General features: G+C 40.5%; 1 protein-coding gene and 2 pseudogenes across 7 annotated transcripts; all 3 read right to left on the reverse strand.

Moving 5' to 3' along the window:
* Positions 1 to 39,113: 39,113 nt before the first annotated feature.
* Positions 39,114 to 103,223, reverse strand: LOC144369902 (uncharacterized). 7 transcript variants are annotated; one of them, XR_013429747.1, is made up of 7 exons: positions 102,707 to 103,219; positions 101,195 to 101,257; positions 98,104 to 98,249; positions 95,678 to 95,771; positions 94,874 to 95,080; positions 41,773 to 41,820; positions 39,114 to 39,754 (listed from the first exon to the last, which is right to left on the reverse strand). XR_013429747.1 is itself a non-coding variant. In XM_078030406.1 (5 exons), exons 1-5 carry the CDS (start codon positions 102,837 to 102,839, stop codon positions 39,701 to 39,703), a joined length of 444 nt encoding a protein of 147 aa, XP_077886532.1. In that variant the 5' UTR covers positions 102,840 to 103,223; the 3' UTR covers positions 39,114 to 39,700. The 7 variants fall into 7 exon arrangements, 1 of the variants encoding a protein (XP_077886532.1); XR_013429743.1 differs by having other exon boundaries at positions 95,678 to 95,833; positions 102,707 to 103,216; XR_013429748.1 differs by lacking the exon at positions 95,678 to 95,771 and having other exon boundaries at positions 102,707 to 103,222.
* LOC144370084 (C2 domain-containing protein 2 pseudogene) lies at positions 79,206 to 87,959 on the reverse strand (annotated as a pseudogene).
* On the reverse strand, positions 79,206 to 88,827 carry LOC144370085 (C2 domain-containing protein 2 pseudogene; annotated as a pseudogene).
* Positions 103,224 to 144,179: the final 40,956 nt, after the last annotated feature.

Below are 144,179 nucleotides of genomic sequence, written 5' to 3' on the forward strand. Positions count from 1 at the left end.
CATATATGAACATAGGAAAGTTATATCAGATTCATTCTACTGTCTTTCCTATTTCCCTTTCCCTTTCCCTTCCCTTCATTCCCACTTGTCTTAATCCAATGAACTTTTATCCCTCCCCCCTTATCATGTGTTAGCATTCACATATCAGAAATAACATTTGACCTTTGGTTTTGGCAGATTGGCTTATTTAATTTTGCATGATAGCTTTCAAATGCATCCGTTTACAGGCAAAATCAGAATTTCATTCTTCTTGATGGCTGAGTAATAGTGTGTATATATATACACCACACATTATACACACATACAATATTAACAAATGAGTTCCCATGTTTTAGACATACAGGCCCAGTTATAGCTAACTAAAATTTGTATTTCTGTCACCTTGTTTGATTGGTTTTCGTTTGTTTAGTCTTTGAACATGTGGAAGAAAATTTAAACTTGTCCCTGTAATTGGAGGCCATCTTCACATTCTCTCACCCCACCTTTTTCTTAAACTATACAGATGCATGGGGCTGGAAATGTAGTTCAGTGGTAGAGTACTTGTGTAGCATGGGTAAGACCCTGAGCTCAATCCTCAGTACCTCAAAACAACAAAAATAAGACAGAAAAGTGTGTGTGTGTGTGTGTGTGTGTGTGTGTGTGTAAGGTAAAAGTGAAGTTTGGGTAAGATATGGAAATGCACAGTCTGTGCTTCACCTTCTTGGAAATTCCAGCAAGTGATGATACAGCAGGAATAAAATGCTCATGATGTTTCCTAGTTTAGTTGGAGTGCTACTGTAAGGAAAGTTGACTTACTATGGCATTTGCAAATGACTTACAAGTGTCCCAAGATCGCCCATCTTTGCCGTCCCCAGGGGATATTCTTTATATGTGTTTTTTTTTTCTTACTGTTGGGATGACAATTAGGGGAAATTTTCAAATAGCAAGACCTGTATCTTTCTTTGCACAAGCTTGGATGTGTACTAATGCACAGAAATACCAGTGGATGAGCGAGTTGATCCCCTGGCTCTTCTCCTCTTCTGTCTGATCTGTGAAATCATTTCTATGAGTGTCTGCATGTTTACATATATTAGCTTGTGTACTGACATATACTCAACATTCTTATCTGAAAACCTTGGGTTTTATCTACCTAAAGTTGTCCAGGTTAGACTTACTCTATGTCTCATTCTCAAAAGGAGATTCTTCCTAATCTCTTTAGCAAAGATTGTGTCTTTCCCTGCTTTGTTATATTGACAAAGTTAAAAGTATAATGCAGAAAATCCTAAGAGCTCATTTTCCACTTAACAGACATTGACCCCACAACATTTCATTTCCAAATAGGGCAGAGAAAAAAATATAGAAGTTTTTCTGTATTCGCGTTGGATTGGGACCTATAAGAATCATGCTGTATAATTGTACCTCTTCCTTTATTTTTATGGCATGGTTTCCCCAGATGTCTATTATTTATATGAGCCCCAAATCCAATCTGAAGGCAATCTCATACTTCCCTCTCTGAAGAGAGAGAGATTTGGAGAAAAAGAATAGTTTAACATCTGAGACCACAAACTAATCAAACTGGGAAATCTGTCACAATTCACCAAAAGAAAAGCCTGCCTTATTGTTTATATCATTTCTAATAAATCTCATCTAGTTTTCTGTGACTTACTTTATTTATTTAGTTAGTCAGTTAGTTATTTTGAGTGCCAGAGATTGAACCAAGGTGTACTTAACCACTAAGACACACCCCCAACCCTTTGTTGTATTTAGAGACAGGATCTCACTTATTTGCTTATGGCCTCACTAAGTTGCCAAGGCTCGCTTTGAACTTGCAATCCTCCTGCCTTGGGCTCCTGAGCCGCTGGGATTACAGGCGTGCATTTCTGTGACTTTTAATTTTGATGTTTTTTTTTCCTTTCCTTTCTCTGTTTACAGACTTTTGTGTTGTTAGAAAAAAAATTGTGGTTCAGATACTGTTCACATCAACAAAACATGCTAAGTTGATTAAGTCAGTTCCTTGTGAATGAATGCTCTGCTTATTTTAAGAAACTTGTTTCAAAATTGTCAAAAACATGAACAACTCTTGACAGCCCTTCTGTGCAACTCCCTGAATCTGATTACAGATTAAGTTAGCAGGGTTGTAACTCAGTGATAGAGCACTTGCCTAGCACATATCAAGTACTGAGTTCAATTCTCAGCAACACATTAAAAAAAATAAAGATATTAAAGTTTTTTTTTAAAACATAGCAAATGTTTTGATTGCATATCAAGAAGATAAACTATCTTGGGTCATACATCTTTTTTGAAATCAAACCAATGACATCAACCTATAACGTGTAATACTGCACAATATGACCTCTTTAGAGTTGGCATGTATTGGAAAATGTAGTTTGGTAGATGTGGGGTCCATCTTCCTGAGTCTTATTCATTCCATCTCTGATCCCTGAGCCCTGAAGATTGAAGCGTTGCTTTCTTTCCACAGGTGCCCATCGTCCTGAACACTGGGTCACATCCAGTGTCAGCTGTGGGGGTCGTCACCAGTCCCCAATAGACATCTTAGACCATCATGCAGGTGTCGGTGAAGAATACCAGGAGCTACAACTCGATGGCTTTGACAATGAATCTTCTAACAAAACCTGGATGAAAAAGACAGGGAAAACAGGTAGGCATCTTTACTTGTCTGTGGATCAACAGGAAATATTTTGTAATCGCTTGTGTTTACCTTTCCCGGAATTTGCTCTTAAATGGTGCACATGGCCATATGGAGCCTAAATTAATCATGTGACTTTGGGCAAAGAGCACAGCCACTCTGAGATTCAATTTTATCAAAAATATATAAAATGTGGCTGGGTGTGGTGGCACACACTTGTAATCCCAGCTGCATGAGAGGCTGAGGCAGGAGAATCACTAGTTCAAAGCCAGCCTCAGCAAAAGCAAGGCACTAAGCAACTCAATGAGACCCTGTTTCTAAATAAAATATAAAATAGGGCTGGGGATGTGGCTCAGTGGCCCAGTGCTCCTAAGTTCAATCCTTGGTACCCTCCCACACAAAGGAAAAAAATATATATATATATATATATATTTGGACAATGAAATTGTTTTACCCTCATAGCATTGTAATGACTCAACAAGTTAAAACATGTAAGGTACATAGTATGATCTTTCTGATACCTATCCAGTATGGTAGCTCCTTGCCACATGTGGCTATTTAAATTCAAGTTTTAATTAAGAATTAAATAAGATGGAAATTCAGCCCCTTGGTTGTACTGGGCACATTTCCAAAGCTCAGCAGCCACATTTAGCAACTGGTATCGTATTGCAGATAGAGACAGTTATGAAGGATAGCACTGGGTCCTTTGTGCAGATGGAAATAAGATGATTTTCTTTGAGGTTTGGCTTTGTTAACATTTCTTATGAAAGCATGGGCGAACTTCTCCTCCCTTGGTGTGTTTTCTGTGTGGTTCGATCCCTCCACTTTCTTTTTACCTCTCCGCCTTGGCCTTTGGGCATCTGTGAGTAGGTGTCATTGTCTTTTCACCATGGCTAATGTGGAGAGTGGCCTCCCCGCTCATTAGTGTTGGGTAGCTCTCAGCTTCAGGATTTCCCTGTAAGTCGCTGTGTCCCCAGTGTCCGATCTGAAAATAAACACTGAGATGTGATATTATACTCCTGCTTTCTGCTGCCTGGGGTTACGTTGATGGCTAAAGATATTTTCTACATCTTCTTATTTCACTTCTTACAACTTTAACCCGTTAAAACACATTCTCTTTTCCTCCTTTTCTTCCTTTCCCTGTACTTGCACCACTCTGAGCAATCCCTTTTAAATCCTGGACAGCCTGAGGCCCCATGCTGGGCTAAATTACTTCACTTTCAACCCTTTGGTTTGAAGCATGTTGTGTGAGCTGCAGAGCTGACTTTTCTCTTAACCTGACTGGCTGCCCATGCAGCTTGGGGGATCCATTTTCTTCCTGTGTGCCCGCCATGGCCTGAGATTGTTCATGGACCATAGCCTGGCTTGTTCGTAGAATTGCTTCCCATTCAGAACAGTGATTCCTGAGTTTGGGCTTTTTCATAAACAGTTCTTCCCATCTACCAGCTGGCTACCCTCTCCTCTACCTTCATTCATCAGTTTCAGTAGCTGCTGTGGAAAAATTTTGTGCACCTGCAGTGTTTGCCGAACCCACCTGTCATCCATTCACCTCTGCTCCTCAGCCTTGGCTGTGTGCTTTTCATTAGATTTCACAGTATCTACCTGTGCTCCTGGCTTATATGTCAGATGTAGCTGTCCCTTGAAGAACTACAGTGGGAACACTACTCTTTGACCATCTGATCATAGCGGAGGAGACCTTTGCCACATGGGTGTGATCAGAGCTCCGAGCCACCTCAGTGGCCCATTCTGGGGGCCTGTCAGTGGAATGTGCTGGGCTTTCTGATGCAGTTTTCTACTTGACTTACCACGCTTGACAGCCTTCTGCAAAGATAGCACGTTTCAATGACAACTGGGTATCACCAATGAAAGGTTTGAGAAGCGCATAGGGTTCACTCAGTGGAAGTTGATTCATGACCCTTGGTCTTCCAGAAGCTGATTATCAATATCTGTCGCTCAGCTGACTTTCTCAAGTGATCCACAACTTGCTGCCTCTCTGGCAGTGCATGCTTCTGGTTTGAAAGCCCAGCTAGCCAGATCCATGCACATCTGTCTCAGCAAGCTCAGAAGCTCAGCGCTGAGCCGCAGGAATAAATCCCTGCTACTGTACTGATTCCTGTGAAAATTCATACTACCTAGGCCCCCATGTCATAAATCCTCTGAGATGGCTTTAGAGGAGGGGTTTTTATAAAGTGACAGCCAGTTATATGCAATTTAAAACAATAACATAAAATTGTTTTCTTCATTTCACAAAGTGTCAATTCGCAGTCGTTTAGAAAGTTTGATGCAAAAATCAACTTGTGGGTTTTTGTTGTTGTTGTTGTTCTTTTTTGCTTTTTTTTTTTAATAAGCAGAAGGCTAGGAAGCTTTCCTTCTGTATATCTTGAAATGCCACATTAGCTCATCAATATTCAAGTATTTAAGAGAAACAAGAATTCATTTAATATATTAAATGAAGGCAACCTGAATAATTGCAGTCTTTTTTTTAAGCACACATATCATTATGTGTTTTGAAAGATGTTATGAGTTAAGGAAATAGAGCTATAGGAGCAAGGTGTTTCATACAACTGCACATGAATCTACAATTACCAGAAAAATTAAAAGTTTAAATTTTTAAATAACGCATCTGACAGGAGCCACATGGTCTTGTCTTGGCTGCAATCATTCATTTTATATCTGCCTCTCATACCTTGTTATAGAAAATGCTTCTTTTGCTTAAATCATTAATTTTTAAGCAACACAGATTTTTTTTCTCCTCTCCAAGTATTTTTGTGAACTTCATCTTTCCAGAAAGTAAATTCAAGAGGGAGTATTTATTTATTTATTTATTTATTTATTCCTGATGGAAATTTACAGGTCACTTATCTGTAAAATAGATTCTGTCTTTGGATATTAAAATATGAATATAGAAAGTTAATATGTAAAGCAGCCTATTACATACAGACAGTAACTTTCCCATAAAACAGTTTTAATCTTCAGATCTGTCTTCACCCCTGAGACTGCTATATATTCCCATCCGGCAGAATCAATAGAGCGACTTCGTTTCACCTCACCCACTTCTCGAAAGTTGTCTCAAATATCTTTACAAGACAGATAGCGTCTCTCTATTTCTTCCCAAGGAGCCATAACTAACTGTCCGTTGTGCCAGTACTCATTTCATTTCATCTAAAGTTATTTCTCTCTCTTTCGTTTTCGAGGGATCAAAAGATAATGCATTCATCAGGAGCATTTCAAGATGATCTTGCTGTTGCTAGCATTAGCTTCTTGTTAAACGCTTGGAATTGAAGACTTTGATGGCATTTTTTGGATGTGTGTTAATAACCATGGTCCGTAAATTTTAACTATTAGGTGTGCTTTTTGATACACACACACACACACATTTATATATATATATCAGGGACTGAACCCAGTGGCGCTTAACCACTGAGCCATATCCTCAGCTCTTTCTTATATTTTATTTAGAGACAGGGTCTTGCTGAGTTGCTGAGGGCCTTGCTAAGTTGCTGAGACTGGCCTTGAACTCGAAATCCTCTTGCCTCAGCCTTCTGAGCTGCTAGGATTATAGATATGTGCCACCACACCTGGCTTTCCATGACTTTTTCTTAAATTCTGCACTAAGGATAAAGAGGAAATGTTCTCCATGAAGTACTTCCCCCACATTCTGTTGGTTTGCTGTATTTCTTGTTAGCCTACATTCTGTTTTTTTATTTTTAATTTATTATTTTTTATTTTATTTGTAGATGGATGCAATTCCTTTATTTTATTTTATTTATTTTTATGTGGTGCTGAGGATCGAACCCAGTGCCACACACAGGCTAGACAAGTGCTCACTGAGCCACTCCCCCTAGCCCAGCCTACATTCTTTCCTATTGGAGTGCAGAGACCACAGTTCTTTTCCAGAAACAGGTGTTAATTTTAAAAGGATGGATGGCAAAGAGCATGGGTGTAGATAGTTAGATCAGGAGCCATTTCCTAGTATGTTCCTCATAAAATTCAGATGAGCATCCGAAGACCACTGTACTCACTTTATTTCACCTGGCCTTGGAACTTTTATGGGAGAGTATCAGCACAAGAACATACACATTTATGAACAAACAAATTGCTGGAGTAACACAGAATCTTACTCCTGGTTATTTCTATACACTGTCTTCCCAAGTGACTGTGTGACCCAGGTTGAGTGGCAGAGAAACATGCGGCTTTACTCTTTTTCCCACACAATGCCCCACGGAGCATTGAGAGTCTAATGCTAAAACTTGCTTCGTGGTCGGGTTCCTGCATTCCAGAGCTGGAGCTCACCTATTGCCTCTTTGCAGCCCAAAAGGTTGCTGTTCTCTTCCAAGGTTCGCAGAGACACCGATCCAAGCCTGGCTCTTGAGTGTCAGCACTGGGCTGCCACGGTGGGCGCCTAACTGGGTTTTCAGGTGCATTCTTCATGATACATAAGCTCCCTCCCAAATTCCTGGCCTATGTTGCTTAGCCCCACCCCACCACCATACCAGCCTGGTCACCCTAATGTCACTCGCAGGCAAGAGCCTTTGCCATCTGTAGATCGGAAAGGAAGTGTTTTAGTCAGTTTTTTTTACTACTGTGAGTAAAGGACCTGGACAGCACAAGTGTAAGGAGGAAAAGTTCATTTGGGGGCTCAGGGTTTCAGAGGTCTCAGTCCACAGACAGCAGGCTCCATCTCTCAGGGCTCGAGGGGAGGCAGGACATCATCGAGGAAGAGTGTGGTGGAGGGAAGCAGCTCACATGGTGATCAGGAAGCAGAGAGAGACTCCACTCTCCAGAGACAAATAGAGACCCCAAAGCCATGACCCCAATGCCCCCTCCTCCAGCCACACCCACCTGCCTCTAATCCCCATTGGGGGTTGGTACCCAGGGCCTTGCACACTCCAGGCAAGAGCTCTACCACCAAACTACACCCCCAGCCCCAAGAATCAAAGTTTCTTTTAAAAAAATATGTATTAGGGCTGGGGCTGTAGCTCAGTGGTAGGGTGCTTGCCTAGCATGAATGAGGCACTAGGCTCGATCCTCGGCACCACAAAAATAAATAAATAAATAAAATGAAGGTATTATGTTCATCTACAACTGAGAAAACTGTTTTAATTCATAATATCTATGGAGCAGAGATTTTGGTATTGACAGTACCCTAAATTCATTCTCATTTCAATAAGAACTATCTTTTTTTGTTTCTGGGGTTTTTTTATTAGAATTTTTATTTATTTATGTGTACACAAATGGAGCACAGCTTTTCATTTCTCTGTACACAATGCTAAGTCGTACCAGTCATTCCATCATACATGTACAATAATGTGAGTCTCATCCACCATGTTTCCCACTCTCTTTCCCCTCCTTTCCCCTCACTCCCCTCTGCCCAAACCATAGTTCCTCCATTCTTCCCTCACCCACCCCCATTATGCACCAGCATCCACGTATCTGGGAAAACATTTGGCCTTTGGTTTTTTGGTATTGGCTTATTTTACTCAGCATGCTATTCTTCAGTTCCATCCATATACCTGGAAATGCCATAATTTCAAGTTTTAAGGCTGAGTAATATTCCATTATATACAATGGAATATTATAATGGAATATTTATATAGTATATAAATATATATATCCATTCATCTCATTAAGATCTATCTTAACCCTAATAATCCTTTTGGCTGACCATGACCTGGATCATTTGAGTATATCCTTAGGAGTTCCAACTTGCTTTGTGCCAAATCCTTACCTTTATTTTTATGACAACATCTCCAAACCCACTTCAATTCTTTAATGACCATTAATTAGTATGAGTGTGGGATATGGAAGAAAGACCAGTTTGGGGTTCATAATTCCTCATTTCTTTTTATCTCCAAGTTCTGTTGGTGTCACTACAGATTGATGGCTAAGTAGGCTGCCAAGCTCCTTAGCCATCAATCCATATAGAAACAAACAAAAATGGATTTTTGGAAAAATCTCTGATTCAGCATCATTTGTACTGGGCATCCCTGACCCTGTGTATGTATTACACTGGGTCATCTCTGCTTAGCTCAAGGTGGCCCAAAAGAGAAAGTTTAAGATTAAATTTTTATAAGTCAATTCATGGATTAAGAAATTGTGACACACACAGACATGCGCACACACACATGCAGTGGAGTTCTACTCAGTCCTAAAGAATAAAATTATGGCATTTGCTGATAAATGAATGGAAACAGAATATCATGCTAAATTAAATAAACCAGACTCAGAAACTCAAAGGTTGAATGTTTTGTCTTGTTATGTGGAAGCCAGAATAAAATAAAGGGTTGATGGAAGGCTAGGGTCACATTCAGGCACAGGGAAGATCACTGGTGTACAAGAAAGTGATCAAGATGGAGAGGTGAGATAGGAAAGGGGAGGTTATGCAGAATGAATTCTTTGAAAATCAAGTGTGCATCTATAAATATACCACAGGGAATTTTTACCTTTATGCATAAGTAGAAAGACCCAATCAAAAATATATAGACAGGCCAGGCTTGGTGGCATCCATGTAATCCCAGCAGCTCAGGAGGCTGAGGCAGGAAGATTGCCAGTTGGAGATCAATGTTAACAACTTAGTGAGGCCCTAAGCGACTCAGTGAGACCCTTTCTTAACATAAAAAATCAACAGGGCTGAGGATATGACTTAGTGGTTAAGCACCCTGGATTTTATCCCCAGTACTGGTTAGGTAGACATACAGACAGACAGACAAAAGGAAGACTGGTAGAGTAGAGGAAGGATAACGGGGGTCTGGGGATGGAGAGCAGGGGTCTGGCAGATGGCAAATGGGGTTCGTAAACTGAAATTGAATTCTATGCATGTAGGATTTTGTCGGGATGAACCCAATTACTATATGTAATTCTAATGCTCTGATATAAAAAGTCATCCTCTGGTATACAAAAGGAGTCTATTCTTTTGAGGAATACTAGGCATGATTTGGCTCTTAACTTTATAAATTATTTTGTTCCAGAAGCTCCAAATCATTGTTTTCTTCTGCGTATTAACTATCTCATCTTAACTGAATCCTGGGATTCAGTTAGGACTGATTTCCCCGCCTTTCTGTTGAGTGAGAGGCACCACAAGCTCTGTTTCTTGTCTGCTAAGCTCCATTTCCTTTTTTCTTGTCCCCTCGGCCCCATACTTTGCATTCAGGTTGTAGGTTAGAGTAGCTGCAGAGACAGAAGCACAGCTAACCACTTGCCCTGAAATTCAAGGTCACTTTGGAAGTCCCCTTTCTTTTTTATGGTGCAGAATCTTCTGCGAGACTCCTATCTGTCATATCCTCCATGGTCAGAGGGTTACCAAGTCCATGTTATTCATATGTGCTGCATTTACTAGTGAGTTAACTGAGACCTAGGATAATCCGTGGCTTGTCATCTCTTGGATGTCTGTTGTTCCAACATAGCATGTCCAGTGTCTTTTCTGAATAACTGCAGGAACCTTTTTTTGTTGTTGTTGTTTTCTACTGACCAATTTTGGTTTCCTCTCAAGCCTTCTCCATAATGTAGCCATAGGAATCTACCTAGTTCTCTAATCTGATCTTGCTCATCTCTCTTTTCTTTTCTCTTTGGTAACCATATCAATGACTTCCCATTATTCTTGGGCCAGAGACAGGTGGCTTACTATCTCTGCCTCTAACTACATCCTGCTTTCTGGGTAGAAGTCACTCTGGCTACCTCCTCCTTAGTCCTACTCCCACCACTTCCACTACCACAGGACCTTTGCATAAACTCTCTCTCCCTTGACTTGGTCCCTTCTTGTGAGCATTTCCTCAGGGAGCTCTCCTGGTCATGCAACTCCTATCAAATCTTGACATACCCTGAATTAGATGCCCATTTGCTAGTAGCTTTGCTTCTGCCATCTGTATAGTCCTCAGTGCCTGTCATTCCAGTTGACCTTCAGCTCCACGAGGGCAGGAACTATGTCTGATTTTCCTGACTTCTCTTCCCCAGCAATTATTCTGTAACTATTTTTTGAGTCTGCACAATGGCACACGCCTGTAATCCCTCAGGCTCAGGAGACTGAGGCAGGAGAATTGCAAGTTCAAAGCCAGCCTCAGCCACTTAGTGAGGCACTTAGCAACTCAGTGAGACCCTGCCTCAGTGGGAGGCTGGAACTAGATCCCAGGCCTCCTGGCTTTCAGACCCTGGCCCTTCCTTTTCACCAAGAGTCCCAGGACAATACAGAAGTCAGTATGGTAAAGGGTGGTCTGTGGTCCTGTGTTCAGATCCAGTTTCGCAGGCTTTGCTGGCTGAACAGAGCTGCAAATGGGAGAGGGGGTTCAGATAGCGAGCAGTTGGCATGCCTCCCATTTATTTTTCTTTTAAATTTTAGCACCAACTGCTATTTACATAGATTTCTGGTGTGAACATTTGCTTTAGCCTGGCATTATATATACACATTCAACTTCACTTATCAACTCTTGCTGGATATCTTGTGAAAAACTGCCCCAATGCCAGGGCCAAGGTCATCCTTTCAGAGCTAGAAGGAAACCAATGCAATTCTGTCTTCACCCAGCAATCTGACTCCCTCACTGACCCTCGTTCCTGAGCAGAACCTATGACTTCCTTATATTATGGGGGTCGCCAGACCCGGGGACAATCTGGGGAGAGCCATGGATCCTCTCCCTGGGTTAATTACTTGACAAACAGCACTTCCCTGGAGCCGGCTGTCGGCTGGGACCTCAGTGTGAATGGCTTTTCTGAGTATTCTTCCTGTGTCCACCTTTGTGATCCTCTTTCGGAATCTGTGAAGTCCTTGCTGTCTTATTCCAGTCTTAAAGAGCAGAGGTACCAAAAGATGTATTTTTTCTTAAAACATGGACCATGTGCAATGTAGGTTTCCAATTCCAACTCCTGGATTCCTGAAGTGCAGCTGTGCTCAGAATGTGACTTCTCATTTCAGGGGTCATGGATCCAGAGCGCTGTAGGTGGCTGCCACCGTGGGTTTTTTGACCTCTGGGTTATGAGGCCCTGACCTGAAGCTCCCATCTTCTTCTGCTTTCTCCATCCTACTGCTTCCATTTTACCATAAACCATGTTAGCCCCTGGGGCCCGTTCTAGACAATCCACTCTCATGTATACGTTTCCTCCTCCTCCTCCTCTCTCCCCATCCATCCTGGTCAGTTCAGGCTGCCATATCAAAATGCCATTTCAGTGAGTTGGCTTCCACCAGAAATAATCCTCAGAGTTCTGGAGACTGGAGATCCCAGGTCCAGGCAGTGGTAGACTCTGTCTGGTCAGGACCTGCTGAGAAGAGGGCACCTTCTCTCTGTGTCTTCGATAGGGAGGTCCTCTTTCAGGTCCTTGTGAAAGGCACTAATCTCATTCATGAAGACCCCACCCTCATGACCTGATCCCTTTCCCATGAGCCCCACTCCCTCCTAATTCCCTCATGTTGGAGATCAGGCTCTAAGTTTATGAAGTTTATGTGTGTGTGGGGGGGTATATTAGTGAGCTCATTTTATCACCCATAAATTTACCACCAATAGTCCTGATGAGAACATTTAGAAGAGGGAAAGTTTATTTGGGGCTCATTGTTTTGGAGGTCTCATTTCATAGTTGGCCAGCTCCATTGCTCTGGGCCTGAGATAAGGCACAACATCATGACAGAAGGAGAAACGCAGCTCAGGACATAGCACTAGGAACAAAGTATATACCCCCAAAACAGGCCCCCAGGGACCCACCTCCTCTAACCACACTATAGCTGCCTATGGTTCCCACCCAGCTAACCCCCGAGGGGATTAATCTATGGATGAGGTTACACCTCTTATAACCCAGTCATTTCACCCTTGGACTTTCTTGCACTATCTCTCACATGAGCTTTTGGGGGATACCTCCTATCTAAACCATGACAGGGGAGCTCGATCACAGGCTGTGAGGCCAATCTTGGACCCTCTTGCATATCTACGTTCAGCTGTTAAGGCCCTTGTTTTAAAATCTGCTTTTGTTTATTATTCTTGTAATGTTATATACTCACTTTTATTTTTCAGTTTGCTTATTTTGTTTTCATGAAGTCAATTGGATTTTAAAAGAAAGCTTTTTATGAGCATCATCCATAGGAAAAAAACCCCATGCTCTTTGACATAGATAGAATTACTGTGAGAAATTTTATGTGCATGGTTTATGGAAAATAAATCAGCTTCCCATGTTATCAAAATCTAGTTTAATACTTTCAGGGCAAAGGGGAAGGGAGTGTGTGTGCCAAGGATTTGTACAGCACCAAACAGGAGATTTTCTTTTCCTTTACGTGATCCAAGGGATAGAAAGAATCCATAAGAGCAAATATCTTTTTAACAGCTGTGTTTTAGTGAACTAGAAGTATCAATCACCCCTTAAGATCTGCTCCAAGAGAGTATTTGGGCTATACGTGGCCTTAGTGATGGTCCTATGTCATGATGCCTCTTATTTTCTTTCTTTTTTGGGTGGGAAGGAGAGAAGGGGATGGTGGTACTGGGGATTGATCTCAGGGCCACTAAACCACTGAGCTCCATCCCCAGCCTTATTTTGTATTTTATTTAGAGACAGGGTCTCACTGAGTTGTTGCTTAGGGCCTCGCTTTTGCTGAGCCTGGCTTTGAACTTTCGATCCTCCTGCCTCAGCCTCCCCAGCTGCTGGGATTGCAGGCATGTGCCACTGCAGCTAATGTGATTCTTATTTTCTTCCAAGACCATGTTGCTTTCATGCTGAACTCTATCTAAAGGGACAGTTCCACCTGTGTGGCCACCCCACTCCCTGTGCTGTACCCACGTTCCAGGCTTGATTCTAGAAATAGTTGACAGATCCCCCATTGCTCACATACCTTCCAGATTCCTGGCACTATACTCAGCTCTTTGGGAATGTGATTGCCTCTACGTGTCAAAGGAGCCTCGAAGCGCAGGCAGGCAGTGTTGGTACTGCCATTTGATCAGTGGGGTAGGATACCTGCCTGAGGTCACGCCCCTGCCAAGTGGCAGGATGAGATGCCAGTCCTCTCAGAGCTGAAGCTCATAGGACATACTGTGTTCTCCGGTAACTACCTTTGCTCCCTTCTGTTTTGAAATGATGGCCATCCTCAGGGGTCATTAGAAAATTGTTACAGGATAACCAGGATGATTCCCCCTCCCCAGTTTTATAAGTCAACAAAAATAGAATCCATTCTTGAAAGGGGCGAATGTGCGTGAGGCACGCTGTGTGCTCTGGTGAGAAATACAATAAAATGAAAAATGAGATTAATGTTTCAGATTGTACAGTTCCCTAATTATGCCTTTAATTATTCATATAAAACAAGTAAAATGACCCCTGACAGAGACATAAATGATTTAGGATAAAATCAAGTATTTATAGGATGATGCTGACTCCCTGGGCGTATTGTAACAGATGCACTCAGAATCTTTGCCTTCATTCTCTGGATGTAAAATTTTATATATTGAATTTATAGCAGCATGAGAATTAGCAACAGTATTTAGGACTCTACTGAGTTAATACCTGGGTGTTTGACATTGGATTGAAAGGTATGTGCAATGTATTATCTGATATTTTGGAAGCTACATCTTTGTGTATATGTCAGTTTAGATATTATCTTAGCTAATATTTTATCTTCCAAGATATTACATTTTCCAGGTCATGGAAGGACAATCTCTTTGCTTTTGTTTACCTTTTAATGTTTTAATTTGAGACAGTGTCATGCTAAGCTGCTGAGGGCCTCACTAAGTTGCAGAGGCTGATATCCAACTTTTGATCCTCTTGCCTCAGCCTCCAAAGTTGCCTGGATTACAGGTATGCACCATCATGCCTTGCTGTGTTTTTTTTTTTTTAATTTATTTTTTAGCTGTGGGTGAACACATACCTTTATTTTAATTTTACGTTGTGCTGTGTATCGAACCCAGTGCTTCACACATGCCAGGCAAGTGCTCTACCACTGAGCTACAGCCCCACCCCATGCCTGGCTGTTTTGTTTCTGGTGTATCAGGGATTGAACTTGGGCATTGCACCACTGAGCCCCATCCCCAGCCCTATTTTGTATTTTATTTAGAGACAGGGACTCACTGAGTTGCTTAGCACCTCAAGTTTGCTGAGGCTGACTTTGAAGTCAAGATCCTCCTGCCTCAGCCTCCAGAGCTGCTGGGATTACAGACGTGCACCACCACACCTGGCTTGTTTATCTTTTTAAGTGGTTAGTAAATCAAAAGGAGGAACCACTCTGTGAAAATCATATCAAATTCAGATTTCCATGTGGTTAAGCGAGGCTTCACAGGAGGCTGGCCTCAGTTATGTCATTGGGTATGCCTTTGGCTGCTTCTGTGGCATAAAGCCGAGACCTCATAAGTGCACCAGAGAGGGCGACTACTCTGTTAAGCCTAAAATATTTACCAAATGCCTCTTAACGGGAAAAGTGTGCCAACTCCTGTTCTAAAACATGCCCCAAACAGGAAAAAAAAAAAGGATAGGAAAGGGACCAGAATACAACAGTTACTAATGGGGCATTATGTAAAAATGTGGATATGTAACAGATGTGATTCTGCAATCTGTATTTGAGGTAAAAATGGGAGTTCATAACCAACTTGAATCTAATGTATGAAACATGATATGTCAAAAGCTTTGTAATGTTTTGAACAACCAATAAAAAAATTAGAATAATACCCTAGTATGTTTAATTGGCACAAGAAACACTTGCTTTTACTTCATTTCATCCTTTAATTTGCTGTCCCACTAATTGAGCGTTCCCTGTATATTTTCTCAGAAGTTGGAGAAAAACTGCCTTTTGAATGCAATCAAAAGGGATTTATATGACAAGGGTTCCTTCTCTTGCGTTTAATGCTTCCTTTATATAGAAGAAGTACTGAAACTAATTGCCCTGTTTTACAAATGGGTCATTAGTCTAGTCCCTATCTTTTATGGAGACCTCATTTGCATGCAGGGTTTCTCTCTGAAGCTCTAACTGGGATCTCTTCAGCAAGAGGAGACAATGAGGATCTGAGAGCTTTCCCATGGCCCACACAAGCTTGGTTTTTGGTCATAAGCCATTTGGTATATTGGTTGGCATCTTACATGTACTTAGTAAGGATGTGTTAAATGAACTAATGGATCCACTTTAGGAAAAAGAAAATGTATCCCTTTAAAAATAGAAACTAATATGTACGCATTTAGATATTAAGATTCTTTTGCCAAAATAAATTTCTCCAAGAGCCTTAATCTAAGTTGTTCTCCAATTTTCTTTCTCCTTGTTCAAGAAGGAAAGATGTGTTTTTGCAATGAAGGCTGTGATCAGGTAGAGATCCCCAATGTTGTGCATGCTCTCACGATTTTGTTTTCCCTCGTGGACTAAGGGAAGTATTCATGTGTTTAGAATTAAGAGTAGAGAAGTTCTAATTTGCAATGCTCGAGTGACTTAATAAGTAGATTTTTCCACTGCAGTTTCCTGGGCATGTTTATCAAATGTCAAGACTGCCATTGCCAGTCCTAATTGTCTTCTAATTTTTGCATTAATATTGGGAAAACTTACAAATTCCCTCCCTGATATCTTGCCTGTGTTTTCTGATCAAAGAAACATGCTTCATACATCTGGCTCAATGTATACATTTCCTGTCTCATTTTCAAATCTTGAGTCTTGGGGTAGCCCCAGGAAACAGTGCTTAAAAAGAAACATCTCACTCTCCTGATAGTTTTGATTGTCATGCTAATTTAGGAGACACTGTTGCAGACCAACTTAGTTTGTCATATATTCTCTCTCTCTCTCTCATATGTTAAATGGATAAAAAATTCTGAGATTTCTCTCTCTGGGAATTGTCATGATGGAGAACCTACGGGTGATCTAAGCGTATTCTGCTGCTAGAATGTTCTAATTTCTTCATGCCGGTGGTTTTGACTTGTTGTTTAATAGGTTGGTGAGGAGATAATTCCCACCATGATAATCATGAACTTTATTAGAAGCAACAGAAGCAATCCTTCCTCAGGGTGTGAAACTCACAGTGTGTTCCCCTTCTCTTTTAGTGGCCATCCTTCTCAAAGACGACTATTTTGTGAGTGGTGCTGGCCTGCCTGGCAGATTCAAAGCCGAGAAGGTGGAGTTTCACTGGGGCCACAGCAATGGCTCCATGGGCTCCGAACACAGCGTCAATGGCAGGAGGTTTCCTGTGGAGGTGAGAGAAGATCTCTAGAGATCTGCAAGCATGGCTGTCCTTTGAATGTTGATGTTAATCACATGCTCTTTCCTTACATTCATTTTTTGTACAAATCAGACTGGATAAAAAGAAACATTTCTGCCACAAAATCCTCCATAGGCTGGACATCGTGATGCATGCCTGTAATTTCAGTGGCTTGGGAGGCTGAGGCAGGAGGACCACAAGTTCAAGGCCAGCCTCAGCAACTTTGCAAGGAAATTTGCTCAGCAAGACCCTGTCTCTAAACAAAAATATCAAAACAGGGCTGGGGATGTGGCTCAGTAGTTATGTGCCCCTGGGTTCAATCCCTAGTACCAAAAAAAAAAAAAAGAAAAAAGCCCATATCTATAGCATGTTATCTGGATGCTTCCTACAAAGCCTCTCCTCCTTTGTTCAAGGGGAGAAATAGGGCAATTGCAGGCATCCTGGTTTGATGGACTCTCCCCTGGTCAATGCAATTGATCATTTGTTGATTTGACAGTCTCTTTTCACAGTTCATTTCTGAAATGTTCGTTGCTCTCTGAAGCCAACATTTTGTGTGACACTTGGGTGACTTTCATTGTCACTCTTTGGAAAACTAGTGACATATGAAGAAGGGTCTCAAAACCTTCTTTCAGTTGTGAAGTTGTTTGGAGGGTTTTCTGCTCCTGGTTGCTGTTGAGAAAGATGCTCTGCTAGTGGCCTGCATCCCAGTTAACTTTGCCTGGATGGATGGTGACATTTTGCTTTAGTCCTGACATACCTTACACCTTTTTACAGACCCTCGGTGCTGATGTGCAGAGAGGAGAGGGATCTGGTCACCAACTCCGTTATTAACGTTAGCTAGGGATGTGACTTCCCTTCTGTGGCTGACTCATTGTTGTGAATATTCTTCTGCTGTGAAAAACATGTTGGTTGGCTCCTGATGTGGTCATTCTTACAAGTGTATGGAAGGTCTAAAATGCATGTATTTCCTGTCTGTGATTCTACCCAACCATGGAGTGACTCTGAACTGGTAGCATGTTATCATCCAAGGAGCCAAGTGGCCAAGGACTATTTCCAACCTTTAACATTTCTTGTCCTGCTCTGTGAATCCAGTGACTATGGTACCACCTAGAGGTTCTGGGTTTATTGTCCCTGTTCAACAAAGAATTGAAGAACAGACACAGATAGCAAGCAAGAAGTAGGTTTATTGCAAAATTGACAGGGATAGGCCTCTCCCAAGAGAAGCGGCCTCGGAGCTTGGAATCCAGTGGGGGAGTTCTGGCCTGTTCTTTTTATGGTCTCTGAAATTTCCTCCTTCCCTTATCTCTTCCCCTGTCCTCGTGTGCCCCCCTGTCCACATCTGTTTTAGTTTTTCTCTTGGATCCCCTGCTTAGGAGCACGAGTATGGAAGTGTCTGTCTGATTGGGTCCCTGCTTGTGTCCAAGAGCACTTTGGTCAAGCAGGAGTTTGGCCTCATTAGAAGACCCTCTCTGTGCTCCTCTGTTCTGGCCCTGCCCCGGCCTCCTCACTCACCATCTTGCCCTGGCCTCCTCGGCCCTTCTACATCTCCCTCAAATACTTGAGGCTCCCTTCACAAAGAAAACACATGTGTGTATCCACACAGAGGTGTTCATTTGCTTCTAGTTGCTGTGAGCCTTTGGGGCACATTCCAGATCCAAAGCCTAACCACATAGACTTACGTGTAATTTCTCGAGTTTTATTATTCAGCCCAGCACCTCATGTCTTGTGTTTGGACCTTCTCTGTATCCTTGGATCTTAGGTGAACGTGCCCTATAAGATGGGGAAAATCTCTTTGTTTATAGAAACTTTCAAAGATAATAGGGGAAAAAAATTCCAGGTCAGTTCTGTGATTCCCCAAATCTGTGATCCCAAAAAATTACATAATCATTTTTGCAGCAGATTCTAGATCGGCATTCTCTCTCAATTCAGTTCTGACACCTTCTACCTGATAGAGCTTCAGACCCAGTCTGGAGTCTAGGTCTCTGGAACATCTGTCCAACCCAAATTGGGGCTCCCTTTAACCCACTCTTTGCATCCCATTAATTTGCTTGAGTGGCTCACAGAACTCAGGAAAATAGAAATGTTTCCTTGTTTATTATGAAGAATATCTTAAGGGATGCACACAAGCAGGCAGATGAAGAGATACAGAGGGCACTGTCTAGAAGGGTCCTGAGCACAAGAGCTTCTGTCTCCATGGGGCTGGGGTGTGGCACCCTTTCTGCACATGGTTTAGTCCTTGTTCACTTTCTTGTAAGATGCCAGGAATCCATCTGTCCTAGAGATCTCCATGGTCAGTTTTCTGTCACTCTGACAAAATACCTGAGAAAATCAACTTAAGACAAGAAAAGGTTCCTGGTTTTTTGTCCATGATCACTTGCCTGCATTTTTTCTGGGCCTGTGGTGAGGCAGAGAATCATGGCAGGGAAGTGCCTATTGGAGCTTATCTCATGGTCACTAGGAAACTAAAGGAAAGAGTTAGAAGAAGGGACCTGGAATGAAAGGGTACATCTGCAGTGGTGTGCTCCCTCCAAGAAGGCACCACCTCCATAGTTTCCACTACCTCCCACCAGGTCATGAAGTTATGAATGCATACATGGATTAATCCATGAATGAGGTCAGAACCTTCATGATCCGGTCTCCTCCCCAAGGGCCCACCTCCAAATACTGCTGCCATGGGGACCAAGCTTTTAACACATGAGCTTTGGCAGACAATTTAGATCCAAATCCTAGCACTCTGCAAACCCTATCCCTTGGGATTTAATAGAGGATCCATTTAAACACGGACAGCCCTAAGGAAAGGTAACTGGACAAAAGGAATGTGAACCGTTGCTGATCCTGTCTCTGTGCTCCTCTGCCTCTCTGTGCAATATTCTTTCTGCCTGGGAACAGAAGAGGTGTCTTAGGATCTATTAGCATACAAGGCAGGTTTATTAGCTTTTCATTTCTGTCACCAAACTACCTGACAAGACCACCTTAAAGGAGGGGATATTTATTGGGGGGCTCATGATTTCTGAGGTCTCAGTCCATAGACAGCGGAACCAATGTCTCTTGGGTCCCATGTGAGGCAGCATATCAAGGTGGATGGGTTCAGAGAAGGACAGCTGCTTACCTCATGGCAACCAGCAAGCAGAGAATAGAGGGAAGAGGGGAAGGGGCCTCAGGGAAGATGCACCCTTCCAGGAAATGTCTACAGTGACCCATTTCTGCCAGCCACACTTCACCTGCCTAGAGTCACCACCCAGTGAGTCTCTTCAAACCAGGGTGAGCTGAATGGTCAGGTTACAGTTCTCATAATCCAATCATTTTACCTCCAAGTATTCCTGCATTAACATGCCAGCTTTTGGGGGGACACCTTGTATCCAAACCATCATAACAGGTTACAAAATTTCTTCATGGGCAGCTCCAAGGCAGAAAGGTAGAGTTTCTCTGACTCAACTTGGGGAAGGGATTCTAGTTTCTGTGGTCTACCTTGGAGAAGGGATAAGGAATCCTGGATGGAAACCGAAATATGCATATCTTAAGACCACATGCTTGTACTGACGCACAAAGAGGTCTTCCCACCCACTGTTCCTTGAAGAAACAATCGATTGCTACTCTGGGAAAACAGTTCATACTCTTTCTCATTGAGCTTACAGATTCTCAGTACCCAGATCCTCTCCCTGCACTGAGAGTTCTCTCTCTCTGGACTTCCTGTCCTAGTCACACTAATTATATATGTCTCCTGTGGAGGGATTCTACTTCTCTCCTCCCTTTGAATGGGATGAATCATTTCTTAGAAGTCTTGCTTTATTTATACTTGGAAAACTTGATTTCGAGAAGCCAAATGACATCATGCTTTTCTAAGTGTGGGGTTTCCCTTCTGGTCTTGCTGTCGGGTTCCCGTTGGCAGTGAGAGTGGAAGGGGCAGTCTGGGTCCAGCCAGCTCTGCTCAGAAGCCTCTTTTTCTTTGAATTGAGTTACCATTTGTTCCATTCTTGTTTTTCTGGACAAAAGACCTGTGCTTCAAAGCTTGAAAAAACTTAATCAGGCAGCTACCTTGGCAAGGAAAAAGTCTGTGGAGCTAGGAACTGGGAACCCCAACTTCATTTGTCACCACCTCCTCTAATACCTAGACAGCCCGTCTCCTCCTTATATTTTATTGTGGAAAAATGCACAGAATAGATGCATACTTTCATGAAACCTTATTACTTATTTTAAAATAAGTGTCTCAGTTTTCCATTATTTAAAACCATTGCATTCAGAAGCTAATCCATGGTGGCATCTACGACTGATTGTTTTGACCAAGTCGCTTAAGGTTTTTTTTTTTTTTTCTTTTTATCAGATGGTAGGTAAGGATGCCCATATTAATTGGGTTTCTCCTCCAAGCCCATCAGGTTGCATGCTTGCTTTCTGCAAATGTGATAATCATGTTCAATTTCTTAGTGGTATCTTTGGAGGAACTCGAGTTTCAGAGATGAGAGGTAATGGAAGCAAATTTAACTTTAAAATATGCACAACCCAGTTGCTCACTTTTGTCCAAAACATGTCTGCAATTTTTTATGTTAGGTTGCTTTATTTTAGCTCTTTATTAATGCTAGCTCTTTCTGAAATTTTTATACTGTTTGAACATCTCCGGGTGGATTATTTCTTTTCATGTAACTACATCATACTTCAATAAACTAGAGTGAAAGTTTAAAAAAAAATAATTAATGTGTGATGGAATAATTTAGCAGCATTGAGGATAGTATTTTTCCTGTATGTACTGTGCATGAGGGCTAGGGGACAATCATTGCAGGAGATTGCACTGGGACTGGTAGAATAATTCAGTGGTGGCTCTCAACTGAGGGTGATGTCCTATCCCCTGTCACCCTGGCCAAAGTCCAGGAAGCACTGTCTGGAGACATTTTTTATCACACCATGTTAGCAGGGATATGCTATTAGATTCTAGTGTGTAGAAGACAGGGATGCTCCACAACTTTCCAGTATCCACTGCATATGGTACCCAGATGTTACTCATGTTACCACTATGAGCCACAGGATCAGAGAGAGCAGGGTGTTGAGTGGAACTGAGTCTTTTAAACACATTTGGAGACTGAAGACTTGATGGGTGCAGTGGCACATGCCTGTAATCCCAGCAGCCTGGGAGGCTGAGGCAGGAGTTCAAAGCCAGTCTCAGCCACAGCAAGGCCCTAAGCAACTCAGTGAGACTCTGTTTCTAAAAAAAATACAAAATTGGGCTGGGGATGTGGCTCAGTGGTCAAGTGCCCCTGAGTTCAATCCCCAGTACAAAAAAAAAAAAAAAGAGGACTTTTCTCTTGTGGTGGTTAAGAGGAATCGTTCTTTGCCTTGTGCCCTATTAGAATGACTGGTCCTGCCTGTTAGACTCTACTGTTCATACAGTCACAACCTTGGGAATTTTAATAGCTGGCTCAGTCCTTCAGCCCCTGCAGGCTGAATTTGAAGCTTGTGCCCCACATGAAGCTGGAGCTGCTCCCTGGGGGTAAGTGGCAACAAGCCTGCCTTGTAGGTTTTGATGCTTTCCAGGAATGCTCTCAGGTCATCTACAACGTGGGCATTCAGAAATTGGAGCACTCCACATTTTCCTGGCTGAAATCCTGGAGTTGGTTTTGCAGGGGCAACACTTAGAAACTTTCAGTTTGATAATTAACCAAAGACAGTCCCATAAAGACGAAAGAAAACAAAAACTCTTCCTTTGCCAGTGTTCTGGATGGCTCAGTTAAAGTCAGAAAAGAAAGCCTCAGTAGTTGCAATGCCGAGCCTCAGAGACTAGACCCTATTTGGGTCCTGAAACAGCCTCAATATCCTTACTTTTTTGAGCTTGATTCTCTGCCTGAAGGTGAGCTTTTCCTGAGTCTTTTGTTGTGGAGGGGTGGGGACAGAAGGGTAAACCAGAAAGTCACAGACCATGCCTTTAGGCTGTTTATACATAGTGATGCCATAGAAATTGAACAGTCATGTCAATGGCTATCTAGTTCCAGGTTGACTAGTCTTAGAAGCAGAGGGACATTTTGCCACAGATGAAAGATTGTTTCATATGTCAAGAGCTTTGTAATGTTTTGAACAACTAATAAAAAAAAATAAAATAAATAAAAAATAAAAAAAGATTGTTGTCGAGTTAATAATATTTACACAGATGGAAGAGATGGATTGGAGCCTTTTGGTAGGACAGGGATGTCCAAAGGCCCTGGGGCTGACCATGCCTGGTGGGTTTTGGTAAAAATCCAAAATATCTACTCGTTAATTCCTAGAACCTGTGAATATGTTCCTTCGCATGGCCAAAGGGAATTGTAAATGTGATTTAGTGTCCTTTAAGATCATAAAGCTTAGAATAAGATAGTGGTGTTATAATGGTAACTGGAAATGAAATGTTCCAGTTCTTCCATGACTGCTGGACTTTTCTGTGATCTCTCCCACCACAGTCATCTCTGATAGCTCTTTTGCCCATGTGAGTCTCCTACCAGTTCCTTGCTCTATCCATGTTTTGTGGTTGGTGATCTCAACACGGGTTCATATAGTGCTAATTGGAATTGAATTAGGCCATGTTTCCACTAATAACTGCAGTTGGATTTAATTCAAGGAGAAACCTCCAGGTAAGACCTCTGAGCTCCATTAAAGTAGAGGTCCTATGGGTGTGTGTTGACTGAGGTAATTAAAATCTTATTGATTATAATAAGAGATTGCAGGAGTTGTTGATTCAGACTTACTGGCGCTTATGTCTTCAGTAAGCCTCAATGATCCAAAATGATTGTGCCCTTTCCAGCAAAATCCACCGGTGGCTTATTTCAGCTCTGTTGAGAGCATCTTATCAAGTGAAAAGCAGTGGAGATATTTTTCTTAATATATACCATGTACACATCACCATATGGTTCCGATCTAGAAGCCCTTATCTGAAACCTCAGAGGCCAGATGTTTTAGATTTCAGAATCTGTTTTTGGAAAGGTGCTGTCGCCTATATGCTTGGCTGTAGTGCAGAACACACACACGAGGGTCTGCAGACACCCATCTTAAAGGATTCACCATTTCACGTGGCCTGAAGACTGTAAAAACATCTTGACGTGTTAAAAAAGAAATAGTTGTTGAGTGTCTTTGTGAACTAGATGCTTGTTATTAAGTTGGGGGACTGGGCCATTCTATTAAAAATAACGTTTGCGGTATTCAATTTTTTTCTTCTCATACGTTGTATACTTTTTGGGTCACTTTCTGAAATTGTTGCAGGCCACCTTGGCCAGCCTGGGTTCACAGAGCCCTTTGACAGTGGAGATGATGACCAGGCTGGTTGTTGACCTGCACCTGTCTCTTCATGGGATCTTTTCTTGCAGGTGTCAGAGAGGGTCCTGTGGCTCTCTGGTGTTTGCTATCTGGTTCTGCGCGGTTTGCTCTGTATTGACTTCTGTCAAATGGCCAAGGAATGAGTTGAAATTGAGTCAGCAACTTTATTGAAATAAAGATTCTATTTTGGAGAAGGGTGTTTCAGCCTTTAGTAGTAAAACATTTAGTTTTCATCTGGCTGATCTTTCATGCGCACGTCCTGTGTTGATAAGAGGCACATTTGAGGAGGTCCCCCTATTCAGGGTGTGCTCCAGGGAGATGTCCCTGGCTGGTAGTGCAAAGGCAGGGAGCAGGTTTTTGTGAGCTAAAACCTGCCTTGGCCCTGTGTGGTATCTGACAGTCCTCACAGGTATCTTTAGATGTGACCTTGCCTTGACACCGTTTGATGTTCTGTCCCTGACATGTGATATGTTGATAGCGGATGGAATTGTGCTGAGGACTGGTCAAAGAGATGACACTTTCTGAAAGGGACATTCGGTAAATTGGAGGTAGCCACCAAGGTAAAACCTGTGCACTTTCAGACAGCCCAAGAGAAGGCATTGGGTGGGTACTACAGTTGGGGTGGGGCAGTGACGGTGACCATGTTGTAGACATATCTTAACAAGCACTGCTTGGTCTAAAACTTTCCAGACGTTTGCTCCTGAGGTTTTCACATCAGTCTTATAAGCAAGGTGCTCTTATTCACTGAGTTTAATTATTGCTTCTCCAGGATCCAGGCTCTGATAGCTCCAATATCCGAACCACAATTTTTTTGTGATAAGTAATCTCATTGTTTTTCTTTTTGGTGTTCAAGGCTATTTTGTTATAAACACCCAAGAAATGGAAATAATTTTATTAGAATCTTAACTACTGTTTATTGTATAATAAGCAGGCAAGGAAAAAAAATAAACCCAAAGGGCTTTAAATGCTCAGACTGCTTAATCATAGAGAGGGGGCATGAAGGCTACTTGAAGTATTTGTCAGCTCTCTGCTTAGAAATATCTTCTGAATATACTGTTTTTTTTTACCCAATCTCATCACTTAGAGCAGCTATACCTGAGAGCCAAGATGATGTTAGTCACACATTCTACTTCTGCATTTTATATGTATGTGTATATATATATATGTATATTATATATATAATATATGTATATTATATATATATATAATTTGCTACTTCTAAATTTTTATAAGGAACATTAAAAGAGATAAAAAAAACAGGTCGTCTTATTTGAATTTTACAATTAATTTTATTTTCTATTTAATTTATATGATGCCATAAAAATATAGCTTATGCACACACTAATAATTGATCATCATGAAAGCAATTAAAATTGAACTGATTTTTAATCCATTATATTTACCTTAATGTACTCAAAATACGATGCCAACAGAAATTGAATATAAAAAGTTATTACTGAGATACATTGCACTCTGTTCTTGTACTAAGTCTTTGAAATTCAGTTCATATTTCATGCTGACAGCATGTCTCTCCATGGACTGGCCACCTCCAAATTCCACACGTTTAGAAGCCACAAGTGGGTATGGGCTGCCATATGGAATCCAGCAGACTTATGAATTCCAGACATCACTAATGGAATTTAGATGGTAGACTCACCAGGAGATGAAGAGAAGCTGATTTTTCTTGGTTTTTTTTTTTTTTGGTAGTTTTCCACTTCCAGCACCAACAAAAAGCAGGTGAGAGGATACATGATAGCAGGTATGGAGGGTAAATGATTTTAAAGATCTCATGTACAACATGAAGACTGTATTAACAGAATTTTGTGTTATGCTCAGGATTTTTGTTAAATGAACAGACTTTAGTTGCTATTGGCCCAATGGGGAAAAAAAAATGGGGACCTATGTGAGATGCTGGATGTGTTAATATCATTCACTTTTGTGACCGTGTGTGTGTGTGTGTGTGTGTGTGTGTGTGTATTCATTCTCTATATTTATCTCACAATGTCACATTGTGTATCTTAAACATATACAATAAAATCTGTTCACACCCACCCACATGCAATAGTTCAACTTTCCATTGGAACCACAAAGTGTTCACCTAGGTATATAGCAGGGTTTTTTTTTTTTTATTTCTTTTATAAGCTTTTCATTTTTCCCCCTTATTTTTTCACTTTTACAACATTGATTCCCAGAGCTTTGTACACTATTCTTCTCAGAATCCGTTTTCAAGCTGAAGAACTCAAATAAAGCTGGCCAGGGAGACCTTTATACACAAAAGGTAGAGACCTCAAGCGGCTGGATCAGATGTATTGTAAGTTCAGGTCAAGAGGATTTATGGGCATGTGGTTCAGCAACACCTCCCGCCCACTGTACACCCCCTCTTTATTTTTGTCCTGTCAAGATTTGAGCAGAAAGGTTTCAAACCATCTTAAATCTAAAGCCTTTAGCAAGTTCTTTAGTGCCACCATCACTCAGAAGGGACAGTCAGAAAGATTTACAAAAAAATAGAAAGAAGGCAAGTTTAAGAGAAAGTCTATTTCTTTTCTCTCCTTTAAATCTCTCTGGTACAGAAACTCCCAGCATCCTCTTTATTGGAATGGGAAGAAAGTTCCTAATGTGTATCCATCTAGAATATATAGTGTTCTGGATACATTGACTGTGATACATGGAAGCCAGCCAGGCAAATCACCAAAAACCTATTTTATGTAAAAATATAAATTTCACCTCTTAAATATTTGAGGACTTTAACACTCAGGTTAATACATGGAAGATTTGGGGAGTTACTTGCAAAATAACTTCTTAATTTCAGCTTCAACTTATGATTCTCCTTATTTAATCCTCTACTGCATTGGGTTAGGAAGTTCAGTATTTCAGGGAATTTCCTTAGTTTATGCCTCAGTATTTATTATTCCATGGTCCAGGTAGCCATTTTTCAGGCTCCCCCTGTGTTTGCTGTTGAACTTGCCTCTGTCTCTCTTTTCTCTGTTTATCACTCTTTGTCTCATTTATTAGTGGGCCATGTGTGAGCTGAAATGACAGAACTAGGCACAGGAAAATACCTTTAAATAAGTGTGGCTCCTGTATAGTTTCTGAATTCTCATTAGTCTCTTTCATGGGTCTACATGAAATGTGAGCTGTGGTCAGTTATATTTAGGAAATTCTGCATAATATGTCTTTCTCTTACAGCTTGATAATGAGCTAACAGAATAGACATCTTGAAAAATATTCTAGGAGAAAGAGGATTTTAAGGGATTTTCATTTGACTGGGACTTGCTCAAACCGAATTGACTATGGAACTTGTTGTGGTTTGGATATGAGGTGTCTCCCAAAAGCTTACGTGGGAGAGAATGCAAGAATGTTTTTAGAGATGAATGTTTTTAGAGATGGGTTATGGGAACCTTAACCCAATCAGTGATTGAATCCCCTGATAGGGATTTACTGAATGGTAACTGGAAGCAGGTACGGTATGTATGGAAGAGGTGGGTCATTGGAGGCATGCCTTTGGGACAACATATTTTATCACTGGAGAATGGCATCTCTGTTTCCTGGTGCCATGTTCCCAGTTGCTTTCTTCTGCCACATCCATCTGTCATGATGTTCTGCCTCCCATCATGCTCCAAGGAATGGAGTTGACCTTCTGTGGAATGAGACCCCTGAAACCCTGAGCCCGCAAATAAACGTTTCCTCCTCCATGACAGTGCTCAGTAGGTCTTTCGATCACAGCTGGGAAATGGCTGACTAAAATGGGACCCTTCTTATTTGTCTATCTTGTGAGATTACTGTTGAGGAGAATACCCTCGGGAATGGCCGCCCCCAAATCATTCAGGGCAGGGCTTTTCCTTGGTTGACGTGACAGATATTTAGATTGTTTGTGAATGCTCTTCTTTTCCAGTTCCTGAATCCTCAACAGGGTTTCTTCATTCAGCAGGTTGAGGAGTCTTCTTTGTGTGGGACCCACAGGGTCCTGCCCTCAAGGGACTTTAACTTCAGTAGGTGCTGAAGGCCTGAGGCAGAGGTTTGCCCAGACTGTTGGTAGCACATCCAGGAGGACAGTGCTCCTGAAGGAGAGGCAGAGGGGATAGAAACAGGAAATGCACTCAGGCAAACCCTCTAAGTTCCCAGGCTGTGGAGCCTTGTGCACCAGGGGAAAGTCCTGGCCTGTACTTCAGGCTAGTTTGAAGCAGCTAGAATATTCTCAGCAAAGGAGTGATGATATCTGAAACTGGAGTCCTGGAGTCAAAGAATATGTGATTTGTAGACTTTGGAGGTGACACACTCTTTTTCTAGTCGGTTTTCTAGCCAATCTCAAAATGCTTGATAATCTGCTCTTGGAGCTAAGGTATTGCTGCTTTTTCAGAGTCTCACCAAAGGAGGGAATGGAATGTGAGTTCTTGATGGTTTGGAAACATTAGTAGGATTCATCCCATAATGCCCCAGTGGAGCATTGTCAAGAGCAAGGCATCTCTTGGGAGAAGGCGCTTAGGACATCAATTGTGATAAATAAAGGCAGGCAGGCCTGGGTGAGTCACTTCCAGGAAAGGAGGACCCAGATGAGTTATGAATGAGGGTGTGGATTGCAGAGAGTGAGCTGGCCTCATCTCCAGAGGAAGTGATTGGAATGGACAGCGGTGTGCAGATAGAGGGTTTTGACATTTTTTGAAGGGATTCGCTTAGAGAAACAATCTGCTTGGTCATTGATGTCCCAGAGGGAACCAAGATGTACAAAAGTGGTCTCTGCTGAATAATCTGATTACAGTTTGTGACACAGCCCCTGGGTCAACAGCAGCTGTTAGCCATGGGACTTGTCCTGCTAGGGACCTACTCTATCATGTGTGGAAAATTCAAAGATATTGCCCAAAATGGTATGAAAAACAGCTCCTTGGAAGAGGAAGAAATTCAGATCTATTGCACAACATGGTCATTGTAGTGAATAACAGTGTATTGAATATGTGAAATTTGCTAGGAGAAGGGGTTTTGTTTTATGGCCTTAAAACCAGGTCCTTGTGCATTCTCATGCCATCCCAGATCAGTGTCTTCCACCACCAAGCCACACCCCAGCTCTGAGAGAATAGATTTTAAAATGATCCCAGAAAAAAATAAATAAGATAATAAATGAGATGATAGATATACTAACTTGATGTAGTCATTCCACAGTGTATGCATATATAAGAATATCATGTTTTATAACTAATTGTTTTAGTCAGCTTTTTTTTGCTCCTGTGACTTAATGACATGACCAGTGCAGTTGTAGAGGAGGAAAAGTTTGAGGGCTTACAGTTTCAGAGGTCTCAATCCTTAGAAGGCCAGCTTCATTCCTCAGGGACAGGACATCATGGAGGAAGAATGTGGTGGAGGAAAGCAGCTCACATGGTGATCAGGAAGCAGAGAGAGACTCCACTCTTCCAGAGACAAATATAGACCCCAAAGCCATGCCCCTAATGCCACCTCCTCCAGCCACACCTTACCACTTCAGTTACCACTGAGTTAATCCCTATCAGGCAATTAATTCACTGATTGGATTAAGGCTCTCATGACCCATCATTTCTTCTCTGAACCTTCTTGCATTGTCTCACAAGTGAGCTTTTGGGAGACATGTCACATGCAAAACACAATACTAATATATGTAAAATGTGTCTTTGTCAGTTAAAAATTAAAAAGAAGAAACAATTATTGAGATAATGATGATAGCTGACCTTCCAAAAAGTACTTGACTATGGTTCCTTACAGTGCTCTATATACATTCTGTCATTGAATTATCATTTATTAGGAAAAATATTAGAAAATAAAAAAGCACTTAATAACCAGTATCTGGGGGTGGAGTTGTGGCTCAATGGTAGAGCGCTCTCCTAGCACATGTGAGGCACTGGGTTCGACCCTTAGCACCACATAAAGACAAGTAAATAAAGGTACTGTGTCCATCTACAACTAAAAAAATAATTTATAAAGTAACTGATATCTCTAATTTATGAATTTAAAAACAAAAATAAGGTAAAGGGATCATCCTGATAGACATCTCTGTATAACCTAATGTGGACCTGCTAGAAATCAGATATGGAGCCTGGTGAGTTAGGTGACATTTCTCATTGATCACAGAGTGATATGCTATCATTATGGTGCATTTCCAGTATTTTGCAAAGGACAGGGGCCAATGTATGTAGAGCCATTATCAACAGGAGTTGTGTTCCTAGCCTACTGAGTGACTTTACATCTTATTTCTGTTTTCCATCTTTGTTAAAGTTCTCAGAACTTCTAAAAATTAAATCTAATTTTCCTGCTTATACCTTACTGCATGCTACAGATTTTTTTTTCCGCAATTAGTTCATTTTACTTTTCAGAATAGGAAATAAAAAAAGCAGAACAATGAGTCTGATTTAATGTCATTTCTAAGACCTTATTTTGCTAAGCAAGAACAAGTACAATATAAAATCATAAAAGCAAATTGACCTTAAAATGCAAATCATTTGTGGCCTTCAGATTGTCAAAATAATATATATTCAGTATAAAATAATTTAAGCAAACTTGTGAGGTAAAGAAAGCATGTTTTTCTTGCAGACAGATAACGCTTTTATAAATGCCCAGATGCTGTACACAGTTTTATCATACCTCTCTGACGGGAGTTTTTATGGGAATTAAAATTGTAGTGTTTATGAAGTACTTAGTGTAGTGTCACATAGTAGGTAATCAATACATTTTTTTGCTTCTCTCCATGGAATGCATGCAGCATAATTTATTTTTTTGCCGAACATTGTTGGTGGACATTTGGGCTCCTTCCATTGATCCCTGTTAAAAATGTCACAGCTGGGTTGATCATATATTTTAGATGAACCCAGGTCTTGTAGAGAGGCCTGGCTTAGGATGCCAGTGTGAAAGGTAGGGATGTCCTACAATACTATTTGACTCATCAATATTTGGAAAGATTAACCAACTTAGTCAGAACTTTAAACTTTCAAACGAAACTGGGAATATATTTGAAAAAGCCAGGAATTTATATTTGTACAGATATAGCCCCTTTCTGTTAATATGTACTGCATTGGTCTTCACAGGTTACCTATGGGTCTTTGGGGATCACTTAGGGTTTCATATCTAGAACATTTCCTCTCAGTTGTAAAGGTTTTTGTCTTACAGCTGTCTTTGTTTTCCTTTACTTACTTAGGAATGTTTGGGATGCTATACTAAATATTGCCTGGGGTGATACTATATGATATAACAGTTATGGTTAAGCTATGACCCCCCAAAAGCTCATATGTGAGACAATGAAAGAATGTTCAGAAGTGAAATTATCAGTTTCTGAAAACTCTAACCTACTCAGTGGATTAATCCACTGACATGGTTTAACTGGGTGGTAACTGTAGGCAGGTAGGGTGTGGATGGATGGAGTAGGTGTGTGCCTTTGAGGTTTATATTTTGTCCCTGGAAAGCAAAACTCTTTTTCTGTACTTCCTGATGGCCATGTCCTACGATGCTTTCCTCTCCCACACCCTTCCACCATGAAGTTCTGTCTCCTCTTGGTCCCAGAGCTAGAGAGTTGACCTACCATGGACTGAATTTCTGAAACCAGAAGCTAAAATAAATCTTTCCTCCTCTAAGTTGTTCTTACAGGCCACAGCAATGAAAGATTGACTAAAACAATGGTGGATTTATAGGTGAATTCTGAAACTCTGTATAATAGCTTTTCTTTACCAGGATACCAAAGAAGGACACCTAAGAGAAGACTAATAAATCTCCTCTATTCATGTATGAAATTTTGTGCATATGCATATCTTTTTTTATTGTACTGTATGAGAGGGGATCTAGTGTTTTATTCAGATTTAAATATCATTTTCAGTTTGTCTTCTGCAAGCCTCCCTCCAAAAATAAAATATCTAGAGAAAAAGGAACAGATCCTTCTTTTCTTTGGGACTAATTGTCTTTCTAATGTACAGAATATATCAAACTTACCTATAATTTAATTCAGTACCTCATTACTGATGTGAAATTTCTGAACATTAAAAAGTCACAGGCAGGCTGCTGTAGATGACTTTTCTAACAGCATCCTATGGGCAGGGAGGACCACGTCTGTCTCATTAATTTCCTTAACCTCAGTGCCAAGTAGAGTGGCTTGTGTGTTACAGGTGACCTATTTCAAATTTCCATTAAAAATAAACCCATTGCTTTTTCTCCTACTTCATTTCGACATTTTAGGAGTGTTCCAACTGTGGTTTGGGACAACTGGATCATAAAATATCGATACCCTATCATGACATTTAGGTCCAGCATGGGCACTTGGCATACCAGTACCCCTGCTAATGGGCATTTTATTTTGACATCACTGAATGACAGACCCAGTGCTTGTCTTCTTCTGTTGATTCAGGAGAGGGTAGAAAGTTCAGGAGGTCTTACCCAACAGGCTTTGTTCAATTTAAGTAGATTATGGTGTGAATGATGGAGGAAGAGATGAGAACTGGCAGGGAACTGGGATTTGAATAGGACCTTCAATTTATTTGACATGTCTAATGTCCCTATGAATGGGGACGGAACCCTGGTTTTTAGTGATAGGTAGAAAGATTGGCTCCAGGATTGATAGAGTCTTGGGTGGATTAGTGAATTGATTTGCTGCTGGAATGATATGCGTTGGGGGTCTGAAATTCACCTAGCAGTAGCTTAAGATAACAAACCGAGTGCTACTTGCATTTCAAAGGTATTTTGTGCATGAGCTATCGGTGGCTTTGTGTTGGAACTATTTTTCTACAAAAAATAAAGGCTGTTATTTTACTTAGCAAAATATGTAATTAATTTCTTGGTGATATATCATTTATCTCAAGGGTTTTGTATTCCTTGGCTGTTCTTTTTTTTTAAGAATGTGTTCATCGCCTGTTGATTAAAATAATATAATAAATAAATTCAAAACAAAATGAACTCATTACTTAAGAAAACACTTCACTAATTAATCAAATTTAACCTCGAAAGGCTGCAGCTTAACTTTATACTGTATACTGTTACATATGTTATGATTAAATTACCTGTTGTAAATATTTAATAAAACGGGGGGGGGAGCAATAGGAATGCATATTGTCTTGCCAGTAAAGTATGCTTCACACACAACCTCACATAAACCTCAGATGTTGTGGAGATGTTAATAAGCAGAGAGTGTGGTTCACACCCCCATGGTACTAATGAACACCTCAGGAAATCACAACTTGTCCTTGGCTTAAAGATGGGATTGATCAACATCAGAATTACAAGGACATTTCCTCAACTGTGTTGAGTACTTTTAATGTGTTTTCCAAGGTATGTCTCCTTGGAAATTTCCACCAAAGACCCTGTTTCTTTCAGTCTCTTTACACCTTCCTGCTGGGATTTCTCCAGCCATTTTTGTTCTAATGTTGCTAGTAAGTGTTCCATCTGCTTTGGAATATTTCTTATCGCTATGCACTCCTCCAAGGGTTATTTTTGAATATGCATTACTTTCTATGTATCATCCCTATTTACTCCTAAACAAACAAACAAACAAATTTTTTTTTCCCTGCACAGGTGCCAAAATGGTGTAACTGCCTGAATTAGGGATGTATATAAATTCTGCCTGTTTTGTTGATAGGGAATCCACAGTCAATTGAGTGAACGTTCTGAGATCCCAGGGCCAACCTTGTCAACACCAAGCCTTGAATACAAAGAAGTTAAGATGCAGGTCCCTGGTTTGTGGCAAATGGTGAAGGAGTTGCTGGTTGTGATAGTGTTTTGGAATGTAGTTACTGAACCCTGGATAAATATAAGTTTATATAAAATATGAATAAGATTGTGAGATGCTGGACAATAATCCTTCAATAACTGTGTTATTAACCGTGATAATAGTGTTGTTAATTATTGGTGAATATGTGAGTCCTCAATGAAAAGCTTAGCTTAGGACATATCCTTTTTCTCAGACAAGGAGGGATTTAAAGAAGCCTAGCTTTCTGTCACTATTAGAAAGTGATGAAATAATCCTGTCTTTTTTTTTCTTTTTTGAGAGAGAGAGAGAGAGAGAGAGAGAGAGAGAGAGAGAGAGAGAAAGAAAGAGAGAATTTTTTAATATATATTTTTTTTTTTTGGTTTTCGGCGGACACAACATCTTCGTTTGTATGAGATGCTGAGGATCGAACCCAGGCTGCATGCATGCCAGGCGAGCGCGGTGCCACTTGAGCCACATCCCCAGCCCAATAACACTGTCTTGAGGGTATCTGTTTACTGGTTCCTCCTCCCTCTCTCCCCAACCCCCTTCAGTTTTACTTTTTGAATTGACAAATACAGTTGTATATATTTAGGGTGTACATAATGTTTTGATAGATGGAGACATTGTAGAATATCCAAATCAAGCAAATTAATAGATCCATTGCCAATTCTTTTCCTGAATATCCCATGTCACCCTTTCCCACGTCCTTTTTGCATTAATTCAGTCCTTTGGTTTACCCCAACCTGGTTGTCCAGATCTCTGTACAAAAATGCTTTTGGAGACCTTGCAATACTTTGTTGAAATAATTTCTTTTGGAAGAAATAGATAAAGCCACTACTTTATCTTTGTGAGGGTTTTTTGGTTTTTATTTTTATTTTATTTTATTTTTTTCGAAATAAGGTATAGAATGTAGGTTCGGGTTTATTTTTCTATGCTGAGGATTGAAACCAGGTCCTTGTGCATACAAGGCAAGCTGTTTACTACTGTTCTATTCCCAGCTCTGAACATAAGTTATTTTTTTTTAAATACATGGCAACTTCAGAAGAATATCTGAAACTGTTATTGTAATGAACTAATTAGGATTATTCCATCAGACATAGGTAGTCTGTTCTCCCTCTATTTAAGTACAGATAGAATGGATACTTCAAATCAGAAGGGATCTCAAGTTCATTGGCTATGAGTGGTTTACCCAGTTCATTCACTACTGCAGAATTTTTTGTTCATTTTATTATTATTACCCTTTATATTAAGTGGATTTTTGAATGAAGTAAAAAAATTTGGAGCCTGGCAGGTTGGCACATGCCTGTAATCTCAGCAGCTCAGGAGGCTGAGACAGGAGGATTATGAGTTTGTAGCTAGCCTCAGCAACATAGAGAGACCTTAAGCAACTTAGCAAGATCCTGTCTCAAAATAAAATATATAAAAAGGCTAGAGATTCATTTCAGTGGTTAAATGCTCCTGGGTTCAATTCCCAGAACCAAAAAAAAAAAAAGGGGGGGATACAAATCTTCCTTCTAACCCTAATGCATTATCCCATCGATTTGGATTGATCAGTTGATGAATTAATTTAAATTCCATAAATCAGATAAATGCTTTGGATTTGAAATCATTGTACTGGTTTTAGGGTCATAAATAGAGCTTTGTTTTATGGCTTTTGACATTCGATGTTTCTGTCCATCAGCTAATGCAAAATTACCGCATTTTCCATAGTAATCATTCTTGAAAAGCAGGACGATACCTCTTTTGTGTTGTGCTAACCTTAGCAGTTTCTCATTGTTCATTATTCCAAGAGTTATCTTTCTTGAGTCTGAAAGTCAAGCCTGTGACCTTCCTTAGAAGGGAGATCCTTATGTAATAGGCTGGGAGTTGGACCAGAAAGTTTTTATATGTGGGCAGTGAAGTCAGAGTTAGTGTAAGAAGGAGTAGGAAGAAGCACTAAAAATGTTAATATGTGGTGTCTTTGTTGTCACTACCCACCTCTGCACTGGAGAGATTTTTATTGTTTTAAAAAATTATAGCATCTGAATGCCTATATAGAGAGAGCAAAACTGTTTATTTGCCTTGCTTTCTTTGATGGTGCTGGGGATTGAACCCAGGGCCACCTCCTTGCTAGGCAAGCATTCCAAACCTGAGCTGTAGTCCCAGTTCCAGTTAGCATATTTGTGATGCGGGTGTGTCCACATTAAGTTGTGAAACTTTGCTTTTTTTGGTGTTGAAGAATTTAGTTTTGCAACCACAGAAGTCCTCTAAAAGTTTGCTGTTCCCTTGATCTACAACTGTAGATATTTTTTTAGGGATTCCACTTCGTTTGATGAATACTTTTCCATTTTTACAATAATCAACCTTATATCTTTTCTTTATTTTGATTGAGTGTTAAGGACCTCAATGAGCTGCAAGGCTTTTGTTTCATTGAAAACTGTAAATGGGAACAAATTGTGAAATACTCTGTCTTAGAATTCTTTTCATGTGATCTCATTTTTTCTAATTTTTTTTTCACCTCAAGTATCTAGTTGTCCTTAAAAGCCACCAACTTTCAGAACAGTTGTCTTGTGAATTAATGCAAAAGTTATAAATGTTTTAGCATAAAGACATAGTAAAAATAATCCGATTTGAAAAAAAAAATTGGTGGTATGGGCCATGCCTACTCTAATCTTTAATGATGGCCTAACCAATTTTTATCAAGTTAAGAGAGAGAATCTCTAGCAGTGGCTTTCTCCATTACTGGCATTTAGAAGGCATAACCATTTTTATATTCTTTCTCATATTTTACTGATATATTTCTAATCACAAGTTTTTCAAAAGGTTAATAGAAATTGCAATGCTTTATTGTCATGATGCTTAAATGATTTCTTTTTCAATAAAGTGTATGTTATTAAAGAGAAAAATGATTTTGCAACCCGTGCATTCAAGTATGCACTGCCATCTGTCTTAAGCCTAGGTAATCAATGGTGTAAGTGAGGTCAGTTTATTTCTCATAGATTTCCTAGCATCCCTACATAAGTAGCCATAATGGAATTGATTTCTAGGCTGAAGCAGCTTTTATTATATACAAGGATTTGATGATGACTATATTAAGCATTGGCCTTTGATTAGTGGTGGGCTTTCTTGGATACAGAGGTTTCAGCAATTTTATACTTAAATATTAAAAGTGTAATATTTTGCACATTTGAATATGTTATATATTCACTACTTGTCCTTTTTATTTAATTTTTTTATTTCCTGTACAAATCCTTAATGCTCCATGATCTTGACTTTTCTATATCTCAAATTACTCTGGTTTCTTCCCATAGACATGTCCTTGATGCTTATCTCAAGAGACACAAAAGAATAAGGTAGCAAGTTAGAGCATGAGGGATACATGTGTCTGGGACCCTCTGCTCCTCTGGAAAGGCCTGAGCATGTAACTTTAATTGTGCAAGCCTCAGTATTCTCATTTCAAAAATAGGTATAAAAAAACCCCCACTTAGATGATAGTTATGTAAAGCAGAATCAGTACTATGTTGATAAAACTTGGCAGGGTGCCTAACATGGGCAAATGAATGGTAGTAATTTTTACTATCATCGTCTGCTCTTACTACTGCTGAGTCAAAGCAACACTCTTTTACAGGAATCAATGAGAGTCCACATAGATAGTCTCTGAGCAAAAAGGGCCCTGTACAGTTTAAATTATTTTCTCCAGAGTACCCCCACATCCCTCCAGTGCCCAGGACTATTTAATAGGGCAAATTAGGGATGAAGCTCATTATATTAATCTAAAATGATCTTTCTGCAAATGATTTCAAAAACCACCAATGTATAGAGCAAAGAGGACCTCTAGGCAAATACAGGCATGGAAAACACTGTGAGGCTAAGGAGATCTGTGTTTCACCCAGCATCCTACCTGCCCCAGAACTGTCTTTCTTATCTGAACTCCACTACTAATGCTTTGTTCTGATTTGGGACACAGATGGTAACTGGCAGTGTCACCTCTACTTGGAAGTCACAGCATTCCTTGTGCCCCCCTCCCCACTGCCTCTCCAAAACGCAGTGGGCTGTGGTCGGATCAGTCATCCCTCAGAGACCCCATGTGACAACTACAGTCCTACATGCCCAGGGTCCTGGCTCAAAGCAAGACTGGTTAAAAAATAATTTGTCACTTACCTGGAAAAGCCTGTATGCCATGCTAAATCTAATTTGTCCAAATATTTTCAAGTGCTGACTCGTATTTTAAACCAAGCAGCCGACAAAAATTTACCTGTAGGCTTGCTTAATCAGATTTCACCCTAGTCAGAGCCTAGCCAAAGAAATAAACTTCCTTCATGAGCACAGATTTCCAAATCCATCAAAAAATATGCCCCAGAGCCAACATGACTTTTTTTTTTTTTTAGAAGGATTTGCTAAATGATCACCCAGGAAATGTGTGTGTTCATCTATAAGACAGGGTCAGGGGTTAGGAAGAGAGGCACTTTTTTTGTGTTTCAGTAAGTAATTTTCCTTGTTACAATAAAAAAATCACATCACTTGTTGGAAATCTGATTGGTACCCAAATGCTCCGGGAAAGTGTTTGCAATTCCTGATTATTTATTCCCAGATCTTTTTAGATGTGCTATGTGTGAATCAGCCTAGCCTGCATTTAAGACTTGAAAAAATGTTCTTTAGGACTCCTTGGTATCAAAGCATCCATTAATTACTGAAAGGATGAGACAGTAGTTTACTGGAAGTCAGAAGCCACATATTCTTTGTTCTAAAAGGGATAAAAAGAGTCTTCCATATAAAGGAGAGCCACTTTTTAAAGATACTCTTTTAATATCCTGCTGAAAAATAGGCATTTTTTCCCCTATCATGAAGAGCTCTTTCAAAATGGTCTTTCTGTGGTAACATCCACATTCCACTAGAAAATATTCTCGTGTTTCTGGCAATGATACACTAATTACTGACTATACATTTTTAATAGTTTAATCTGTCATATTCTGGGAGAGGAGTGATTCTGATTCCAAACAAAACTACAAGGCATGACCAAACGCATTATGAAATGTGTGGTTTCACGAGCACACGTATCTTACTTTTCAGAGCAAGTTTCCCTGCCGTATTATGTTGGGAAGCATGTTGGCCATCCAGAAGAAATTCAGGTCACAATTTGAAAGCAGATCACTTTATATACCTGGCTTTGTTAGCACTTCTGGGTTGCTTGTAACAGAAACTCATTCAAGTCATCTTAAGCAGATGAAAGCTTATTATAAAGATACAGGAGGGTCTTGAGGAGCTCAAGGAGACAGAAGCTAGAAAGTAGAAGTCTTTTTTTTTTTTTTTACATCTTTAGTTCCTATTTGTATCTGCATGATTCCTTCCTTTTTCTTTTAAGTGTATTGAGGGCTGAGCCTAAGGGTCCACTTTACCACCTCTGGGTAAAAGATAGGCATTTTTTATGGTATTCATAATTTATATTTTATTATTACTTGTAATATACAGCTTAAAGTAAATGCAAGGTCTCATAAAAGAAGACCCGATCTCACTGAATAAAGAGGAGGAGCTAGATCAGAATTTGGACTACATCCTTAGTATTTTTTCTTCTGCTATAAACAGGCTCCTTCAGTCTGTGCCATGGCTGGTTACTGGTACTGAGTTCGCAGGTTAAAGATTGATACTCACTGACAGTCTCTTGGACCTAAAGCCAAAGACCCTGGTCCATCCTTGGGTCAGGTGGCTCATACCTGGTCTGGTTGGCTGTGGCCTTGGGATACAGAACAAACATGGCAGACACGATCTTCTACCTGTGGTCTCTCTGTGTGAACATTTCCTTAGAAAAAGTGGCAGGACAGATTCCTTACCACATTCCCTTCTCACACACTAAAAAGGTTCGTATTCTAACTTCTGAAAGGCCAGATGCATCTGGGCCAGCATCAGCTCTCAAGAGGATGGTATTATAAGAGCTTCTATTCATCATCTGGTCACAGTTTAGTGTCTGCAGGAAGCAGGGCTGACAGAGGTGTGAGTTAAGAGTCTTTTCCGAGACACTTCTTACTTCATTCGCAGGAATACACCTCTCACTTTCATGGGCTTCAAAGTTGCTTCCTAGAACAAGAAAATGTCTGTTATTTAAAATGGATTCATTATCAAAATGTGACCAGGGGTGTCCTCGTCTTTCCTAGCACGTCCTTTAAAGACTGCTAAAACCCCAGATATTATTTATGAATGAGTCAAAATAGCAGCATGTCATCTGATGGGATGCTTGGGTTATTTATTTATTAATTTATCCCTCTCTATTGGAAAACTTACCATCTGGATGCTGTCCAAACTTAACAAACCCATAAATTAAAACCCAAGGCAAATTGACTACATCAGGGGCGACCTTCAAACCTCCTCTTATCCCAACCAGCCATTTCCCATCCTTCCTGCACTAAAAGGAGAGAGGAATAAAACAGAAATATGCACAAATGCTGATGAACCTGCTCCTCTTTTATTCAGTGAGATCAAGTTTTCTTTTATGAGACTTTGCATTATTTTCAACTGTATGTTACAAATGACAATAAAGTGAGAATTGCCAATACCGTCCAAGAGTAACATTTCTAAAATAATGCACCTCATTTCATATTGCCTGGACACCTTCCACCTGTCACAAGGCATTGTCCAATCTGATTTTCCAACTTGCATTTTTCTGGCTCCAGTCAAATGACTTCATAAATTGCTTTCATGATTATCCTCACGTTTCCATGAAGGATATAGGTTTGATGAATAAATATATTGTTTACAATTTGCCACTATCACTCGTGTGTCCTGAGTTACTCAAGTTTTAAATTGCATGAGGCTTTTAGTGAAATCATGTATATCCAAACACAGGTTTAACTGTTTGCTGATATATATTCTCCATATATACACAATTCTAAAATGATGGGGAAAATGTTTCTTGTGTTTTTTAAATTTAAGTTGCTTTCTGCAATTTTTTGAATGAAGGTCATAATGACATTTGGCCACACAAAAAAAGGGGAGTATGGTTTTTTTAAAAAAGAAAAAAACAGAGCTGGGGTTGCGTTTCAGCAGTAGAGCGCTGGCCTAGCATGTATGAAGCACTGGGTTCGATCCTCAGTACCACATAAAAATAAAATAAAGATTTAAAAAAAAAAAAAAACTAGGTTATTGGTCTTTTTTTTTTTTTTTTTGGTACCTGAGATTAAAATCAGGGGCACTTAACCACTGAGCCACATAGTCAGATATTTTTATATTTGATTTACGGACAGGATCTCACTAAGTTACTTAGGACCTTACTATAACTTGCTGAGACTGGTTTTGAACTTGGGATCCTCCTGCCTCAGCCTCCCAAACTGCTGGGATTACATGCATGGGCCACTGCACCCAGCCTATTATTAGTATGTATCTGGTGTCCCAAGGTCAAACTGTCAGATTTCTCACAAATGAGTTGCTTCTAAAAATAGTCTAATTGAAATACTGCCATAAGGAATTTTTAGTGGGAGGGATTCGGACAAAACATAAGACTAATTAGTAGTTTTGAACAGATGATAGAACATTTCTATTAATTAAAACCTCAGCCTAGGGATTTATTGTAGAATTGTGGTTCAGTAGGTATTAGTCAGCTTGAGCATGTTTTACGGGTAAAGGGGATCAGGCTTTTACTGGAAATGCCCTCATTGATCAATCAGTTGACCAGCAAGTGAGGATGGAGGAGGCGTGGGTCCTGGAGAGGTAGGGGACGAATAAATCACAGCATCCAGTTTGGGAGGCAAGATGCATTCATGCACGGTTAATGAACTACGAAATGAGGAATTGTTGAGTTGCAGACAAATCTGAGGCTATGACATGATTTTCTATAATGGAATTAATTGTGCAAGATGCTAAACAAAACACAGAATTGTTATCTGCTTCATTTAGGATGAAGTGTGATTTGCCTTTGGAATGTACCGGAATGTACTGTGATTGACCCCAGCTATTTAACAGTCAAGAAATAGGTGTTGAGCATTAATATATTCCCATTTAATGAGCTAGGTGTCCGAGGTACGACTAATACCCTAACTGCCTTTGTAGCACACTAAGTGACTTAGAGACCAATATGGAAGGTAAGGAAATATGAAACTTACCTGATCAGGAAGCTCAAGGACTTTTTTCTTAGAGATGCTATATATTCCCTGAAACAGAACAGAGAGAGAATTGGAAAGGAGAAATGGGGAAAAGTTTGTCCCAGGGAATCAAGGACAAGAGTTTGGTAGAGAATAGCATATTTGAGAAAGAGTCTTAGATGGCTGTTGGGCAGATTGGCATGATGAAAGAATATAGACAGGTAGATAGAGAATGTGACAATAATGAGCCTGGATTTTATCCTAAGGGAAATGAGACTCCTTTCCAACATTCTGATCAGAATGCTCCCTGAGGAAGATGACTGGACCGTGGATTGGATCAAAGAAGCCCGTGGTCTACAGTTACCTTGGGAGGCTCGGGAAGCAGTACAACTAAGTGATGATGGTTACTTCTCCAGATCTGACCCGAGGCAGGGTCCTGGAAAAGAAGCTGACAGATTTAGGGGATATTTAGCAAATGAGGTTGGCATGTCTTGGGGTTGGGTGTGCATGGAAGATATATAAGATGTGAAGGTTTTGTGGTTTGTGCAGTTGGCTCCAAGGTGCTGCTATAAGCAGAGAGCACTTGGAAGAACTGACACGGGAAGAGAAAGATAAAGTCTACTTTAACATATGCAGTGTATCTAGTTGTCGAGGTCTAAGAAGCCAGTGGTGTGGATGGATATGCCACTCAAGGACAAATTAGAACTGGAAATGAAGATCTGAAAGGCATTAGTACCCACATAGGAATCCATGACTTAACACTTTTACGCTGTTGGCAAGTCATAAATTAGTTCAACCACTAGGGAAATCTCGAAAGATTAGGCATGAAACCATCACATGACCCAGCTATACCACTCCTGGGTATTTATCCTGAAGAACTGAAGTCATCAAACTACAGTCGTACACGCATACCTATGTGTATAGCAGCACAATTCACAATAGCCAAACAGTTGAGCCTAGGTATCTTCAATGGATAAAGAAAATATGATGTATATACACCATGGAGTTTTATTCAGCCATAAAGAAGAATGAAATTATAGCATTTGCAGGAAAATGGATGGAACTGGAGAATATGATGTTAACCCAAACAAGCCAAACTCAGAAGGTCAAAGGTTGCCTGTTTTCTCCCTCCTATATAAAAGCTAGTGATGAAAAGGGAAATAAAGGCAGGGGGATCTCATGAAAATCCAAGGGAGATCAGTAGAGTAGAGGAAAGGAACCCAGGAGAGGGAGGAGTGGAGGGAAAAGGGAAATACTGGGGAATGATACTGGCTAAATTATTATATTGTGTGCATGTACAAATATGTAACAACAAATTCCATTATTATGTGCAACTATAATGCACTAATAAAAAATATGAAAAAAAAGGAATTAATGTCTTAGGGCTGAGGAGAGTGACTAGGGACAGTTGGGTTGAGTGTGTACTGGTACCCCTGGGTTCTGTGACCTTTAGGAGACACCTGGGGGACCAGGGAGGGAGCAGAGGCTACAGAAATGGGATTGCCAGAGAAGCAGAAGGACAATGTGTGCTCACAGAAGCCCAGGATCCATTTGCTTGGAGAAATGCAGGAATAGTCAGCAGGGCTGGGTACACCCTCCACATCATGTGGGGATAAGAAATAAAAAGAAACTCCCAGCTACAAGCAACCTTACCAGTGACCCCTGCCCAAGCAATCACTGAAAATTTCATCAAAATGGATTAGAATAAAAGTATTCAACACCCCATTGGCTGCACAAACCTGAATATCAAATGCAGTGTTATAGGAAATTCTCAAGTTTCCAGTGGCTGAACCGGCAACCCCAATAGAGCCTTTGTGGCCAAGGGAGGAAGGCAACCACTGGATTTTATTGAAGAACATTCCAATTTTACCAAAGTATTGAAGAAAGGAGGGAAGCAGCAAATCTGATTTAGTGAAGACATTTTCTTTGACAGCAAGATTTACTCCGGGGTGTAAATTTGCCATGATCGAGACTAAAATGCAGCGAAAGTTCAATTTCACCTATATCTCATTCAACGCCTAACGTGATTTAAATGACAGGATTTCAGAAGTGACAACGTAGCCTTGGATCTAAATATATTTTTTATGGTTGGAAACTTTAATTTCAGATCAGTGAAAAATCATGACGCCTCTTCATGTGGAAGCGACTTAAAGAGTGGAGTGTGGGGCCCCGTGTAGATGGTTTTGTCAGGCAGAACTATTAATGCTGAGGGGAATCAGATGGCAGAATTTGCACAGGCTTATCTATAAATTTGCTCCCGCAAGATAATATTGAAATGGTTGAATGACTGACCTAGTTCTGAGATAGAGACACGATGAGTTCATCTTGTTTTAATCTCACATTGGATGTTCAATTTGCCTGTGACATGCTGGCATGGATGCTCTATAAAAGTATTATTCGTGCACAACCCAGCTCCTGCCTCCTCTTCCAGCTGCATCTGGAAATATTTTCAATTTTTTTCTCAGCTCAGGCTCCAGCTACCACCTTCCTTCCAAAGCCTTTGCCTCTTTCCACCTCAGGACATTTGAACCTTCTCTCTCAGCTCATTCTGCCTCTGAGTAGACTTCCTGTCATATGCTACTTTTGGAGAAAGGCTTTTCTCACTTTCTTGTTTACATCTAATTTCCTTGTTCTCTACTATCATTATCTCTTGTCCCCTGTATTTTTTTAGTAACAAGAATTGAACCCAGGGCCACTTAGTCACTGAGTCACATCCTCAGCCCTTTTCCATACTTTATTTAGAGACAGCGCCTCACTGAGTTGCTTAGGGCCTCACTAAGTTGCTGAGACTGGCTTTGAACTCACAATCCTCCTGCCTCAGCCTCCCAAGCTGCTGGGATTACAGGCTTGCACCACAGCACCCAGCTCCCTGTACTTTTTTTGAGTGAATGGAAATGAGGCAGGAGGTGAATGGACTAAACACCACCTTAGTACTGTTTTAGGTTTCCAGAGATCATGTTGACTACTGATTCTCGCAGAGAAAATGTTAACACAGGTGAACGTTCCATTCCATGTTTCCTGAGTGTGTTTGCTGAGTATTTGGATGTTTTGAAAACTCATGGGAAACCTGAGTTGTCAGTGTTATCTCTGTGCCCATTACATGAGGATCCAGTGCTCATTCTGGCCATCTATTTGTGATGGGAAAACAGCCTGAAGGAGTAAGAGTGAAGGGGTACTGGCAGGGGTGCCAGGCACAGGCACAAACTTAATTCTCCTCAAGGGCATGAGGAGTCATCCCTGTTCACAGTGTCAGGATCACATTCTTCATCTCAACCCATTAGGGCCAATATGTGTGCACTTATATGAGGCATGGAGAGATCAAATCACCTGGGATCACCCAGCCAGTTGAGTCATCTAGGAGAGCCGATGGAGCTCAGCTTCTCATGGAGGTCTGATGGTGGGGTGTTTTTGAAAGACAGCTGATCAAAGCCCTGTGTTGAGTCTGCAGGTTGAATGTCTTTCACAGCATTCTTCTTCTTCTTCTTTTTTTTTTTTTCTGTCTCTCTCTCCCTTCCTAGTTTGTCTGTTACAGTTACTGCCAGGTATGTATCTGTTACAGTTCTTACCAGCAGCCAGGAACTGGGGCACATGCCTGTAATCCCAGCAGCTCAGGAGCCTGGGGCAGGAGGACTGGGAGTTCAAAGCCAGCCTCAGCAACTTAGTGAGACTTTGTATGTCAATAAAATATAAAAAGGGCTGGATGTGGCTCAATGGTTAAGCACCCCTGGGTTCAATCCCTGGTACCAAAATCATCATCATAATAATAATTATTTAAAAATCTTAGGAGCTAGGGTGCATTTCTCTGTTTTGATGATTGAAAAAGGTGGGCAAGTATTTGAGGGAAAGGTATTACAGCAGTCCTAAATCAGCATCCCCTGCAAAGAAATTTTCTTAGTGACTGTGCTAGCAGAAGAAAATAATGAATAATTGAAAAATAAATAAGAGCAAAGCCATAACTTGGATGAGCTTTCTGTATGATCCTGTTTCATCGACTTGGTCTCAACGGCAGGTGCCAGATCTGTAATGTAATGGGAACAGTCACATTCTATTACTTTTAAATTAACTCGGTCCATGCAGCTATCATCATCCACAGCTCCTCCTTGGAGAGGAGGACTGCATCTCTGATTCCAGATGGATGAGAGTGTCCTGCACCCAGGGCTCCAAGGAGTGGACCTCCGAACCTCTGAGTCAGGTTCATTTAAAGTGCAAATCTGAACATCAAGGCTGTCTTGGGGCTTGAGAATGGCCCTGTTTTCCGACTGCATTCCGAGACCAGCAAAAGACAAAGCTAGGAGAGAGTGACATGAATTCATGGTCACCAGACCCTGCTAGTAGCTCAAAACCCTTAGTGTCCCCTGAAAGATGGAATGACACCTTGCAACATAAAACCAAACAGAAAGGTGACAGTTCTGCTTGTCAGGCCCTGAAAGTGGATGTGGTGGCATGGGGTGGGAAACTGTGAAGATTCTTCCAGGACATTTCAGAATAATTGTAACAATAATGCATTAAGGTGTCAGTCGGCAAAATGATTAATTTAATTTCTCTTCATTTTTCTCACTTATTTGCTTTTGGTCCTGTCTTCAGTGTCCCCTATTTAAAAAATACAACGCATCCTGTTCTGCCCAGTCCTCAGAACTCTCTCTCTCTCTGAAGTCCTTTATTATTGCAAAGTGACATATGTGAAACCTTCCCACTGACATTCATAGACTTATAATCCTACTCCTTCAATTGCTTTATTAATGCTTTGGCTTTCAGCATAAAAGCCAGCACATTGAAAACCACAGAAAATTTCTGATTATGACAGTGACATTTATCATTTTCTAATGGAGAAGCTGTAGCTTCTAGCCAGGAAGTTGGGAGGTGCATCCAATGCGGAATTCCTCATTTTAAATGCAGCCCTTGCTGAGAAGAGCTATGCTCCCAGGCTCTGGATAATTCTTAACCCTCAGAGAGATGTAGGCCTATGTCCAGTAATTGGCAGAGGCACTGTGTGTTTTTAACTGAAGTTTTTATGGGTAAAGAATTGATGTCTTATTAATGTAGTGATGCCTTTAACACATCAAGTGCTGTCTCTGTTTCAGACACTGCTTAACCCACTTGGTATGTATCAGTGAACAGAATAATATTCTGGCCACCATGGATCTCATTCTAGCAAGGGGGAGATGAGCTGGAAAACATTAGAAATAACTGTCTGTCTTGTAAAGCATAAAATTCTTTTTTGGGGAAAAAATATTGTGTCCTTTCAGGTAAGTCTTTTGAGTCAGAGATTTGGAGAGGTTGTGGGTTATAGATGAAGAGACTGAGGTTTAAGCCAGGTCTCCAAAGAGGTGAGTCTCATTTGGCAAATCACAGAAATCCATCAGGCATTCCAATTTAGGCATATAAAAAAATAATAAAACCTGGGTTATTACAAATTAAACATGCTTTTTCTTTTTTCCTTTCCAACTTTTGAATCCTCTTTTCTGCTATCTGAGCCCTGGCATTTGGGGGACCAGTGGCCTACCCTCATGCCACTCCCCCCTCTAGTGAGACTTGGGTTGAGTCAGGAGAATTCTGAATGTGACATCTGTGTGTGACGCTGACAGCATGTCGTGAGATCTTTTCAAGAGTTAATAAGTGTGGGTGCTGGCTTGAGGCAAGCTTTCACTTTACTTTCTTTGCTGTTCCGAGTGATTCACTGACCTGAATCAGTTTTAAAGGTTCACTTATAGATGCAACTTCTTGAGAAGGAAAAAAAAAAGATTAAAATATCCCTAGAGCAACTTTACTGAGATTTTGGTCCAAAAGGAAACCGTGTAAATAAACAGCAAGAAAAAAGCAAGAGCTAAGGCAGCGGAGCTGCAGAACAAGCCAGAAGACAAATGCTGGGTAATTTGTACCATCCTCTGATTAAATGGCCATGAGCAAATCATCCGGGCCTCCGAGGCACACTCCATCGCTCTTTGTTGTGGCGGTGGGATGACACACGCCTGTACAGAGCTCTGCACTCACATAACTCACACCCGATTGCCACCACGTCCCCATCACCCTGAGTGCTGCATACACAGTGTTCCCTAGGAGTCAGGGATGGGCATTATTTAATGGAGGATCTAATCTCTCAGCAGCCTTATCAGCAAAGTGCCTATTTTGTCCTCAGTTTGCAGGTATGAACCAGGGGCCTTGCGTGATTAGTGATTCCCAGGATATGTAGATAGTTGGGTGATAACAGGTGGGGTGGGAATGCCAGGCAGTTCAAGAGGTGATATAAGAACATTCCATTTCTATACTGATAGGTCATTTCTAATTATTTGATGCCAGATAACAGAATTGAAGGTTCTTTGGTTTTTTTTTTTTTTTTTGGTACCAGAGACTGAACCCAGAGGTGTTACCCATTGAGCCACATCCCCAACTCTTTTTATTTTTTATTTTGAGGCTGAGTCTTGCCAAGTTTCTTAGGGCCTCCCTACATTGCTGACACTGGCTTTGAACTTGCAATCCTCCTATATAAGCTTCCCAAGCCTCCCACCCAGCAGGATTGATGAAATTTGTGTCTCATTATTGTCCTTCCTGATGGGCTAATGGATGTCTCCAACCCTCACCTCCTGTCTCTAATCTACCTCTCCCAGTGCATGTGTCCTGTGCACCTTGGATATAGGGCAACATCCCTCTATGTGTCAGATGCCTGGAGCACCTTGTCTTGGTCATGACAACCAGGATGCTCTCAATATTGCCAAATACTCCCCGGGGAGCAAAATCTCCCCTTTTGAGAACGTGTAGTCCAGATGCTCAAGTAACACACACCTCCTCTCAGGTGTCCAAATTGAACTCTTTGTCTCTACTCATCTTCTAATCTGTGTAGCAGCAGTTGTCTGTGGCTATGTGTATTACTCTGCCAAGAGGGCTGTGACCAAAGACCAGTGGCTTAACAATAAAAATGTATTTTGAGTGGGTCTAAGTGATCAAGACCATCCAAGGTCAAAGTATAGTTCAGGAAGGTAACTTGCCTTGTCCTCTTTCTGCACTTAGGGAGCCTGAGGGAGGGCAAGGTCTGTGGTACCTCTATTCAAAGTGCACTAAACCCCCTGTGAGGTCTCGACCCTCCTGACCTCATCTACCTCTCAATTCCCCCCAGAGGTCCCAATTCCAGATACCATGAGGGTTAGGGGATGACATCTGAGTGGCAGGGAGAGGCCCAAACGTTCAGTCCATTGCTGAGCTTTGATCCATTGGAAGGATGGAACAGACAGTCCAGCTCTTTTAGAGTCTTTGGAAAAATTATTTAACTTTTGTTAGTGCATTTAGTGACTTGCTAAATTGGAATAAAATCAGTTGTCTCATTGGTTGGATTTGGAGATTAAATGAAATAATCTATCCCAAGATGTGTAATTTTTAACATGAAATAAATTTTTTCCTATATTTTTGTTCCTCTGGAAGTCTAATGCCCCCTATGTGGGTGATGTAGGTTCACTTTAAAGATAGAAAAATATATTAATTTTTATAGTCTAATAATGAAGAAATACGTATTTGGAGAGAGAAGGCGATTGGCCTTTTTTTTTATTGTTGGTCGTTCAAAACCTTACACAGTTCTTAATACATCATATTTCACAGTTTGATTCAAGCGGGTTATGAACTCCCAACTTTACCCCATATACAGATTGCTGTATCACATCAGTTACCCTTCCATTGATTGACATATTGCCATTCTAGTGTCTGATGTATTCTGCTGTCAGTCCTATTCTCTACTATCCCCCCTCCCCTCCCCTCCCCTCCCCTTTTCTCTCTCTACCCCTTCTACTGTAAATCATTTCTTCCATTTGTATTATCTTGTCTTACCCCTCCATTACATAGTTCTTGAAATATCATATTTCACATTTTGATTCAAGTGGGTTATGAACTCCCATTTTACCCCGTATAAGGCTTGCAGAATCACATCAGTTACACTTCCATTGATTTACATATTGCCATCCTAGTGTCTGTTATATTCTGCTGCCTTTCCTATCCTCTACTATCCCCCCTCCCCTCCCCTCTTCTCTCTCTACCCCCACTACTGTAATTCATTCCTCCCCCTTGTATTATTTTTCCCTTTCCCCTCACTTCCTCTTGTATGTAATTTTGTATAACCCTGAGGGTCTCGTTCCATTTCCATGCAATTTCCCTTCTCTCTCCCTTTCCCTCCCACCTCTCAAACCTGTTTAATGTTGGTCTTCTTCTCATGCTCTTCTTCCCTAATCTGTTCTTAATTACTCTCCTTATATCAAAGAAGACATTTGGCATTTGTTTTTTAGGGCTTGGCTAGCTTCGCTTAGCATAATCTGCTCTAATGCCATCCATTTCCCTCCAAATTCTATGATTTTGTCATTTCTTAATGCACAGTAATACTCCATTGTGTATAAATGCCACATTTTTTTTTATCCATTTGTCTATTGAAGGGCATCTAGGTTGGTTCCATAGTCTTGCTATTGTGAATTGTGCTGCTATGAACATCGATGTAGCAGTGTCCCTGTAGCATGCTCTTTTTAGGTCTTTAGGGAATAGACCGAGAAGGGGGATAGCTGGGTCAAATGGTGGTTCCATTCCCAGCTTTCCAAGAAATCTCCATACTGCTTTCCAAATTGGCTGCACCAATTTGCAGTCCCACCAACAATGTACAAGTGTACCCTTTTCCCCACATCCTCGCCAGCACTTATTGTTGTTTGACTTTGTAATGGCTGCCAATCTTACTGGAGTGAGATGGTATCTTAGGGTGGTTTTGATTTGCATTTCTCTGACTGCTAGAGATGGTGAGCATTTTTTCATGTACTTGTTGATTGATTGTATGTCCTCCTCTGAGAAGTGTCTGTTCAAGTCCTTGGCCCATTTGTTGATGGGATTATTTGTTATCTTATTGTCTAATTTTCTGAGTTCTTTATATACTCTGGATATTAGGGCTCTATCTGAAGTGTGAGGAGTAAAGATTTGTTCCCATGATGTAGGCTCCCAATTTACCTCTCTTATTGTTTCTTTTGCTGAGAAAAAACTTTTTAGTTTGAGTAAGTCCCATTTGTTGATTCTAGATGTTAACTCTTGTGCTATAGGTGTCATATTGAGGAATTTGGAGCCTGACCCCACAGCATGTAGGTCGTAGCCAACTTTCTCTTCTATCAGATGCCGTGTCTCTGATTTGATATCAAGCTCCTTGATCCATTTTGAGTTAACTTTTGTGCATGGTGAGAGAAAGGGATTCAATTTCATTTTGTTGCATATGGATTTCCAGCTTTCCCAGCACCATTTGTTGAAGATGCTATCCTTCCTCCATTGCATGCTTTTAGCCCCTTTATCAAATATAAGAAAGTTGTAGTTTTGTGGGTTGGTTTCTGTGTCCTCTATTCTGTACCATTGGTCCACCCGCCTGTTTTGGTACCAGTACCATGCTGTTTTTGTTACTATTGCTCTGTAGTATAGTTTGAAATCTGGAATCGCTATACCACCTGATTCACACTTCCTGCTTAGTATTGTTTTTGCTATTCTGGGTCTTTTATTCTTCCATATGAATTTCATGATTGCTTTCTCTATTTCTACAAGAAATGTCGTTGGGATTTTGATTGGCATTGCATTAAACCTATAGAGAACTTCTGGTGATATCGCCATTTTGATGATGTTAGTTCTGCCTATCCATGAACAGGGTATATTTTTCCATCTTCTAAGGTCTTCTTCAATTTCTCTCTTTAGGGTTCTGTAGTTTTCATTGTATAAGTCTTTCACCTCTTTTGTTAGGTTGATTCTCAAGTATTTTATTCTTTTTGAGGATATTGTGAATGGAGTGGTTGTCCTCGTTTCCATTTCAGAGGATTTGTCGCTGATATACAGGAATGCCTTTGATTTATGCGTGTTGATTTTATAACCTGCCACTTTGCTGAATTCATTTATTAGCTCTAATAGTTTCTTTGTAGACCCTTTTGGGTCTGCTAGGTATAGAATCATGTCATCTGCAAATAGTGATAATTTAAGTTCTTCTTTTCCTATTTTTATGCCTTTAATTTCTTTCGTCTGTCTAATTGCTCTGGCCAGTGTTTCGAGAACTATGTTGAACAGAAGTGGTGAGAGAGGGCATCCCTGTCTTGTTCCAGATTTTAGAGGGAATGCCTTCAATTTTTCTCCATTCAGAATGATGCTAGCCTGAGGCTTAGTATAAATTGCTTTTACAATGTTGAGGTATGTTCCTGTTATCCCTAGTTTTTCGAGAGTTTTGAACATAAACGGATGCTGTACTTTGTCGAATGCTTTTTCCGCATCTATTGAGATGATCATATGGTTCTTATTTTTAAGTCTATTGATGTGGTGAATAACATTTATTGATTTCCGTATATTGAACCAGCCTTGCATACCAGGGATGAATCCTACTTGATCATGGTGCACAATTTTTTTGATATGTTTTTGTATCCGATTTGCCATAATTTTATTGAGGATTTTTGCATCTAGGTTCATTAGAGATATTGGTCTGTAGTTTTCTTTCTTTGAAGTGTCTTTGTCTGGTTTCGGAATCAGGGTGATGTTGGCCTCATAGAATGAATTTGGAAGTTCTCCCTCTTTTTCCATTTCCTGAAATAGCTTGAAAAGTATTGGTATTAGTTCTTCTTTAAAGGTTTTGTAAAACTCTGCTGTATACCCATCCGGTCCTGGGCTTTTCTTAGATGATAATCTTTTGATGGTTTCTTCTATTTCCTCAATTGATATTGGTCTGTTTAGGTTGTCTATATCCTCCTGACTCAATCTGGGCAGATTATATGACTTAATAAATTTATCAATGCGTTCACTATCTTCTATTTTATTGGAGTATAAGGATTCAAAATAAATTCTGATTATCTTCTGTATTTCTGAAGTGTCTGTCCTGATCTTGCCTTTTCCATCCCGTATGCTAGTAATTTGAGTTCTCTCTCTTCTTCTCTTCGTTAGCATGGCTAAGGGTCTGTCAATTTTATTTATCTTTTCAAAGAACCAACTTTTCGTTTTGTCAATTTTTTCAATTGTTTCTTTTGTTTCGATTTCATTAATTTCAGCTCTGATTTTAATTATTTCTTGCCTTCTACTTCTTTTGCTGTTGTTTTGCTCTTCTTTTTCTAGGATTTTGAAATGAAGTATGAGATCATTTATTTGTTGGTTTTTTCTTTTTTTAAGGAATGAACTCCAAGCAATGAATTTTCCTCTTAGAACTGCTTTCAATGTGTCCCATAGATTCCGATACGTTGTGTCTGTGTTTTCATTAAACTCTAAGAATTTTTTAATTTCCTCCTTGATGTCTTCTAAAACCCATTGATCATTAAGTAACCTATTGTTCATTCTCCAAGTGATGCATGATTTTTCCTTGCTTCTTTTATCGTTGATTTTTAGTTTCATTCCATTATGATCAGATAAGATGCATGGTATTATCTCCGCTCCTTTATATTGTCTAAGAGTTGCCCTGTGACATAATATATGATCTATTTTTGAGAAGGATCCATGTGCTGCTGAGAAAAAAGTGTAGCTGCTTGATGTTGGGTGGTATATTCTATATATGTCAATTAAGTCTAGGTTGTTAATTGTGTTATTCAGTTCTATAGTTTCCTTATTCAACTTTTGTTTGGAAGATCTGTCCAGTGGTGAGAGAAGTGTGTTGAAGTCTCCCATGATTATTGTATGGTGGTCTATTAGACTCTTGAACTTGAGAAGAGTTTGCTTGATGAACACAGCAGCACCGTTGTTTGGGGCATATATATTTATGATTGTTATGTCTTGTTGGTGTATGGTTCCCTTGAGCAGTATGTAGTGTCCTTCTTTATCCCTTTTGATTAACTTTGGTTTGAAATCTATTTTATTTGATATGAGTATGGACACTCCTGCTTGTTTCCGCAGTCCATATGAGTGATATGATTTTTCCCAACCTTTCACCTTCAGTCTATGTATATCTTTTCCTATCAAATGCGTCTCCTGTAGGCAGCATATTGTTGGGTCTTGTTTTGTGATCCATTCAACTAGCCTGTGTCTCTTAATTGGTGAGTTTAAGCCATTAACATTTAGGGTTATTATTGAGATATGGTTTGTTCTTCCAGCCATATTTGTTTATTAATGCTGCTAAACCTGATTTGTTTTCCTCTTTGATTATTTTACCCCCTTTACTGTCCTACCTCCCACTGTTGGTTTTCATTGTTGTTTTCCATTTCCTCTTCCTGTAGTGTTTTGCCAAGGATTTTTTGAAGAGATGGTTTTCTAGCTGCAAATTCTTTTAACTTTTGTTTATCATGGAATGTTTTAATTTCATCTTCCATCCTGAAGCTTAATTTCGCCAGATACATGATTCTTGGTTGGAACCCATTTTCTTTTAGCGTTTGAAATATGTTATTCCAGGATCTTCTAGCTTTTAGAATCTGTGTTGAGAGATCAGCTGTTATCCTGATTGGTTTACCCCTAAATGTAATCTGCTTCCTTTCTCTTGTAGCTTTTAAAATTCTCTCCTTATTCTGTATGTTGGACATCTTCATTATAATGTGTCTAGGTGTGGATCTCTTATGATTTTGCACATTCGGCGACCTGTAGGCTTCTAGGATTTGGGGTTCTGTCTCATTCTTCAAGTCTGGGAAGTTTTCTCGTATTATTTCACTGAATACATTGTTTATTCCTTGGTTTGGAGCTCTGTGCCTTCCTGTATCCCAATGACTCTTAAGTTTGGTCTTTTGATATTATCCCATATTTCTTGGATGTTCTGCTCATGGTTTCTTAGCAGACTTGCTGAGCTGTCTATGTTCTTTTCAAGTTGAAATACTCTGTCTTCATTGTCTGATGTTCTATCTTCTAAGTGATCCACTCTGCTGGTAGTATTCTCAATTGAGTTTTTAAGTTGGTTTATTGCTTCCTGCATTTCTAGGATTTCTATTTGTTTGTTTTTTATTTCCTCTATCTCCCTGTGAAATTGATCTTTTACTTCCTGGATTTGTTTATGTAGTTCCTTGTCAATGTGATCTTTCATTGTCTGATTTTGCTGTCTCATGTCTTCTTTGAGACTCCAGATCATCTGAAGCATGTATATACTGACCTCTCTGTCTGACATTCCATCTGTTGCAGCTATTACCTCTTCTAAAGTTGAGTTGACCTGCATTGCCTGTGGTCCTTTCTTTCCTTGTCTTTTCATACTGCTGGCATTTCTTTCTGCTTAGTGAAACTGTTGTGTTTTTGAAATTTTCCCTCTATTTATTTATATTGCTCTTGTATAGTTGAAAAGTCTCCCTTGCAGGACAGGTAGTGGCTGTGATCCTCCTCCAATTGGTGTGATCCGTCTACCACGCTGGCGGACCCTAGGTCTGCTCTGCTGGCCGGTGGAGGGTCCGCCTACCCAGCAGGCGCGAGGGGCACCTCTGTCTCTCCGCAGGTTGCTGGGCCTAACCTCCCGATGGGTCCCCGGTTCGCCTACCTTGCAGGCACTGGGGGAGGGGCCAGCTCTGCCCCTCGACAGGCCACTGGGCCTGATCTGCCAGTGGTCACAGTCCCACCTACTTTGCAGGCACTGGGGGAGGGGACGGGCCTGCCCCTCAGCAGGCCGCTGGACCTGTCCTGCTGGTGGGTTGCAGGACCGCGTTCCCTGCAGGCACGTGTGTCAGCTCTGTCACTCGGCAGGTTGCTGGGCCTGACCTGCCCGTGGGTCGCCGGTTCTCCTACCTTGCAGGCACTGGGGGTGGGGCTGGCTCCGCCCCGCAACAGGCCGCTGGGCCTGATCTACTGGTGGTCACAGTCCCGCCTACCTTGCAGGCACTGGGGGAGGGGACGGTCCTGCCCCTCATCAGGCCGCTAGGGTACAACTTAAATTAAAAAACAAAACTATTTTTGGAAAGCCACTAAGAAACCTCTGGAAAGTTTCTTACCATCTCTGGTAAGAATTAAGTGTTTTCCTGCAATAAGGACAAAAATCCTTTTCTCTAATAAAATTGTGGAAACAAGATGAGTAATAGCAATGAAAAAGCTTAGAATGTTCTCAGAGTACAGCTGTACGTGTTTTGTCCCACATTTCTCTCAAGGCCAGTCATGGTCTCCTACACAAATGGCAACTTCAGATCCCAGATTTCGATGGATCTGAAGATCATCTATATACAGAATTACTATTTGCCATCCCGACAAGTTCTTTTCATAAATGATTGGTTAAACAAATGACCACACGTGAAATTAGACGTTTGGTTGGTTTCTTTGGTACCAGCGATTGAACCCAGAATGGCTACATCCCCAGCCCATTTTATTTTTTATTTTGAGACAAGGTCTTGCTAAATTGCTGGGCTGGCCTTGAACTTGTGTTCCTCCTGGCTGGGCCTCCTGAGCCGAGGGGATTACAAGCATGCACCACTGCTCCCCGCTGGCTGTGTGTTAAATTTGATTTAAGAAGGCTTTTGAGTGATCAGCCGTGGAGGGACTCCTGAAGCTGGTGAGCCTTAAATGTGCTTTGCAAGGATGTCACCGCACTGCCAACACAGCTGTAAACACTTGTCGCCTTTGCTGGTAACAGTTACAGTGCTCGCCTTTCCCCCGAAGCCTTAGGAACAGTGCTAATCATTAAGTATGTTTAATAAAAAATATCTCAGCTTGCCAGTGACTCTCTGTTTTAAATATTTTAAAGTTATTCCACGCAGTGAGACACTCTTGACATTAAATAGATTTAATAGGAAATTGTTGGTTTCTGATGGTTTTCAGTGTTAAGTGTTTTTTATAGGTAGTTACTTTTCCAGCCGACAACCAGCTTTTTGTCTTTAATATTTAAAAAGTTGCTTTTATAGCTTCTTGGTACATCTGTGTATAAAACACAACGTGAGGATTGCCTCTCCATTTTGAAAGACGTCTTCCTAACGAACGTGAGAAAGAAAGCGTTTTCATTTGCTAAGCATATTTAATTCACAGACCAAAGGAGATTCCAGATTTCACAAATTGGAGACACCCCCCCCCAAAAAAAATATCAGTTTCAATGTCTTGTGAGATGTGAGATACCAAGGTGCACTTGGAGAAATATGTTTATCCAGCACTGAGCACCTATGGTGAATGTGCTGAGGTGTTTATTAAGATGTATAATGCTTTGTCCCATTGAAACTCTCTTGAGACCTTGCAGAAAAGTCACTTCATCTTCATAGAAACTGCTCGTGGTTCTCCTAAGTAGTTTTTAGTTGTGTGTAAGGCAGTGATGTGTGTTTGTCAGAGGTTTGTTAGTGACATCAGGTAGATCTGAGAATACACCTTTATTTCTATATTAGGAGAACCCTTCTGTAAGGTATAGATCTGAAAGCCTGGGTTTGGGTAATTTTGCCATCTTAGATTCTTATGGGGGCTAAGTGCTGGGGTGGGTGAGCTGCACAGGCAGGTATAGAGGTGGACACAGGTGACGTTAAAGGGCCCCTGCATAGAGTCATGGCTCCTTTGCTTCTCTCATGCATTCTGGGTCATGCCCTTGAACCTCTTGGTGTCTCTGTATCTCCCTGTGTGATGTGGGCACCAGTGTCTGCTGCTTGTATTGGGAATCAGATAAGCTGATGCATATTGAAGTCTTTGCACCCACAATCTATTCATTGTTCATTCAATATATACTGTTAGTATATTATTCTTCTGTGTAATTGAAGAGCAGACTTAATCCTTTGCAGAGAATGATTGACGTGGAGACTTAGAAGCCTCTCTGGAGGCTGAATTGGGTAATTCCAGAACTCTGAACATTGTCTCTTCCCTTGCAGCACCCAGTGAACAATGGCACATTTTTCCAGGGCTGAGAAGATTGTTATCAAAAGGTTGAGATGACATGGTTCTGAATTCTAGAAACTCCAAGCTGTAACTTTGAGCCTGAAGTTGACAATGAATCGAGGGTGTCCTGGAATTTCTCCCTCTTTGTCACCATGGAAATTCTGCAAACATTCTTCCTCCAGATACAACTTACATCAGACCCCTGACTCTGATGTCTCCCACTTGTGGCTCTCCCTCCTCTGCCTCCAGACAGGTGTTCTGGGAGATGACCCAGGATTAAAGTGGAGACAGAAAGGAGCTTCTCATTTCTGCTAGCAAAATCTTCCCCCAGACCCCATGTGCCCAGACAAAATGGTAATGATAGTTATGATGGTGACAGTGAAGGTGATGCTGCTGCTGTTGTTTTTAGATTTTAATGACAATGTTGTTGGTGGTCGTGGTGATGAAAGTAGTGTTTGTGGGGGTGGCAGCTCCCTTGTGCTGACAACCATGTGACCAGCCCAGGGCCTAGTGCTTTGTCTGTAATATCTCATTTAACCCTCATGGATGTTTCTTAATTCTGCATCATAACCCTTCCTCTTTATACTGGACAAGCTTTAGTTTCTGCACAGGTTACCCAAGAAATGATGAACTGAAGTCAGAACCTAGTCCTGCCTCTTGCTTTTAAGTGATTTTTGCTGCCTCTCGGGGAGCTTGGGAGATCTGGCAAGGCCAGCATGCCAGTTCCTTCAAGACCTCATAGGTTTGAGGGGACCTACTCAGAGTCAGACCAGTTTGACTGGGACTGTCCACAGCAGTTATAGAGTCAGGGATGTGGGTAGTGTTTCCAACCTTGGTCTGACCTCTCCTGAAGCCATGTTTAGAGACCAGCATGGGACAAACCTGGGCTTCGAAGGTAGAATCCAGGTATCTGTGTGCATCAGAACAAGTCTCAGGGTAGCTATGTCCATGACCTATGATTTTTGCCATGTGTCTTTATTATGCTGAAACCCTTTCCTAATTGAGCTTTTCTGATCTTCTGACATTTCCAAGGTCTCCTCTTTCTGTACAACTGATCTTTTTAAAAATTTATTATTATTTTTTGTGTGTGTGTGGTTGTAGATGGACAACATGTCTTTACTTTGTTTATTTTTATGTGGTGCTGAGGATCGAACCCACTGCCTCACACTTGCTCGGCAAGCACTCTACCACTGAGCCTCAACCTCCAGCCCCCCCCGTGGCCATTTTTTTTTTTATTGTTAATATCCCCGTGGGAAATGACCCTACTGGCTTCATCCTGGAAGAGTTCAGATTTCGTTCAGCTTCCTCTCTGGGTGTTCTGGAAACTTCTTCCATGCCCTACACTTCCCTGTGTCTCTCATGAGCATTTAGTGTCTACCTTGGTGCAGGGTTAGGTGTTCAGTAAAGATTAATTCCCTGCTTGAATGAATTCATGTTATGTTTGTATCTCAGAAACACATGAAGAAGTCTAGGATAGGATTAGGGTTCTGACCTTTACCTTTGACCCACACCTTCAAGGGGATCCAACTCTTTACTTATGTATAATTAACCACTTGTAGTAAAAATAAATTCCCAACTTGAAAAATGCTTTTTAGGTTTTTGTTGTTGTTTGTTTGTTTGTTTGTACCAGGAATAGAACCATGGGGCACTTAACCACTGAGCCACGTTCCTGTTTAGAGCCAGGGTCTCACTAAGTTGCTGAGGCTGACCTTGAACTCATGATCCTCCTGCCTCAGCCTCCTGAGCCATTGAAAATTTCATTTTTAACAGAAGGCATAAGGAAAAGTAAAAACATTTTCCTATTCTAATTTGATCATATGAAAGTTATCCTAACAAATACAAGGAAACCAATTTTTTTTCATTCGATTTCTGTATTTATTTTGCAGAATCAGCTCTATAGACTCACTTTTAGTGTTTTGTTCTCCAACATACAATATTGCTGGTTCTCATATCCTATTTACTGTCTTCAGCTGCATCCATCAAGACTTTTTTTTTTTTTTGGTGTTGCTGGGGATCGAAGCCAGGGCCTTGCACATGTGAGGCAAGCACTCTTCCAACTGAGCTATATCCCTAGCATCACATCAAGACATGTTAAATCAACATTAATTGTCACTAAATGATTTTTCTATCATTTATTTCAAAATGATTTTAATGTGGTCGTGTTTATTTTATTAAGAATTTTTCTCTCTGCTTTGGGACAGTGCAATAAGAATATTTTCCCCTTATGCAAACACTAGAGAACCCTGTGCATGAGAGAATAAAAGAGGCCCACAAAGAATGAAAGTTGTTGTGTTTTAAAAGGATGAGTAAACTATTATTGTGTATCTTTTAATTCATAAGGCTTTCTTTCCCCCCTTTCTGTTAGAGATTGGGTAATTCAGAGGATTACTTCATATGCATCCTGGCATCTCAGTTTCCATATAGAAAAACAAACTTTTATCGTGGGTTGTGTTTCTTCTTAAAACTTCTCATTTTAATGACTGGGACCAGGATAAGCTCTCTTGGGTTCCAGTGGGTTCCAGAAATATTGAGAACCCAACCCTGGTCGTAATCTGGTTAGTTAAGAAAGAACTATGTAAATAAAGAAACCAAGTTGAGAGTGAAAGCAAGTTTGAAATCTCCATCAAAGGCCATTAGAAAGCAGAGCTGCTTATTAAAATCATATTGGCCCAGTGGTGACGGTTAGTTTTTTTTTTTTTTTTTGGGGGGGGGGGCTGGGAATTGAACCCAGGAGCACTCAAACACTGAAGCACATTCCCAGTCCATTTTTATGTTTTATTTAAAGACAGGGCCTCGCTAAATTGTTGGGGCTGGCTTTGAACTTGCAATCCTCCTGCTTTGATGATTAGTATTAGTATTTTGAAACCTCTAGTTGAAACGTGGAATATGAAGGTGGCAATTTTCAGTTTTCTATGCATTTGGAAGATAATTTTTGCTTTGATGACAAAGCACTCAATATCCTCCACCATATTTTTCATTGTCTTTTGCTGCCTTCTTTCAGTGTTCCCCATATACAGAGTGCAATCATGAGATTGCTTTTGTAGAATTAAATGAACTGCTGGGCACTGTGGCACATGTCTCTAATCCCAGCGACTTGGGAGGCTGAGGCAGGAGGATTGCAAGTTCATAACCAGCCTCAACAATTTGGGGAGGCCTTAAGCAAGTTAGCAAAATAAAACATAAAAAGGGTTGGAGATGTGGCTCAGTGGTTAAGTGCTCCTGGGTTCAATCCCTGCTACCCAAAATAAATAAATAAAGAAAGAATGATTAAATGAACTATTACAACTATTACGTTCAAAGTAGTTAGCTGTGGCTATTAATAAAAAAATAAAGAGAATCAATAACATATGTTTTGCCGCAACATTTTCCTTCTTATTAATATCCTCCTAATCTCAGACATGTCATTGCTCAGCCCAAATGCCAGCACTTCCATTAAAGCTTTCCCCCTGTCACCCATCAGAATTAATTGCCCTTCTATATTCTTATTTACTTTTCCCTATATGTTTATTATAGCCCTTAATACTTAATGGATTTTATTATGTATGTCCTGGAAACTTGGGACCATTTCTTACCCATCCTTTCAATCAAATACTAGCATGGTAATTATTTTAAATTAAACAGCATTGTGGTGGAGGAGAGGATTTAAAAAAAAAAGTGTGACCCTGATAATGTGTTTTAGTTTTCTTTTATTATCATAAAGTGTTGGGTGAGGCCAGGGATCGAAGGTGGTGGTCCCAGAATCCTAGGATTCTTGGCTAGGCCCTGGGCTATGTGTTTGGAAGTAAAGCTAAGATTTTGGGTGCTGCTTTTCACAGGATGCAAACTCTGTCTGTGGTCAAATATTCATTATCCAACTCACAAAGAAGTCTCCCCAGATGGGAAGCCTTGAATTATTTATGCAGTGTTTATCTCTGAGTTTACTTCCCATCACAACCAATTAAGGCTATTTGGTTTCATTAAAAATAGCATTTTCTCATTTGGGAAAACATTTATCTGAAGGAAATTTAAATTTACCCACTCAGAGGCTCCAAAGCTATTGTGGAGTTAGCTCTTCCACCCTTAGCCAAGAAACAGAAAAGGGAAACCCATGCCGTTTTTCTCTGCAATGGACATATATATATATATATATATATATATATATATATATTTTTCCCCTTCTTAAATCTTTAACAGATATGAATTAGTAAAATGAAGCTTCATTTTTGTCCAGATTCTAGATTTAAATCTCTGCACATCAGAAATACATGTGGCACCTAAAGTAGAATGCATTGCTTCCTCCATCCTTCCTTCCCCCTCTCGTTTCTTTCTGTTTTGGTACTTGGGATTAAACCCACAGGCAGTCCTCTCTCTCTACATTCCTGAGGCTGGCCTCAATCTTGCAATCCTCCTGCCTCAGCCTCCACTGGGATAATAGGCATGGCCAATGCCCCAGGCTGCATTTCTGATTTTTATACCATGGCAAGTGCCTTTAGTAATTAGTTCAAGTAGCTTTGTATACAAGGAATGGTGCCTGTCACCCAAGGCCATCATGACTGCATAAAATATGTTCTGTCTTCTTTTCACCAGCCTATAAACCATGTTTCGGAGCCCCTGCCTCCCCCGGCTGTGATAGGATTCCATTTTACTATGCTCTAGTTTTGCCAGATATCACACAAGGTTTGCATGAAGTCATTGATGCCATTTTTGAAACAAGACTTACATTGGGTGGGCAAAGGGGACAACATTAAGGGCCAGGCAAGACTGAGTGACCCCTCAGCCAGGATGTCTCAAAAGCATTATTCTGGCAGGCTACCATGGGTGAGACTATGACCGTAGCAGGTGGTTGGCCTTTGCAAGGTGTATTTGCTGCTCCCTTCTTCCTAGAAGCTAGTTTCAGAAGGCAGCATTCACAGTCTTTCTTAGCCAAGAGTGAGGTCCTATCAAACTTTGGTAGTTATGCTTACCCTCTCCTCCCCGAGCTCTCTCTATCTACTCTGAGTTTTATAAAGTGCCAATTATAACCCATTAGGCAAGAATGAAATTGGAACAAGCCTTATAAAACTGGCTGACACTGATGGATGATGACTCTAGTCTGTCCCCTGCCTCCCAGTGTTAGGGAACAGACAGATGAGGATGGTGGGAACATGAGTTAAGAGAGTTAATTCTATAAAATGGGCCCACATTGCTGATCCCCACATGCTTTCTTTTCAAGAAGCAATTCCCCTTCAGCCCTGTGGACAGGACATGTCACATTCCTCAGCAAACTACTTGTTGACTGCAGAAAAAATGCAGGCCCAAGATAATGTCAATGGGAGGAACCCAGGAGATCAGATCCTGAAGCCCTGGGAGATAAGAATAGTTCCTCCTAACCATAAAATCTTAAGAATATATGATTAAGAATCCAATTACAACTAGTCAACATGGGCCAGGGTGACCTAGAGTTACCATAACAGTGGGGACTTGAAAGTCTGGTGTCACCTCCATCAGTCAAAAGCCAAAGAGTGGACCTGGGTGGGACTCTCTGGAAACTTCTCTGGGATCCTAATAAAACTGAAGTGGCGGAGACTTATGGTCCATCTCGTCTCTGAGAGGACCCACTCTCTGCCTTGAGAGTGTCCCCTTTCCCTTTTCCTATCTCTTCAATAAACTCATTCCTATTACTCTGAGCGACCTGTCTGAAAGTTTTCTGACTTGGTCATGAGAACAAGGGTTTGAAGGGGGGTCTTCATGCTGCCTCAGTTTCTCAGAAGGCCCTAGCTCTGTAATATCAGGATATCCTTGCCTATTCTCCTCCTCTCTGGCCTACCATCATATCTGCTGTAAGGGTTAGGTGAGTTCATGTCGTTGTCATAAACTGCAATGAACCGCTCTTGTAGAATTCTAAAAGTCAAGAGATATCAAGCAGAAGGGCATATTCAGCTGTTTAAAATTTGACCTAATATCTGAGAATTTAAGACAAAGATGATGTGGCAATCTGGAGGTCCTCAGTGTCCAAGCAAGTCTCCTGAGGGGCAGGGGAAGAATAGAAGCCATTTGCTGCAGAGTGACTGAGAGAGGAGTCATCTCTGCAAAAATGGGGAATGCTTTCAAGTTATTTGACTGGCAATTGGGGAGGGAAAAGGGATCTTGGTAAAGTTGCCTGGGAATGACCCATCCCTGCAAATCAACAGACATGACCAATTATCCAGAAGTCTTAACTTGGAAGATTTAGGTCTCAAACACACCAAGAACACAGACCCAAAGCTATAACAGACACTGACCAAGATGACATATCTAGAATAGGGCTTCATTTCCAATTAGGACAGAAAAAAGAGCCATGGATAAACCAGATTAAGAAATGCACGCTGGGAGTATCAAACACATGCTCATCCAGGGGCCAGGGCCATCCTGGGGATTCACTGATCACCCCTAACACATGCCTCAGGGGACCAGGACCCTGGGACTCACTCAATGTAGTACATCTCACAAGCGTCACTCCACCCAGGCTTTCTGAGCTCTTCTCCTCTCCTGGTGAACACAGTGTGGAGCTTGGGGTCAGAGGTGACATGCTTGGAGATGATGGCATGGGAGTTCATGGTGAAACCATCCTTTGGGTTCAGCCAGCTGGAAGAGGGAAGGGACCACTATGGCAGCTGACTAATCCTGGCCTGGCCCACCTCCTCCATTCTCTACTGGTCATTTTCACATCTGGCTAGTGACCACCATGAGTGGCCAAGAAGAAGAGAGGAGCGTGTGGGACCCTGGTCTGGCCAGCCTGCCTCCCCGAGAAACCTCATCTGCTGCACACATCACAGGGGCTTTCAACAGGCACAGTTGGCATCCCTGTGCCTTGGGCCTGCGCAGGTCCGCCTGGTACCTCACGGGAAAGCCTGCATGCTGGCCTTCTGGTTCTTTTGCTCCTTTTCCTTTGTCACAGCAGCTGCATAATTTTTGTTTCTCCCTTTTGGCTTCATCACGTCTTTGGGCTCTGAGCTGTTTTAACCTGATTTTTTTCCCAGAAGCAGCCAATCTGTCCTTGGTCTAGAATAAGTAACCAAGCCCCAAGCCAAAAGATTGCCCTTCAGCCATGCATCTCACAGCAGCCTGGGTGGACTGTCCAGTCCTTCCAGGCCAATTCCATGGCCTCTGAGGACGCTTCCCAACCTTGCATGGCCTCTCCTCCCTCACTCCCTTCTAGGGACACTAGTTCCATGTGGGTGCCTAAATTGAGCGTCACCTACAGCCTCAGAATTTATCTGTGATGTGAGCAATAAATTCCACTTAACCATTTTGAATTACAATTTTGGTAATTTTTGTAACCAAAAGATTTCTAATAATTCAAATAATTAAACCTCAGATTAGGTTGTTTTCTTCTCACAGAAGTGAAAACTAAGTCCAGGTGACCAATGTCCCAAATGTCAGGATGAAATGGATGCCAGGGTCTTGTAGATACCTGCAGGTCATTGCATGGCACAGAGGACCCTCCAGGTCCATCAGAGCACACACCCTGCCTCAACCTTAGAACAGATACCAGGTGCCCTCTAGGAGGGGGCAGCTCCCAGGCAAGGCTCTGGCCTTTAAGAGGGCTGGCACCATGGTGTGGGACTTGCAGGTGCCCTGAGGAGGGCCTGGTTGTACCCTCTATGACGCAGTGGCATGAAGGCCACGGAAAATGCAAGGGTGGCCCAGAAAAGCCCCTTGGAGGGACTCCAGCCAGTTTCTGGAAGACAACTGCCAGAGATCACTCTGACAAGCATGCCTGTCCTGAGGTGCAGGAGCAAGTTCTCAAGACAGATTGGCCTGGGGCGGGAATCTGACTAGGTAAGCAGCCCAGTAGTGCAGGTAGATGGGAGTGTTCAGACCAGGCTGCCCACAGCATCAGGTCCTGTCAGAGCAGAGTACCCCAGCTGCTGAGCATACCAGTTTCCTTAGAAATGTGAGGAAGAGCTGGGAGTGGTGGCATATGCCTGTAATCCTAGCAACATAGGAGGCCGAAGCATGAGGATCACAGGTTCAAAGCCAGACTCACCAACTTAGTGAGGCCCTGTCTCAAAATAAAATTTTAAAAGGGCTGGGGATATGGTTCTGTGGTTAAATGCCCGTGGGAAATTCCCAGGACAAGAAAAGATACATGTGGAAGCTCACTGATGCTAGACAAGTGCTCTGCCCCACATGTCCCTGGTGTTAGATCGGTGGCGGCGACTTGGTGGTGACTTAGTGGCAACTTAGAACAAAGCAGCCCACTCCAGAAAAGAACATCAATCAGATGCCAGAGGAAATGCCTGTCAATCAGCCAGATCTCCTGACTAACATCTGTCAATCAGCAGGACCCCCTGGCCAATCCTGGAGTTCAGCCAACTCCCCTGACCAACTCCAAGGGGGCAAAGGGACCCTAGAAACACCTTTTCCTGTCCCAAGCCCTTCCCTTCCTGCTGTAAGCCCCATAAAAGTCCAGTGTGGTCGAGCTTCCATGCGGTTTCTCCTCAGACCCTTCTCCTCTCCCCTCTGTGGGTCTGATTGAATTCCGCCCGGGAGTGATATCTCAATAAAGCCTCCCCCACCTGATCTGACACCTGGAATACTCCACTTCAAGAGCTCAAATGCCAAATGTAGATTATGATAATTCTGTTACAATTCAAAAGCAAACACACCAGGGCACAGCACAAAAGGCTTCACCAGCCATTTGTGTGGCAGGCACTGGGGACAGGGGGGAGCAAAACTCAGACACCAGATGCCACTGCCCAGGCCTCTTCCCCACCTGGTGGATATTCGCTCTTGTCCTGGGTTGGGCCTCCACTGGAGCCTCCTAGGAGGCCTCGTGGGGGGACCTCATTTTCTGGTCTTCACCCATTGTTAGACTGGGCCCCACCCACTCACCCCCGGGACTGGACTGAACCCCACCCACCCTGGGCCCCAGAGGCAAGGCTGCTCCTCCCCCAGTAGGCCCTCCACCATCCTGGTTCCAAGCAGCATAATGCTCACCTCCTGAGAACCCTGATGCTTTAGAAAAGATAATACTAAGTAAAGTTAGCCAATCCCCAAAAAACAAATGCTGAATATTTTCTCTGATATAAGGAGGCTGATTCATAGTGGGGTACGGAGGGGGAGCATGGGAGTAATAGATGAATTCTAGATAGGGAAGAGGGGTGAAAGGGAAGAGAAGGGGGCAGGGGGTTAGCAAGGATGGTGGAATGTGATAGACATCATTATCCAAAGTACATGTATGAAGACACAAATTGGTGTCAACATACTTTATATACAACCAGAGATATGAAAAATTGCACTGTATATTTGTAATAAGAATTGTAATGCATTCCACTGTAAATTATTAGTATTTTTAAAATTGATTTTATTATTTTTTTAAAATACATGACAACAGTGGGATACACTACAATTCTTATTACCCATTCAGAGCACAGGTTTTCATATCTCTAAATATCAAGTATGTTCAAGCCAATTTATGCCTTTATACACGTACTTTGTTTTTTTTTGCATTATGATTCTTTTTTTAATATTTATTTTTTTAGTTGCAGTTGGACACAATACCTTTACTCCATTCATTTATTTTTATGTGGTGCTGAGGATCGAACCCAGGGCCCCGCGGCAAGTGCTCTACTGCTGAGCCACAATCCCAACCCTGCATTCCAATTATTTTTTAAATTATTATTTATTTTTTAGTTTTAGGTGGGCACAATGTCTTTATTTTCTTTTTTTGTGGTGCTGAGGATCAAACCCAGTGCCCCGATCATGACAGGTGAATGCGCTACCACTTGAGCCACATCTCCAGCCCCTACAATTCTTAATGCACATATATATACCACAATTTTTCATAACTCTGTTTGTAATAAAGTATGTTGACATTCAATTCAAGTCTTCATATATGTACTTTGTATAATGATGTCCTTCACATTCCACCATCCTTGCTAATCCCCTGCCCCCTTCTTTTCCCTCCCACCCCTCTTCCCTATCTAGAATTAATCTAATCCTCCCATGCTCTCCATTCCTATCCCACTATGAGTCACCCTCCTTATATCAGAGAAAACATTCGGCATTTGTTTTCTGGGGATTGGCTAACTAACTTCACTTAGCATTATCTTCTCCACTGTTACCCATTTACCTGCAAATGCCATGATTTTTTTTTTAATGCTGAGTAATATTCCATTGTGTATACATGCCACATTTTTTTTTATCCATTCATGCACTGAAGGACATCTAGGTTGGCTCCACAGCTTAGCTATTGTGAATTGTGCTGCTATAAACATTGATGTGGCTGTGTCCCTGTAGCATGCTGTTTTTAAGTCCTTTGGGTATAGTCCAAGAAGTGGAATAGCTGGGTCAAATGGTGGTTCCATCCCCAGATTTTCAAGAAATCTCCATACTGCTTTCCAAATTGGCTGCACCAATTTGCAGTCCCACCAGCAATGTATGAGTGTACCTTTTCTTCCACATCCTCACCTACAATTATTGTTGTTTGTCTTCATAATAGCTGCCATTCTGCTGGAGTGAGATGATATCTTAGAGTAGTATTGATTTGCATTTCTCTGATTGCTACAGATGATGAGCATTTTCTCATGTATTTGTTGATTGATTGTGTATCCTCTTCTGAGAAGTGTCTGTTCAGGTCCTTGGCCCATTTGTTGATGGGTTATTTGTTTTTTCAATGTTTAGCTTTTAGAGTTCTTTATATACCCTAGAGATTAGTGCTCTATCTGATGTGTGAGGGGTAAAAATTTGCTCCTAGGATGTAGGCTCTCTGTTCACCTCACAATTTTTTCTTTTGATGAGAAGAAACTTTTAATTTTGATTCCATCCCATTTATTGATTCTTGGTTTCAATTCTTGTGCTATAGGAGTCTTATTAAGGAAGTTGGAGCCTAATCCCACATGATGAAGATTAGGGCCTACTTTTGCTTCTATTAGATGCAGAGTCTCTAGTCTAATTCCTAGATCCTTGATCTATTTTGAGTTAAGTTTTGTGTATGGTGAGAGATAGGGGTTTAATTTCATTTTGTTGCATATGGATTTCCAGTTTTCCCACCACCATTTGTTGAAGAGGCTATCTTTTCTCCAATACATGTTTTTTGCACCTTTGTCTAATATAAGATAATTGTAATTCTGTGGGTTAGTCTCTGTGTCCTCTATTCTGTACCATTGGTCTACCAATCTGTTTTTGGTACCAATACCACGCTGTTTTTGTTACTGTTGCTCTATACTATAGTTTAAGGTCTGGTATAGCGATGCCACCTGCCTCACTCTTCCTGCTAAGGATTGCTTTAGCTATTCTGGATCTCCTATTTTTCCAGATGAATTTCTTAATTGCCTTTTCTATTTCTATGAGGAATGCCATTGGGATTTTGATCAGAATTGCATTAAATCTGTATAGTGCTTTTGGTAGTATGGTCATTTTAATAATATTAATTCTACCTATCCAAGAGCAAGATAGATATTTCCATATTCTAAGCTCTTCTTTGACTTCCTTCTTTAGGGCTCTGTAGTTTTCATGGTATAGATCTTTCACCTCTTTCATTAAGTTGATTCCCAAGTAACTTATTTTTTTTTTGAGGATATTGTGAATGGTGTAGTTTTCCTCATTTCCTTCTCAGAGGCTTTGTCACTGATATACAGAAATGCCTTTGATGTATGGGTGTTGATTTTTATATCCTGCTACTTTGCTGAATTCATTTACTAGTTCTAGAAATTTTCTGGTGGAGTTTTTTGGGTCTTCTAGGTATAGAATCATATCATCAGCAAATAGTGCTAATTTAAGTTCTTCTTTTCCTATACTTTGATTTCTTTTGTTTGTCTAATTGCTCTGGCCAGATTTTCAAGAACTATGTTGAATAGAAGTGGTGAAAGAGGGCATCCCTGTCTTGTTCCAGTTTTCAGAGGGGATGCCTTCAATTTTTCTCCATTCAGAATGATATTGGCCTGAGGCTTAGCGTAGATATCCTTTATGATATTGAGATATGTTCCTGGTATCCCTAGATTTTCTAGTGTTTTGAAAATAAAGTAGTGCTGTATTTTGTCAAATGCTTTTTCTGCATCTATGGAGATGATCATATGATTCTTATCTTTAAGTCTATTGATGTGATGAATTACATTTATTGATTTCCGTATGTTGAACTAACCTTGCATCCCTGGGATGAATCTCACTTGATCATGGTGCACAATCTTTTTGATGTGTTTTTGTATTCAAGTTACTAGAATTTTATTGAGAATTTTTGCATCTATATTCATTATAATATATTGGTCTGAAGTTTTCTTTCTTTGATGTGTCTTTGCCTGGTTTTGGGATCAGGGTGATATTGGCCTCATAGAATGAGCTTGTAATTATTGCTTCTTTTTCTATTTCCTGAAATAAATTGAACAGTATTCTGACTGGTGATCATTAAAAAGAAGAAAGTAGTCTGGGTAAAGGAATAGAGTGCCAAAAATGTCTTCTATATCCAGCAGTTTTAGTCTTCAAGAAATAGACCTTGGATAAGAATAAATTAAGGGAATTAATGACAACTAGACTAGTATCATTAAGATACTTGTTATGGTTTTGATCCAGAATGTCCCCCAAAAGGCTCATACTCTGGCAGGTTGGTCTCCAGTGCAATAGTATAGAGGCATGGGGCTTTTAGAAAATGATGGAATCTTGAGGGATCTAACTCCTAAATGGATTAATCCATTGCTGACTTCATAATATGAATGGATTACTAGGAGGTAGTGGAAAACTGTAGGAAGTCAGATCTAGTTGAAGGGCATGGGTCCTTGGGGGCAGGACCTTGGGAACTATGTCTTGTCACCAGCCTCTTCCTGTCCCTCTCTCTGATTCACAGCTTCTATAAGATGAACAACTTTCGTCTGCCAAGTCCATTTGACATGATGTTGGGCCTCACCTTAGGTAAATGGAGCTGGCCAACCACAGAATGAAACCTCTGAAGCCATGAGGTAAAAATAAATCTTTCTTTAAGAGTTTTCCTCAGATATTATGTCAGCAGTGATGAAATGCTAAAATAATACAAAAGGGAATGCTTGAATACTTCCAGAATAAGAAGGAAGATCAAATCATCACCAAATGTGAAAAAAATAAATCCTACTAAAGAAGTAGTCATGGAGCTACTCAGAAGCAAATGAGTAATAGTAAAGAATCACACAATATCAATATAGTAAAACATCAAGATGAATAAGACAGGAAGAAAAAAAAACATGGAATATTCAAAACCACCAGAAGAAAAAAGAGCAAAATGACAGGAAAAAGCATATACCTTTTGATAATCACCCTGAATGTAAATGATTTTAATTTTCTATATAAAAGATGCAGATTGGTTAAATGAATTAAAAATCAAGACCTAACAATATGCTGCCTACAAGAAACTTACTACTTCATATGCAAAAACATACACACATCTATAGTGAAAGGATGGAAAATGATGCTCTGAAAAAAGGGAATCCAACAGCAAAAATGAGTAGCTACATTTATAATTGGTAAAATAGATTTTAAAACAAAAACAGAAGATACAAGAAAGTCACTATATATTGATCAAAGGAACAATTCATTACCCTTGTAAATGTATAAGCAATAAGTCTTGGAGCACCGATTTTTAAAAACAAACATGAGTAGAGATAAAGGGAAAGATAGAATGAATACATTTTTTTGTATTTTTTAAATTTATAGTTTATATATGAATATAATCATATGTACTAATCATGTGCATTATGTACTAATCCCTTGAACAATTTGGAAAGATAGGTCACAATAAATTCAAACCAAAAACAATCTACAAAGAAACATCAGATATGCATTACACTATAGATCTGTGAGGACAAGTGCATGAAGTACTGCATACATGGCATACATTAAGGATGCCTGAGCCACAAACCACTCCCCTCATGCTAGGCGCGTGAGCTGCAAACTGCTTACTCTTGTAGGCACAGTTCTGGGCATGAGGCCATGTGTTGTGGTCCCAGTGCTTACACCACGACCAGCTCCTCAATTGGTTGCTGCAAGGACAGCTGGCCAGAAATTGCATTGGTGGCTGCCTGTAATCAGCTTAGCTACTGCCTGAATATATATACATATTTACTATGCAATAAAATCAGACCTGCTTCCTGCATGGTCTCTGGAGGTCTTGATTAGCGATTCTGAAGACACACTCTTCTCTACCCTGTTCTGTGGACCTCCTCACTAGATGAGAGTAAGCCCATGCATGGATCAAATGGACTTAACAAACATCTACAAAATATTCCACCCAACAGTTACAAAATACACATTTTCTTCAGCACAGTAAATGTTTCCCAAAATAGACCAAATATTAGGCCATGGAGCAACTCCTACCAGATTTTTTTTAATATATGTATGTATATATATATATATATATATATATATTAGTTGTTGATGGACCTTTATTTTATTTAATGATATGTGGTTATGTGGTACTGAGAACTGAACCCAGGGCCTTACACATACTAGATGAGTGCTCTACCACTGAGCCATAACTCCAGATTTTTGTAAATGAAATAATTTCTTGTATTTTATCTGATCACAATGAAAAGAAACTAGAAATAACTGTAGAAAATACACAAACACATGCAGATTGAGAAACCTATTAAGTGAACAGTAGGTTATAGAAGATATCTTAAAACTCCTTGAATTAAATTAAATGTAATCACAACATATCAGAACAGGGAAAAGAGTGCTAATAGACAAGTTTATAGCAATGACGCCTAAATAAAAATAATAATAAAAATAGAACTCAAATCGATAGTATCATGAGGGCTGGGGCTGAGGCTCTGTGGTAGAGCACTTGCCTCGCATGTGTGAGGCATTAGTTCAATCCTCAGTACCACATAGAAACAAATAAAGTCCACCAACAACTAAAAAATTTTTTTTAAAAAAAGTCAGTTGTTTTTGTATAAACCAATAAGAAATTCTCTGAGAAAGTAATCATGAAAGTTATTTTATTTTAGCAATGAACAAAGAGGAAGGAAAGAAGATAGGGAAAAGGGAAGAATAGGAGAAGAAGGTTAAAGAAAAGAAGAGGAAGAAATAGCTAGGAATAAACCTGAGAATGAGAAAGACTTCTACAATGCAAATTATAAAGTATTGAAGAAAGATAATGAAGAACACATTAGAAGTTGGAAATGCCTACTATGTTCATGAATTAGGAGAACTAGTATTATTAAAATGGCCATACTATCCAAAGCAATCTACAATGCAGTACCCAACAAAATACCAATGAGACTCTTCACAGAAATAGAAAAAAATTCTAAAATCCATATGTCAGCACCAAAAAAAATAAAATCCAGAATAGCTAAAACACTTTTGAGAAAAAACAGCAATGCTAGAAACACCATTATACCTGAGAGACAAAGTAACAAAAACAGTATAGTAAGTGGCAAAAAAAAGAAGCAAATATACCAGTGGGACAGAACAGAAAACTCAGAAGTAAATACACACTCGAACTGATTATCAACAAAGGTGCCAAAATATTGGAGAAAGAAAGCCTTCTTTAACAAATGGTGCTGGGAAAACTGAAATACTCCCATGTAGAAGATCAAAACTAGATCATTATCTCTTACCCTGTACAAAAATCAACTCGGGATTAAAGATCTTAATGTAAGACAGGATCCTTTGAAACTGCTAGAGAAAACATAGGGGAAATGCTTCAAGACTGTAGCAAAAGTAATGATTTCCAAGATAGGACTCCAACAGCACAGGAAATCAGAATGAGAATGAACTAGCAGGATTGCATCAAATTAAAAAAACTTCTGCACAGCTAAGAATATAATCAGCAGAGTGAAGAGAAAACAAAGAGAATAGGAGTCAATCTTTGCCAGTTATACATCTGACAGAGGATGAATACAGGGAAAACTTAACAACCAAAAAGCAAGTAATATGATATAAATGGACAAATGACCTAATAGACACTTCTCAAAAGAAGACTATCCTCAAACTATTCTATTCAAGATTGTTCTCAAATGCAAATTGCCAATAATTATATATGAAATGCTCAACCTCTTTAGGCATTACAAAAATTTAAATTAAATCTACAAGGAGATTACATCTTAACAAGTTGGGTAAGATGGTTATTCCAGTTAGAATAGGTATTATAAAAAAAACACTTATGAGGATGTAAACAGAATCATATACAATGTTGTTAAGAATGTAAATTAGTACAACATGTATAGAAAACAGTATGGATGGTCCTCAGAAAATTAAAATAGAACTACCATATGACCCCGCTATACCACTGCTTGGTATTTATTCAAAAGAAATGAAATCAGCAAATAAAAAAGACACCTGAATGACCATGTTTCTTGTGACACTATTCACAATAAGTAAGATATGAACTCAGCCAAGGCGCCTGTCAACAGATGCATGAATAAAGCAAATATACTATGTATAAATGATGGAGTATGATTCAGTCAAAGAAAAAAATGAATCCTGTCATTTGCAGGAAAACAAAACTGGATCTTGTTAAAGGAAATAATTCAGACACATTAAGGCAAGTATTTCTTGTGTTTTCTCATATGTGGAAACTAAAAACAAAAACAAAAAAAAAGATATTCAGGAAAAAGGATTATTAGGGACCAGGAAGCAGATACAGGGATAGAGGAAGTTTAAAAAGGGTAGAGAGAAGGACAATGCATTATACATGTATATATGGAAATTACACAATGAAACTGTTAATTTATACAATAATATGTAATAAATAAATAAATAAATGCATACATACATATGAAAAAGGAGAGATTAGGACAAAGTCACACAAGAAGGAGGACCATGTGAGAACATAGGGAGAAGATGGCATATACAATAATCCAGGGAGATAATTCTCAGAAGAAAATATCCTAATGACATTTGGATTTCAGCCTTACAGCCTCTAGAACTGTGAGTCAATAATTTTTATTGTTCAAGTGACTCTGTCATGGCACTTTGTTATGGCAGCCCAAGCTGACTCTATATACCCCTTTCTACAGAGAGAAAGAGAAGGTGGACTCTGCCTTCCCCAATGGCAATCTTGGCCCCATGTCCCTTCACATGGGTCTGTCACTCTGTCCAGCAGCACCTGACACCATTCTCATCATTTCATTGCTTTTTTTTTTTTTAAAATCACATAACAGCCCTAACAGTTTGAAAACTGTATGCCAGAATGAGTACAGATGGGCCAGTTCCAGAGCGAATTAAGATGAAGATGGGGTGGAAAACGTAAGGGATGCCAAAAAGTAGTAGTCAAGATAATAAATGTACAACTTTCAAAAATCCAAATTAACATAAAAACGCTATGATGAACTCCAAAATGTCAAAAAGCTAAATAAGAGCAGGATTCACTAGATGATATTAAAAACTTAATCACTAAAATAGCACAAATTGCAGCCAGTAAGAATGAACTTCCTGTCCATAGGGTTGGAGTTGACCCAGAGGACTTCAACTGCCAGGAGAACAGGGAGGTATAGATACTGTCAGAGGAGACGCTGAGACAGGCTGGCAGCAGGGGGCCATTCAGGATTCTTCACCAATCACTATGTAAGTATTTCAATATTGTAATAATCCACACAGCCACCAGGTTTGAGCCATGGAACACCAGCCTATGAGTAAAGGTGGAATTAGTCACTCCAAGAGCATTCTGATGTGGGTGATGTTTATGTCTGAATAAACATCTGGCCCCAGTAGAGATAAGGTATCCTTGAGGTTAAGCCCACATAATATTTGCCTTTACTTTTTTTTACAGTAGGGCTTAGTGTCTCACCTTCTAGGGTGCTGGTGCTCTAACTGAACTAAAGAAAGCATCTTTATCTCCGCGTATTTAGAACATTCTACAAAAGTGTAGAATACCCTTGAAGAACTATTTTCTGAATGGAAATGGTCTTTCATGGGCCATTTTCATAACTTGCTGAAAGGCAAGTGCTTTCTCGGGGATTGTTTGTTGTTCTTCCAAGGTTCATAGGAAAAGAAAGAGAACTGTATTCAAATTTTAAGTCAGAATCCCCTGACCTTGGAAGACATGGCAAAGATGGACTGATGAAGAATCTTTGAGGAAAGGACTGCTCTCAGAGGTGTGGGCAAGTATGAGGAGACCCTTGATGGACAAACACCACCTAAAAGTAGGCTGCACATCTAGATGTGACAGGGAGAGGCATGCTCCTGGACCTTGGCTTGAGGCTGTCATGGAAGAACAAATACCACCTCAGCAATGGTCTCAGAACTCAGCCTCTACCAGGGCTGCCTTCAAATAAGAACCACAGAGGTCAGATAATGAGCACCCTGGCCTCTTTCCCTTCCAGCACACCTCTCCCCACAAGTATCTTCCATTGGGTGAAGGCAAACCACTGCCAGAGTCCAGGGAGCTAGGCTGATGCAGGATGGGGGATGGTCATAGGACACTACTGAGGGGTGTCATGCAGAAAAGAGCCAAATAGTGCAGAGTTGTGAATGTCATATGTATGTACCTGCTTCCCATTTAACCAATATCACAACAGGAGATATTAATAAACAAGGTGCTGAATGACTCTCAGTGATGATTTGTCTTTCTTTTTAGTGTAAAATGTTACTTTTTTTTCCTTCTCTTTAAAGTGCATTTCTATCTTTAGAGTGTTGCCAAGCTCAAATAATGGTTAAAAGGATTTGTGAGATGTAAAAGATTAAAAGCAATAAAACAAACTCCCAGGACTGAGTAGTAGTATCTAACATGGAAACATTGAAAGCTTATGAAAATGCAAAGTTAAAAAAAGATGAAATGTATACATTATAGAGACAAAGAATTTAAGAACAGAAATGGGAAATTATTTCTTAGTCAAGTCATTGACAGAAAATTAAAAAGAAAAAAAAAGGAAGAAATACAGGAAAGAAAAAGATTCTTGCTGACAAAGTTAGCAAGATCAATTAGAACAAGGAGTTACGTAGTCATTAGAACAACCAGCAAGAAGGGGTTTTATAATATTTGACAACATTTAAAGATAGAGCAATATGTGACTTGTTTCGGGTTGAACTGTCTGTGTCTTCCCAAAAGATTTTGACATCTTAACGCAGTACCAACATATATGAACTCATAAAGAAACAGGATTTTGGAGACATTCAAGTTAATATGAGGACATTGGGTAGAATCCAATCCAATATGACTGTGTCCCTATAAAAAGGGGAAATTTGAGAAAATTTCTGTGACATACGCCCCACCCCCCACCCCGTTTGAGGCACTTTGCTATGGCTACCCAAGAAAACTAGTATACTCATTGAAAAAGAGCCATAGCTAATAGGCAAAGTAACACTCATTTGCCACTTAAGCTTCTAAGTTCTGAAACACCTTTTCTGTCATTATATTCTGATGGAAGGAGTAAGGCTTCTCTCCAGGACAAAGGTGTTTAATTAATAATCAAGTTACTGATGAAAGCTTTGTCTTCAACTGTCACTTACATGAGGAAGGACTCTGTGGTAAGAACAAGCCCAGGCAGGACTAAATTTTGATAAAATCAATCTTTTAAATAGAGATTATTATTTGGAGGAAGAGAGTGCACTCTGATTCACTGCATATTGTCTGCACCACCAGTCATCATTGGCAGATGTCATTTCACATTCTGGGTGATCTCTGGCACAGTCTAGTGGCCAGAGAATTCTGTCCAGGTGAAGTTGGATGCCAGGAAAAGACTCCAGAAAGTTGGCAAAATCACTTAACTTGCTCTCTAAGATTCAGCCATCACAAATGAAGAAATACATAGGGGCTTAGCACATCCTCACTGACTTACTAGTGTCAAGAGCTAGTGGTAGGGGCTGGGAATTAGAAACTTGCATAAAGTGTAACTTGATAGTTTCAAAAGATTGTTTTTTCAAGAACATGCCATGGGCCATCTGGATTACTGAGTTTATATTCTTTTTATTATTATAACTATTTTATCATTTATAAGCATACAGATACTTTAGTTCTGGTAAAATACTTGCTAATTAAGACTTTATATTAAAATTCTGAAAGGCTTCATATACAGTGGTTTGATAGTAGGAAAACAGGTAATCTGATATCATGTAGTCTGCTGACTAATAGTAATATAAAAATGCAAGTTATGTCATTAAAAAGCATAGCAGAGAAAGTAGAACATTAATATAAGGCCATCATACTATAATGCCACCATTTTGATAGTGTGCAGAATGAATAAAGCTGAGACTGTTTTGAAAAAGCCATTTAGTGAGATGGTCTTTGTTAGAAAGCCCTTGTACATGGAAACGTTCCATTGTAAAAAATGCCTTAAGATGATCAGTCATATAACTTTAGTCATGATAATTAAAACTACACTCCCTTTCAGCTGGATGCAGTGGCGCACACCTATAATCTCACTGGCTTGGGAGGCTGAGACAGGAGGATCTCGAGTTCAAAGCCAGCCTCAGCAAAGGCGAGGTGCTAAGCAACTCAATGAGACCCCATCTCTAAATAAAATACAAAATAACGCTGGGGTTGTGGCTCAGTGGTTGAGTGTCCCTGAGTTCAATCCCGAGTACCAAACAAAACAAAATTACATTTACTTTAATACTCTTTACCTCTTAAGACTATGCACAGTATCCAGAATATGAACAAAAGTAAAAGTCATCATGGGGCCAGAAAAATAAACAGCAATAATGAAATAATGAACATAATAAGATATTTAAGAGAATGATAATCAGAAAATAATCAGCCTCCTCTATCTTCAAAGGACTAAGGAAATTTAATAGAATGTAGAGATTTCACTAGGACATGAGAAACTTAAAATTGGTTAAAACCTATTTTACTACATCAATCCTTTGGAGATTCTGATTTTGATATCTAAGAGAAATGAACTGAAATCTGAATTTTCCTTGCAGCCATCTATTTGTTTGGATTTTTGGGGGCTGGAACATATAATTGCCTAATCTTCTTTCTTAGTTGAGCTTATGTTCTATCCCCAAAAACTTCCTTCAAAGTGCAGTTCTATTGACAAACATGACCCAGACTAATTCACTTGGTTCTAGTGACCTCAGTTATATCTCCATTCACTTGTCACAAGTATTTCTAAATGTACGGTCAATTATGAGATTGTGTGTCTTTTTTAGTCACATTTTATTTGATTGTAATGATATTTGTCCTTTTTTGGAGAGTATGAAACATAGCTTGTGTTTTCACAGGTGTGATGCATAAAGTGATAATAAATACATGTTATTGTCATATTCTATCCTTTTTAGAAGAGGGAGCTATAAAGGGACCTACTCCCCTAATCTTATTTGATTTTTGAAAAATTATTAATATGAGCAAACATATGCTTCTCTAGACCTCTACGAGGCTCTTTCTAGCTCATTCGACACAATAGACATACTCATCAACCTCTATGTGCCATACCTACACTGAGTGCTGCATTGTCCCCTATAGTAAGGACACAACATCAGAAACTGAAATAACATTTAAACTCATCTAAGAAAGCTCATTTAGATTATTGCTTTCATGGGGGACAAAAACTACAATTACCTAAACAATTCTGAGCTAAGGACATCTCCTCAACTGATTAGAGTAAGACCAAATCATTGATTATACTTTCGATATTTGTGTCTTATTTCTTCCCAGATATATCAGGTTTATTTGAGTATCTAACCAGTTTTACTGGTGTTAATTTTAAGATGAAAAACCCATGTATGTATAAGAAATAGGCAAACAAAGCTGATTTTAGTGGTAAACAGAAAGTATCATGGAAGGCCATAGAAGGCCTGGTTTACCACTTGTCTGTACCCTGCAGACTTCTTAAGCCCCTTTATGTAACTTTATTAACTATAGATTCTTCGCTTTATTAGAGAAGTTTATCACAAAATGCTGAATATCAAATGTGTTTGGATATACTTGTGTCACTTTATTTTGTATTCTGTTTCTTTTTTTTTTATTGGTTGTTCAAAACCTTACAAAGCTCTTGACATATCATATTTCAAACATTAGTTTCAAGTGAGTTATGAACTCCCATTTTTACCGCAAATACAGATTGCAGAATCACATTGGTTACACATTCACATTTTTACATAGTGCCAAACAAGTGACTGTTGTATTCTGCTACCTTTCCTATCCTCTACTATCCCCCTCCCCCCCATCTTCTCTTTCTATCCCATCTACTGTAATTAATTTCTCTCCTTGTTTTTTCTTCCAATTCCCCTCACAACCTCTTTTATGTAGTTTTTTATAACAATGAGGGTCTCTTTCCATTTCCATGCAATTCCCCTTTTCTCTCTCTTTCCCTCCCATCTCGTGCCTCTGTTTAATGTCAATTTTTTCTTCCTGCTCTTCCTCCCTGCTCTATTCTTAATGCTTTCTTCCTGCATTCTTTGTTTTCTGTTTGCCATCTGGCTGGATTTCATAGTGTAAGCATTAATATAACAAGGTAGTATGATTTTTTAAAAGGACATTTCTTGCAATACATTCCAGGCATTAAATTAAAAATTCCAGTTGTTGCAATAATGAATTTGTAGATAACTTTCTTTGATTTTACTTGAATTTCCTGATTATTAAGTAATCCAAAGTAATCATCACTTTGGGATGATTAAACATCTTTGTTATATGCTGACTGAGCACTTACATGAAAGTTCACATACTCAATAAGTGTGGGAAGAGCCAGCAGTCAACCTTGACATAAATGTTTAGAAAGTAATGGCTGTCATAAACCAGCCCAAGATGGAAAGATAAAGTAAATGATCTTGGGGATGAAACCTAGAGAAGTTTTCTTCTGGAATAAAAGTTGGCTTCATGCAGTGTTACTTTTTAATGAAAGGAAACAAAGGAAGTTCTCTACAAATTGACTCTCGTTCAGAGGAACTACATGGAATATATAATTAATTGTATATAATTATATAACTAATTAGAATATGCCAGAAAGCCAACTTGGTTATTCAAATGCAAATTCATGTTTAGGCTAAATGTTAAAACATAATTTCATGTTTAGCCTAAATGTTAATATTCATCTGTAATATTGCCTTACAATTATAAATTTACTTATACTTCAAGATCATCCCCAAAATCATCACCTGGAAGGGGATATAGATTTCATTTTAAAATCTAATAATCCATTTTCTCATGCCAGTGGCTTCTGTTAATACCTATGAAGAGAATGATAGTTACAGACCCAGTCCCAGCTTTGAATTTGTCAGCCTCATTATGAATCCTCAAGTACACCAAAAACATACCAGGTGTAAAATCAAACAAATGATCCCACACCTGATCCTTTGTGTGTAGGGTATTATTATCTCCGCAGCTGTCTAAGGCAGACCCAGTAGAATTCCTGACATCTTTGTCTCCCAATAGCCAGTTATTCCAGTCCTCTTCTAAGGCTGCTTCCAATCCAGCCATGTAAGTATTTTTCCTCTATTATCATCCAAATCCAACTGACCTGTTCTTGACCTCAACTGGAGATACGAGCATCTACTTTTGATGCCACCCACTCTCCACATGCAGCCAGGGTAGCTTTCTCAAAAATGTGTATCAAATTTGTTGATGTATTGCTTAGTGCTGCTGCAGGAACCAGGGAGATCACAGCAAATATTGCCAGACTCTCCTTGCCAACTCCTATCATGTGGTCAGGGTACACCTGGCAGAAATCCATTGAAATCAAAGGGGATTGAGGTCAGAGATTTGGAGTGGAGAGAAACTTGCTTTCCCTTTCAGTCTGATGGCTTGCACAATCAGCTGAGGAGGATTTGGAAGCTGAACAGGTGGACATACTTGCATTTGAGGACTGAGCCTTGAAAGGCCATAGTTGATGGTGGAGTGCCCAAGACCTGTCACAACCTCTCCACCCAGGAGATTCTATAAGTAGAATTCTCAGAAGTCACCTGAGATACAGACCCTAGAGCATCTGCCAGGCCCTAGGGGTGTGTTCTCCTAATTTCAGTGTAGTAGAATCTACCCAAAAAAGTTCAACACAGAGTTTGACCTCAGCCACCAGAGTTTCCCATTTAGAATTCAATATCAGCCCCAATCTGGGGATGCATCAGTCTAGTCTGTCCTAACCAAACATCAACAGACAGTACTTACCATTCAATCCTACCTTGTGAGGCTGAGTAGTCAAGAGCTATTTAAATAAGCTTTGAATCTAGGCCATTCCAGCAGCAGTCTGTCAAGCAATACAAGAGTAAGGGTTGCATCATCTGCCCAGCCTTTGCTCTCTCTAAGGGTACATTTCCTTTGCTTTCCTTTCCCATTTTCTTCCTTCTTAATGAAATGTATTTTTGCCATCTTTTAAAACTAGTTAGTTTATATAATTCTTGCTTATCACACAGCCACAGCAGAGAGAAATAACAGAAAGACCTCAACGTAAGACACTCCTATACACTCTTAGAATATACAGAGTTGTCAAATGTAGAGGGGCAATCACGGAGGGTATGGCTATACCCTGATATATGCAACATAATTGTCGGATCTACTAGAAAGATCCTGTGAAATCTACAGAGAAAGGGGAATTCTCAAGCTCTGACATACTACACAACTTTGAATGTTTGCTTTGATCACTAATAATCACAAAAAATTAGCAGAGTAATTATATGGCAAAAACCACTGAGAAATATATTCAACAATCCACAACAACCTGATATCCTAGAACATCTTGCTAAGAGAAAGCTGGGCTTAAGAATATCCTCAAATAAAAGTGGAAGAAAATCCCAGACTATCAGATATACAAATCTCAAAATAAGAATACAAGTGATAGCAAAAAACAATGTAGGGGCTGTGATTGTGGCTCAGTGGTAAAATGCTTGCCTAGCATGGGTGAGACCCTGGGTTTGAGCCTCAGTGCCCCATAAAAATAAATGAATTAATTAAAGATATTATATCCCACTACAACTTAAAAATAAATATTAAAAAAACAAACAAATAACAATGTAATAAGACACCTCTTAAGGTCTTTAATACACCAACAGTCTCCAAAAGTATCAAAGAGGATGAAATACTGGATTAAAAAATGTATTATTTAAAAATTAATGGATCTGGGGGGTGGGAGTGTGGCTCAGCAGTAGAGCCCTTGCCTTGCATGTACTGGTTTCCATTCTCAATGAATGAATAAAATAAAGGCCCATCAACATCTAATATATTTTTTTAAAAAATTAATGAATTCTAAGATGATGCAAAAAAATTGAATTAATTAAGGACATAAGTACAGGAGGATATAAAAAATTCAATGATGAGATAGAGATATTGAAAAAGAACTAAAGAAATCTTGGATATGACAGACAAAATTAATCAAATAAAAAACTGAACTGAATGTGTTTCTAATAGATTAAGTAGAAGACAGAATTTCATAGCTTGAAGATCATGCAGACATCACACAGTATTTAAAAATAATAAGAACATTCAGATAGTATTTAAAAATAATAAGAAACTACAATCATAATTTACAAGAACTCTGAAACAATATTAAGAGATCAAACTTAATGCTCAGACATTAGAGAAGGATCAGAGATACAAGACCATGACAGTGATATAACAGCAGAAAAATGCCTGAAGCCTTGGGAATGAGATGAACCTCCTGACACCAGAAGCATTTAGAACCTCAAATACACCAGACCAGAAAAGAACTTCTTCTTCTTCACACCCTATTATAATTACAATGTCAAAATTTTAGTTCAAAGAAAGGATTTTAACAGCTACAAGAATTTCAAAAGCCAAGTCACATTTACAGAAAAACCAACAGTCAATTTCTTAACAGAAACCCTAACGTCCAGGAGGACTTGGAATAATGTATTTCAACTTCTGAAAGAAAATAACAGCCAACTAAGATCACTATCTCCAATAAACCACCGGAATGGTAGTATCAGAAATGAAGAAGAAATAAACACCTACTAAGATGAGTATAAATAAAAAAAAATCATTACTACTATGGGTGCATTGTAGAAGATACTTAGAAGAATTCTACATATAGAAGATTAAAAACAACTGAGAGATCTTGGATAAGAATAAATTACATTAGAAGTGTGGATGAACATGTAACAATTAGGATACAAGCAAACATTAAATGTAAATCAAAATGACAAGAAATAACACATTCCTCCTATAATAACACTGAATATAAACGGTCTCATTTCTACAAAAAATAGACATAGAGAATATAAATGGTCTCATTTTTACAAATAATAGACATAGATCGTGAGACTGAACTAAAAAAAACATGTCCCAATTACCATTGCCTGCAAGAAACACATTTATGGTCAAGGGTATTCACAGGCTAAAAGAAAAAGAATGAAAAATGACATTTCATGTAAATGACATCTGAAAGCAAGAAGGAATATTTATTCATATCCAACAGTGCACATTTCAAGCAAAATATAGAGGAGAAAAAGAAGGTCACCACATACTCGTAAAGGAAAAAATCATGCCATGGTCCTGGGCTTCTCAGAGAGATGAGAGGGTATCAGTGCCCTGTGGGACCTGGAAACCACCACTGAAGCCACCATGCTGGCCTGCTCAAGATGTGCACACCTAATAACATAAAACACTAAGCAACATAAAGGTTCATATAGGCCCCAGTATAATAATACCAGATGATTCCAATGTATCTCTCTCACTAATAGATAGGTCTTCCAGACATAAAGTTAACAAAGATACTACAGAATATTTCATCTAACAACTGCTGAATACACTTTCTTTTCAGTTTTCACCAAAATAGATCATATTTTAGGCAATAAAGAAAGTGTTAGCAGATAATGAAAATATTGAAATATTTCCATGTATCCTATTCTAATGATAATGGAATGACATTAAAAATTCACAGCAAGTAGAAAACCACAGAAACTATACAAAGACATGGAGATTGAACAATATACATTTTAATGATGATTTGATCAACAAAGGATTCTGAGAAGAAACTAAAAAATTCTGACTCAAACAAGAATAGAAATATAACATACTGCGGGCTAAAGAAGCTGCTGCAGCAGCCTCCAGGAGACATTGACATCTGGTGTCCCTAGAGGCCAGGGGATCCTCCAACAGTGGCATTCAGGGCCTTGTGGCTGCCAGGTGTTCCGTGCTCACCCCCTCTTCTCAGATGTGCTGTGTTCACCATGGAAGGGCATCGCTGCCACATGGTCTCCAGGTGCCATGGTCCTGGGCTCTCCAGAGAGATGAGGGGGTAGCAGTGCCCTGCAGCACCTGGCATCCAATGCCAAAGTCACCGTGCCAGCCAACTTGAGGCGACCATCCTCCGCTCAATATGTGCACAATGTTGGGCTGACACTGCTGGTGTTCCTGGCCACACTGGTGATAGTCCTTACCATATCAAGGCCATTATGACAAGCAAAATGTCAACATTGCACTGAATAGGAAAAACCTGAAAGGATTTCTTCTAAAATCAGGAACAAGACAAGGATGTCCACTCTCACCACTCCTATTCAATATAGTTCATGAAACTTTAGCCCCAGCAATTAGGCAAGAAAGGGAAATAAAAGTGGTTCAGATAGAAAGGGAGAAAGTCAAATTACCCCTGTCTGCAATGATATTAACCTAAACTTAGAAGATCTGAAAAGCTCCACCAGGAAACTTCTAAAGCTGATAAACTCAGAAAACTAACAGGATACAAAATCAACATATAGAAATCAATCACTTTCTATTCAGTAGTGATGGATCTGCTGAAAAAGAAATCAGGAAAAATTTTTCATTAATGATAGCTTCCAAGAACATAAAATAGTTAGCAACAAATTTAACCAAAAAAGGTTAAAAACTTCTGTAAGAAAAATTTACAAAAAAAATGAAAAAAAATCCAGCTGAAGAAGACACCAAAAGATAGAAAGACCTCCCATGTTCATGGTTAGGAAGATTTAATATTGTTAAAATGGCCATATTACCAAAATCAATCTGCAGATCCAATGCAAGTGCAATAGAAATACCAGTGATATTCTTTTCAAGACCAGAAAAAAATCCTTATATTTATCCAGAAGAACAAAAGACCTGGATAGTCATAGAAAATCTGAGCAAAAAGATTAAAGCTGGAGGTATTACAATGCCTGACTTTAAATTATACTACATAGTCATAGTAATCACTTTGGTACTGGCATAGAGACACACAGACCAATGGAACAGAATAGAAGACACAGAAACAAACCCACACAGCTACAGAAATCTGGTTGACAAATGTGCCAAAAAGTTACATTGGAGACAAGACAGCCTCCTTAACAAGTGATGCTGGGAAAACTGGATATTCATAAGATTGAAAATACATACCTCTCTCTCTCTGTACAAAAGTCAACGCAATTGGACCAAAGACCTAGGAGTAAGACCAGAAACTGCAACTGACAGAAGAGGAAAAAGGAAAAGCTACAACATACAAGTATAGGCAACGATTCCCTTAACAGGATTTCTACAACTCAGTGAATAAGAGCAATAATTTAGATGGCATCAAACTAAAACATCAAAGGAGACAGCAAAGGAGACAATTCATTGCACAAGGACAGAATCTACAGAAAGGGAGAAAATCTTTGCCAGTTATTCTTCTGGTAAAAGATTAATATCTCTAATATACAAAGAACTAAAAAAACTTAATATCAAAACACCCATTTTAATAAGTGGGCAAAAAAAGATAAACGGACATTTCTCAAAAAAGTAAAAAATTGTCAAAAATTATATTTAAAAATGTGCTTGTGTATTTATAAAAAATTAAAAATATATATTTATAAAACACATTTAAAAATATAGTTGCCTTGAGACAACTATAGTCATCGGGGAAATAGAAATTAAAACTACACTGAGATTTCACTTCATTTGGAAAGACAGCCATCAAAAATAAAAACAACAATAAAGGCTAGCAGAATGGGGGGGGGAGGAAAGAACTCTCATACACAGTTTGTAGGAATGTAAATTAGTATAGCCACTATGGGAATCATTATGGAGATTCCCCCCAAGATTAGGAAGGGAATCATCATATCATCCAGCTATACCATTTACTCCTCAATATTTATCCAAAAGAATTAAGGTCAGCATATTATAGTGATCCAGGCTTGTTCATGTTTGTAGCAGCATTACTCATTATTGTTAACTGTGAATTACTGTATAAATTACCAAGTTAGGAACCAGCCTAGGTATCAGTCACTAGATGAATAAAGAAAATGTGATATATTGACATAATGAAGTTTTATTCAGCCATAAAGAATTACAAAATTATGTCATTTGCAGGAAAATGGATGGAATGGGAGAGCATTGTGTTACACAAAAGAAAGTAGACTCAGAAAGTCAAGAATCATGTTTTCTCTCAAATGTGGAATATAGTAAGAAAAAAAAAAGAGAACTCATGAAAATAGAAGGGAGAACAATAAGGAAGAGGAAGGAAATGAGGGGAGGAGAAGGAAGGAGGGAAAGGGGGTACTGAGGATTTAAATTTATGAAATTATAATGTGCATATACAAACATACCACAATGAAACCACTATTCTGTGTAATTTTTATGTACTAATAAATAAAATCAACACTTAACAAATTGGCAGTCATCTAATGCAAAATAGAGGAAAACTCCTAGACACACAGGATCCTGGACATACCTGTATAGTTGCTTTCTATAATCTTGAAACAATCACATCAAAGCCTGTTGCTGGCATTCATCTGCCTGTGTGTAGGGCATGATGTGAGATCTTGGAGATCCCCAAAATGATGTTAGTGCTCTTTTTCGGTGGAGACTTGAGTTTCAGATTTGAAGATTCAGTGAGCTGCTGGATGGCAACTTTAGTGATCTGATTGATGCTGTTCAACTCCAGCAGGTCTGTATCTGAAGAAGAGAACATCTTGCTGACAGGTACACCATGACACAAGATGGCCTCAATGGAGTGTCCTTCTTGATGACCTTCACCTGATGGACATCTTCAGCAGAGACTCAGAGCTCAGCTGGGACAGCCTCCCCATATTACCGTGAGGCTTGGTCTTCATGGCAGTGACATTAGTGACCACAGTCCCACATGGAATCACAGTGTGGTCCTTTTCTATCTTGGCAGCAGCAACAGGGGGAGGGGTTTGACAGGATTTGAAGTCACTGGGTTCTATGTAAGGAAACTCTTCAGCGACTGATCCCAGCCCCAAGCTGATGAGAGTGGGCCAGTGAAAAGTTCTATAGCCTGGAAAACTGCTTCTTGAATAGGTCCAGAGAGACAGTGTTCATGGCCAGCAGACCTCTGAGGACCACCAGTCCTCTGCAATCCGCAGGTGTAACTCCCTGTACTTGGTGTTCAGCTCAAAAGGAAACTCATCCTTCCAAATGAGGTGAATAGTGTTTTTGGCTAGGGTGCTGGTGAATCTCTGAACAGGATCATTTAGCTGGGCAATGCACATAGGGTTAATAGTACCTGAAGCACCAAGATCATTTGGCAGTGAGGCCCTGATATTCTTCACTGCTGCAGTCTGGCTGGGCACAAAATCACGAGCCACTCAAGCAGGAACAAACTTTATTTCCAAAACTCCCGTGAATGCCAGGCACGCGGCCTTCCCCCAGGACACACTACACCAATAGGAAATCCCTCCTCCAGAATTCCCTCCTACCAATGGGAACTCTCCGGGAGTCCCGAGAGCTCCAAAGTAGCAGGCCTAGGCAGACAGCAGGGGTCTAAACTCCAATTGAATGCAAATCTTAACATCATCATCATCATCTCAATGGCTTGCTGGGGTCACCTTTCAACCAAAAATGCCATGCGTCATTCCTACTTGGCTATGGCTCTCTCAGCACTTCACCTGTGGTTTTAGTCCATGAGTCCTTGGAGGTTTAGGAGGACAGGATTCCTGAATACTACATGAAATGTGCTGTGGATTCTGAGCCTCTTTTACATCTATAGGCGTGGTGCTCAGAACCACTGAGAGAGAGGCAGAACTCACCAGGTTCTTCAAAATATCCTTGAGGGTTTCAAGTATTGCATTTGTCTCACCCACCTGGCCCTCCCTTGGTGCTCTAGGCTGGATCTGGATGGTCACTTCTGGTACATGGATGCAGGACCACCTAATCTGATGTCTTCTCTCTTTTTTTTTCACGCATAGCTCCAGGAAGGGCTGCATGTCATACATCTGATGTCTGAGCCCACTGCTGAAGATGCTGCGCTGACCAGGAACTGACGGTTCTTGCTTACCATGTGACAGGTCACCACCTTCTCCTGGGATGACTGGACCATGCTGGAGACTTCTCCAACTACCAGTTCCTGGAGTTGTGGCCACTGATCCTGCTGAAAGGAGAGCTGCAGGGGGTCCCTTCTCCTTTTGACCTCATGTTTCAGGGTGACCATCCAGGCTGCCTACCACTTTTTTCTTCAGCTGTTCAGAGTCAAGATCTAAGAAAGCAGCACATCTGACTCCAGGCACTGCTTCTCTTTGGGCTCTGCCCACTGTTGTGGCAGCAGGTCAACCCCTGGCCAGCACCCACTGCATCAGCTAGAGGCCCCCCATGACCAGGGCCAAAATGAAGAGTAATATCTACATGAACCACTGTATCTCACCAATCCAGGAGCCTAGCAGGGCCATGATGTTGGCTCATACCCTGCCTGCCTTGCCCTAACTTTCTGGAGTAGTCCCTGTGCTAGGACTCATACCTGGCCAGCAGCAAACTTAGGACATCTTCTGGTGGCCAGCCAGTGGCTGAAGAGGGCACAATGGCCCCAAACTTGGAGAGGTGCAGAGCCCTGAGGCCCAGTGAGGGGAGCAGGGAGGGAATACACTGCTGGAGCCAGGAGGCTATGGTAGGGAATGGTCAGTACGCCTGACTAGTGCATTTCTCTTCATCCTTTTATAAATTGAACTTTCTATCATTCTTATGAATAATTCATGAGTGAGATTTCATGAAAGCACCATCAAACAACAACATTCTTTATAGAACTACAAAAAAATCTGCAAAGAACAAAAGACCCTGAATAGCAAAAACAATCCTGAGCAAACAGCATTGCTGCAGACTTCATAATACTCAACTTAAAAATATCCCACAGAGCCATAGTAACAAAAACACCATGGTCCTAGCATAAAAGCAGACATGTAAACAAATAGATGGAATAGGTGGCACAGAAACCAACCCACAAAACCCAGCCATCTGGTTCTTAACAAAGGTAATAAAAACAAGTGCTGGAGGAAAGACAGTCCTTTTAACAAACAATGCTGGGAAAACTAAACATCCACCTGTAGAAGACTGCAACTAGATCCCTATTTCTCACCTATGTCAATTCAAAATGAATCAAAAACCTTAACAAAATACCTGAAACTTTCAAACGACTAGAAGAAAACACAGGGAAACACTCCAAGACATTGGAACAGGCAATGACATCCTGAATAGAATTCTCATCTTCTCTCAGGAAATAATAGCAAGAATCAACAAATGAGACTGCATCAGTTTAAAGAGCTTCTGCACAGCCCAGGAAGCAATTTCCACAGACAGAATATAGAAAGGGGAAAAATCTTTGCCAGCCACTCTTGAACAGAGAATGAATACCCCAAATATATACATATAAACTCAAGAAACTTTACAGAAAAATCACACAACTAATCAATAAATGGGCAAATAAACTGAACAGAAACTTCTCAAAAGAAGCACTAATGAACAATAATTGTACAAAAAAATGTTCAACATATTTAGCCATCAGGGAAATGCAAATCACAACTACACGAAGATTCCATCTCACCCGGTCAGAATAGCAATCATCATTATCCAAAGTACATGTATGAAGACATGAATTGGTGTGAATATACTATGTATTCAACCAGAGATATGAAAAATTGTGTTCTATATGTGTACTAAGAATTGTAATGCATTCCACTGTCACTTATTTAAAAAAAGAAAAACAGCAAAAAAGAATAGCAATCATCAAGAAAACAACAACAACAACAAAAATGATTGCTGGTGAAGATATGAGGGAAGTGGAATACCCACACACTGTTGGTGAGAATATAAATTAGTACAGCCATATGGAAATCAGGACAGAGGTTCCTTAGGATACTAAATACAATACTACTTATGATCCAGCTATATACTTCCTTGAAAGAATTAAAATCAGCTGTTTTTAAGTCCTTTGGATATAGACCAAGGAGTGGGATAGCTGGGTCAAAAGTTGGTTCCATTCCCTGTTTTCCAAGGAATCTCCATACTGCTTTCCATATTGGCTGCACCAATTTGCATTCCCACCAGCAATGTTTATAGCAGCACAATTCACAATAACTAAAATTTGGAACCAACATAGAGGCCCCTCAATAAATGAATGGATTAAAAAAATGTGGCATATATACACATTGGAATATTACTCGGCAATAAAAGAGAATAAAATCATGGAAATTGCTGGTTAATGGATGGTGTTGGAGAAAATAATGCTAAGTGAAGTTAGTCAATACCCAAAACACAAATGGCGAATGTTTTCTCTGATATAAGGAGGCTCTCCCACAGTGGGGTAGGGAGGAGGAGCATGGGAGGAATTGACAACTCTAGATAGGGCAGAGGGGTAGGAGGGGAAGGGAGTGGGCAGGGGGTTAGCAATGATGGAGGAATGTGATAGACATCATTATCCAAAGTACATGCATGAAGACATGAATTGGTGTGAACATACTTTATATACAAACAGAGATGCAAAATTGTGCTCTATATGTGTAGTAAGAATTGTAATGCATTCCACTGTCATGTATTTAAAAAATAAAATCAATTAAATATTTTTTAAAAGAATTAAAGTAAGCATATTATCCCATAGTTTATTGTTTCCTGTGAATTGCATCACAATTCAAAATAGATAAGTTATGGAATCAAACCAGATATATCCGTCTATGGATGAATGGATAAAGAAAATCACACACACACACACACACACACACACACACACACACACACATGCACACACAGAGTGGAGTATTATACAGCCATAAAGAACAATAAAATCATGTAATTTATAGAAAAATAAATGGAATGGAGATCATAACATTAAGCAAAATAAGCCATTCACAGAAAAACAAGTATACAATTTTTCTCATGTGAAATCTAGTGGTGAAAAAAGGCATGAAAGTACCAGGGAGACTTATTAGAGAAAAGAAAGGAGAATGGTGAGGTAGAAGGTCATGAGCATGGATATCCAATTGACAGAATTCAAAGTGCAGTCCCAATTCTCACACTTTGAGAGCCCCCTGATGAATTCTGTATTCTGGTGTTGCATCAAGACTACAAAGCTTTTAGTGCATTAGCACATTGATGGATCTCCTAAGAATACTGGTGCCATAGGGTGTTAGTCAATTTTCCATAACTATAATAAATACCTGACATAATCAACTAATAAAGAGAAAAGGTGTATTCTATCTTACAGTTTTGAAGTCCATGATTGATCAGACCTATTTTTAGCTTTCTGGTGGTGGGCAACTTATAGTGTAAGGTGGGCATGGCCAAGCAAAACTACTAGTTTCAAAGCCAGGAAGAAAAAGAGAGAGAGGCAGAGAATGGTGTCTTACAATCCCCTCTAAGAGGACACCCCTAATAACCTAAAAATTTCACCTAGACCCCATTCCCTTCAGGTTATGTGAGCTCCAAAGAGCACTACCCTGGGAACTTCATGGACTTTTGTAGGAAAGTCTAGATCCAAACTCTAATATATCCAAATTATACTTCCATAGTGTACAATTATAGCACATTACTTTGAGATAATGCTGTTGCTGTGTTTACAAAAACCCTCTGCTTAGTGATGTTTGGGAGCCTGAAAAGATGTAAAATAAATAGATTTATTCTGGATATGTGAACTTTGCTCCAAAATAGTTTGCTTGTTTGTTTTTGGACTCTTTTATGCTGTCCCTTTCCCATGTAAGCTTCCGTTCCTATAACTTTACCTGGCAACATCTACTCTAATATTTAATGAGCACTTCCATTTGTTTTTATCAGAATCATGTGAGTATTGTAGAAAAAAAATCTGCCATTAAAAATTCAGGGAAAGGACGTCTTTTAAAAGTATTTCAAGAATTAAAATTATTGTAGGTATGGTACATAAATATTACACAGTGGTTGCTTAAATCAATTTTACGCTACATGCAGAAATTCACATTTCTGCACTCACAGGTCAGCCAATAATCTGAAATGTCAAACATTTCTCTTTTCTGAATAATGCAGCTTTGTGTGGATGTATAAAATACCTGAGAAAAACTCAGAGGAGGAAATATTTTGGCTAATAATTTCAGAGATTTTCATCCATAGTCACAGGGCTCCATTGTTTCTGGGCCTCTAGTGAGCCAGAAGGTATGGCAGAATAAAGCTCTTCATCTCATAGCCAGAAAATGGGGGTAGGGGGAGAATCAGGGACAAAATAATACTTCAAAGCACACCCCCAGTGACCCATCTCCAAAGGGGCCCAACCTCCTAAAGTCTCTACCACCTTCCAAATAGTGCCACCAACAGGGACCAAGTATCTAACACATAAGTCTTTGGGGGACATTCCAGATGCAAACTACAATATTTTCCTAAAAGGAAATGCTAAAAGTAAGAGGTAGCTCTCACTTGAGTTCTTTAAAATTGCATGCCAAGTTCACATCTTAAAATCTGGCCTGATTAGGCAACTGCATGTCCTCAGGTTCCAAATTGAATCCTACACTTTGTAAAATATCAAGCAATGCATCAAAATTAAGTTGGCATAATTGTACAAATAGGTTTAAAATATTTAACTCTGGGTACTTTTTCTTCTGACTATACTTAGATTTTTTTTAAGTTAATTGTCATCAGGTGTAGTGCCACTCATGCTTAATCCCAGTAGATTTGGAGGCTGAGACAAGAGAATTGCAAGTTCAAAGCCAGCCTCAGCAATTTAGTGAGGTCTAAAGCAACTTAACTGGAACCTGTCTCAAAATTAAAAAACAAAACAAATATAAATAAATAAATGAAAGGGGCTTGGGATGTGGGTCAGTGGTTAAGCTCCCCTGGGGTTCAATTTTTGGTGCCCAAAACAAAAAGTTATTTGTTAATGGGTACCAAAATAGATAAAGTAATAAGTTTTAGTACTTTACAGCACAGTGAAGAGACTATAGTTCAAAATAGTTTATCATATTTTTTATAAAATAGACCAGACCCCCACACTCTGGGGAGACCTTACACACCAGTAAGTAGAGGCTGTGTTCTCTCTTTGATCAACCCTCACATCCAGAAACTGCTGGAGATGCTAATTACCAGAAGAGTAGAATCAAAAATGTGAAAGGAAAATGCTAAGAATGGGTCCTCTTTCAAATCAATGACCCCAAACATGGATTCTCTGGGAAAAATGTTTAAGTCACCGAGGGGCAAGAGAGACACCATGCACAACCCTTCTGGAACACAAAAAGGAAACTAGAGCATCTTCCTATTTCTTTCAGCATTTCTCTTACCACAAGGCCTTGGGGGACCTTCAGAGCACAGATGCAGTCAGTTGTTCTGGGGTCCGCCCTCTCTGCACAGTGAGTCCCCCGTGGCTATTGCTTGGATCTCTATGAGGTCTTCCTCTGCACAATGTAAAGCTGTCACATTTAAGTCTCTAATTCTTTCCCAGTTCAATCCCAGGCTCAAAAAATCTCCACAACTTTCTAAGGACCAGATCTTGCCCAACTATGTCGCCCAATCCCAATTTTTAACACAAACACTGCCCCCATCTGTGGCTCAGGTACAGAACCACACAGACCTCACATCCTCTTTCCCAAACCTACCACCTTTTTCTCCACCCTAGAAGAGGACCCACAGATAAATTTGCCCTATATCCCAGGAGGAGGTATGGCTTCTCATCCCAGCTAAAAATCAGCATGTGGAACCCCTTACAGAAGCAACAGAAACACAGGAAGGTTTTACCCTCTTTGCTCAAAAAAGCTCAGGAAGCCAATAACCAATCCACTCTAATAATCACCAGGGCAGTCACACCTCTCTGAGCCTCAAGTTGGCCTCCATCCTTCCTGGTGATTCTAACAGCACCAAACTCCAGGAGCAACCAGAGCAACACAGTCTAGGGAGGTTCATTACAGAAGAAGAGCAGTCTGGCCCTCCCTGCAAATTTCATGCATCCCAGGTCTTGACAGAGCTCAGGGAAAATTCTCAAGGAAGTGTTGTGAGTACCAGGCAAAAGATAAGCATGGCCCCTTCCTGGCCACCCAGTCCTCTGAACTTGCTTGTGAAAGTAGCAAAGCTGTGCAGAAAGTGAGGTCCTGCTGCTCTAGGGACCAGAGCAAGACCTAGAGAGCGATGTGGAAGATCTACCCTGGAATTCAAGAAGCACCTCAGTAAAGGCTCTGGGAATGAAAAGGAGGATTCAGAAAGTGACTTGAAGAGGACATGGAAGTGTGACTCAGAAAGTGACATATCTATAGGCTCAACCAAGAAACTACTGAAAAAAAATCCTGCAAGACCATCTGATCATAAAGTTGGTTGAGATTAATAAGGGCATAATATCCACTTATGTATGTGCATCCTGGCTTACTGTCAACTATGCTTTTCCAAAGTCTAACACCCACAAAAACAAACAAACAACCCCTCTATCCCAGCAGCAATCTAGCATTCTCCAAGGATCAGCAATCCCCTTCCAAGAATCTTTCCTTCCTTAGTCTGGGAACTCACCTGATGCTAGAAACAAATATTATAAGGTCTCAAGTGAGACACAGGTTGAGTCCACACCTCCAGGTCCTTGATTCCATGAATCACAACTCTGATAAGAGACCACCCTTGCCTCTTCCACAGTTGAACTTTCCCTTAGTCTCTTGTGACTCCAGGGTCAACTCCATTGCGAAGGTTTCCAGTTTCCCAGAAAGAGTTCCTTGGAAACGTCTAGGAGAAAAGGTGATTAAAAAATGTCAGTTCCCTCTCTGCAGAGTTTCCTCCCTGATCCCTCACCTGCAGAGATGCAGAAGGCCTGGAAAGGAACCCCACTGGGTGGCAGCTATGACCCCTCAGTGGTCCCTCCAACTACACTGGAGGACCGCCTGCTTTCTCAGATTTACACTTATAGTCTTTTGGGAAGAACCCAGAATGGGAGGATTATCACGGGAATTGCAAGAGGCAGCCTCAAGTCCAGCCCAAGCTTGGCAAAGGCCAGGTATGAGTCAAGGGAAGAGAGTGGAGGTGTGGTCTCAGGAGACCCCTGCTCTAGTAAGGCAATGCTGGAAATCAAAGTACACTCCCAGTCTTCAAGATATGAAGAGACCAGGAAGACAGGTGAAGGAAGAACCTCCCAAAGTGAAAGTGACAGTCCCTTCCCTCCTTGCCAGAGAAACGTCAGATTCTCCAGAAAGCTCTGAGGCTGAATTTTGTCCAAATTGGAGAGTCTTTATTAGCCAAGTGGTGATTGCCCCTCAGCAAGACACTGTTCAGGGTACAATAGCCACCTCTGTGTACAGAAGCTTTTTAAGGATGAAAAACACTTACACCCTGTGCAGGGGGCGGCAGCAGTGCACAGCAAGCTCAGTATCCTGTGGATACTTTAAGATGTTCTTGGGTTGATCTTAAGTATCCTCTTGCTCTGTGACAAGGATAGATTTGCAGTTTGCTTGATGATGGTGCTGGTAAATTGATCAGCTCTATCTGGGATTTTTTTAAAAAATAGTTTAATAATAGTAAGCAAACTACAGACATAATTGATAATAAAATTTTGGAAACTGGAAAAAAAAAAGAACAAAGCAAGCATGCCCACTCTTACCATTTGTAGTTAATATCTTAATAAAAGTCAGCAATTAAGCAAGATAAAGAAATAAAAAACATCAAAATTGAAAAGGAAGAAGTAAAATTATCTCTTTTTGCAGATTATATCTTAGATATAAAAAAATACTAAATATTTTAAAAATTGGAATTAATGAAAACAATTAGTGAAGTTGCAGGATAAAAAAAATTAACACACAAAAAGTCTGTTTCTAAGGAAACTGTGTTAGTCAACTCATAAGGAGGCAAGATTTATTTTGGCTCACAGTTACAGAGATTTCAGTCTGTAGTTGCTTGGCTCAGTTGCTTTGGGCCTACAGTGAGAAAGCAAATCATGGTGGAAGCACATGACTAAGGAGGCTTGTTCGCCTCATGGAAGCTTCGAAGCAAAGAGAGAGAAGATGGAGTCCCATAGCTCCCTCAAAGTGCCCCCAATGACCTAGTTTACTTTCAAAAAGCCATACCTCCTGAAGTTTCCACTGCCCCCCAATAGTGCCACAGGCTGGGGATCAAGCCTTCAACACATTGGCCCTTGGGGGACATTCAAGATCCAACCTATCACATTCCACCCCTAGCACTCAAAAACTCATGTGTTAGAAGCCTGGTTCTCAGCCTATGGTATTACTGACTGGGAAGGTAGGGCTTAGTGGAAGAAAGTTGAGTTACTGGGGGTATATTCTAGAAAGGGGTATTGGGACTATGGCCCCCTCTTTTCTTCCTCTTTGCTAACTAGCTACCATGAGGCAAAGTGGCTTCCTCTGCCCCATCATCCTGCAAGATATATTTTGCTGTCACAGATCCAAAGCAACAGGGTCCAGTGACCAGAGACTGAAACCTGTGAAATTATGAGCAAAAATAAACCTTTCCTCCTTATAAATTGATTATCACAGGTATATTAACACAGTAACAGAAAACTGACAAAGAAATTAAGAAAGCACTCTCATTTACAGCAGCATCAAAAAGAATAAAATACTGAAGACGAACTTAACTAAGGCAGTTAAAACAACAACAACCACCTTGGATTATATAGAAAACTCCAAAACACAGATAAAAGAAATAAGACAGAAATACATTTCATGTTCATGGATGATATAACAATACTGTTAAAATGGCAATATAATCCAAAGTCATATACAAAATTAATCCATTCTTTACCAAAATCCTCATGGCATTTTTTATTGAAATAGAAAACAACCTTAAATTTCATATAGAACAATAGAGAATCCTGAATAGCCAAAGCAATCTTGAGAAAGAAGAAGGGAGCAACAAGAATCATATGTCTTTTTTTCAAAATATATTATAAAGCTATAGAATTTGAAAAAGAATGGTATTGAAGATAGGAATATTGACCTAATAAATATTTATTTATTAAACAGAATAAAGACTGGAAATAAATTCACAAATATGCAGGCAACAGATGTTTCACAGGAGTGCCCAGAATATACAACAGAGAAAGAATGGTCCCTTCAACAAATGGTGTTGGGAAAACATCATGTTCACAAGTTAAAGAACATAATTGGATTCTGTTGGAAAATAAGGATCTCAAAATACTTTATTCCAATGTTTATTGTACATTATTTACAATAGTCAAAATGAAATGGAATATTATCAATCTTTAAAAAGGAAATCCTGTGATATGCAGGAACAGATGAACCAGGGGAACCATACACTAAGTGATGTAAGCCATTTGCAGAAGGACAAATATTGCATGATTCCACTTAGACTGGATATCTAAAACAGTCAAAACTCATGGAAGCAGAGAAAAGAATGGTACTTACTAGGACCTGAGAGCAAATAAAAATGGAGAGTTACCATGTAACTCATTTAAAATTTCAATTACTAAAGATAAATAAGTTCCAGAGATCTGCTTTACAACATTCGACCTAATTAATATGTTATTGCCCACTTACAATTTGTTAAGAAAGCCTACTCATGTTCAGAGTTCTCATCATCTCAAAAAAGTGGATTAAAAGCTGCTATATGATTATACTTCATGATTTTGTAACATGCATCCATTTCAAACACGCATAAAATTATATCAAACATAAACAAAATTGTGTATTATTTGTTCCTTTAGAAAAAACATATTTAAAACTGAATCAATGAAACAAATTACATCTATCTTTTCTATTAAATACACATTAGGACTTTCTTACCATGATGAGTATCTCTGGTTTGTGTTTCTTGGACAAATCAATGATATCCACTCCATTATAACAGAGATTTTCAAAACACCCAGGGAAGCTTTTATGTGGCAACACCATGTATTTACGTGTATTTTTCCATGTCCATCTCTCCAAAGCTGATGTTAGAAAGAAAAACATTATATAAATAATATTGTTTAATTATTTTCTGATTATATGTCCCAAATATTAATGATTTACACATACAATGATAATTTTCTTCAAATTTGCTTTGCATATTATGTTGTCATATTAATTCCAAATGAAGTTTTAAGATGCAGATTTATCATTGTTTTCATTATAGAGAGACTCAATCCCCTTATTACCATTTCTAGTCATAAGAGTATTGTTATTATTTTTAGATGAGAATATTGTATCATTATTTCCATGGTGATCTGTATAATAGCTTATCCAAGTATAATTTCTTATCCTAAAGGAAAGGGGAACAGTAAAACTCCATATCCCTAAATGCCCCCTTTCTTGTCCCAAAAATCTCGCCAAATTAAGGGAACACTGAGAACAAGTCTGGACTGGAAAGTCCTTATATGTATTATCTTAAAGGACCTGGGCTTTCTCTTACGCACAATGGAAACCAGGGCTAGTTGGTGCTATCTGTAGAAAGCTACTTTCTTACATGCACACCAGGACAGTTGCTCCTTAGGATGCTGGTCAGAGAAGCTAACTAATCAGTTAATGCTGATGATGTCACTTCTTCTGCAGTCTAAGATATAAAACCTCTCTGAGTAGGGACCTGCACAGACTGAGGGCATCGTGGAAAGGATATGTGTCAACAGTCCAGCTGGCCACTACTGGACAAAGTGGTGAATATAACAAAGTGGTGAATATAACAAAGTGGTGAACAAAGAAAGAATATAACTAATCAAGTTCAAATGAAGTTCTCTAGCTTATTGGATAGCAATATAATAATGAAACCCTGATATTGAAGAATTTAAACAATTTCACATTTTGGCAGAACATATTCCTATGTATATCCCTGGTGGCATTATGAATAACTAAGGCTTGCTTTGAAGTTAGCCAATGAGGAAATGTTTGTTCTGTACATGATTTTGCCAAGATTATTTTGGTGAAAATGATTTTACCCTCACCCTCCCTGTTGCCACTATGGTTCTGCAATAGATAAATGATTAATGCATCAGAATCTTCTGGAGCATTTGCTGCACACAGATTGTAGAGATTCAGCCCTGAGTTTCTGACTGAACAGGTCTGAGGTAGAAGCTGAGAATTTGCATTTCAAAAAATTTCTTCCTGGTGTCCCTGTGCTTGAGCTGGTGACCATACTTTGACAGCCACAGCTTTAAACCATCAAAATTATATTTCTTGGAAGATTCTCCTCAGGCAAAATGGAGTAGTGAAAATTTTATTGGGTAACTGAGACACAAAATAATGGTTTTAAGACTCTTTTGTCTTAATGCTTTAAGTTATTCCCTAATGTGATGTCTAACACTATCTAGAAAATCACCAAAATATATCTGATGGGGCAAATCTAAAATGTATGTTGACTGATATTTTTAAGCTTATTGGGCAACCATATTAGCATACAGACACAAAGCAAAGTGGATATAACAAAAGTACTTAATCACAGCGATCCTTGCAGCAGTGCTAATAGTTTAAAATCTTAAAGGATAATAAACTTAACCTCAATTTCAGGGATTTAAAAATGATAGACAAGGCACAACGGCTTGCAGTCCCTCCTGCGCTGCGACCCTCACCCCCAGTGCCTTCGACTCTCCGGGCTGGAGTTTTTTTTTTTTTTTTTAATTTTACTGTTTTAAGAAAAAATGAATGATTTATTATATAAAATGATTGGCAGAATACAGAAAAATTATTTCTTTTACCTTTACATATTTAATACAAGTACCAAGCAAAGTAGAACATTTTAAAGAACCCACTACAAACTACCAAAAGGTACTCAATTTTGGTGAAGTTTTCAAGTCACAAATACTAAAAGTAAATAAAGGTACTTCAAAATACATGAAGTATGAAACAAGTATGGAAACAGTGATCTTCAGTAATGGTTCCTTTAACCAAAATTAACCAACAAGCAAAGATGCACAAGAAAAACACTGCCATGTCAGACAGAAAAGAATAAATAAAATATATTGTTCACTGGGATTGTTGAGCTAAACTCATTTTTTTTAAAACGTAAATAAGCATTAGGGCTCAAAAGAAGAATAAGGATATTTCAATATTATATATAATTTTTTTTCTACCAATAATAGAAGGAAGGATTTGGAGGCCAATCAAGTGCTGAGATCTAAGTGCCTCTCAGAATATTATGCAACTGAAGTCTTCTACCATTACTTAAAGATAATTTACTCATTATGAAGGAAAGAAAAACAATTATAATGAATAGGGCAAAAAAAAACCCTTATGATTAAATTCTTCTCTAGCATAGGAATATAATAATTTGTTTTCAAAGAATTACTTTGTATTTTAATTAATCAGGGCAAAAGTGTCACCCTAATTAATAGGCAAATGAGAGATCTCTGATAAGTCAAATATTCATAGCCAAAAAAGAGCTACCTACTGGAAAATTTGCACTAATATCTAAAATCTCATTTGTAAATAAACTAATCATTAAGTTTACAATTAAATTACTTTAAAATAGAGGTGACTGATGAATATTGCACATGTCATTTGAATATATGCTGAATTATTCTGTCAATAATCATAAGTGCTACTAATAAATATATTAATTCATGCTACAAGAGAAAGAATTGAAAAACTTAATCTCACATTTCAGAATTCCTGAGTCTTATCAGAGAAAAACATGTACTAAAACAAAACAAAATAAACTTACCTATAATAGGGCAAATAACACAAATCTGGGAATTAAGTTACTATTATATTTAGAGTTCTAAAGCTGAAAACTATGAGACAGATATATAAGTACTTCCATGGAACTATAAAGATGATTTTAAAGCTTGATTTTTAAAAAAGGCTAAACAAGGCCACCTGAGTGACATCTTCAATGATGGCAAGCCCACCATTTTAAAGGAATAATATTGGGCTGGGGATGTGGCTCAAGTGGTAGCGCGCTCACCTGGCATGCGTGCGGCCCGGGTTTGATCCTCAGCACCACATACAAAGATGTGTCCGCCGAGAACTAAAAAAATAAATAAATATTAAAAAAATTTCTCTCTCTCTCTCTCTCTCTCTCTCTCTCTCTCTCTCTCTCCCTCTCCTCTCTCACTCTCTCTTTAAAAAAATAAAGGAATAATATTTTTATTTCAAAGCCTAATTATTATTATAAAAAGGAAAAAAAGGTTTATTTTAATAAAATGTTTTAGTAAGATTGCAATGGGACAGCCCTTTGATGGAAGATCTAAGGAGGGTACAGCCAATGTAATCAAACTAGAACATGAGTTCTAATTTTTAGCCACCACCCACTAAATAATTTCCCTTTTGCTTTGCATATTACACAGTGAAAATAAAAAGATTATTTTAAGAGCACTTCAGTCCCACAATGTAGGATTTAAGCTTGTGTGAAAAGGTGTAAATGTCCCTATAATAATGTGATGCTTGCAAAAATACATTCAACTGAAAATTAATGTCATTTTTCTAACACAGAAAAGGGAAACAAAGTGGTCCCACTTAACACAACACAACAAAACAAAAAAACACTGTTTATTCCTTCTGGAAAGACTAAGCAAAGAACATCCAAAAATATTACACATTTAAGACTGCATACTTTAACTCAGCTTTAAAAGTAAAGAAGATGTATACTTTATAAATAAAGACACTAAGTAGAAAAAATATTTGGGTCATTTCTCTGTTCATAAGTACCCAGAAATAAAATAATTAAAAAACACTAAAGTGCAGACTTATAGGCCATTACAGGCATGATAAAGAGGTACAGCCAAAATTGCATCTACATTTACACTTACATATCCAGAAAATGATTCTTGCTTTTAAAAAAAAAACCGTGCAATTAAAAACTAGTCAGTTTTGTTTTTGCCGTAATACAAATAGAACTTGTCTCTGCCCACTAGGGAAGTGACTGTTAGACCTTGGACAGCACACTAGGCTCTTGACAATCATACATTTCTTTAGAATCATACAATATTGATTCCACCTACAGAAAATGTTAGCCCGCGGCCAGGTGCCGGCGCCGGGCGGGGCCTTGGCGGGCGGCCCGGGTCGGGGTGGCCGAGATTACTGATCTCTCATTACCCAACTATCTGATGACATCTTCAGTTGGACTGCTTCCTACCCAGCTTCTGAATTCTTACTTGGGTACCCCCCTGCGGACAATGGAAGATGTCATTACAGAACAGTGTTAGTAGATATTTTGTTTTTGTTTACAGATTATTATAAGTGTAGGCCTCATGTTTTATGTAGTTCACCGAGCTCAAGTGGAATTGAATGCAGCTATTGTAGTTTGCGAAATGGAACTGAAAACCTCTCTGGTTAAAGGCAATCAACCAAATTCGAGTGGCTCTTCATTCTACAGCAAGGGGCTGGAGTTTTTGACACGCCCCCCTCCCCACTTCCTGGTGCTCCGCGAGCCTTTAGTCGGACGCCACAGATCCCCTAGCGGCGAAGGCGGGCTCACCTGTTCTGCAGCAGCGAACCGCCGGCGGCGCCCAAGGTTCCCCACGAGGCGGGGACTGCTGTGCGGTCGCGGGAAGCTGAGAGAAAGCAGAAGGTGCCCAGGTCTTGGGGCCACTGGGGATGGCTGGCCTCATGGGGGCACTGCTTCTGCGGGCCTTAGCTAGGCTAGAGAAAGCTTTCGTCCTGCCCCCAGGAAGGAGCAGCGCACTCTGCTAAGACCCCAGCGTGGCTGATAATTCAACGTAGAGCGGGATTTCCCCCTACCGGCCCGGCCCCGCCTCCTCGGCGCCGTTCGGCCCCCATTGGCCGGCGCCGCCTGTATCTCTGGGGAACCAGCTCTTGTAGAGCTGAGCGGTGAGAAGGACTGGAAGGCTGCTCCTCCCACCGCTCTGCCCAGCAATCGACCTCATTGTTCCACACTTGACAGCTCCCTCAGGTTCAGGTAAATAAAAGGGATTCCATCACTGTTTGTCCCTGGTCCTTTGTGTCTTCCAGTCAGACCTCACCCTTCAGGCCTGGGGTCTGGAGACACCAGCTGCCTCTGTGAACAGTGGCCTTTGTTCTTCACACTGTCCCTTTCAAAGCCTCCCAGCAGGGATGGATGGCCTTCAGAGGCCAGGAGCACTGTGAAAATTCCAGTCCCAGAGCTGAGGAGGGAGCAGGAAAGGAGGGGGCAGGTGCAACTTAGACCCAGTTAAGTGACTCTGAGAAAGAGCAGATGCAAAGGCATTGAGGTAGAATCAACTTGGGGTGATCAAGGAACCTCCAGAACAGCACTAAGCTGAGGACAAGGTTAGTAATTGTTATGGGTTTGAATATGAGGTGTCCTCCAAAAGGCCAGGTGCTGACACAGGAGGTGGATGATTAGATTTTGAGAGCTGTAGCCTAATCAGTGGTCTATTGGGTGGTAACTGTAGGCACATCATGTATGGTTGGAGGAGGTAGGTCACCAGGGGTGTGCCTTGGGGGTTGTATGTTATGTTCTTGGCTCCTTGTGCTGTTTCTGTATCACCATGAGGTGAGTGGCTTTTCTCAGCCACGGGCTTCTATCAAGAACTGCCTCACCTCAGGCACAGAGCAACGTTCAGCTGAACACAGACCTGAAACTAGGAGCCCAAATCAACTTTTCTTCCTCTACGTTGTTCTCATCAGGTATTTGCGTCACAGTGACAAAAAAGCTAACTAATACAGTAGTCCATGGGAGAGAGGTCCTGGGCCTTGGAGGCCAGTGCAAAAAATTTGCATTTGCTTCTGTTAAGATAAGAAGCCCCTAGAAGAGGGTAACTCTGAGAAGAGACATGGGGCTAGTCTGGGTTTGCAAGAAGCAGACTCCAAGAGGGGATTAAATATGTACTGGTTTTATTAGAGGAAGTGCTTTATTGAGATAAAATGGAGCTGGGCAAGATGAGACCTGATTCCTAGTGAAGGAAAGAAATTGGGGAAAATTGGGTGGTCCCAGGTGGCTATGCAGTCTGAGGAATATTCTGCAAACCCCTGGGGCATTTTTGAGCTGTCTAGGTGATTCTGTGTTCTCCAGAAATGGGCCTGCCTTAATATCCTGCTTCAGACACAGGCTAGGGGTGGACCCTGGGACACATGGCCTCTTACAAATGCAGGGGACTTTCAGAGCCACAACGCTCAGTCCAATGGGCACCTGGATTGCTGGTCTGTAAGATGTGTCCTCATGTTGCCCACCTGGCTGGCATCGTATGCACTTGGGCTGTTTGAAGAGTATCTGGGAAGGTGATCAAGAGGCACAATGATGACTACAGAAGATTCCAGCTCCAGAGCCCCACCCATGGTTGTATGGGCAGCCCCAGAAGGAACTCAATGGGGGACAGACAGAAGTATGTGCCTGCTAGAGAGTCAGGCTCTGCCTGGCTCCATCTCTGCCACCCAGCCTCCTGACACCCAGGAAATCCCCTGACTCCCTAAAGGAAGTCAGGCCTGTATCCTGACTTCTGGCTTTTGTGACATTTTTATAGCCTAGACTTGATTTAGGTGTTACAATCTTGCTAAGAATATGCCCACACACTTGAAAGAAACTTTATTATTATCCTAATTTGTGAAGAACTGGTTGTTGGTTTTTTTTTTTTCCCCTTTCCCTTCTCCCCTTTCTTCTCTTGAGGGTCAGGCTGGAGCTAGGTCATTATTGTTAATTTTAGATCTGAAATTATATCAGACATGGGCTGATGTCCCTACACTTTCACTTCTTAAGACAAGAAGGCAGGCCCTAGCTGGGGAACTTGAGAGAGACAAGAAGATACTCATGGCAGTGTTTCAGTGGAAATCATTAAATATACCTAGAAACCATGAGATTCAGAGAGAATTTTTGGGTGGTTAAATAAAAATATCCCCCTGTCCCCCACCATCTGAGGGCAAGGTCTGCACCCACCATGGGTTAGAGAGTAGGAGGTAAGACATAAATGTCTCTGTTCAAATCCCAGTTCTGCCACTTTCTAGCTCTGTGGCTTTGAGAAAGGATGTAAGTCCAGCTTCTTCACTGCCTCAGTTTCCTCATCTGTGAAATGGGTGATATGATCTATTATGGCTGGTAAGGGGTTAATCAAGGTAGCCTATGTAGTTTTCACTGGAGTGCCTGAGGCAGGCATTGACTTCATATGTATTAGCTGTTAGCACAGGTTGAAAAATCCAAAGTTGGAAAAGCTCCTAAATTCAACATGTTTTGGGTGCTAACACAATGCCACAAATGGAAAATTTCACACTATAAAATTATGTTTCATGTACAAAATTATTAAATATATGATATAAAATTGCCTTAAGTCTGTATTTTTAAGGCACATATAAAAATGAAGAAATTTTATGATTAGACTTGAGTCTCATCCCTAGGATATCTTATTATGTCTATGCAGATATTCCAAAATCTGAAAAAAAAATCCCAAATCTAAAGTGCTGCTGGTCCCACACATTTTTAATACAGGATATTGTACCTGTATTCACTCTGGATTTCCTGGCTGGTGGGGGTTAAACTTAGAACTCATCGAGGAAGGTTTTAGGGATAAAAAATAAAAATCCTACAATAAAGCAGTTATCTACTGAATAAATTTAGTCTTCATTCCTGGTAAGACTTATTAAGAAATAGCAAAAGACATTTAATGATACTTACTAATGTTGACTGAGCACTTTCTACAAGACTGGTACTGAGCTAAATCCTTCATGTATGAAATAGCACAGGGCAGCAGGGAAAAGCAGGGGATCTGGATCAGGCCACCTAGTTCACAATTCTGGCTCTGCCCCTTAGAAGCGATATCCTGCTTCTTGCTCTTCTTTAACAATCTGGAAGTCAGAATCTCACTGCAGTGGGGTAAATTCTGTCTCCCTGCAGCATGTCAAAGTCCTGACTCTCAGTATCTCAGAAAGTGGCCTTATTTGGAAATAGGGTCACTGCAGATGTAATTAGTCAACATAAGGTCACACCAGAGTAGGGTGAGCCCTTAATCCAATCTGAAAGGTGTCCTCATAAGAAGATAGTTCAAGGGAAGAACATCATGTGACAACAGGGACAGAGGTTGGAGTCATGTAGCCAGAAACTAGGGGGCATTGAGAGCCAGCAGTTGCCACCAAAAGCCATGGAGTAGCAAGGAACCATTCTACCCAGAATGCCAGAGGGACTACATCCCAATTGAGGACTTGATTTCAGTCTATGGCCTCCAGAATGTGAATGGAGCTTTCTGCTATGGGCCACTCAGTTAGAGATACTTCATGATGGTAGCCCCTTACTTCCCAGGGACCACTGAAGCAACCTGGAGTCCTGTGAGCCAGGAGATGTGGGCCTTCTTTTCTTGCTGCCCAGCCTCTCAGGGACAGTCCTTCTTGTTTCTTCTCAGGAGTGTGCCTTGTCATGGGAGTGAAGTTTTTATTTTCCTGCAGGTCATGGTTCTTCTTGGCAAGCCATATTGGAATTGCTGGACTCCAAATTTCCCATGAGAAGTTGAGCCTCTGGAAACAAAACCAGCCCTAAGAAGAGTCTAGATAGAGACTATCACTGTGGTTTAACATTGTCCATCAAATACTTTAGAATAAAAAGACCCACCTACTCCCAGCATTCATGGTCAGGAGGAAATCTAAGACCTAGGTGTATTCACCTAAGTATTGCTTCTTTTCTAATTGACTCATTTTATAAATTTATTTTTAAATATCTCAGGTAAACTCCAGGCATGCCCCCACTCCCACCTCAATTAATTAATTTTTTTCTTTATCTCAAATTCAAAACCATAAATCCTATGGGGGAGAATAAGAGGTTTGAGGCCATACCTTGATGGGTTCTCCCCAGCCTTGTTTTCTGATCTCTGACTCATCTATTTTTCCTCATGTAAAATGGGATCATAACTGCATTTACTTCAAGGATTTTTACAACATGTAATAAGTGGTGTGTCCAGGTAATAGTATATTAGATAGGAGCTGATCTTGCACATCAGTGTTGTTTGCTGGGGCAACACTTTCCTGGAGATTACTCCATGCTTTCTGTGAGGCCTGTTACTGGTGCTGGTTTCAGTGGAGCACTTAGTAAATGCTAATGGGTAGCGGTCTCTTAAATACAGTGCCTGCCCAGTGCTGCCCCTTCTTCTTTTCTTGCTCACAGTTTTGAGTATTCCCCACAGAACCCCTTACTTGCTGGGTCAGTATCTTTTTTTCCCTTCAGTGGGTCTTGAGCATAGAGTCCTGGGATGTTGGGAAATTTCCTTTGGCATCCAGCTTCAGGGAGCCAGCCCCATGCCCAACTGCTGCAGAAGAGAAGGAAATGAGTATTTCAGGGCTTGAGGGGAGCCAGGCTCTTGAGATTGCAGGTAAGGAAGTCTAAAGGTAGCTCTTCTGCTTTTTCCTTGGGCAACCTCTGCCTTGGTGAACCTGCAGGCAACCCCTACCCAGTGGATTGGTCCATGCTAGCTTATTCTCAGCTCTTCAGGAGTTCATGCTGTTAAACACCTAAACAGTCTCAGTGATGGTGTTCTGCTTCATAACCTATAGTCTTTCTCAGCCTCCATGGTGGATAGCCCTGCCACACTCACTACACTGACCTGAAGCCAGCATGTATCCCCATGGCTTCCACTGTGGGTGTAGAAACTTGTAGAAGTGCCTGTCTTTCTGATTCCCTATTTTTACCCGAGATGTGCACTTTCGGCCTTGGGGACCATGGGAGGGGGACTTTCAGTTATGATGTTGGCATCATTAATTCCTAAGGAGGCCCCTGTAAGGATGATTCTAGATTCTCAGGCTGTACTTGACTAAACATGACACTGATTTTTTTTTTAATCATCAGAAATCTATTAGTTGCTCAAAACCCTGATCTTATGTAAACTTTTCTACAAGTTCCCTGGTATATTCTTTTAAAAATGGCAGTAATTTTGCACCAGAGAAAGAAAAAAATACACTGAGACTCTCTTGGGGTATTAGTATTTTAAGGCTGCTATAACAAACACCATGAACTGGATGGCATAAAGCAACAGACACAAATTTGTGTCTGAGGCTGGCTTTGAACTTGCAATTCTCCTGCCTCAGCCTCCCCAACTGCTGGGATTATAGGAATACACCACTGCACCCAGTTGGGAATGCAAATCTTTTGAGTTGTAAATGCAAAACTTCATTTGAATGATGGCACCAGTGCCACCCTGAGCTGCTTTCTTCATGAGTACCATCTCTGCATTAAGGAAAGAAATACTTTTCTCAATGTCATTGAGAGTTTTTGAATATAATTGGCTACAATTTCCATGTACTACATTTACATCCTCTAGACCAATTTTGGGGATAACAGTGAAGCTAAATGATCATACCAGTGAAAAACAGATTGTCCCCACCTACGCTTCAGACTGGGGAGGTATGCAGGTTGACTTATTTTTGATGTCCACCTTCCTTCCATCCATGGGTACCTAACAGTACATCTTTCCATCCAGCTTGCAGGAAGTCAGGGTTAGTCTCACATATACACTGTGTCCCTTTGGTTGCTGGCCATCTAATTCCAGGTCTGAAGAACCAACTAGTCACAAACTAATCATAAGCTGTAAAATCACAATATGTTGACACTGAGACTTTGGGGTCTATCCTGACTCCCAAATGGAACTATGCCACATATCCTAAGTGTGGTTATGTTATTTGCCGCAGTCCGGCTGCAGCAAACTAACTGGGGGGTGACGAACAACTTGTGTACATTGATACAGCAGGAGTGGAAGCCGTTTATTGTAGGAAAACAGAGGTATTTATCCATTACCACACAGCTTATCTTAATTAGCATAAACTAGATACAGCAGTCAACCAATAAGAAATCTCCACACTTAATGGCTCGCTGGCATTACTTTACAAATCACTCCGTCTGGCAATATGCCAGGCGCCATCCAGACTTGTTTACAGACTCTAACAGTTATTCACAACAGATTGTGGTCTTTTTATTGAGATGTCCTGTGGTGGGTGTAAGCCATATATACTTATCCTAAATTTTTTTAAAAAATATATTTTTAGTCGTAGATGGGAACAATACTTTTATTTATTTATTTTTTTTAAATGTGGTGCTGAGGATTGAACCCAGGGCCTCACACATATGAGGCAAGCTCTCTATCACTAAGCTGCAACCCCATCCACATTCATCCCAAATTTGATAGTAACCTCTCTTATATCTTTGATATTCTGGCATTCATAACTTGAGATAAGGTGAAGATGGATTAAAATGTGGCTTAATGACTGTGAAAGGTTGAAAATTGGTTTGCTCTAAACTGAAGTTTTTTCCATGACCTGGATGTGATAAATTCTCATTTGTAGGAAATAATTTAACATCTGCACAAGAAGTGGTTCAGAATGAGTTCATGTTTCCCCTTTTATCTAGTATTAGAGACCATAATTTTACCTAGTCATTCCCTTGTAAGGAGATACCAACAAGCTAGGGCCAATCAATTGTTTTGATTGTTCAACTGCTGACATCAGAAGAAAGGAACTCAGTGCCTTGAGTGGAAAACTTAGACAAACTTCTCAGTTTGTTAAGCTATCAGGACCCAATAATGGAGTTGAATATTTAGCCATTACCAAAAAAGAATAAGAGAATATTCTATCTTCTCATTGCAACATGGTAAAGAAGTAAAATGTCTTATATTGGGTATTCCATTGACTTCTACTACTAAGCAGGAATCAGCAGAGAAGTGTCCAGGGAACAAGGTTGAGACATTATAGGTGGTGCCAGTATCATAAAGTAAATGAATGATCCTAACCTCAAGTTACCCCCAGTGATGGTGACTGTCTTGGGTGCTGGCTGATTCCAAATTATTTCTCATTTTTGGACCATCATTTTGAGAGTGTCTGATCTGAGGTTCCTTCAGCCTTCAGTGCAGTGAATTTTCTAGTAGCCTCTCCTGCCACATATAGAGCAAAGAGACTTTGAAGCCTGCCCTTAATTGAGTGATCTTTCTTCTAATATCCTTCCTTTCTATAACATTGATGGACATTTTCAGAGGCTCAAGGTTCCTGTGGAGGAAGAAAGTGGTGGCCATTAAGAATTGCAGTCAATAATTGCACTAGTCTCTTGTCCTTAATTTCTCCTTTTATTTATCCCTTAAATATTCCTCCTAGTCTAGTCATAAAAGACCTGTGTGGTTACCTTCAAGGGGAGTCCCAGGGCCTACTACCAATTTTATAATTTCTATCTAATATTTGGAGCAAATTGAAGAATGAACTTATCTTTTAAAATAAGTTACCCTTCAAGAGATGTAGGATCTAAGAGCATATATTTTACTAAGCCTTCTTCATTCTTTCTACAAGAGCTCTGGGATTTTACTCCACCCCCTTGATTTATTGTTGCCAGTTTCATACAATTAATAGGTTTCATCCTACTGTTTTTTTAAGTTCTGCCTTGAGACAAATAATCATGTGATTGCTGTGCCACCTTCCAGGTGATTCATCATAATTCCATTGAGGACGCTCAGTTGAAACAGTGGAAGGACCCACAGGGTATAAGGTATTAGGGATATGTAAATCATTCCCCCAAATCCTAGAAGCTTCTGTGGCCTGATGCCTCTCTGTATCTGTTAGAGTTTGACTGAAAATTATGGGTACATCTCTAGATTACTCCCAAAGTATGGGTTAAATGTTGGAATCCCTCTATTTATTTATCAGGATCATTAGAAAACCTTCCTAAATCCTCTTGATTTCTTTTAGATATTGTGTAGAAAAAGGCATCTGCCTTCTGACTGGTCCAGATTCTCCATTTGTCTTTTGTAATGGGAAGTGGGCTTGGTAGGAATAGGCTCATGGTGAAGGAAACCACAATGCGGGGAGTGGGAGCAGTAGGTAATGGTGGGTACAGAGGAAAGTGGAAGAATCAGGTTTTGACAGCTCTGAGTATGAAGTACATTGTTGAAAGAGAGGAAGGGGTAGTTTGGGGGCCAGTAATATTTTGACTCATCATTACTAGAAGGGTCTCATCAATGCTTCACATAAAATTTTTTGGTTCCTTAGTAAAAAGAAAGCCTGTAGCTTGGAGACTTCTGCTATTTTACTTCCTTTAATTCACGCAACATGAATCTCAAAGGTAAAGAGAATTATAGTTTAGACTTCCAGTTCCATTAGTGAGCCATTTATTTTTATCCCCTAATTCATACTGAGGCCAATCAACATTACAAAAAAAAATTAATCTCTTCTTTAGGGTCTCCAGGCAAAAAAAAAATGGTCCTAGTTTCATAGGATGTACCCCAAGGAGGTGGTAATTTATATCAATGGTTGATTTCCTCTCTGTAAAATAAAACCAGCCAGGTAGAGTGGCATACTCCTGTAATCTCAGGGAAAAGGGAGGGTGAGCAGGAGGATTGCAAGTTCAAGGCCAGACTCAGCAACATAACAAAGCCCTAAGCAAATTAGCAAAACCTGCCTCAAAATAAAAAGGGCTGGAGATGTGGCTCAGTGGTTAAGTGCCCCTAGGTTCAATCCCTGTTACAAAACACACACACACACACACACACACACACACACACACACACACCATAAATAATTAAAGAAATAACAGACTGTTGATACCCCAAGAGTTCCTCAGCAGTACTGACCTGCAAAACAGATAACTGAAGGCATTCCCACATACATTGCATTTTAAACCAGGAGGCATCCCTTTGTGGTTCTCTAGATGTAGTGTAGCATGTGTGTCCAAGTTCAGCAACTCATGCCTTGTTTGCTTGAACTCTGTTTCTCAAGCCTTGTAATCTTATTTATTATACATGTTTAATAACCTTATTCTAGACAATTGATATGACTTGGGGAGTGACCCTTAATCCTTTTGCAGATAATTTAAAGAGTAGGATGGGCCTGATGTAGTAAAAGTGGAGGGAGCCAGAGGTTTTTGTGTCACCCTGTTGGAAACATAGCAAGTCCAAAAATAACAAAATAAATGACATAGAAAAGAGGAAGGATCATTGTATGGATGGGTTCTCCCTTGGAATAGAAACTGTGAGGGGACATAATGTCCATGCAGATTCAATATACAGTAAAGACAAAAAGTACCATTTTGGTGAAGAAAAGATATCAGCTGAGAAAAGGTTTCTAAGCTGTGGGATATCTTAAACTAACTAGTGCCCCATGAGGTGATTCCTAAGTAGATAAAGATGGTGAACTCATTGGCCTCCAATTTCTGGACATAGCCTCTAAAAGAAGGAGGTATGATGCTCATTATTGAAAAGAGTCAGGAGGACACTATAAGGCAACAGCCACAACAGTGGAGTCTCATTGCCTTTCTGGTGGCCTTGCTCAAAAATGTGCCACAAAAAGCAAGAGAGAGTGTACATCTGCATGTCAGGAGGATAAAAAAAAGGTGCCACTGAAGTTATTTATTGTAAGAAAAGATGGCACTGGTTAAGGCATATTGAACAGTTTGGGCAGAGGAAAGTATACACAGGGAAGCTCAAAGCAAAAGGCAAGATATCAGGGGTTAAGTTAGACATTAAACCAAACAAAGCTGGGAGAGGAACAAAGTGAAGTTCACATACCTGTCATGTAGATGGCTGTTGATCCAAATGGAGGAACTAGGTTAGTTGTCACAGGAGAGTGGGAAGTGGAAGCTCCAAACTTAAGTTCTTGTGTTCCAAAGAAAGAAAGCCAAACACTTAAAGCCATGCAAGAGAACTTTATTATAAGTAAAAAGTAAAGTAAGGCTCAAACAAAGAGCCTTCTCATGAGAGTGGGTCATCTCCCAGCAGAGAATAACAAATGAAATAGTGCTCTTTATAAATTTACTGCTGTTTTATGGTTGCCTTGAGAACTGGGGTCCACTTCATCACTCTTTGCCAATCAGGTGTTGAACTCCTTCATGTCAGGTGATAGAGTTTTTGATCCTAGTTGATCCTCCCCAGAACTATCATGGTGGCCATCCTATTAAAGTGGGCATTTACTTACAAGTCATTCCTACGTTAATGTGAGTTTTGGGGTCAGTGACTAGACAAGAATTTACCTTTTTGCTCCTGAACTACTAAGAAAATTTCTCATCAGAAATATTTTGATATACCTATGGCCATAAGAATATATATGAGGAAATAAGATCCTATTTTCAGAAGGTCCCATTTTCTAGCTTTACAATGACACCAGCTGACCCTGGCAAGAGTTAGTAATTGCCCCCACTAATCTTTCTTGATGTATTTCTTAATTAGTTCCCTTTATTCTGTTTATCTGTATACCTGCTGTTTTTCTGCATTATCTTATTACCCACTTGCCTTAAAAGTAATTTAAAGAAAATCTTAAAGTAACTTAAAGAAAATCCATGACCTTGCCCTATTATTGGTTTGCATTTCACTGTTCACTTCTCACTGCTACTTAGGGATTGAACCCCCTAAGAGAACTGACAATGACCACCTTTGTTTTGGTAGGTACAGGTCAGAAGAGGGTCCCTTTGCCTTGGAGCATGGCAGATGAACCACACAGGAAAGCAGGTAGAGGGTGGGGGTCAGTCAGAGAGCCAGCTTTGGCAGGAAGCCCCTCTTCACACTGAACCAGCCAGACTTTGTTAAATATGATAAATTTTCTCACTAATCTTTAACAGCTCCATGGGCAAACTGGACAAATATCCTCATAGATGAGAAATTAAAGGAGAGCACAACAGTCAAGTTTTCCCCAAGATAAGCAAGTAAGGAAACTGGAATGCAGGTCCCACCACCCTTGGTCAGGGCACCTATTTTCTGGTGGCAAAGAGCCAGGCACAGTTGGACACTTGCCTGGGCAGGTGCCAGGTTGTGGCATCACCAGACTGAGGTTCTGATGGAGTTGATGTCTGCTACAAACCTCTAATTCAACATATGAGCTTTCAAAACAGGAAACTGCTCCCAGAGCAGCCAGAGATCCTTCTCCAGCTTGCACCACAGGGTCTAGGTCCAGACCTGGCCAGCAGCCCCCAGGCTCCACCTTAGCCCCTCTTCAGCTGGCTGGACCCACCTAGCCCAGCCTACTGCCTGCTATGAGGACTGAAGCCTTTATTTAAAGTACTCACTTGTTTTCCTTGGATGAGTTCCCTCAGTTAGTACCACAATTCCTCAAGTGTCTAGAAGGACTGGTGGCTAGTCCTACAGGAGGAAAAGCAGGTGCCATGTGGTGGACATTAGTGAGGCCACTGTCATGTAGAATGTCCAGCTTCCCCAGCTCCTGCAGTCTTGGGCAGCACAGCAGCAGCCTTGGGATTGAGTTGTTGCAGGAGCAGCAGCATCACAGAATGGTGGCCTCTGGTAACAGCAACAAGCAGCTGCTTGCTGCATAGGGAGTTGAGCATTGGTGTTGGGGCACCTGTGAAGGCATCAGCTGAATGGTTTGGGAGTTTGGTTGCAGGGTGGTCCAGTGGCAGTGGCAGTGGAAGGGTCCAAAACCAGTGGTGGGGGTAACGAAGGCTTCCAACCATGAGAGCTTTTGTCCTGCAGTGCTGACAGGAGTCTGGCTGCAGTTGCAATAAAGTCACTATCCAGTGCTGAGGGTCACTATTTGGCATCCATGTTGGAGTCTGGTGGCAGCAATGTGGAGCTTCAGAGTCTGGTGTGGCAGAAGCAATATGCAGCTGCATCAGATCTGGTGTCAGTTATAGGACCTTAGGAATGTGGGCTTGGGGTGAAGTGCATTGACACTGGGGCAGAGGTGAGTAGCATCAGTGTCCATCTGGGGTCTTGGAGTTCAGTGGCTGCACAGTGGTGGTGGCACCAGAGAGTCCAGAAGCTGTTGCAGCAGCAACAGAGGCATCAAGCCCTGAGCATCTTCATCCTGCAACAGTTACAGGAGTCTGGCTACAGTGGCAGTGAAGATAGCATCTGATGGCCATGTGTGGTGGAGTCTGGTAGCTGTGGCGAAAGCTCCAGGCTGGCAGCAGTGGTTAGGGTTTGGGGCAGTGAGCATCAGAGTCAGAGGGCAACCAGTAGGTGGGAGGGCTTCCATGATGACTGCTCCAGGCCCTCGGTCTTGCTCCTTGCAGAGTCATCCTATTCAGGAAGCAGAACATGGGAGACAGCGGTACCCAGACAGGCTCTGAGGACCTTATGTTGCCCACGCCTGCCCCACGTGGGACTGGCCATATCACACTGGGTGGCTGCTTACCCCATCCCTCGCTATGGCCTCTGCAGAGGAACTAGGACATCTGCCAGGTGGGGCAGCCTTGGGAGAGGACCCCTGTTGGCATAACTATATCCATCTTCCTTAAACCTCGCCCACTTTATGAATACTGTTCTTATTCTCAAGAGATAAAAGCCTAAGGGTCTCTGTTCTCTCCTTGAGAGATAAAAAGTTGCTCTTTGTTCTTAAGAAGCAATAACTTAGCCAGGGGTGATGGCACATGCCTGTAATCCCAGCAGCTTGGGAGACTGAGGCAGGAAGCTTGGGAGTTAAAGCCAGCCTCAGCAAAAGTGAGGCTGTAAGCAACTCAGTCAGATCGTGTCTCTAAAATAAAATACACAAAAGGCTGGGGATGTAGCTCAGTGGTTGAGTGCTTCTGAGTTCAATCCCCAGTACCAAAAAAGAAAGAAAGAAACAAGGAAGAAAAAAAATGCTATTAAAAGAAACAGTAACTTGCCTTTCATAAAATCAGGTGATTCTTTCTGTGCCAATCACAAAGGCTAAACATGCCCCTAACAAGCAGCCATGATTCTGGCCTGTAAAAGGTAATGCTCAAGGGGGAGTTGCTGCTGCTCTCCCTCTCCTGGTGCTTTCTCACGCTTGTTGCTGCTCTCCCTCTCTTGTTGTTCTCTGTACAAGACAGTCTTCTTAGGTGCCTGACAATAAATCTGCTTATGCCTCTGTAGTTGGTGTTCCTGTGGTCAGTCCTGTACCACTTTTCTTTCACTGGTGCCAGTGACTTGGATATAGGATCTGATACAGGCTCTCCCCTTGACCATGCTCTCCTCTCCAGGGATTTGAGCTGCTTCAGTATCATGGCCTGAAGGCACAGGACCTTTACAGGACACCTCCTTCCATTCACAGAGGGCTCTTCCTACATCCCCACATGGGTCTTATTTGAGTAAGTGACCTTCCCCTTCCCCTTCCCCTTCCCTCCTCCTCACAAGTCTCCAGTCCAGAGACTTACTAAACTTAAGTCTTGGCTCAGCACTAAGACTCACTACAAGTGACCTACTTTCCCATCCCTTCCACCTTGGCAATTTTCTACTCCAGTCTTGGCTCTATGCCATTTGGGCCTACATGGCTATCTGGGAGAGCTACAAAAGCCCTGACTCTTGACATGCTTCACAAGCCTGGGACTAGTGAAGTAGTGGGTAATGAACCCTCTTCTCTCAGTCCCTTAGGGGGTTTAGCCCTGGGCCAGTGAATCATGTGGTGACAATCCCCCTTCACTGTTGTCTCTCATTTTTCTCTGGTTTGGCCTAGAGTCAGGGATGCCTGCTTCTAGCTGCTTCAACACTCCAACTTGCCATGGGTAAATCTCAATCCAAAACCCCCTCTAACTCACCTATCAGCTGCCTCCTCACCCCCCTCCATTTGGCTCCAGATCTAAAGGTCCATCAACTGATTAAATTTCCACAAAGTCATGGCCTTTCTATGACCTGGATAATGGATAAAAATGGCCACCTAATTCCTAATTGCACCTTCAATCCCAACATTTTGTGGGATCTTTACAAGTTTTGTGAGTGCTTGAATAAAAAGAAGGAAATACCTTGCATTCAAGCTTTCTCTTTTTTTTCATTCTAAACATTCCCTCTGTTCTTACTCTCTGTGTCAATCCTGCTGCCCTACATAGGTTCTCCTTGTTCACTCTCCCTTAACCCTTTTCCCCTCCCAATCCTACCAGTTTTCCCCTTTTTAACCCACAAAATCACTTTTCACGTTCTGAACCTCCACCCTTATTGCTCTGCTGCCCCACCCAACCACACTTCATCACCTTACTCAGATGCACCTTCACTACATAGGGAGTCTACCTTTATCCTGACCTCAACATCACATCTCTTACTCCTACCTCTCCTTCTCCCTCTTTCTTCTCTCCTCATACTCACTCTCATGGGCCTCACCTGACAACTTCAACAGCCCTCCCTTGCTCTCCTAATGGTACCACTCTTCCTCATCTCCACTAATAATGTTGCATAATTTTCTTTTTTTATTAATTGATTTTATTTTTAAATACATGACAGTAGAATGCATTAAAATTCTTATTACACATATAGAGCACAATTTTTTATATCTCTGGTTGTATATAAAGTATGTTCATACCAATTTATGTCTTCATACATGTACTTGTATAATTATATCCATCACATTCCACCATCATTGCTAACCCCCTGCATCCTCCCTCCCCCACCCACCCTTCTGCCATATCCAGAGTTTGTCTATTCCTCCCATGCTCCCCCTCCCTACTCCACTATGAGTCAGTCAACTTATATCAGAGAAAACATTCAGCATTTGTTTTTTTGGGATTAGCTAACTACACTTAGCATTATCTTCTCCAACGCCATCCATTTACCTGCAAATGTCATGATTTTATTCTCTTTTATTGAAGAGTAATATTCCATTGTATATATATGCCACATTTTTAAAAAATCCATTCATCTAATGAGGAGCATGTAGGTTGGTTCCACAATTTAGCTATTGTGAATTGTGCTGCTACAAACATTGATGTGGCTGTGGCCCTGTAGTATGTGTTTAGACAGAGGAGAGAGATAGCTGGGTCAAATGATGGTTCTATTCCCAGTTTTCCATTTCCTACATTCAAACCTGGCCTAATTGCCAACTGGGAAAAAGAGGGTTAAAAAGCCATAGGCAGCAATCTCCCTGGCCATGGGTAACATTGAAACACAAAGACTCAGCAGGCTTGCTAAGACGCCTAAGACTAATGAAAAATATGAGTCAATTAACTTTTCCCTTGGCTGCAAAACAGAAAAATGACTCCCAAACTCATTCTCTTTCTCTCCCTCTCCCTCATACTATCTCTCTCTCATTCTCTATTATTGCTTTAAAAAGATAATTAATGGCCATATCATTTTTTTCTAGGACTCTTCTTAATATTTATTTTTTAGTTGTAGTTGGACACAATACCTTTTTTTCTATAAAATGTAAAATTTATTTTACTTTTCCAATGCATATTCCCTTCTATCACATGAGTCACTGTAGCCACCCTTCAGAACCTCAACACAATAGTATAAAAATAAAAACATGACCATGCCATCTACCATTTAAAATACATGAACAGTAATTATATTTAGTTATGTTAGCTTTCTATATACATACACTATTAGATATAATTGCTATCTGTCAGAGCAATAGAGGCAAATTAGGGATTTTTAATCCATTCCCTGATTTCTTAAAAAGTATCAGATATCTTTTTTTCAAGTGATGTGATATACATAGCACAAATATGTATTTCTGCTTTTGTGTGGATTTTTAAATCCTCTAGTTCCAGAGTCATGAAAAAATATGTTTTTTTAAAACAGTGCCATGATAGGCTGGTGATGTAACTCAGTGGTAGAGCACTTGCCTAGCATGTGCGAGGCCTTGGGTGATGATAAGGGTTAGCTATTGTCCTAAGTGGGTGGTAGACAGAATAGATTCTTGTTTTTAGAGAATTTATTCTTGCAAAATTATCTTTTATATCTTTAGGTTAATTAAAATATTTGGTGGTTTAAGATGACAAGAAAGATAAGGTTATTAAGATATGAATAGTTCTTGGTGTTTACTAGGTCTGTCTTGGAAGTACCTGACATTGCTGTTTCTCCAGGCCATATCTGGCAGGAGGCAGCTGCTTTCATCTCTCTCTTGCCAAATTCACCAGTTCTGGCTCTTCTATCTGCTGATTATTTCTGATATACACATTGTGAATAGCTGCACTTTCCAGCCCTGCAGTTTTTCTGGATTATTTCAGAGATAGCTCCAGCTGCAGGGAAGATGGTCCTGTCAGCAGAACATCATGTTTAGAGTGGTCAGATCTATGTGGCCCACTTTCTTCCTCTCAGGACAGTAAGCTAACACTGACCACTCCTGCCCTAGCTTTCTGCCATATGCCAAAGTTGGCCTGGCATGTATTCTGTGTGAGAAACTATGTATATACATGTACCTATGTATGCATGATATATGTATGAACATATACACACATATATGTAAGTTTAAAATACTCATGTGATTTCCTATTATATAGGAAAAACATCACAGGCAAGTGGAAAAAAAACCCAATCATTAGACTATGTATATTATCTGCAAAATATAGAAATGTATATATGCAGATAAAAGATACATACCTCAAGATATATATATAGTGAGAACATTATAGAGTATACATACATAAAGTAGAATAACATAAGTCAGTTACTTGGCATGGCCTCTTGATGCAGTAAACATGAAATGTGTGATGCTACTGCTGGTGTGACATGGTATATTGTTTTACAGTAAACTTTTTTTTAATAAATAGAATACACTATAAAATATATAGTAAATACACAAACCAAAAACATAGTCTTTTGTTAAAGTATTATATACTGCACCCAATGTATTATCCTTTTATACAGCTGGCAGCATGGTAGGTTTATTTATACTAGCATCACCACAGACCTGAGTCCTGCATTGTGCTCTGGTACATCACTTGGCCATGGGAATTTTTCAGCTCTATAAAAATCTGATGGAGCCATTGTTATAATATGCCCTTTGTTGTTGATGGAACACATATATACATACACGCAGAGTCATCAATACCCTGAACCTTACTATAGATTTGAACCAATAAATATTAAGTCCTTAGCTCATTATGTTGTCATAATGATAACATCCAAAAAAGTTTCACTTACTACTATGGTAATTAATTAGGCCTATGTGTCAGTCAAGACAGGTTGGGTATAACAGGTAATCCTCAAATTGTGGTGGCTTAAAACAGGAACATACCCAATGAGGGTCAGCAGTAGATATCTGCTCTTCTCAGTCACTCAGGGACACAGGATGAAGAATTCACCACAGTCTAATGACACTGCCATCTCATAATGCATTTATTTGATTAACCCAGCAGGCAGAGAGTGGAGTGTCTGCCCATGGTGGGCCTCTACCAAAAAGGCCCTTCCCCTCCTCCTGGGCATTTCACTCAGTTGTTCTCCAGGCAGCTGCAGGAACAGAGACAATTCCCTGCAGGGATCGGACTCTTGACAAAGCCAGAGAAAGGGCTGGCCACAACCTACAAAGACCAATGCCTTTTTGCTCAGACTCTGCAAATGAATTTGCTGCAGCAAAATTCCTTCTTTCTGCTTCCCCAGTTTCGGCCAGTGTGTGGCAACAGGTCAGCTGGACTCCTAATTTTCTGTAGCCCAATGCAAAGGACCCGCTGCTTGAGTTTCTTTGCAGTCAGGGTCCAGGCCCGGGCCCAGTAGCAGTCCCCCAGCAGTGGGTGTCTACAGTTGGAGGGTCCAGGCCAGTCTGCCTCTGAACTCCAAAGTGTCCCGGAGGCCCCAGGAGGTTCCGCTGTCCTTCACAAGATGTTCAGTCCCAGCGCTGGTGGGCGGGCCTCACTCTGACCTGGCCATCCCCGCGGCACTCACTCGATTCGCACCTGCAAGCAGACATCGAGTATCACCGAGACCACCTTGTAGAAGTAGGGGAAGTTCACCGCGCAGTCGCCAGGCCATGTCATGAAACATGAAGGTGAGCAGAGTGCAGGTGAACCCGTAACGCCCTAGGAGCCGAGGAAGACTGGTGGAGCGCTACAGCCGCACCTTCAGGGCCAACAGAGCTGCTGATGTCGCCAGGGGCCAGGGCCGCCCAGGCGCAGCTCACCCGCTGACCTACAGGAGCGCGGACCTACAAGGCTGCTGATGCAGGCCTGGAGAGCCCCTAACCTCACTGAGCCCTGCCCTCCAGCTCTCCCCACCCACGCTCAGGCCACCACGCCTTAAGCTTTTTTGATATTGAATGATTATAAAAACACAGCATACCCAAATTTGTGAGGTTCAGCTAAAGCAAGCCAAAAAGATATCTACAGGTTTAAGTATATTAAAAAGAAAAAAAAATAATTAGAAAAAGAAAGCAAATTAATGGAAAGTAGCTAGGAGATTCTTAGAATGGCCAAACCAACGTGATAGATAAAAAGAACTATGGAAGACCAATGAAATTGAAACTTAAAATATCAATAAAAATTATGAACCTTTATCTATACTCATTAAGGTAAAAAAGGGAATACCAAAAATGAAAGAAAAGACATCACTATATATCCTAAAAATATTGAGTGTAATTGAATATGTATATTGAAAGGGTAATAATTAAATATTATGAAGCACTCTGCTAATAAATTGAATAACTTAAATAAAATGAAAAACTCCATGATGACATCATACTTAAGTAAGACAAGAAGAAATAAACTACATGGGCCATCCCATATGTATTTTAAAAATTGACTTTCTAATAAAAAATTTCCCATGAACAAAACTCCAGACCCAGAAGACTTCACTGGTGAATTCTGTCAAACATTTTTTAAAAAATTATCCATCCTACATAAATGCTTTCAGAAAAATTAAGGAGAGAACATTCTACAAATTATTTTATGAGACTTGATGTATCATAAGTCCACATACAAAGATTATAAAACAAGAAAAACTATGACTAAAATATCATGAAAATGGAAACAAAAAATGTAGAAATTGCTACAATAGTAGCAATTCAAACCAGGCAATATAGAAAATTGATAATACATCAGGATACAGAACACTTGCCCCAGAAATGCTAGGTTGAAAAACTAAGTATTGTAATTCATTATATCAGAATAAAGGACAAAAAAAAGATCATCTCAAAAGATGCTGTGTTAACTTTCCATCACTAGCATTCTATAAATAAATAATAAAAAAGGTCTGTTTTTGGATCATAGTCCTCAAAATTCCATTCCAGGTTCTGTTTGCCTCATTGATTTGGGCCTGCCTGGTGTGAGGCAGCACATCATGATGTGGGTGCCTGGTGAAGTAAAACCACTCCCCTCAAGGCCAGGGAACAAAAGAAAGAGGTGGAGCTGAGTACAGCTATCTCCTTTGAAGGCACATCTCCACTGACCAAAAGACCTCCTACTGGTCCCCAGCTCTTGAGGAGTTTACTATCTCCTAATAGTGTCACCATGGGATCAAACCTTTAACAGAACATGAACCTTTAAGGAACATGTATTTAAACTGTAGCAGATGTAGAATAAACATTTTAGAACTCCAATGACCATATGTAATAAAACCTCACAGTAAACTTAAGCAGAATGTAACAATGGGTGGCAATGAAAATCCATTGGAAATATAATACTAAATCTTGTGCCTTAATTCCTTTTTCTATAGTCCAGGACAAGGTTCTTGCTTCTACCATTCAAGATTTATTGGATATTCAAGCCAGTTCAATAAAGCAAGACCAAAAAATAATAATAATAATAATAATAATATACCAATTAAAATGGAAGAATTAAATATGTGTGTATTTGAAACAATGTACTTATGGAAATAGAAAAGTCCAAGGAATCTAGAAAAAAAAATACTATACCAGGTAAGTTATAGCTAACAAAGAGCAAGATAAAAGGTCATTTACACAAAAATAAAATTGTATTTCTATTCACTGGTAACATACAAAATAAAAATAAAAATGTAAAAGCCACAATACCACCCACAATAGTGTGAAAAAATATGAGATATTTAGAAATAATTAAATATGTGCAATAAATCTATAGAGAAAACCACAAAACTTGATGTAAGTAATTAAAGATCTAAATAAATTGCAAGATACACTATATTCAAGGGCTTTAAAGTTTAATATGGTTACAATTTTATAAAAATAATCTACATATTACTATACATAATTTAAAGGCAATACAAGTCAGGCTTTTTAATTTTTTGTATAAAATGATTAAAGAATACTAAAGTTTATATAACAATGTAAATGATCTAGAAGAGCCAAAACAACTTTGAAAAAAGATGAGTTACACAAGCTATTTAAATCTATTTAATCTAGAGGACAGGCTCTAATGAGTGGAACAGAAAAATGGATCCAGTAATAGATTTAATAATTCAGAAGGGAAACAATCCAACTACTAGATCTTTGAGAAGAAATGAATATCATCTCTCACCTCTCACCATACACAAAATTTAACTCAAAATTTAGCATAAATCTAAATATAAATGCTAAAATTGTTAAATATCTAGAATTAATCCTTTTTGGTAGGCAACAATTTCTTAGAAAAAGCACCTAAAGGAAGAACCATTTTAAAAATGATAAATTAAACTTCATTAAAATTTAAAAATTCTCTCCAAAAGTTGCAATTTAGTATATAAAAGGACAAACAAAAATCCCCCCAAAATTATTCTCCATGGACAACCCAATTTATAATTCAGGTTAAAATACCTCTGGTCTGAACAAGGTATCATAGATGCAGTTTTCCATGATCCATTCCACTAAGCTTCACTGTAAACCCTGTACATGGCATAAGTGGTAGCAAGAGAGAACTTAAAAGACTGGGAAGAAAGAGGTAGGCTGGTTTGAGATCTCAGGTCCTATAGAACAGCTCAAAAAAGAGATAGATTAACTCAGCAGAGAAAGATCACCCGAACCCTATGTTTCCTGACCCCTAACTTGGACACCAAAAGTAGCTCAATCAGGCTTACTCCTCCCCTATACAAACAGAAATAGCTGCCCATTATGTCACAGTTTTGTCATAGTAAATAAAAATGACAGCTAAATGATATCTATGAATGCTTTTCAGTAAATATTTCCAAGACTAAAGGTATTTTTAAATAATTTGATGTTATTGTTCTCATTAAATTGTTCTTGCAATCACTAGGAATTTGTACAATGTTAAGATCTTTGTAACCATTTAGTGTCTTTCACCAAATTCTTCCCAATGAAACTTTCCTTAACATAATATTTCAATGTTTTCTCATCATTATAATTAATATTTCAAATTTAAAAGAGAATAAGAAAGTTATTTATTTAAAGAAACTCTCCAAATTCCCTACTCTGTTTTTTATTTAATAGTAATAACTCTCTCTAAAATTTATGCCAGGAAGTAAATGGATTCTATAAGGGTTGATTTACAACTTATCATCATTAATAAATCATTAAGCATTAATAGGAGACCTAGACTATGGTTCACAATGGCACAAGATGGCCACAAGGTGGTGCTAATAATCTCTGTTGAAGCCTCAGCCTGCAGAAAGGGCCTGGTAGCAGGGAAATGGCACAGTCCTTTCAGAAGATCTGGGAACAGACATGGATTTCCTCCTTGTAAAGTTTCCTTAAGAATAAATGCCCTTAGATAAACACTGAGTTATGCTAATACTCTAGTCTACAAAATAATTTGTCAATTGCTGTGAACAAAAACTATGTAAAGGCCTAATTTAATCCTAAATTGTAGCAAATAAGAGCTAATTTATCCTACCTGAGACTCAATAAAGACTAAATTATTCCAGGCCCACATAATTCTAGATATTTTCATTATTGACATTTTGGTCTGTGGATCCTTCAGATCTTTGTGGCTGGAGATCTCTGCCCTCTGCCAAACCATGACAATCAAAACAGGTCTCCAGACCCTGCAAATGACCCTAACTGGAAAAAATCAGTTGAGAACCACTGCCCTTAACAATTCACACACTGCAACCTGAATACAAATTCCCTGGAGGCTGCTAGAAACAGATCAGGAGATCCTCCTTTGAATATCTTTTTTTTTTTTTTTTTTTTTTTGGTGGCGGTGGTGCTAGGGATTGAACACAGGGCCTTGTGCATGTGAGGCAAGCACTCTACCTAAGGAGCTATATCCCCAGCCCCTCTAGTATGATTTTAACACCTTGCCAGGAGATAATGATGCTTCTGACTTAAAACACTCTACAGAATTACTAAATCACCCCAGGTAAAGCCTCAATTTTTCTAGGGTCACTTTATCCAAATTCCTTTTCTATCATGCTGTGCCCACCTGGGCTGCACTAATACCACATGCGCCTACCCTATCGCAGCAAGGAAAGAGTAGAGGGATCATCAGGGAATATGGGGGTGGGGGAGAGTGTCCCTTCTTTTCTGGGAGTGTCAAAGAAGCCTCCCACCTTTCCTGTGTCCAGATAAGAAATGCCTAGCTACAAAAATTTGTCTATCAAACTCTGCTCTAGTCTGTCTGTGTTGCTGTAACAAAATACCTGAAGCTGTGTACTTTTAAAGAAAAGAGGCTTATTTAGCTCACAGGCCAAGGGTATGGTGCTGGCCTCTGCTTGCTCTAGTGAGAGTCTCATAGCAGATGGATTCATAATGATGGGAGGAGAGAAAGAAGAGATTACATAGCAAGGCCAGGAATCAAGAGATTGGAGAGGATAAGGCTCCCTCTTATAGAACAAGCTGCTGACATGAACAAATCCACTTTTATCAGACCTGACCCATTCCTGAGAGATAGCATTAATCTCTTCTGAGAGTGAAACCCCATATCTGGATTATCTATCACTATCACTAGGTCCCACCTCTGAAAGGTCCCAATACCTCCCAGCACCATCACACTGGGAATCAAGCTCTAACACGTGCACCTTTAAGGAACAAACCAAATTCAAACCATAACAACCTACAACCCAGAACTCTAAGATTTCATATGGTCAGAAATAACTAATGTTAGCATTGTTATTGTTTAGCTATGGGGTGTCCTCCAAAAGCTTCTGTGTTAATGCAGATGTTAAAAGAATAGATTATGAGCCATAATCTAACCAGTGGGTGAATTCATTCTCTGGATTAATAATTTGAATGGATTAACTGGGGCATAATTGCAGGCAGGTGGGTAGTGACTAGAGGAACTAGGTCACTGGCGGTGTGTCTTGGGTATTTGTACTTTGTTCCTGTTGCTTCTTCTCTGTCTGCTTCCTGGTTGCCATTAGTTGAGCAGCTTTTCTCTGCCATGTTCTTCTGCCCTGATGCTCTGCCTCACCTTAAGCTCAGAGTTGTCTAACTGGCTATAAACTGAACATCTAAAACCATGAGCCCAAATTTTGGTCACAACGAAAAAATCCTAACTAACACAAGCTTTATCAAAAGCTCAAGTTATGACCAAGAAATAGTTAATAGTAAAGAGAAAAATCATTTAACTGGTTGAGGATTTTATAGAAATCTATCTTAATTTCATATCTCCTCCCCACAGAAATAAAACTCAAAAATAAGGGTCATTATTATTAATTCATTTTTTTTGTGTTTATTATTCATTTGAGACATACTATGGGTTTGCTATTTTTTTAAAAAAAATCACAATTTAATTACTTTCATTTTCCAGAAATCCCTGAAAATAAAATATTTCCTGATGATTTGATGCTTAACAGACTTGAGCTGTTAATGTTAATACTTTTAAATGTTTTTATTAGTTCATTATAGTTATTTATACACAATACTGGGGTTCATTGTGACATAATTAATGCTCCATTTCAGTCTTAAGTACTTCTTTTTCCCTCTCTTCCTCCCTCTACTGTTCCCCTTCCTGTATGTTGGTCTTCTTTCTACTTATTGGTATGCTATAGATAAATATAAAGGTGAAATTCACTGTGATGTATTCATATATGTCCATAGCATAACTTCTTCAATTTCATTTTGCAGTTCCTCCCTTTCCCCATTGACTACCCCAGCTCCTTCCTGGGAGGCATTGATCTCCTATATCCATGGAATTCCTCTCTCTTTCTTTCTCTCTCTCTCTCTCTCTCTCTCTCTCTCTCTCTCTCTCTCTCTCTCTTATTCTATCATCTATATAGGAGAGAAAGCATTTGGCCCTTAAGTTTTGGGGGATTATATAGTTTGTTTCTGGCTCCTCCTATCACTCTCTCTCCCTGTTTCCTGGTTACGAGGAGGTGAATATCTTTCCACCTCCAAGCTGTTCTGCCACGATGTTCTACATCACCTCAGGCCTAGAACAATGGAATCAGCTAACCACTGAAGCAAACCTCTGAAACCATAAACCCAGAATAAATTTTGCCCTACTAAATTGTTCTCATCAAGTATTTTGATCACAGAGGCAAGAACTTAAATAACACAGTAAGCATAAAGGGCGAGTGTTCCAAGAAATAATCTAGCAAAAAATTTTGGAGGCCCATGGAAGGAAAAAGAAATGAGGAGGGAGGGTAGAGGCAGAGAAATCTGTGGTCCCCACATTGCTCTCTGCTGGAGAGAAGGGCCAGTTTCTATTTATTACCTTTTTCTCATTTCAGGGGAAGATGTGACTCTCCTGTGGATCCATAGAGATCTGGGATCATTCCATTTTAGATCTCAATATCCAGAAGTAAACAAAACTGTGAAACAGAAACCCTCAAAACTATCTTGGACCCCCAAAAGAAACTAAGGCATCTCATTAGACATTGAATTATGTCCCTTATAAAGGCAGCAAAGTCTTAACTGCAATACCCATGGTGGCCTCAACTTTAAACAAGGTCTTTGCAGATGATTAACTTAAGATGAGACCATTATCATGGACCTTGATCCAATATGACTGTGTCCTTATGAAAAGGGTACATTTCAACACAGACAAATGAAGAGAATATCATGTGAGATGGAGGCAGAGGTGGAGTAATACTTCTATGAGCCAAGGAATGCCAGACTGATGTAAATTTTCATAAGCTGGAGGGAGGCCTGGGATAGATTCTCCCTGCCATCCAGAGAGGGACTCAACCCTGCCCACACCTTGATCTGTTGTTTAAGCCATCTAGATTGTGGTATTTTGTCACAGTGGTGGTATTAAACTAATACTGGGCCTTTCCTCCTATGCATTCAATAAGAGAAAGAAATGAATCTCCCCTCGTAGTTACATGGTTTTTTCACATTCCAAGTTTGCTAAAGTCTACAGTGTAAGTGGGACCTTGAGGATGGGCTGGTGTCTGTGCTACGGCTTTGTACAGCTGTAGACCCATGTCCACTGGGGAGGTGAATGAGCTCTCACAGGGAGCATCAGAAATGGTCACCAGTGGTTACAGATGCCAAGAAACAGGACCTCTGACAACAGTGCTTGGCTCGGTGCAAAGTTGCTGGAGGTGTGACTTGGGGAGTGTCTCTTAGCTGTCCTGACCCACTCCATTTTCAGTGGTAAGACCTTATATTATCTAGCCTTGCAGGGCCACTGCATGCATTGGGCCTCAGGGTGGGAGGAATATTTATACTCATCTGTCTTCTCATTTTGCAGAAAAAGGTAGGTCAGGTCTTTGTATTATTCAAGACTGCCATATTTTAGGTCATGAAGCAAGTCTTAACAGAAACAACAAAAAAATTAATATTATCCTTGTTACCTTGTAAAATCATAATGAAAAGAAATCAGAAATCAAGAGTACAAAAGTATAGAAGCCACACAAACACATGGAGATTGAACAATTATCTTTTCTTGATCAATGTTTTATATTCATTTTAATTAGTTATACATGACAGTAGAATGCATTTATGTACTTTGATATATCATACATAGATGAAATATAATTTCTCATTTTTCTGAGTGTACATGTTATAGAATCATATTGGTCATGCAGTCACATATATACATAAAGTAATAATGTCTGTTTCATTCTACTGTCTTTCCTATCCTCACATACCCTACTTTCCCTCTCTTCACTTCCCTCTACCTAATCTAAGGTAACACTATTCTTCTCTAGTGCCCCCCCCTCCTTGTTGTGAATTATATCCACATATTAGAGAAAACATTCAGCCTTTGGATTTTTAGGATTGGCTTATTTCACTTAGCATGATGTTCTCCAACTCCATCCATTTACTGGCAAATGCCATAATTTCACTCTTCTTTAAAGCTGAATAATATTCCATTGAGTATATTTACCACAGTTTCTTTATCCATTCATCTATTGAATGACATGTAGGTTAGTTCCATAGTTTAGCTGTTGTGAATTGAGCTGCTATAAACATTGATGTGGCTGCATTACTGTAGTATGCTGATTTTAAGTCCTTTGAGTATAACCAAGGAGTGGTACAGCTGAGTCAAATGGTGGTTCCATTCCAAGTTTTCTGAGGAATTTCCATATTGCTTTCCACAGTTGTTGCACTGATTTGCAGTCCCACCAGCAATTTGTGAGTGTGCCTTTCTCCCCACATTCTTGCCAACATTTATTTTTGCTTGTAATCTTGATAATTGCCATTCTGACAGGAGTGAGATGAAATCTTAGTTTTGATTTGCATTTCTCTAATTGCTAGAAATGTTGACCACTTTTTCATATATTTGTTGAATGATTGTATTTCTTCTTTTATGAAGTGTCTCTTCTTTAGCCCATTTATTGATTGAGTTATTTGTTTTGGAATTTAGTTTTTTGAGTTCTCTATATATCCTAGAGAATAATTATTTTCTCCCATTCTGTAGGCTCTCTTCTCATGTTATTGATTGTTTCCTTTGCTGAGAAGAAGCTTTTTAATTTGAATCAATCCTATTTATTAAAAGAGGTTCAATTTCATTTTGCTACATATGGATTTCCAGTTGTGCCAGGACCATTTGTTGAATAGGCTATTGTGGTGAGCCGTTCCTGCGGACTGTGGTTGCCATTACATGATGGTGCTGGCTCCGTTGTGGTCTGTGAAGGACAACTCCATATCTGGCGTGTTCCCAGCTCCTTATCAGAGAAAGTTGGCGTGTCATTTTCTAGCACCCTGTGAGAAGGGTACACGTGGCAGCTTTGCATTGGGGTTCGCGGTGCTTTATTAAGGCTGGGAGGGGCATCCGAGGTAGTAGTAGAAGAATTATTAGAAGAATATCAAGGGCCTGAATAAACTGCTGAAAGAAGATTCCTGAGTCGCGTCTTCCTTGTGGGCAAGGGGGGTCGCGACAAGTGGTGCCGAAACCCGGGAAAAAAGAAACAAAGAAACACCCAGGAACCAGAACTTTCAGCAATCAGGGAGGTGCACCGGTAAGTCCCAGGTAACGTGGGACCCGCTGTTAAAAAGTGGGAAGCTCCTCTGTAAAGAGAGGGCGCTACATCTTATAGCAATTGCACTCTGAATTTTTGTTCTCTTTCTGTGTATGTTCGTTTTGTTTTTGTGTACTTTCACTTTCGATTACTGTGTTTTCTTGTGTTGCGTCATGGGTGCCGTGACTTCAAGTCCACTTTTTCTGGCCTTAGATGGCCTTTTATGTTCCAAGGGACTGGAGGTGAAACGCAGTACCTTAGAGAAATTTTTACAGAGGGTAGATACAGCTGCACCGTGGTTTGCATTTTCAGGCAGCCTCACTACACCCAGCTCAGATAAATTAGGCAAAGACCTTGACTTTGCTCGTGAGCAGGGCATGCTAGAGGGCGGGGTGATACCCCTCTGGAAGATGGTCCGTAGTTGCCTTACGGATGGCAGATGCCAAGAAGCGCTTGTTAAAGGGCAAAAGGTTTTAGAACAATTGCATGAAGAAAAATCAGAAACAACAGAGAGCGAAGTGTCTCAGGAAGAGGGGAGTGTGCGGGGCGTGGAGAACGGGAGGAGACTGTATCCAGATCTCAGTGTGCTGTGCACGCCCCCATGCGAAAGTGGGTCAGAGGCAGAAGACGCTGAGGAGGAGGAGATAAGAACGCTGTCCTGGCAGTTAGGGAGTTTAGGTACAGGAAACCGAGATAAGCAAGGGCTCAAGAACGGGCGGCCTCCCGATCCGCCTCCGTATGGCGGGGGTGTTTCGGGACGGAAGTTTCCACGCCCAAACATGGAGGGCTGTTAACGCTGAGATGGGTCTTGCTTATCCAGTTTTTCAGGATGATAATAGGGGAAGATTTCATGAGCCTTTGGATTTCAAGATTGAAAAGACCCTGGCAGAGTCTGTGCGCACTTATGGGGTTGATGCCGCCTTTACACTAACTCAGGTAGAGAACCTGTCTAGATATTGCATGACTCCCTCTGATTGGGCTAGCCTCGTTCGGGCTTGCGTCTCCCCAGGCAAATATCTGGACTGGAGAGCATTTGTGCTAGAGGGTGCAGCAGAGCAAGCCGCCCAAAATCATGCAGCAGGACACCCCCATTGGGACAGGGACATGCTTTTGGGGCAAGGGAGATTTGCTAATCAACAGACAGGATTTCCTCCTGAAGTATATGACCAGATTAATAATATTTGCATTCGGGCATGGAAATCACTTCCTAATAGAGGAGAGGTGTCTGGTAACCTGACTAAAATTATACAAGGCCCTACAGAACCCTTTTCAGATTTTGTAGCAAGGATGGTGGATGCTGCTGGAAAAATTTTTGGAGATCCTGATAGAGCCATGCCCCTTATCAAGCAATTGGTTTTTGAGCAATGCACCAAAGAATGTAAAACAGCGATTACTCCTTATAAAAATAAAGGCATAGAGGCATGGATGAAGGTGTGTAGAGAGCTTGGAGGACCTTTAACTAATGCAGGTCTTGCAGCTGCTGTCCTTCGGGTTACAAAAAGGGGCGGCTCTGGTGCCGGAACATGCTTCCGTTGTGGTCAGCCTGGTCATCTCAAGCGTGAATTTCCCAAAAAAGACAATTTCAATGGACCTCCCCATGGTGGCTTTTCCAATGCCCCGCGTTTACCGGGGTTGTGTCCAAAATGTAAAAAGGGGAAGCATTGGGCAAGAGAGTGTAGATCAGTGAGGGACATCCATGGGCAGCCTATTTTAACTGGGTCAAAAAACAGCCGGAGGGGCCCTCGACCCCAGGGCCCACAAATATATGGGGCAATGGAGAATGTCACACCCAAACCCGAGACATGGCCATATCTACGCCATCCCATGAGACGCGGAGAGCCACTACAGGTGCAGCGGGATTGGACCTCTGTTCCACCTCCAGACTCGTATTAACACCTAAGATGGGAGTCCAGTTGGTAGAAACTGAGTTCAAAGGGCCTTTACCACCTGGCACTGTGGGCTTATTGATTGGACGTGCTCCCTCTATTTTACAAGGTCTTCATGTTTTTCCCGGAGTCATAAGCCCTGATACAGTGGGGACAGTAAAAGTCATGGTGGAAGCTCCAAGAGGCATTGTGTCTATCTCCCCAGGGGATCGGATTGCTCAATTACTAATTTTGCCTAGTTTACATAACCACTTCCCGGCTGACTCACGGTCACGGATGGGAAGTGAGATTGGTAGCACTGGAGGGAATTGTATCTATTTGTCACTGGGTATGAGCAACCGCCCCACCTTGGAATTAATCATAGAGGGTAAATCTATTGTGGGACTGCTGGATACAGGAGCAGACCGTAGTATTATAGCCCTTAAAGACTGGTCTAAGGGATGGCCAGTACAGACTTCTGATCAATCCTTAAGGGGACTTGGATATGCCCAAGCTCCTCAAATCAGCTGCAGACATCTATCCTGGAAGGACCCGGAGGGACACCGTGGTACCTTTCAACCTTATGTGCTTGATTTACCTATTTCTTTATGGGGCCGTGATCTGATGGAAGACATGGGGTTCACCCTTAGTAATAACTATTCCCTAATGTCTCAACAGATTATGCAAAATATGGGGTATAGGCCAGGTCTAGGACTAGGAAAACATCTACAGGGGCGTAAACACCCTGTGCAAGGTTATCAAACACTTGACAGATTCGGTCTGGGTTTTTCATAGGGGCCGCTGGGGCTCAAATACCCATAACTTGGCTCACCGAGGAGCCTGTTTGGGTGCCTCAGTGGCCCCTTCCCTCGGCTAAATTGGCAGCAGCCCATGACCTAGTTAAAGAACAACTTGACTTGGGCCACATTCAACATTCTACTTCTCCATGGAATACTCCCATATTTGTCATTAAGAAAAAATCAGGGAAGTGGAGCCTACTGCATGATTTACGAGCAGTTAATGCTCAAATGCAACTTATGGGGCCCATTCAAAGAGGGCTGCTGCTGCTTTCCTCTGTTCCTCAGGGCTGGCATATCATTGCTATTGACATCAAAGACTGTTTCTTTTCTATTCCTTTGCATCCTAAAGACTCACAGCGTTTTGCCTTCACCCTTCCCTCGTGTAATCACGAGGAACCAGATCAAAGGTTTGAGTGGGTTGTTTTACCACAGGGAATGTCTAACAGTCCTACGATTTGTCAGATGTATGTAGGGAAGGCACTCGCACCTCTCAGACAACAATATCCTTCCATCAAGATTATTCATTATATGGATGATGTATTATTGGCAGCCAAATTAGAACAGTCAATTTATGAGGCCTATAAAGACCTGGTGAAGTTGTTAGCTCAGTATGGATTACATATTGCACCTGAAAAGGTTCAAACAGGGGATTCTATTCAGTATTTGGGAGCGACGATTAGATATGACATGTTAAAACCACAAAAAGTTACTATAAGAACTCAAGATCTCCAAACTTTAAATGATTTTCAAAAACTGTTGGGAGATATTATTTGGATAAGAGGTTATTTACATATTCCTAATATCGTGCTCCAGCCTTTGTATGCTATTCTTAAGGGTGATCCAGATCTTACTTCCCCTCGTACCCTCACTAAAGAGGCCAGAGCGGCCCTTATAAAAGTAGAAGAAGCTATACAACATGCTACTCTATGCAGGCTCCAGAGTGATAAACCTTTCCAGTTATGTGTGCTTGCCACTATGCGGCAGCCTACTGGAGTACTGTGGCAAGATGGGCCTTTACTATGGATCCACCCACATGTATCCCCAGGAAAATCTTTAGAATACTATCCTGATGCTGTTGCAGCATTAGCACTTAGAGGGATTCAACAGAGCATTCAATTTTTCGGACAAGCACCTTCTTCTCTTATCATACCCTATTCTAAAGTTCAACTTAATGTTTTGTGTGCTACTCTAGACAACTGGGCCATTCTATGTTGCTCGTTTCAAGGGGATATTGATAATCATTACCCTTCTCATCCATTACTCCATTTTGTTAAAGAGCATCCTATCATTTTCCCTAAAGTAACTTCACCCACTCCAATTCCGGGGGCTGTTAATATTTTTACTGATGGCTCTAAGTCTGGAATGGGAGCTTATGTGATTAATGACTCTCCCCCTGTCCAGCATCAATTTGCTCCTGGAAATCCACAATGGGTAGAACTACAAATTGTCATTGAAGTCTTTAAACAGTGTTCTTTTCCTTTCAATCTTATTTCGGACTCCATCTATGTGGTGCAGGCGCTCAAAATTCTGGAGGCTGTAGGAGCTATTAGTGACACCCATACTGTGTCTGCTTACATTAATCAGCTTCAACAGCTTATCCGTAGCCGTACTGCCCCTTTCTATCCAATGCACATTCGGGCTCACACCTCTCTTCCTGGCCCGTTATCACAGGGTAATGCCTGTGCTGACTCGGCAACTAGAAGCCACTTGGTATGCTTGGCCTCCTCCTTAGAAGAAGCTAAATTGTTTCATCACAACTTTCATGTCAATGCTATGACACTGCGTAGACGTTTTTCCATCTCCAGAGCAGATGCTCGTCAGATAGTATTACAATGTCCCCATTGTGTCACATTTCTTCATCCTCCTACTTATGGTGTAAACCCACGAGGATTGAAGCCATTGGTCGTCTGGCAAATGGACGTAACTCACGTGCCTGACTTTGGTAACCTCAAATATGTACATGTTTCTATTGACACATACTCTGGAATTATTCATGCTTCTGCTTTATCGGGAGAAAAGGCACGTAATGTTATTACTCATTGCTTAGAGGCATGGGCAGCATGGGGTACACCTGCATCCCTTAAGACTGACAATGGACCTGCTTATACGGGCAGACAGTTTACATCTTTTTGTTCTACTATGGGAGTACAACTTGCTCATGGGTTGCCTTACAATCCTCAAGGGCAAGGCATTGTTGAACGTGCCCACCGCACCTTAAAAGAAACCTTAGAAAAACAAAAAGGGGGAATAGGAGTTGACCACACTCCTAAAGAACGCCTGTCCTTAGCTCTTTTTACCATTAGTTTTTTGAATTTGGATATTCATGGCCACTCTGCGGCCGATAGACATGTGTCCCCTCAGCCCTCTGTGACTGGCTATGTTAAGTGGAAGGATGTTCTTACGGGCCAATGGAACGGCCCTGACCCCGTGCTGACATGGGCACGAGGATCTGTATGTGTTTTTCCCCAGGATCGCACGGAGCCGCTGTGGATCCCTGAACGCCTGACAAGAAGAGTCTCGAGATCTACTAACCAGCAGCAGGAGGTGCCACAACAGTCCCATGATGAGGAGCTTCATTCTGATGAGTGCTCTGGCTCTGATGCTGGTGCCAACGGTACAGATGGCACCAATGCAGTGGTGGGCAGTGGCACGGGCATGGCCAATGCCAATGCCAGTTCATAGTAATTCTAGTGTCCTCCCCACTCTTTTTTCTACCTCATGTGAGATGTCTGCTCCTTGTACCTCTCCTAGAGGGGACATGGAAAATATTTTTAATCAGTCTCAAGTTAATCTCACAGGAGTTTTTTGTTTCAGTCTTGGGAACACTAATTGTATTAGCCTTAAGACCAAAAATTTGACTAACTGGGAGGACCCATTGCGGTCCAGTCGAGTCTCAGGGAGTATTCTCAGTGCTGTATTGAGCCAAGTAGTTTCAGGGAAGCAATCAGGCTCAGGGACCCCCGCAACTAGCTCTGTTTTAAACATAACTACTTTAGCTATTATCTCCGAGGTATTAATCCCAATGCCTCCTTCTTCTAATAGTACTTGCTATGCCACTTATTTCAAGGCCTCTCCTTACTGTACCCCTAATTTTGGTTTTCCCCCGACATTTACGCCTTGTCAGGATCATTCTTGGGAGAAACATCAAGTTGCTAAAGGTTTCTCCTTTCCCCCCCCTCTGAAGAGATATGTTTATAACTTTAACAACAATGCCAACTCCTCTACAGGAACAGGTTGGTCCTGGTTTCAATGGCTCATTTCCAATGAGAAGGGGGCTTCAGCCGATATTTTCGCATTGGCTCAATTACTAGGAGCCAAAAGTTGGCTGACTAATGTTTCTGGCACTACTAAGGAGAGTGAACGAGGTAATAGGCTTACATCTGTTTCGTTCAACTCTCTGTTACATTATGCCACATTGCCTCCTGCAATGGTCTGTATACAATCCCCGTTCCTGTTCCTTTTAGCTAATCACACCTCATCGGGGATGCTGGATTGTTCTATTATTACCTGTTTCTTATCTGAGTGTTGGAATGGTTCTTGGACTGTAGCAGTAATTATGAAAATTCCAACTTTTGTCCCAATCCCAGTCACTGCGGATCCAGATAAATTTCCTATTGTAGAGCTACTTAGAGTCCGCAGAGATTTTGGAATCACAGCAGCTATAGTGACAGCCATGGCGGCATCTGCTGCTGCAGCAGTTACGGCCGGAGTAGCCATGGCCAGTCAAGTACAAACTGCTGCCACTATTAATCAAGTTGTTCAACAAACGTCCACTATACTTGAATCGCAAAATGCGATTAATTAACATATTTTGTCTGGGATTTTAGCTACCAACCAGAGAATAGATTTTCTTCAAGCTCAGGTAGAAGAATTGGCTGACCTAGTACTTTTAGGCTGCATTGACCAACGTGCACATTTATGTATAACCTCTGTCAGATTTAATGATTCCAGGAATGCTTCCCACATGATTGGTGGATATCTGGCCGGAAATTGGTCCATGGAAGCGGAAGACATGATCCAGTCTCAACTAACCCAGATAGCTGTCTTGAATAGTACCCGTGTCGATCCCGTGACTCTGGGTCAATTCACCAATTGGATATCTTCTGCTTTTTCCTTTTTTAAAGAGTGGGTGGGAGTAGGCATTTTTGGTGCACTGTGTTGTTTTGGTATGTTCCTCTGTTTGTGGTTTCTCTGTTGCCTTAAAGCTCGTAGTGCTCAAGATAAGGCTATGATCATACAAGCTCTTGCTGCTTTAGAAACTGGCAACTCGCCACAGGTCTGGCTTGCGCATCTTAAGCACTAAACTTTTGACATGGTCATTGCACCCCAAGTTATTATAACATTGCACTGGGATTGACATGTCTTTCCTCATTATTCTCTTAGTGTCAGAAAGCCCTTGCACTCTGCCGGTCTTGCTACCATTGCACGCAGATGGGTTTCTACACTAGTGCCTTTGACATGGTCGTTGCACCCCAAGTTATTATAACATTGCACTGGGTACGACATGTCCTTCTTTTGTCTTTCTTTTAGTGCTGGAAAGCCCTTGCACTCTGCAGGTCTTGTTGCCATTGCACGCAGAAGGGTTTCCACACTGGTCTTTATCTATCACTTTAAAGTCCGTGCCTTTCTTTCAGGGTGCTGCCAACTTGTTTGTAGTTGTACCTCTGCATGGCCACAGTTCAACCTCAGCTATTCCCTCTTACTCACCATCGTCATGATACAGGATGCGAGGCAAGGCACTGCACTTGAGTGATCCATTGAGAAGAGGGACCTCAAGGGGAGCATGTCCTATTGCATGCGGGTTTGACGTGTCTCCACCCCGCCCCACGAAAAAAGGCGTCGGCTGATATGGTGTCAGATCTGGGGAAGGCGCCCCCTGGGGCTGGCCCATACTATGCAGCCACTTTTGCACAGTGGGATAGGACCTCTACTCTCGCCTGTATTGTCTTAGTGAAACAAAAAGGGGGAGCTGTGGTGAGCCGTTCCTGCGGACTGTGGTCGCCATTACATGATGGCGCTGGCTCCGTTGTGGTCTGTGAAGGACAACTCCATATCAAAGAGAGTTGGCGTGTTCCCAGCTCCTTATCAGAGAAAGTTGGCGTGTCATTTTCTAGCACCCTGTGAGAAGGGTACACGTGGCAGCTTTGCATTGGGGTTCGCGGTGCTTTATTAAGGCTGGGAGGGGCATCCGAGGTAGTAGTAGAAGAATTATTAGAAGAATATCAAGGGCCTGAATAAACTTCTGAAAGAAGATTCCTGAGTCGCGTCTTCCTTGCAGGCAAGGGGGGTCACGACAGGCTATCTTTCTCCAGTGAATGTTTTTGGCACCTTTGTCTAGTATGACATAACCATATTTATGTGGGTTTGTCTATGTGTCCTCTATTCTGTACCATTGGTCTACAAGTCTATTTTGGTGCCAATATCATGCTGTTTTTGTTACTATAGCTCTTTAGTATAGTTTAAAATCTGGTATAGTGATGCCTTCTGCTTCATTTTTTCTTGCTAAAAAAGATTGCTTTAGCTATTCTGGGTCTCTTATTTGGTGCAGGGTTGGTTCAACATATGGAAATCAATAAACATAATTCATCATATTAATAGGCTTAAAAACAAGAATCATATAATCATCTCAATAGATGAAGAAAGAGCATTTGATAAAATACAACATGTTTTTTCATGTTCAAAACATGAGAAAAACTAGGGGTAGTGAAAACATACCTCAACATTATAAAAGCCATATATGTTAAACCTAAGGCCAGCATCATTCTAAATGGAGAAAAATTGAAAGCATTACCTCTAAAAACTGGAACAAGACAAGGATGTCCTCTTTCACCATTTATATTCAACATCATCCTTGAAACTCTAGCCAGAGACAGAAGACAAAAGAAATAAATTAAAGAGACACAAATAGGTAAAGAAAAACTCAAACTATTGCTATTTGCTTATGACATAATTTTATATCTAGAAGATTAAAAAAATTCTACCACAAAATTCTAGAACTAATAATGAGCTCAGAAAAGTAGCAAGATATAAAATCAACACACATAAATCAAATGCATTTCTATACATCAGCAATGAATCCACTGAAAGAGAAATTATAAAAACTACCCCATTCAAAACAGCCTCCAAAAAAAAAATACCTGAGTATCAATCTAACAATTATCTTTTAAATGACAAATAAATAATAGAATAAACGACAACAGAAATAGTTTTTTTTTTTTGGAATCAAACAAGAATAGAGATAACTACATACCAAAATCTCTGCAACATTATGAAGGAGGTTTTAAGGAGAACATTTAGCATTAAGTGCCTATATAAATACACATAACAACAACAAGAGCAACAACACCACACACACACACACACACACACACACACACACACACAAAGCCAGAAAGATCCCCAATAAACAATCTAATGTATATGCCAAATCCCTAGAAACACAGGAGCAAACTAACTCCAAAACCAGTGGAAGACAGGAAATAATTAATATCAGGACCAAAGTCAGTGAAATAGACAAAAAACACAAATGATCAATGCAGCAAAGAATTGGGTCTTTGAAAAGATAAGCAAAATTAATAAACCCTAGCCAAATTACGCCCCCAAAAGAGAAAACCCAAATTAAAAAAATAGAGATAAAAAAGAGATATCACCACAGTCATTTCTAAAATTCAGAGGTTCCCTAAGGTCTATTTTGAAAATTTATATTCCAATAGATATAAATATAAATGTTGTTGCTCTTGTTGTTGTTATATGTGTATAACTATATAGGCACTTAATGCTAAAGTACTGAGAATGTAGCCCTGGAGTCCAAAAGGAAAGAGATGGGTCTACCTGCTACCACAATGGTTACCTGGATTTCCGTATTGTGATGATGGCCATCGCATTTTGGGATCCCAGGTCTCATCAGTCATCCCTAGCTATTTGCAGAAAGTCTGCTTGCAGATTGTGGGGTTGTGTGACCTCCTGCCTCTCTGGACAAGAAGGCAATCAAGAGCCCAGTGGCCCAGATACAGCGCTTTTCATTTCTGCCATTGTACACCTTGAAGGCCACCTCAAGCACTTGAGCATGTGGGGTGAGGGGACCTCGCTCCAACTTATTGTTTAGCTTTAATGTCAGGAAGCTTTGGGAGAAAAAGTAGGTCATGAGTAAGTTATGACCATCAGGTGACTCAGGATCAAATTTGTGTACTGGAGCAGGGCCTGAGTCAGGCACTTTGAAAAGGAAAAGGGGTTTTCATTTTTATCTTGAATGACCTCTTGGAGTTTATCATAACTGATGGCTTTATGAGCTGCCTTTTTTAAACCTGTCAGTAAGCAGGTAAAAAGTTAGTCCCTTCTTATTTGGCCTCCAGGGAAATTTTTAGTCCCAATTAGTGGGCTTCATTGGCAAAGTTCCAGGCTTGTTCCCAGACTCATCTGCTCTCCTCTAGGAGGAGGGTGTTGGATTGGATCACTTGCATACCACGAATGGTGAGGTTTTGGCCTATGTTATGTATTGTAACTCCTTGGTATAGGTACTAGGGTTGGAGGTAAAGGATCCTAGGCATTTCTTGATTTTGGAGAGATCACCTAGAGAGAAGGGCACATGGACTCTGCCTACCCCTCAAACCCAGCACTTCCTGGAGAGGGAGTAAAGCTGGAGGCTCTTAACTGGCTGTGTTACAATGGGTGATGAGAGGGCTGAAGGGTGTTTGGGATGGTGGTGTGGAGGGAGCAGGTGGGTTTGGTGGAACTTAGTAAGGGGGAGGCTCATCAGTGGGGTTGAAAGGAGGGTTTGGGTCCCTTGTTTGTATAGGAATAGGGTCTCTGGAGGAATCCAGACCCTTGGTGACAAGTAACAGCTGGGAAGGAGAGCAAGAAGAGCAAAGGGAAGGCTTAGAGCAGAGAATAGTGAAGGATGCAAGGCAGGTGGAGGAGTGGAAGCAAATACTGCTGGCTTAGAGGCTTCTTCCCCCTCATTGCTGGCTTGACTCTCAGAGTCTGGAGTCCAGGAGTGTTGACCTTGAGGGGTCTAATATCTGGTGTCATTTGGTTAAAATAACACAGTATTTTATCATCATATGAGTTTTTAAAACACGTATGAATATAGAATTTTAACTTTCAATCATCTTGGTTTTAGTAAGAGCAGAAATAAAGAGATCTTAAACTTTCCATTGAACAACAATTTATGAAAATAATATTTATAATGTTCACCCCATTTAAGTTAAATCTGATTTATCTATTTTAACTTAGATTACCCATGAAAACCAAGTTTAGTTAACATTTTAAGGCTTTTTGTTGTTGTTGTTGAAGAAACCTAGAAAAAACAATGTACATTATATTTAAGACATTTAATAGAAAATGAGATTTTCCATTGCCTGATCATCTACATCAGTGATTTTGAAGCCATCATTACCGTTTTTTGTTTACCCAATTTAAATTAAACTTTAAATCATGTGAATCAAAGGCATTGGTTCCATTTTTTTGAATTTTAGTTTATGAGTGCTCTGTATTTGGGTTCTGATAGATACACATGTGTAGACAAGACAGTACACAGAACAAATAAGTAAAGGCCTTCTAACTTTAAAATATATTAAGAGTCAACCCTCATAAATTGGTCACTGAGCAAAGCAGAGTGTAAAAAACTTTTATGGTTGGATAAAATAGGTCTGAACAATAATTATAATATAGGCATGCAGGATCAAATTTCTTAGCTCAAAAATATAGAATTTTTTTTTTTAAAGAGTCCTAGGGGCTGGGGTTGTGGCTCAGTGGTAGAGTGCTCACCAAGCATGTGTGAGGCTCTGTGTTCAATCCTCAGTACCATATAAAAATACATAAATAAAAATTAAGGTATTGTGTTCAACTAGGTGGCCTAGGGATTGGACCCTAGAGGGGAAGGAGGGTTATGTTTCTTTGGGAACTGATATCTTCTAGCAGCACTGTGAGGAAGATGTATTCTCCCCCTGCACCAATGGGGCTCCAGGGAAGGGGCTGAGATTTGCCCCTGTCACAAAGATGGGAGGATGGAGGTGAGTCTGCTGTTGGATCTGCAATCTCTCACTCCTTCTACAGACTTCCTAAAGATCTGGCAGCCTCTGGAACAGGGAAAGAGCACAGAGCTCCCAGGGCACCTAGGAGGAGAGGGGGTCCAGGGATAAGAAAACTGTGGATCTGGCTTTCCTTGGAGTTGTATGGAAGGTCTCAGGGAAGACAAAACAGTGAGCTGAGATGGGGCACAAGAGAGATGGGTCCCTGAACCCTCTGGGGTGCCATGTTCTCAACACAAAGCCTTGCCTTTCCACAGCACCTCAGCTTGACAGTGCCTCAGCAGCTGTGTGGCACAAGCCTCTCAGTTTGGTGATGGAGTGGGGAGGAAGGTGGCTCTCTGGCCCCTCAGGATGCTATATATCCAGGAGGGTGGCATGAAATAGGGTTGGGACTTCTGACAGGACTTCATCTCTCTGCCCCCAGGATGACACAGGAGAATCTCATCATGATGATCTGGGATTGGCCCTGGAGGCCCCAGGCATGCTGCTATTGGGGATCCCAAATAGCCAGAAGCTGCCCAAGGGGAGTCCTCACTACCCATTCCTATTCCCTCAGCTCCCCTGGCACTGGTAGCTCAAGGCCCATGTACTAAGTTCCTGGGACCAAAACCTGCAGAAGCCTGGCCAGACCCAGAGACAGAGTGGCCCAACCTCCTATCCACTGTCCTTCTCAGCTGCCCACTGGACCTAGAGTCTACAATGAAGATCTCAGTTTGCCTCAACCCAAGGATGGAGGCTTTAACATGGCTGCCATGTGCCCTTGTGGTTTCCCAAAGTCTAGGCCTGATAGCTTCCTTCCTTGTGCCAAGTCCCTCAGAGCCCTGCATCCTACTGACCCTTCTCATCTTGTCCACTCAGGACCACTTCTAGAGACTTGTCAGCCTCTGACCTCAATCACAGGTCTCTGGGTGCCACCTCTGTGGGACAAGAGACACAGGGCAAGAGAAAAAGAAAGCAGGAGCCAGTACCCAGTTGTGGCCCTTTTAGACCCTGGTCTCACACTCTGGGTGACAGGATCCTCAGCTCCAGTCTCTTCCTCACCCAGCAAGGAAGTAAGGTGGATGGTCCCTCACTCCTTCCTGAGTGTGTGTGGATGTTTGAGTATGCATGTGAGAGTGAACCAGCAAACTTGTGAGTGTGTAAGAGAGGGGATGGAGCTGTTGAATATGAGAGCTGCTCTAGCTGTTCAGCCCTCTCTGCAAAGGGCTCCACCTGGGGCCTAGGGAACCCTTTCCTATAGGGAGAAATGTAAGTGGAGCCTCAGGGCCCACCCTCAGATCTCCACTTCAGGGAAACCCAACCCTGCAGAGCAAACTGGCTTGGTCTGTGGCCACCTCTGTCAAAAGGGTTTGGCCCTGGGAGGGACAGGGACCAGGCTCCAGGCCCCAGCCTTGAGTTACTACACTGTTGGGGCCTTGACCCATTGGTGAGATTCTGCTTTCCCACCTCCTCTCTGGTCTGTTTTCTCTTCCTCATGAGCCCTGGTACTGGTTATGTGATGTGGTCTTCATGCACTTTATTTATTTGCAGTCTGTGTTCCAGGTGGCAGAACTCCTACACATTCAGAGACCCAGCCTTGATGACTTTACATTTCCGAGTGATGATCTCTGCACTGGCCAACACTGTCAGGTCAGGAATATGTTCTTGTTTCTGATATTGACACATGTTGTTGTCTCCCTATGTTAAAAAAAAAAAGAAGAAGCTTAAGATTTCCCTGTTTATTTTTCTTTGGTCAATGGCCATTTAGAGGAGCATTGTTTAAATTCCCCATGATCTGGGATTTCCCTAATATCTTTCTGTTATAAATGTTTTCCTCTGTATAATCGCATTATGTTCAGAGAACATATTCTGCACATGATTTACCTCTTCCTTTTTTTTATTTTTATTTTTTAGTTGTAGTTGGAAACAATACCTTTATTTTATTTATTTTATTTTTATGGGTTGCTGAGGATCAAACCCAGGGTCTCGCACGTGCTAGGCGATTGCTCTACTGCTGAGCAACAACCCCAGCCCCCTTCCTCTTTCTTTATTTTTCTTTAGTTTCTGCATATGAGAGAAAGCATTTGACTCTTGACTTTCTGAGTCTGGATTATTTCACCTAGCATGATGTTCTTCAGTTCCATGAATTTATCAGTAAATTCTTTATGGCTAAATATATATAACACATCTTTAATCATTCACCTGTTCCTGAGTACCTGGGCTGGTTTCATTACTTGGCTATTGTGAATTGTGTTGCTGTAAACATTGATGTGCCTATATCAGTATAGTATGCTGACTGCAGTTCTTTTGGATAAACATCAAGAAGTGGACAGCTGGGTCAGGTTCCCGTTCTTAGTCATTTGAGGGGTCTCCATATGGATTTCCAAAGTAGTTATTAATTTGCAGTCGTACCCAAAATTTATAACTGTACTTTTCTCCCCACACCCTCACCAGCATTTATTATTTATAATTTAAAAAATTGCATTCTAACTAAAGTGAAATGAAATCTCATGTAGTTTTGATTTACGT

The sequence above is a fragment of the Ictidomys tridecemlineatus genome, chromosome 13 (genome assembly GCF_052094955.1).
Source record: "Ictidomys tridecemlineatus isolate mIctTri1 chromosome 13, mIctTri1.hap1, whole genome shotgun sequence".
Classification (NCBI taxonomy): Eukaryota; Metazoa; Chordata; class Mammalia; order Rodentia; family Sciuridae; genus Ictidomys; species Ictidomys tridecemlineatus.

Coding starts and splice junctions, on each gene's coding strand:
- LOC144369902 (XM_078030406.1), bottom strand. CDS start 102,839: ATGAGGCCAGCCATCCCCAGTGGCCCCAAGACCTGGGCACCTTCTGCT. Junction 101,258..102,706: donor GGTTCGCTGCTGCAGAACAG/GTGAGCCCGCCT, acceptor TTATTTTTTTAG/TTCTCGGCGGACACATCTTT. Junction 41,821..98,103: donor AACCAGAGATACTCATCATG/GTAAGAAAGTCC, acceptor GTTCTGTTTCAG/GGAATATATAGCATCTCTAA.